Source organism: Pezoporus flaviventris, unplaced genomic scaffold (assembly GCF_033815535.1).
Source record: "Pezoporus flaviventris isolate CSIRO_AGI_PZ_B2104156 unplaced genomic scaffold, CSIRO_AGI_Pfla_v1 ptg000012l, whole genome shotgun sequence".
NCBI lineage: Eukaryota > Metazoa > Chordata > Aves > Psittaciformes > Psittacidae > Pezoporus > Pezoporus flaviventris.
The window spans coordinates 452,272-574,516 of NW_026892560.1; the positions used below are offsets into that span (position 1 = coordinate 452,272).

The window sequence follows — 122,245 nt, forward strand, 5'->3', positions numbered from 1 at the left end:
TTTCCAAGTCAGCGCAAGACAGTGGGTTGTGCAAACTTCACTACCATCGCTAAGTCAGAAACTGAAGGAATTAAAAGAACATCCCCAACCTCCCCCATCTGTTACTGGATTAACAAGAGAGACAGCACCTTCCCACGTATGACAGAGAAGACTGCAAAGCGTAAGAGGGAAGTGCCAGAGAAGAAGAGAATCCGCTTCCCTCAGGCTCCAAAGAGGAGACCAGAACAACAGTGTGGAATAAGGCATATTTCCTTTAGGAAAGCAGACAGGAGAGCACGAGAGACCGTCCCCTGTCAAGAGCAGAGACATCCTCTATGATAGAAGACTCCAGCCTAGCAAAGCTCAAGGACTTCAGCCAAGAGAGAGAGAGAGATGAATTTCTCATAGTACCTATTCCACCCTTTGAACATTAGGAGGCAGGTGGAAAGAACCCATCCAGCTCCCCCCTCCCCAGCACCAAGGAGACACTATAAAAGGTCAGAAAGCAACACACAGCTAATAAAGAACTTACAATTCTTTATAAGGTCCATAAGCTGCCCACAGAGGTCACGCTGCTGGAGGCAGCCACCAAGAACAAAAACCAGGGTTCAGACAAGGCACTGTAGGGCCCCATGGCAGTGAGTTATGAGCTTGAGAGTTACACAGACTAACCCAAGTGGAGTAATCAAACCACACACCTCCTGGAATGCCCTGCTCATTTGTAGAGTGTCACATGGAATTGCCTCCTAATGACAGGGCACAGGAAGGAAAGGCCGAGTAGCTGCCTTTGCTGAATCACAGCAGGGGGGCAATGGGACTGAGGGAATCCATCCAGCCCACCCCATCCCAGGGCAGGATGAGCTGTGACATGCCAGCTCTGACAGACAGCAGTCCAGAGAGCCTCAGGAGGATCAAACAGGAGGGACTTGGCCACCTCCCAGGCAATGCAATCCAGCATCTCACTCCGAGAAGCAAGGGCTGCACAGAGGTAATGTCTTAGGCCAATAATCTTCTTTTAATTAAGTCTTCTCTGTCCTGAAGCACTGGATGCTCTACTCACTCCAAACATGGGAAATCAATAACACAGGTTTATTTAGCTCCATCCTTCAGGGGCCCTTGGAGAGCAAGCAAACATCCCACTGCAACAGGTAACAGCAGAATTCAAGCAGTGCTGTTGTCAGCGGGCAGAACACCCAATCTTCAACAATCTGCCTCAGCACTTGGGTTTTCAGCTACACACAGGGGTAAGGCAGGAACTAGCAGGCTCATAAGTTTTCTAGCAGACCTTCAAGCCAAAGTTTATTAACAATAGGACCCTGAAGAGTACAGTGTTTGCACAACTGCAGGAGGAAGGCTAGATGTTAAAGGGCTATACAGCTCCCCTTTGCTGGCAGGCCTGTGGTGCATCGTGTGCCCTCAACTGCATTTGTCTCAGGTGAGCTATCTCCTTTGTGCTCTTTAGGAATGGAGTCTCCAAGAGGCCCAGTTGGCAAGCTCTGTTTAGTGTGTGACACGTTCAGTGGCTCTACAAGACCTCTGAGCTCTGCACCCCAGAGCTCTATTTCTGCACCACAGGAGCCTACTCAACACACAGCTTGGTATTTCTACTAAAACCCAGATGACAAAGAAAATATCCTTACTGCAGCTCTGGTTTCCTAGCTCTCATTTGCCTTTATGGGTGGTTGTTAGCAAAGCACTAAGTTTAGGAACAGAAGGCACACATGCTCTGGCAGCTGCCTGCACGTGAACAAAAGGACCTGCAGAGAAACACCCATCTGCTTGATCACAGTAGAAAGAAAAGCTTACACCTCCCTTTAGCAAAAGCCAACGAGACTTAGCAGTTAATGTGTCTTGTCTGAAGACTCTGAATGTCTTTAATACCACCACAGAATTGTCTTCTACAAAGGGTAAGTCTACACCACAGCCAGGAGGCACACTGCAGCCCAAATAAGCAATTAGTAAGTGCAACAGGGAGATGAAGATGAAGGCAGAATGTCTCTAGAATGGCACAGTTCAGTTTTGACAGCTACAGATCTGTAGTGCTGAGGATTAAAGGGGAGGGAGCAAGAGACCTGCGAAGGAAGGAAGGAAGGAAGGAGAGGAACTCGTGCAATCAGCTACTACCACATTTTGTAGTTGGAGCATCTTTAGCTGCTCCTAGAGTTCAAATGGCACGAGGTGTAGTGGGCTCTCAGCCAGACCACACTCACTACCTTTGCTGGGACCATTTCTACACCTCCAGTGCAAGCCCTCAGTCCCCCCAGACTGCCAGGACTCCACTGGTGCAAAGGAGTGCTATGAACTGTTGGATTTATCAACAACGCTTTGGTGAGCAGAGATAAAGGCAGCACCATGAAAGAGCAGCAGAGATTAAGAAGGATCGATTTCCTTCCCAGGAGAGGGGAAACTAATTTGGGGAACACAGGACTGAGATCTTCAGCTATAATGGCTTTTTATCATATTGATCCCTATCAGCTCCCGTTCCCTTCCGTGCCTATTTCCTGTATAGACTTGCTGACTCTTTTAAACACCCTTTACCAAACTCCTCATAACACCCATGTGAACACCGAGCAGCACCAGAGCTCTCATTCTGTCTGCCACCTTCTAGACACTACAACAGGGTAGAGTTCAGCAATAAAGGACACAGCATTCCCAAGCACAGACTTTAAATGTGGGAAACCAGCAGGGACACACAGCACCAGGCAGAAACTGTCAAGACCTCATTCAACCCCAGAGGAACTGCCTATACATGTCAATCCCCCAAAATCCCAGAACGGGCATTGGGGAAGAGCACAGGGAAGGGCTTGTGGGAGGTAGGAATTCATCATCCTTCAACCACAGACCATGATAAATTGTACCAGGGGCGACATCAGAGAGCACAAACAGCAGAAGGGTCTGCAAGGAGCCCATTTCTTCAGAGACGATCGGAGGCAGAGCTGAGAGCAGACACGCAGCAGCCAGCAAGGCTCTGCCTGCCCTGGCAGGAAAACCAAGGCCAGCGAGAATACGACTGCAGACCTGGAATATCAGTAGGAAATCCATTTTGCTGGAGTTGCTACAAATCCACACATACCACTTCACTCACACATGTACCGCCCAAGGGCATTTGGGTATAGAATCCCTAGACCCCCAAACAAAATGCCTTCCTCTGACTCAGGAAGGCTTTGTCAGTGGGATGCCATCTGCTCACGCTGCTCAGGTGTGCGACTTCAGTGAGTGCAGTCACCTGCAATTCATCAGGCCAAGGGATAAGGGGCAGCTCATGCTGTTCAGAGGCGTGAAACCTGACTCCAGCAAGAATGCAGTCAGCTGTAATTAATGAGGGTAGAGATTTAAGGGGGGGGGGGGCACAGGAAGGTGGGAATACCTACTAACAAATACTTCCATGATACACAGTCACAGCAATATTTCATGGAGTATTTCAGGAGGACAGAGCATGGCATTGCCTGTAGCTCACAATCATTCGGATGGGGAACGACCCTTAAGTCCAATTTCTCTACTGTGGAAAATAATCCCCCCCCCGCCTTAAAGAAGAAATGAAATCCCTGCTACCCTTACCAGTGTTGGCCACAGCATCACAAAGGGATGCATTCACTATATACATATATAAGCATGATGAACCTATAGATGAGGCTTGTGCCGAGGCCAAAATCCAGAGCACCTCCAACAGCGGCTGGCACCACAATGTCGCACCCTTCAGCCCTTCCCTCCAGGCAAGGGCAGATCTGGCTTCCTAACATCCCACATGGGAACGGCTGCCCTTAGTCCCCCAGATTCCTCTGCCCTTGGAGGAACAACCAGCCAGGAGCTCCTCGTAGCCCCTTGCAGAAGAGAGCGCCCTGCTCTGCCACAGCATCCAGCAGCCCTGGAGCCTTCAGCCACCACAATCCACCTTTCCCAAGGGCTACGGCTCTTCCAGAGTCACTCCATTTTATTCCCCCTCAGAGCTGCAAGCTCCATAAATCCTCCTGCAAATCTCAGAGCTTTTCCCCCTTCTCTCCCACATTCTTCCTGCTATTGAGAGCCAAACCAGACGGTGACTGAGGCCTCCATCACTCACTTCCTCTGCCGCCCGTGCGGGTGACGGTCATTCCTGCACTGCTCCGGGCCTCCTCCTCAACTGCAGCTCCTTGCTTACGAGAGGCTTCCTGCTGCAGCACACCTGAGATGGAAGGGAAGGAGAAAACGGCTGTACAGGGAGACACTAAACCGCTCTCCAAAGGAAACACCTTGCACCGCAAGCGGAGGCTAACCCAGCCTCTGGAACAGCGTTTTCGATGCTTGCTGTGTTAGATGCAGTGCCCTCGGGGGACACTCGCACACAGGGAATCACATCACCCCCTTCCCTAAAGGCTGCTTTAGGGAGGTCGGGATCGGCCCGATGTGAAGGGAATTAAACCCTTTGTTTTGCGAGGGCACCCCCGAGCTCCACGGGCGTTTCCAGCACGGCCGACGACAGAGGCGAGGCCCAGGAGCAGCGGGGACAGCGCCGACCCCTCCTCCGGGAGCCTTCCTCGCCGCCTCCCGCCCCGCGGCGCCAGGGAGGCCCCTGGGGGGCCGCCAGCCCCGTGCCCAGCGCGGCGCTCCCGGCTCCAGGACCCGGAGCCATCGCGGCCCCTCACGGCCGCCGCGCGCCCCCTCAGGAGCGGCCCCGCGCCGCGCATGCGCGGGGTCGCCCCTCTCGCTCAGCGCCGCCCCTCGCCCCGCGGCACGAGGCGCTCGCTGGCGGCATGTCCTGAGGCGGCGGCGGCGGCGGCGCGGAGCCGGGCCCGCAGCCGGGCCGCAGCACGGAGGGCTCGGTGGAGCAGCGGGCCAAGGGCCGGGCCCCGGCCCCCATGAAGGACAAGGAGGCGGGGGCGGAGCGGGGCAAGCCCGCCACTTACACCGGCGAGAAGAAGGCGCGCATGGCGGCCAAGACCAACAAGAAGTGGGTGCGCCTGGCCACCGTGCTGGCCTACGTCCTCTCCGTGTCGCTGGCCGCCATCGTCCTCGCCGTCTACTACAGCCTCATCTGGCAGCCGGTGCGCGGCGGCTCCGGCCCCGCCGCCGCCACCGCCTCGCAGCCCCGCGCCGCGCCGCCGGGCCCCGCCGCCAGCCCCGCGCCCGGCCCCCCGCGGGACGCGCCGCCGCCGAGACCCGCACCCGGCCCCGGCCCCACGGACATGGACTCGGAGCGTCCGGACGCGTCGCCGCCGCCTCCCGGGGCCGAGGCGGGCGCTGCGGGCGGCCCCTGAGGCGGGGCCGGGCTCGGCCAGGCCGGGCGGACGGGGCTGGAGGCCGGCGGTGGCGGCACCGGGACCCCCGTGGCGGAGGAGCCCCGAAGAGCTTGGGCCGGGACTGTGCGCGCTGGTCGGACTGCGGTATCTCCTCCCCCCCCCCGTTTTTCCTCAACAGGGAAGTCTGTGGCTTCGGTTTTCCCCTCACCAGGGCTAGCGTCTCCCGTGGAACCCGCATCGAATTCCTGCGTTATTTATGCCCGTCTGTTACCTAGGAAGGGATCTCGGTGTCCGGAGCTCCTCGCTGTTGACGGGATCAGCTGGGAACAATACGACTTTAGAGGCTGTAACCCATTGTTTGAGTAACCCCCGTTTTGTTTAACAACGAGCATAAACTTATTTAAAACCATGTGGCAGGTAAATTGACTTGTTTACTATATTAAAGTATTTTCCCAATATGAAAGTCTCTGTAAGGCAGTATGTTTGCGGGGCTGGGGGGATGAGCTGGGCCCGCTGGGTAGCAGAAACGGTTTGGTCACTGTAACGGGTCTGATGGTGATGGTTAATGTTGGTTGGTCTCCGTAGGTGATGCTGGAGAAGCCTCCGTACGTGCTGAACTCCTGGCGATGGTGGTCACTAAGCACTAGGGAGGTTTGAGCTCTGGGGACAAGCAGGTGAAGTGCTGGTGCTGATGGTGTGTGGTGCTCATGGCTTGTTCCCCTCTGCTCCTGCCCATGAGGGATGGCAGAGCTCACAGACCATCCTTGGTGGCCTCTTGGGGCTGGTGCTGCAGGTGCATCCATGCCAGCCCTGATGTGACCCAGGGAGACTGCTCCCAGCTCAGTGTTCTTGTCCCTTGGAGCCTTCGGAGATGTTCTGCGTAGCAAAGACCTGGCCTTCGGTGGCTGTGGGCTGCAGGCGCTGAGCTAGGAGCCATAAGCCTTGTGTCCTCTTGAGCAGCTGCTTGTCAGGTTGATGCTTTCGGTTGAACGCCTTAACTGGGAGGCTGCTGGGCTGTTCTGTCCTGGTGAAATGACCCTGGGAGGGTCAGATTGCCCCTGCTGAGGGATAAAATGTGCTCTGACACAGTGTGCGTGCTTCAGTGGTGCGCATCATGAACGTATTGTAACACACAGCCTTGACTTGTTTAAAGGTGGGGGGGGAATAGGTGTTTCATAGCTAAATCAGCTGCTTTGGACTGGTGGTGGCATGTGAAGCTTGGGTCATCAGCTGAGCGTAGCCTCTGTTAAAGGTACAAACCAGGAGCAGGCTCCCAGAAGGAAGTTAGGAGAAAGGAGAGGGTGGTTTGGATGTGATCTTCCACCCTCTTTTCCAGTGGTCTGGAGAGCACACGGGATCCTGTGTGTTCTCAATGTAGTGCAGAGGAAAGCTGGTGGTGTCTGTTGTGTAGCAGTGGGCGATTTTGTGCTCTTGGTGGATCTGCCTGCAGCTCATGGGGCTGCCACGTACCTGCAGTAGGTGCTCTTGCTGTCCGCAGCGTACGCCCCTGCTTGTAGGGGGAGAGTCCTGCAGCTCTCTGAGGGAGGAATGAGTAAGAGAAACCAGGCTCACTGTTTGGTGCCAGCTGAGTTTAGGCTGTGTCTTGGCTCTGGTACTAAATGCAGAACCAGTTGGGCAGTGTCTCTGGGAGGGAGTTTCACTCCTAAAAGCTTTGAGGATAAATAGAAGCCAGGAGGAGCTGCAGGTATTTCTGTGCCCCTGGCCTCAGCTCAGACCGGGTGAGCCCACGGTGGCTTTGGTAGCACATCCCGTGTGTGCTGGTGTGCATTTGTCACTGTCAATACAATTGCTCTCAGAAGACTAATAGAGCATGGCTGCGTGGAGCAGATGGGAGAGGAAGTGAATTGAATTAAATGGGCTGCATGGCCCTCTTCCAACCTCTCATGTAACTGTGGCGAGACGTCTCGTCTTTGGGAGCAGCAGCAGCCTCAAGCTCCTTGCCTGAGCTGGGGGTTTGGTGGCAGAGGCTCCCTGGGACAGTGACCGAGTTGTCCAAGGGAACAGACCCGCGGCTGATGGTCGCCTCCCTTTCTGCTGCTAAAAATAGCTGATGAGCCCATCGGAAGAGGGTTGTGGCTGTCTTCAGTCCTGTAGGAGCGCGCAGGCTTGAGGAGTTCCCAGGCTCTGCTGCTGCATCTTCTCCTCTGCTTCCACTGAGGCTGACATGAAACCCTTCTGTGGCTGCACCTGTCACAGCTGGCTGTGGAGCATCCTGGCACTGCGCTGCTGCGGTACTGAGTGTGCCAGGAAGGGGAAACTTCAGCTTGTAAAGATGCAGAAGGGTCGTGGGCTGCTGGGCCTCACTGTAATGTGAGCGCCTTGTTTTCCAGAGCCCTTGCGGAGCTCCATCCTCAGCTAAAATCCCTTGTACATCCCTTCCCTAGCCAGGAATCCCAGTCCTCCAGAGGAAGATGTTCCCTCTGAGATACTGATGCCTGCCTGTGAGAAGCCAGTCCCTGTGCTTGTTACTGTCTTTGTGGCAGACCACAGGAAATCAGTGACCACGTGCACTCTGCAAACACTTCTGGTAACTAAACTAGCTCATCTGGACTGTTGGAGGTGTAACTGGCTTTAAAATTCAGGGATTCCTTGGACAGTAGGTTGGCTGCAACAGGTAACGGCTGGATTGTCATCTCGGGCTGTCACGTTAGGCACTATGATGCTGTCATCTGCATCTGAACATCATCTTTTAGTGCCCTGAAATGGTGCGGTCCCTGGCCTCGGGTAAACCTGAGGTTTAAGAGGCAGACTTTGTTCGCTCCTGTATTACTTCAGCTCCAGTTCAGCCTTCCTCTTCATTGCTCCTCAGGAAAACAACTCAGTTCGCTTAGTGTCATTGCATCAGGCAGGATGTTGTGTTGCTTCCTAGATAGAAATCACTGTAACCACGATTCCTAATGTTCCTTCGTAGAACCACAGAATAGTTAGGGTTGGAAAGGACCTTAAGATCATCCAGTTCCAAACCCCCCTGCCATGGGCAGGGAAAACTCCTTCCTTGGAGTTGGTGGTGAGGAGGTTGTGAGTGCAGTATCTTAGGCCCTTGCCTTTGCGTCTCAAACCTTCCAGCTGTGGGATGCTCCCAGAAAAGCATGATCATTGTAAGAATAGAGCTGGAATAGTGGCATAGTGCTTCTATCTTTTCATAGCAGTTTTTTACTGATAAAACATGCTCACAATTCTGCGATGCCAAGTTTCCCCCCAAGCTTTGAGTCCCTGTATCAGTTAGGGCCTGGGGTCCAGAAGTTGATGTACATCAGCTTTGAGTTTTCCACTCCTAATCACGGTAACCACTTGAGAGGATGGAGAGAGGACCAGGCCATGTTCTGCTTCTCCTTTCTGACTGAGGAGAGTCTTGGGGAGGAATTCCAATTCCTCCTTCTTGTGAGAAGCTTGGTGCTGATGCTGCCTTGTCCAGCTCTCATGACAAGGGTGACCCTCCAGCCCTGTGTAATGTGGCCTCTGCTTAGATCATAGAATCCCAGCCTTATTTGAGAGGGAAGGGATCCCAAAGCTCCTCCAGCTCCAACCCCTGCCACAGGCAGGGACCCCTTCCACCGGAGCAGCTTGCTCCAAGCCCTGTGTCCAACCTGGCCTTGAGCACTGCCAGGGATGGGGCAGCCACAGCTTCTCTGGGCACCCTGTGCCAGCGCCTCAGCACCCTCATAGGGAAGAGCTTCTGCCTTATAGATCCTGACAAGAGGATTTGAGCTGCAAGCTCTGTCCATGGGAAGCATTCCCTAAACGGAATAAGGTGAGGACTTAACTGATGTCCAGTCAAAGGTGTACCTGGATCAGAGAAACCTTGGTTCTTTCATGTAGGTGCCTCTGGGCTTACACCTATTTACTGACACACACCACTTGCCCTCTGCCTGCACGCGCTGGTCTTGTCGCACTGAGCTCAGTGAGTGCATGTGGTGTACCTCACGTGCAGAGGGATCAGAAGGAAGGGAAATAGCTGGAAAAGTTACTGGAGCATGTAATGCACTCCAGCAGCTGGCTCCTGCTTTCAGCTTCTAAAAGGCACCTTTTCCCCCTGCAGGTTCTCGCGTGGGTTCCACTGATGTTGTGCGACCCCTCTTCATCCTGGAATCCTGGGGTCATGCACAGGGGCCTGAGTCCTGCAGGTACCAAGTGTGTGCAGAGGGGAAAGGGGTGAGAAACAGTCGTACCTGAGCTGGAGCATCAAGGTGATGCTGGGCTGTGAGCTGGGCAGAGCGCAGACCTGGGCTGCTCTGGGGTCGCTGCACTAAGCCGGTGTGAGCCGGGAATGGCTGCGGCATTCCCATGCACGAGCTCTGCACCAGTCGCTGTACAGTGAAGGCAGCAGGCAACACCTGGAACTTCCCCGCAGTCCTGTGCCTCTGAGTGACTTCGGAAGCTTTCACCCAACATAAAAAGCACCAACTGCTGTACCGTGTGCTTTAAATACAGACATTCCTGACTAAATGCCGGTTTAGATTCAGGCTCCTGGGCCATTAGCAACCACCTGAGCTGGAGGGGAGCTGGTGTGGAAAGCAGGGCATGCTGCTGTTCTTTCTGCTTCCAGAAAGGCCCTGTATAGGGCCTGCCTGTGGTCTGCTGCTGGAGGGATGAGACTGCTGAGACAGGGCTGGCACCGCTGAGAAGCTCTTGTGTGGTTGCCTCCTGCAGTGATTGTCTTGGTACAGCTTTGGAAACTGAAGTATCTCCAACTTTATCCGGATGTGTTCTTTGTCCTTGGCTTGAGGGTTTTTAAACGGCTCTCGTTACACAAGAGTTGATTTCGCTGGTATTGAAACCCATTTTGATAGGAGCATCCGCTGCAGAGCTGCTGCGCTCAACCTGATGCTGAATTGTGCCAAGCAGAGGGGTGTCCAGCAGCAAGCGTTCATCTGCTGCAAAGAACAAGGTGTTCTGGGTGCGGTGCTGCCGCTTGCCTGTTGTCTGGAAGAGGGGGAATGACTTCCACCACATCCCTGAGCTCCCCACTGCTGCTGGGAGCAATCAGGTGCCTCTGCAGGCAGATGACTCTGCACTCTGCAAGCTGCCATCACTGCATCTGCCTGCAAGAAGTGCAGGTTGGGAGCTCCTGGGGTGGGTTAGGCCCTTCCCTAAGGGGGGAGCGGTCTGAATCGGAGCTGCTGCTCTAAAAGGCAGGGATTACTGATTCAGGGCAGAAAACTCGACGGGCGGGACTGAGAGACGTGAAGAAACTGGAGCTTTTCCCTCATTACGACTTTTATTCCATATAAATAATCCCTCTACATCAGCTTTCCAACCTTGCAGTCTTACTGTCAAGAAGAAGCAGCCCCAGTTCTCTGTGAAAACGCCAACCCAGGCACCAGCCAAAGTGCACTGAGCAAAGTAGGAACGAGCAGGAAAAAGCCACTTGGAACAGGCACTGCCTGTGCAGTCCCAGCCCTGGAGCTTGGTACAGACTTCCTAGGTGTCATTATATGCAAAGTTACTTGGATTTGTGGGGGGAAAGGGGGGAAAGTGATGGTTTTCCTTTCAGAAAGGAGCCTAGGGCAGTGAAGAGCAGCAGGGCTGGACCAGGGCAGTGTCAGTACCTATCTACCTGACAGTGTATCCAACTGTTGCCAAGGGGCAACAAACTCTTCATCCGAGACTGTGTTTTGTGTGGACCACGAGGCAAACCAGTTCTGGTGTGTGCTGGTAAGGACTCGCTCTGTCAGGACCAGGCTGAGGTCGGGGCCTGATGTAGAAATGAATAGTAAAATATATAAGCAATCTAAGCAGGTTTTTGAGCCAATCAGATAAGGAAAAGCAGCCTTTACCAGTGATGGAGCATCTCCAGGACCTGGAGCGGGTCTGCAATCTGTCTTCTGTCTATCTGTGCTTTTATCTGTTGGGTAGGTCCAAATAAACCCAGTCTGGATGAAGATGTTTCTGCTGGAAACGCTGTTTCTTGATACTACCTGGTCTGAAGCCAGTAACCTCCCCTGAATTTGGCACGTCCAGGGAGTTCCCATTGTCCTTCCTGAGACAGGTGCTGTGGCTCTCAGGTACGTGGAAAACCAGAACGTTTATCTGTGCAAACATTAGTTTATTAAACCAGCATACAGTGTTTCAGTCCACACGTGCCAGCCTTACCCCGAGGTCAGCAGATGCATCCTGCAGTGAACCCCAGTAAATCTCTGCATGTGTTTGCTCCTGCATCAAGCTTTAGAGCAGCATTTCCAAGAGAGGGTAAGAGCCTGCTGTCTATATTACATTGTGTTATTCCGTGTGCCTGGCTTCTGCCTTCTCCTTAATCAGTAACCTTATTTCAGGTAGGACCCAGTTTGCCGGGAATCTCTTAGCTCGGAAATCCAAGCAGCTGGGATTCTTGCACGTTTATGTTGGTTAATTCTCATCCAGACCCTTCCTCTGAAAGGTATCTTTTAAGGCCAGGTCAAAACCGATGCCCTCTTAATTCAAGCACAAGGCTATGAAAGGCACAACCAGGAAGGTGAAAGCATTTGATTGGAAGCCTCAGACCTTCAGCTCCAGCTTGGCCTGGGCCCTGCTGCCATCTCCTTTGTGCAGGGTGGAGAAGGAAGATGATTGTGTTTGTGCTGTCCTCCTCCCAGCCCTGCCTGGCACAAAGAGCTGCAGGTACTGCAGCCTGCCTGGCGTTAGGAAGCAGGCACAGGGCTGTGCTGAGCTGCCTATGAGCCCTGCTCCATCTAGCAGCAGCTTCCCTTAGCAAAATCAGTCTCCCGATGTGCTGCTTCAGCCTCGCTGCCTTTGCCCTGCTACATCTAAGAGGAGGAGGGGGAAAGTGAGCCCTTAAAGGCTGATGCTGTGGTTGATGTGTGCTTGTCGAAAGCACCCCCCCCTCAAGAACGCTCCGTCCCCCTTGTGCCCCGCGGCCCACGCCACCGTCACACATCTCTGCCAACACTTCAACCACATACAAACCTCTAGCACAGGAGCTGCTCTGAACACTACTTGATCACCCACCTACGAACTACAACGTAACGCCCTTCACCCTGTCTCCTAAGGCCTTGCTTTGTCAGTCACCCACTCCCTGCCTGGCTGTCCTGGTACCCGCAGTGCCCTGCCAGCCTCGGGGGGGAGAAAGGGGTGGTGTGCCCAGAAACCTAAATCTTAGCTCTAAACACAATTAGTTAAATAAGATAAAGTGCATCCAGTAGACATGTCATTGGCTTGCCACACAGCTGCGGGAGAGGCAAAATAAATACAGAAGGGAAGTGATGGTGTTTTCTTTGTTGCTCGGGAGCATGTGTGTCCTTCCCTGCCCTTTGGTGTACGGCTGGGAACGGGTGATGCCAAACCTGGGAGCAGGGAGTGCTGATGGGGACCCCGTGTGTTGTGACTGGGTGCTGAGGGGCCCAGGGCAGGTGCTGAAAGCTGATTTCATAGAAGGTAAAAGAGGGAGGACAAACTCGTGCTCCTCTTCTCATCCACCACCTTCAGCACGTTCTCCTGTGGAGCAAGAGCAGAGACAGCAGCGGGATTATGAGCCTTTAGGGAACTGCTGAGCAGTAAATTAAAGATGTCTGAGTTTCAGCCTGTCCTTCCTGCACTGCTGGGACTGCTCCAGAGGCACCACTGCACCACAGCCATGTAACCACCTGACAAATCCAATGGGAGCTGAATGTGTGAGTCTGAGTTACACTGGAATACTTTCCTCTTGTCCCAGACCCCATCCTTACGTGTTTCCCTGTGTGCCTGAGCAGCACCTGGAGCAAGAGGAGAAGGGGCTGATCTGGGACAGGGCTCTGTGGTCCTCTCCTGTGTCGGGGGTGCAGCACTTCTATTCTCCAAGGGCAAGCGGGTGCATCAGCTTTTCTCTAGTGAAGAAACCAAGCCCTGAGCAGAGCTGCCCTGTGGCTGCATCCAGACCCAGATATGTTGGGTTTAACTGAGAAAAGCAGACCTGTTTTCCCCTCTAGCTGCCATATGCCTGGGTGCTGCTCAGAACTGCTGAGCTGGCATTTTCCTGCATCCATGTTTAAGGCCACAGAGCTGCCTTTTGCTGGTGCACATTTTCTGCACCCAAAGCTCCCAAGAAAGGGCAGAGGGAGGATATGAAGTGGAAAACAGATGAAATACCACAAAGCAGGCGAGGTGATAGCAAGCGTGGCTTGCACAGAAAGGACACCTCTAAAGGAATCATTCCAGGGCACAGCCAGAGTTATCCAATGTGGAACTGCACTAAAATCATACCTGACGTACTGAAGATTCCAAGGCTGTTCCTGAAGACATCTTTCATTGTCCTTATGTGTGCAATGGATGGGGCTGGCCGTATCCTGCTGCTGAGGGGTGCTCAGTGCTGCTGCAGCACACTGCTGAGATTTAATACTACTGGAAGCACCAGCACTACAGAGCTGCAGGTGGGGTACAAACCATGTAATGTCCTCTGGTTTACAAGTCTGACCCGGCTCCAGAGCAGCTCTATGTGGATTGCTGATGGCTTCAAGGGGCTGTTTGACAGCCCTGTGCTCTCAGTGCTGGTACCCAACTCCTGGTTTGCACTATCCCTATGCAGTGCACATCTTGCACTGCAGACACCTTCTCTCTGTGCAGGATGACAAGACACTGGTGGGCTTTAAAGTAATTTTAAACTTCCTCCTAAGAGCTCATCTCAGTCTCCCCTCGGGCAGGTTCAAGCCATTCCCCTTGGCCTGTCCCTACAGACCCTTGTCCCAAGCCCCTCTCCAGGTTTCCTGCAGCCCCTTTAGGCACTGGAGCTGCTCTCAGGTCTCCCCTTAAGGAGCCTTCTCTTCTCCAGGCTGAACCAGCCCAGCTCTCTTCAATACATTCTCTCTTCAACGCACTGATTCTTGCTCCATCACTTTCTGCCTTCATTTGCTAGACTAAACAACCATTCCCTGAACATTCCTGGAGTCCTTCCCCGCGTTCCTTCAGTCCAAGTACATTTCTCTTCATCCTTTCTCACATAATCCCTCTCTTTACCAATGTTAACAGTATTTGGCCATGTCATGCCAGGCAAAGGCTTTCCATCACTCCAGAGGTATGAAGACAACTGTGTCGAGTCCTATATTAAGGCACTAATTCTGCATGAGGACTAAACTCCCTGTTTTGGTGGTACTAAGATGTGCACTGAGGATCTGAGTTGCCCATAGCATGATGGTGGGCTCCACTTGTGGGTTGCAGGAAGGACCAGGGAGGACGATGCTATTCAAGTCAAGCCCTTGGGACCTCACCTTGCCAATCCAAGGCCAACTTCCAATGTAACAGCAGAGCATAGAATCATAGAATCAACCAGGTTGGAAAAGACCTTTAAGATCAAGTCCAACCATTCCCCAGCACTGCCAAGGCCACCACTAAGCCACGCCGCCGAGGGCCTCGTCTACACGGCGTGTGAACACTGATGGCCTCTCCTTGTCTCTTGAACCTTGAGGAAACAGGTATGTTCTTTGGTAGCTCCGTAACTGCCCTGAGGAGCGCTGGTTTCTGCTCGTGCTCTTTCCTGCGCCAACCTCCGGCACCGGTTTGCATCAGAAGCCGAGCCCTTCCGACCTCCTCCGTCCTGCAGCACACAGGCCCTGCCTGCCCCCCTCCTGCTGACGTCAGCCGGAGCGGCAGGGTCAGATCCCTGGAGCTGCTCTGGAAACGCACCCCCAGCTGCAGCTGAACCCAGAGCCGCGAAGCTGCCGTTCCTGAGGAGGCTGCTGGCGGGCCGAGCCGCGGCGCTGTGTGCGCAGCGGGCCCTGCTCCGCGCCTCGCTGGACGCTCTCCAGGGATTCCAGGCCTGCACTCCGGGTAAATATTTATCCCTTGTTCTTTGAAGCACAGGATGAAAGCCCCACCACGCTCTGCTCGGCGCCTCCAACGGCTCGGAAGGTGCTGGAGGCTTTCAGGGCCATAAATAGACGTTAGCGGTGGAAGCGGTGCCACGCACACGGTGGCTGCTGGCTGCAAGGCAAGCGCATGAGCAGCATCTGCGGTGGGGAGGGAAATCCGGGTGTTCGTGGTTGGGGGAACATGGCCCCACAAAGCCCAGGAGCAGGGAAGGTGGGGATGTTGGGCAGTGAAGAGATTCAGAGCAGCCCAAGGAGAAGGACTTGGGGGTGTTGGTTGATGAGAAAATGAACATGAGCCGGCTTCAGTGTGTGCTCACAGCCCAGAAACCAACCGTGTCCTGGGCTGCATCCAAAGCAGCGTGACCAGCAGGTCCAAGGAGGTGATCCTGCCCCTCTGCTCTGCTCTCGTGAGACCTCACCTGGAGCATTGTGTGCAGTTCTGGGGTCCTCAACATAAAAAGGACATGGAACTGTTGGAACAAGGCCAGAGGAGGCCACGAGGATGCTCAGGGGCTGGAGCACCTCCTGTATGAAGACAGGCTGAGAAAGTTGGGGCTGTTCAGCCTGGAGAAGAGAAGGCTGCGGGGAGACCTCAGAGCAGCTTCCAGTGTCTGAAGGGGGCCTATAGGGATGCTGGGGAGGGACTCTTCATTAGGGACTGCAGTGACAGGACAAGGGGTAACGGGTTCAAACTGAAACAGGGGAAGTTTAGATTGGATCTAAGGAGGAAATTCTTTCCTGTGAGGGTGCTGAGGCACTGGAATGGGTTGCCCAAGGGAGGTTGTGAATGCTCCATCCCTGGTGGTGTTCAAGACCAAGTTGGACAGAGCCTTGGGTGCCATGGTTTAGTGTGAGGTGTCCCTGCCCATAGCAGGGGGTTGGAACTGGATGATGTTAAGGTCCTTTCCAACCCTGACTATTCTATGATTCTATGATGTTGACTGCTGCTCTAGATACCTGCTGTGCTTTGGGACATGGAAGATCCACGGCAGGAGGGGAAGTGACCTGGCACAGGGTTTCCCACTGGATGGAAATCCCATACTACCAGTTTGTTAATGGGATGATATTTTTACGTTCCTGGAGGGGCTGGTGGCTTGTGTTTTGCAGACCCCTCTGTTTCAACACTCATTTCCCAAACCTTGCACCATATCGAAGCGGAGTCACTATTGAAAACCAGAGCATGAACGTTTTCTGGTTGGAAGTGCTTGAAGGAGGGCTGCAGTTTGGGTTTATGAAGGGCTGAAGCTGACATGTTTTGGGTGCATGGGTGGTGGTTGTCAAATCCGGGCTGTTCAAAGGGAAAAACCCCAAACTCACTGGGAGGCTGCTACCTCCTGGTAGGAAGTTACTGACCAGCCCTGATAGCCCCTGAGGGGGCATCGCTCCAGATGCATCTCCTCAAGGCTCGTCATAGAATCGCAGAATAGTTAGGGTTGGAAAGGACCTTAAGATCATCCAGTTCCAACCCCCTGCCATGGGCAGGGACACCTTGCACTAAACCATGGCTCCCAAGGCTCTGTCCAACCTGGTCTTGAACACTGCCATCTCTTATGTGGGGCTCAGTTACATTGATCACCCTCCTTTTTTGCCACTAACTCTGTCCTCCAAGCCAATGCTCATCCAGAGTCTGTAACTTGGGTTCTTGGTACAAACTTTGCTCCTGTTTACTCCCAGGCACTCCATGTTTTGTCACTGCTGTAATGTCCACTGGGTACATGGGCACAGCACAAGGAAGGTTTCCAGCTGACCTGGATTTACCAGGACAGAGCTGCTCAATACCTCCTGCAGGTTTGCATAACCACCCACTGACCTTGCCACTGAAGTCCTTCATCTACAGAGAACTTGGGTTACCACCATTAATACACTGTGGGATGTAAAACACTCCTTCTGCTGTAATGGGATCATGTAGTTGAGCTGGCCTGACCTCAGCTGGGCACAGTCAGGCATCAACATCTGCAATTCAGTGTAAGCATTGACTGTTACAAACCAGATGTGAGGCACCAGCACCCAGCCTCTTGGCTGGATTAGGGGCCATTCACTCAGGACTGCCTGTTCCTTATAAAGCACATCAAGCACCGAGTGGAAACAAAGAATTAAGGTGGTTTGGGCACCTTGAATTCATGGTATGAGGCACAAAAGGAATAAATAAACTTCTAATTTTGCATTATAACAATAAAAGTAAAGCTCTTTGTTTAACGCTTGATCTCACTGCGCTTCCAGCTTCCTGAATGATGCTCTTTCCCTGGTTCTTGCTAATCCCAGCTCTGCCCACTGCTGCTGCTGCACTTCTTACTAGAACCTGCCCTAGGGGAGACTGAGATGAGCTCTTAGGCAGAAGCTCTTCCCTGGGAGGGTGCTGAGGCACTGGCACAGGGTGCCCAGAGAAGCTGTGGCTGCCCCATCCCTGGCAGTGTTCAAGGCCAGGTTGGACACAGGGGCTTGGAGCAAGCTGCTCCAGTGGAAGGGGTCCCTGCCTGTGGCAGGGGTTGGGGCTGGAGGAGCTTTAAGGTCCCTTCATCCCAAACCATTCCATGATTCATCTGCAACACATGGTGGTGTTCAGGGAGGGACTCCAGCTGATGCAGAGATGTTTCCCTCGAGGATGGCCGCACTTCCCAAGTCCCTCTGTGGGCCACATACAGTGGCTTTGCTGAACTCAGGTTTCCTCTGGGTTAAGTTCCGGGCAATCCTGTCCCTACAGCATCAGCTGCAGGCATGAGGCTCAATAAGCCAAGAAACCTAAGAGAAAATCCCACCAAGGATTCAAGCCCCCCTCAAAGAGGGGCAATCCTCAGGGATCTGCTTCCAAAGCATTGCTGTGAGATCACACGTTAGGGAGAATTACATGAAAATCAAGTGGAGCTTTGCAGCTTTCTGTGGTCTAAACCTCATCTGTCTGTAGAGCACTAGGAAAGAGGAGCCAAGGGAGGAGGGAAGCGACTGTTAGCAGCCATGGTTATTTCTGCCTGCCATCTGTGTCACTGTGCAGCCTCTCATGTTGATGTGGGAACTTCAAAGCAGCAGCAGGAACTGGACACGAGACCTTTTCACTCCAAACCCTCTGACAACTTGCCAGACTTGAGCCAAATGGGACCCAGGGAGCAGAGAGTTAAAGGCAGTTTAAAGGCAGGTCTCCCTCCTCCTCTTGGCTCTTGTCCCCACTACAGATAAACCATGGCAGAACTCGCTCTGTCTGCAAATGGTCTTGTTTGGGAAAGCCAGCCCTGATAGTGGCCTGTCACTGGTGCAGAGGGAGAGGTCACATTGCTTTGTGGTGACTTCAGCAGACAGGAGGTGATAATGATGCCCTAGAACAGCAATAAGGACTAACAGCCAAGCAGCACTCATGCTCTAAACGCTCTTGCAGTTGATGGAATGAGAAACAACCCTAACAAACCACCAAGAGAAACCCACTGCTGAGATGGGGACACAGACACTGCTGCACTGGCTCATCCTGGTACTGAGGAAAGCAGAGGCTTCAGAGCAGGATGCTCAGAGAGGAGAAGTCATTAGATCTTTGCATTGAGTTTGATTGCTCTGGGGACTCAAAGGAATGAAAATGCATTCTCTTGGTGTAAGATTTGCCCATTCCTGTGATGCCAACGCAGGTCAGGACCGGCACTTTGGTTAAAGGCTCACTGCCATCCATATCCGTAAAGGGCTCCCCTGAAATCAGAAGCATCTCCTGAATTACAGGAAATGTCAAAAAGGAAAGCATCTGCTTTAATTCATCTGCATCCAAAAGTGATGTCTGATGCTGACTGCGTAGTTTAGGCACCCCTGGAAACTCAAACTGTCTGGGAAGAGGGGAAAGTGAGGCAGGAACATGCTCTGGTGTGTGGGCATGCTCAGGCAAGGGAGAAAGAGCATTGCAGCTAGGAAGGAGATAGGTGGGATGAAATGGTAGAGGGTGACTAAACCACCAGTTAACCCCTCATTTCCCCTTGGCATCACTACACTTGGTGTTCCCAAGCAAGTATGTTCAGAGAGCAATACCAGCTCAAGTGCCAGGTTAAGCAGTCCCATACCTGCTTGGCTAAGTGCAAACACCAGGTTAAGGCACCTTCAGTTCTCCAAGACATAAGGCTGTGTCTATAATTAAGGCTTCCCTAATGAAATCCATGAGGAATGATGGAGTAAAGGGCCATGCTGAAGCAGACTCTCTGACCAAACCATGGGAATCTCCACTGCTGAGGTGAACATAAACTACTCTAATTCATTGTTCCCTCTTAGTTGGTGTCTGATCCAAGTTATCCTCATGGAGAAAAGCAGTCATTAATTCCTTCATCCTCTGCTTAGGGGGACTGGGGGTAGATTAGAGGCATGGCCTGGGCAGTAAATTCCCACTATGTGCATCCAAGTGTCTCCTAAATGTTTTCCTAAATGCTGCTGGAATTAACTTCCCTCATTTGAAGGAATTTGAGTTCAAGCACAGAACCAGCTCCTGCTGGTTAGTTCTTGGTGGGTTGTCTTTTCTGCTTGCTCTTCTCCATGCCTTTTGTATAGGACCGGATTAGGGTAAAAGTCCTTTGTTAGCAGCTTAACCACCCCTAAGCTCATTTGTACCCTGGGGATGAAAACTGAGCCATACCCAGCGACAAGCTGCTGGGTTGGGGTCTGAAGGAAAGCCTGCTGGAGCCAGTGATCTGCCTGCCCAGCTTTGAGCAGCCTATTGCCTGAAGTGCCTACTTATGGACTAGAGCTGCTGCTGCTCTACTTAAAGGGTAAAGCCAGGAGTGTCCTGAGAGCAACTGAAGTGTTAGGCAAGCTGGCCTGTGTGCTGGAGATGCTCATCTCTCTCCTTTGAAGAGACATGAAGCCCAGATCGTAAGTTAAGTGTCTCTGTGCTCAGCTTGAGTTAGATGGAGTGACTTGCCACCATTACTGCCCAAACTGGTGGCAGGATCCCAGCCTGATGTACTGGTCTGATCTGCTGCTGTGGATAGGACATCCTGCCCTGAGGGTGACACTGCCTGGAAAACCCCATCTTGCAAAGGTACCAAACGGAGCCAAAGAGCCCCTACCCTCCCTCCCTCCAGTTCCTCCTGATTTCTACCTTACTTTTCTGCCTGGTTTGGTCTTTCTCCTGGCTTTGCTTGTTTTACATTTCCTTCCTGGCAGAAACCTCTTTGCTTGTGTGAAACCTGGAGCATCGCTACACAACCACATCTCTTCTTCCTCCTCTCTGCTTAGCTCACAGGCCTTTCCAACAGGAGCCATCTCACCCTTTGTATCTAGACACTGCCTTGCAGTTACCACATCTGTAACTCCAAGTGCAGCATTCACACATCTTGTACTGGGAAAAGAATCCCACATGCAGCTGACCTTCAAACTACTGACCATGAGGTGGGCCTCTAAAGCTTTGCAAGTGTACTGTAAGGGACCACGCTGACCTCAAGCTATTATAGGTGTGATCAGCCCAGAGACAAATTCATCCCAGTATCCTTTCTGAAGTGATCCCTTTCCAGGAATAGTTTTGGTTTGTGCCCCAGCTAATGCACATCATCGACCAGACTCAGCAATCCAGTTTTCTGTCCACATTGTCCTGTTTGACTTCCCCTTGTTTCCCCATCCACTGCAGGGCAGCTCTTTGGGATGCACAGATTTAGACTACCTGAGGGATCCGTATCACTGCTATTAATCTGCTATCCTGTATTAGTGAATATTTCTGGGTAGTTATCTGGTGTGATGCTGTTCTGGCCACAGCAGATGAAGTTGTGGACCTGTACTATGGCTGAGTGCATTAATGGGATTACAAACACACCATGGGAGCAGGCTCAGGAACTCACCTTCTGCCTCAGGCAAGCCAGTGCAGTCTCTGCTAGTTGAGAGTGTCCCCACTGTCCTTGTCCTTGCAATCCTCAGGCTGGTCCCCTTCCCTGGGCTGTGATGTTGCTGTGTCCTGCTCAGAGTCAACAGTCTTGTCAGAGCTGGCTTTCCCTGGGGGCAAAGGCTCTTTGCCTTCAGTACCTTCAGCATCTTCACCTCCTTTCAGTGCAACTGCCTGCCCCTGCAGGGCAGTGTCTGGGGTCACTTCCTCCCCTCTTTCTCTCACCAGCTGCCTTTGACCTGCATCCAGTCTGTCTCCTGCTGTGTCCACCTTTCCCCCGTGGCTGTTTGCGGAGCCCTCACTGGACTCCCGTCCTGAAGCTGTGCTTTTCTCTAAGGCAGCTCCATCTACATTCACTGCCACAGGCAAGGACAAGGTCTCCTCACTGCCATGCCTGGTGGCCTGCACGGTGCTTGGAAGGCTGCTCTGTGAAGCAGTGCTGTCAGTGCTCTCCTGGGGGCTGTCAGCAGGGTCAGCCTTCCCACTGGCATCTTCCCCAGCCCCTTCATTACTTGGCTTGGGCCCTGGCTCCGAGTCTCCTGCGCTGGCCACAGACACCTCCACACTGGATCCCTTCACTCCTCTGCGCTCCTCCTTCCGACCACTGTGGGCAGAATGGACCTTTCCACCTTTGAGCCTTTGTGATGAGGAGGCCCCATGATCCTGGGGGTTTGGCTGTTTGAGCTCCTCCAGCTCAGCTGTGCAGTTCTCTTCCACTCCCTCCTCACCTCTGCTCTTCCGCTTCTCTACACCAAGGCTCCTCTGAGGAAAGAAGGAGATATAGTTCAGCTTAGTCAAATACCAGGATATGGTATTCCTTGTCTATGATAGTTCTCAAAATGTGAGGAAACGCTTTCAGAGGCCATTAAAGGATGTAAAAGGATGTAGGTGAAGGGTTCAGGTACCAGAATAAGTGGGGTTTGTTGTGCTGACAGAGGGTCAATGCAAGAAGTGAAGCTGCTCTCACATCATCTGGTGAGTGCTCACAAGGGCACATTTACCCCACCACAGAGGTCTCCCAGCTCTGCCCTGGTTGGGAGCCTCCAAGGGCCGTGATAGGGCATGCTCTGAGGGAACTCAGCAGCCAGCCTTGATCTCCTGAGCTCACCTGGCTGTCGAGGTCATCCTTCACAAACGACATGTCCTCTCCTTCTTTTGCGTCCCATCTGTCAAGGAAATAAATGAATTAAAGAATTCACAATTTAGGCCTTCAACTTATAGAATCACAGAATGGTTTGGGCTGGAGGGACCTTAAAGCCCATCCAGCTCCAACCTGTGTCATGGGGGTCTAGTGATGCCTCACACCAGACCGTGTTGCTCCAAGCCCCGGTGTCCAACCTGGCCTTGAACACTGCCAGGGATGGGGCAGCCACAGCTTCTCTGGGCACCCTGTGCCAGCGCCTCAGCACCCTCACAGGGAAGAGCTTCTGCCTTATCTCCAGCCTGAGCTTCCCCTGTTTCCATTTGAACCCATCACCCCTTGTCCTATCGCTGCAGTCCCTAATGAAGAGTCCCTCTCCAGCATCCTTGTAGCCCCCTTCAGACACTGGAAGCTGCTCTGAGGTCTCCACGCAGCTTCTCTTCTCCAGGCTCAACAGCCCCAGTGTTCTCAGCCTGGCTCCATACAGGAGCTGTTCCAGTCCCTGATCATCCTCATGGCCTCCTCTGGCCTTGCTCCAACAGCTCCATGTCCTTCTTATGCTGAACACCACAACTGCACCCAGTGCTGCAAGTGGGATCTCACCAGAGCAGAGTAGAGGGGCAGGATCACCTCCTTTGAGCTGCTGCTCACACTCTCCTATGGCAAAGCCACTCTCCCTGCCTGATCCTGAGGAGGAATTCCGACCAGGGCCATGCATTCCTTGTCTGAGCCCCTTGACCAGGCAATGAGACACAAAGGCAGCAGACAAACCGGTCCAGTTCCTTTTGGCACCTGCTACAGCACTCAGCCCTTCCAGACGCTCATCTGAGACCACTAAATCTTAATGAACTGGTTGTTACAGTCCTAAATGTAATGAAAACATGAAATCCAATTGCCAGAACAGACAGGGGCTGTTAGACTAATAAGATATGTATAAATTTGTTTGTGCCGGTGTCTGCCACAGTCTCATCCTGCTGCCTGACAGTGCCCAAGTGTCCCACATCCCCACAGCAGCAGTCAGAGGCACACAGCAAGGGATAAAATGGCTTTGGAGTAAGCAGCCTGGGAGGCTGGAGACATGGACATGTGCAAGCAGAGCACAAGGATGCCACAGGATCAGCCTGAAGCTCTCTGCCCCTCTCAGCATCACTGGCAGATGCTTGGGTTAGAGTCTGGAAAGAGAGCAAATGCACCTAATGCCTCCCAGTACTCCCCCAGCTTCCAGAAACGTGCAGCTCTGGGATTTCCTGAGCCTGAGATGGTCTCTGTGTTGAGTCATGCTTAGTTGACCACCTCTTCCAAGGATCTGTGCAAGTGCATTTTGACCCCAAATACATTTGCAGATTCTACAACATCCTGTGCCACAGCTCAATGAAAGGCTGTGATGAGCTGCTTGCTTTTATAGAATCACAGAATGGTTTGGGTTGGAAAGGACCTTAAGATCATCCAGTTCCAACCCCCCTGCCATGGGCAGGGACACCTCACACCAAACCATGGCACCCAAGGCCTCATCCAACCTGGCCTTGAACACTGCCAGGGATGGAGCATTCACAACCTCCCTGGGCAACCCCTTCCAGTGCCTCACCACCCTCACAGTATTGTTTGTATTTGCTAACGTGGATATAGATCTGAATGTGCCCATGCAGTGCTATTGAGCAGGGAGGGATCTCAGTAACCCTTACTTCTTGTATGTGTGCCTGGTGAGTGATATCACACACAAACACGTATAGAATACACACATTCCTCCCTGCCCCATACTCAAAGCACATGTGCAAAGATGTGTGAGGTCTCATTCTTCTCTGCTGTTCTTACCAGCCTCTTCACATGGCAAATCTGGATCAAGACACAAGACGCACATCGAGGTGACTGCAGTCAGGCATTTCCAGAGGCAAGGGTGTTACAGTGACCCCCCGTGGTCACAGCCTGTGGAAGCTGTGTGGGATTTCCATCACAGGCTCCACCACACCATCACACTAAGCTGCTCCACACTGGCTTTGTATCCTGCACTGTCCTTAGGGCAGAAGTGAATGGCATTTACAAGCACCTCAAAGCTCTCAGAGCCAGAGGGTGAAGCAGCTTGGAGCAGTCCCACAAGGCTTGGAGACAGACCCAGCACCAAACCACAGCCAGGGGGTCTTGTCCTGAATACACACCAGGTCCCTGCCACTCCTTGTCCAGCTCAAACCACAAAAGGGACCCTTTCTTATAAGCAGTCCCCACCGCTGGTGTTCTGTTTGCCACGGTGCCCTGTAGAGATTCTGAACATCAGCCTGTAGGGATAGAGCTCATCCTACAGAGTCAAGCATGTCAAATTCCAGCACGGGCTGCCCTGGTGATCAGCTCCCCTCTGCACTCAGCACTGATGCTGGTGGGATCAATGACTGCCCTCCCTGGCTGGATATCTAAAGAGAGGAATTACAGGCTTCTGCCTCCCCCTGCTCCAGCACTGCACGGCTCCTGCAGAGCCAGCCCAGAACAGACCACCCACACAGGCCTAAAGATAGCCCACACTAGCTAGACAGCAGTTCTGAAACACTCAGCGTCTCCTCCCCATCATTACCATGAACACACCAGTGTTATTAATGACTGTGAGGCAATGAAATGCTCAGTGTGTTCCCTAGCATGGCCAGTGCTATCCATCACAGATGCTCATATGGGAGCTTGGCTCCAAATTCTTTATGGGTAAGATGCTGCTGGAAGTCACCACCAGATGCTCCAAAGGGGTCTTAGCACTGCTCTTGAGTTGCTTGGACCTAAATAGGAGAGGAATCTAAGCGATAAAGGGCAGATACAAGTGAAGGTAAGGAATATTCAGCACCCCAAGGACTCCCTGAGCTGAGGTTTGAATTAGAGGAGAAGCTTCAGGAATGGCTCTTCCCAAAGAGAAGCAGTGGAGCAAAGGATGCTCTTCAGCTCATCAGCTTTTCTTTCCACGTACATTTTATTGGGATGGAGCTGAGGACAGCAAGGGATGGAATGTAGCACACAAAGATAACTGGATTATTTGCATGCTGCTGATCCCATTCTTCATAGATTTATCAGATTTAAATTGAATTGTTATAAGCATGATTAACTGAGAGGGCTCAGGAAGGCACAAGACACCCCATCTTTATGCTGTAAGTGGATTCCCGGTCTGCAGCACAACCAGCTCAGAGCTATGGCTGCTCAGGTGCATTTCCTCAGTGCACAGCCACTGGAAACAAAAGCAATGTAAGATCTTCAGCCTTAATACAGTGCCAGGCTCTGCACCATAGACCCGCTCCAAGAAACCTGGAGAGGGGCTTGGGACAAGGGCCTGGAGGGACAGGCCAAGGGGAATGGCTTGAACCTGCCCGAGGGGAGACTGAGCTGAGCTCTCAGGCAGAAGCTCTTCCCTGTGAGGGTGCTGAGGCGCTGGCACAGGGTGCCCAGAGAAGCTGTGGCTGCCCCATCCCTGGCAGTGCTCAAGGCCAGGTTGGACACAGGGGCTTGGAGCAAGCTGCTCCAGTGGAAGGGGTCCCTGCCTGTGGCTGGAGTTGGAACTGGAGGAGCTTTAAGGTCCCTTCCAACCCAAACCACTCTGGGGTTCTATGATTCTGTTGTCCTGAAGCAGCAGAATCCTGCACACACAGACCCTGCCCAGCACTCTCCATGTCAGCCAGTAACATCAAGCAGCAGCTCACCTCCAGCTAACTCACTTGTGGGCAGCACTGCGAGTGCCCATGAAGCACATCTCTGCACATCATAGCTGCACGGTCACAACTGACCTGCCTGGCTGAAGAATGCCAACGTTAAATGCTGCTGGAATGGTTTTATATGGATAAATGAAGAGGCTTGTAATCAAGCCTTCACCCTGCTGTTGCCCACTAAAGGGGATGGCAGTGCTGAGATGCCAGTCACTGTTATTAAACTGCTGGTGTGGCTCCAGAAAGCTGGGAACTGCACTCAAGTTTAATTATGAAGAGCAGCAGGGGAGGGGACCCCTGGGAGGATGTGGATGAACCTGTGAAACACACTTGGTTCTGCTGATATTCTGAAATGAATTCAGTGCAAAGCAGTACACTGCTGTGTGCTGCCCACAGCAGGAGCAGGCCACCTCCTCCTCACCAGCCTGGGATCTTCAAGGACTGATTAAGAAGGGGCATCTGTAGCACAGCATCAATCCTAATTACCATCAGTTCGGCTGAGAACTATCTTTGGAGGCTGCTCCTTTATATCAGCAGTGACTGGAAGTCAGATAAGACTAAGTATTCAAGGCCAGGTTGGACGGGGACTTGAGCAAACTGCTCTAGTGGAAGGTGTCCCTACCCGTGACAGGGGGTTGGAGCTGGATGAGCCTTAAGGTCCCTTCCAGCATAAAGCAGTCTGGGATTCTAAACGGAGTCCTGCTAGACATGGTCCCAGCCAACATGAACTCACACAAACAGCTGCTGTTCAGATGGAACCAGTATCATTTTTATCTGTCCCTCTTCACAATTCAGCAAGGAATGAGGCCTGGACGTGTGTATCCCAGCCATCAGCTGGGATATTGCAGTGCTGCCAGCCTCCTTACCTCCTGGCTCTGCCGGTCAGCCTGTCCTTGCCTTTGGCTCGGCTGCTCACTGCAGGTACCACTTTTGGACCAGGACTGCTCGCGTTTGCTCCACCTAGAAGACAGGTTGGAAATGCCATGCAGAGGCAGGCACAACCAGCTGATGGACCACAGAAATGGCCAACATCCTTCCGTGACTGGGAAGTACCTCTGGTGGGGCAGCCTCTGAAGCTGTATGCACATAATACATATATTATCTAAAATAATAAATACAAATTGAGAATTTAGGGGTGTTTCTTCTGCATTTTTTATTCCAAATTCCAATTGTAACTTCAAATCATTCCTTGGCTAGTCTGCCTGGCGCTGTTCTTGGAAGACTTGTTCCTGTTCTCCCTTGCCACATGGCACAGACTGTACCACACAGCTATGAGAGCAGCCACATGGCATGCTCCCAAAAGGCACTCCAAATCCATGAGCATGCCTGGCAAGAACCCTCTCCATGAGGTGCTGACATTCAGCGGGGTGACAGAACCAAGTCCTGTGGTCTACTCACCTCTCCCATCGGGAGGAAAGGATTTGTGCTGGAATTTCCTTGCGTTTCTTCCCCCTGAAAGGACAAAGCAAAGCATGCACGGAAGTGAGCAAGGCTCTGCAATGGACACGCAGCACAAAGCCTGATGTTCAGGTAGGGTGTCACAAGGGAAAGCTTTGTTCTGCCAGTCCATCTCCTGAGCAACAGGAGTCATGATGGACTTATGCTAGTAAAGAAGCCAGCAGGTGCCACAGGGATCAGAGATGACGTGCTCTGGAATAGGATTGCCTCTCAACCCAGTGTTTGGGAAAGGAGGCAGCGCTGAGCCTCCGCGCTGTGTCGTACAAGGTTACAGAAGCCACTGCTCTCCCTGGGGAGGTAAAAAGCACTAGCACCCAGATGCTCAAATCCCCTCCCCTGAGCACTCTGCAAAGCAGAGAGGGCTGAGACCCCAACACTGCGCTCAGAGGCCCAGAAAGGGAGAGTTTCACAACTGACAGCACGGCGGCTGCTGCGGCACTGGGATCGCAGGATCAGCGTTCACTAAGCGTCAGGACAGAGTCTGGGTGTCCCTTGCCAACCTTTCTTATTGCTGGGATTATCCAAGGCTGGCTCCCCATCCTCTTCAAACCTGCAGGTTAAAAACAGGCATTGTCAGACCTGAGCGTTCTCCTCCAGTGTGCAAAGCATGGGCAGGAGACCTCGAGACGACGCAGGCTCCAGCCTCGGCCCTTCTGCACCAGCCCACTGGCACATAGAGGTTTAGCAGCAGGAGCTGAAGCTGCATGCACCAACCAGGAGAAAGGAGGCTGTGAGGCAATTCTACCCCAAAGGAGAACCTCCAAAACCTTTATGTCAGTACCCAGTTGTACAGACCGAGTTCTGTGAACGTCCATGAAGCCTAGAGGTGCCTGTAGCACAGCTGTACCATGATCCAGTGCAGCTTCCAAACACAATCTAAAGTAGCTTCAGGACTTGCCATCTCAGATCAGACTCGTTTGGTTGGGTTCTAATCCTGCTTGGTTTGTATTATGGTTTTTCTCTTAAAAATGAATAGATGGGAGAACATAGGGCTCAAAGCTCTCTTGCCAGCAACACTCAGCACCCACTTGAATCAATTCCCCTCTCTCAGTTGGGTCTCAGGAACTGAAAATCTGTGTATTTGATCCTATTCCTCAGCCAAAGCATCATCCCACCTATCTGCCCTGTACAAACTCCTACCAGCAAACCTACAGAGCACTCCCCAACTGCACACCCTACCAAAACCCGTCCTGCTGCAGGTGCCAAGTCATCCTCCAAAGCTCTCCAGCTGCTGAGACCCAGTGGAACAAGCACAGTTAGAGAGACAGTGTTTAAAGCAGGGAAGTGTCAGACCCCATTAGGAGCTCTCCCATAGTGTCTCCTGCATGTCCACATATCACACAGGCAGCTCTGAAGCGATCCCCTCACACTGCAGTGCCTGAACCAGGTCAGTTTATGAGGTGTGGAGGATTTAGGCATATTGGCCTGTCCTGTGATTCAAAGGAGAAACAAGCAGGGCAGTGCGAAAGCCTGTGGACTAGCAATGTGAGTTTGTCCATCCCTGTTTCTAGCAGAGCACCTGCACCCTCCTGCCATTGGATTTGTCCATGTGGAGACAGAATCCTCCAGAAGCTGACTGAGCGTTGACTCATGCTCACTTCCCTCCCACAGTCCAAGTCCTGACTGGACCCAAGGCAGGCAGTCTGTCAGCACGCACTATCGCCTATCAGGGGAGGTGCCCTCAGCTCAGACAGAACACATGAGAATCACTCTGATATCTGGTCCCACTGATCGATGTGGTCAGGAGGAGGAAGAGCAGTGTGGATTGGGTCAGGGAGAGGCACGTGCAGCTCATCGCTGCACATGAGCTCATCACGGGCTGCAGGTGGCCTGCTGCAGACAAAGCACCTGGGACAGAGGAGGACCTACATGTGCTCTGACTTCTCCACATCCCAAGCCCGTCGCCACTCGCCCTTCGCGTTCTTGTGCCGTGCCACTCGCTCCAGGTCAATCTGATCCCGCTCCCGCTTCCAGCGCAGGTACTCTGAGCGCTCCCGTCCTGTCAGGGGGAAACTCGGGTCTCCAGGGCTCTTCGGGCCTGACTTCCCACCATCCTAACACAGGGGAGAGAGCTTCTCGTTAACAACAATGTCCGAAGGAGCTGCGTTCAGGGCGCTTTGTGCTGCCGCCACCAGAGATGCTCAGCAACACTTGGAAGGGGTTGGAGCAAGGTCAGCTTCTCTCTCTGAAGTGATGTGCACACACACAGTGCTTTACCCACAGGCTCAACACACTGGTCCCAGCGCTGGGTGGCTTTACAGGGAGGAAAAGGGAGGCAGAAGAGGTTACAAAGCTTGGATGGAGTCCTGTTCTAAATCCATGCTTAGATCAGAACAAGCCACGCCACCATTCCCTCCCAGGGATGTTCCACAATGAGAATCTGTGGCAGTGGATTCCTGAAAAGTTGTCCCACTTCACCCAGACTACACAAAGAGTGCTTCATTTCAAAGCATTAAAATTGCTTCCACCTAAACCCTTGTATTTTGCCACCTGGATACACTCCTGATGCCTTAATGAGACGGGGCTTCACTGCTATTTCCCCCACCTGAACCACAACGGTTCTTTGGCTTTCACTGCACCAGACCTCCTGATCTGGGAGGCAGATGCCAGAAGATGCTGGTTTTCATTCTAGATATTCAATACCCAATCCCAAACTTTGAAAACACGCTTTAATTCCATGCACAAGTGGCCACAGGATTGATTCACCCCATCTGTACTTACAGTCACTTTAACTGCAGGCACACACTACACAGTGGCTGTGACCTGCTGTGCTCCTGCTCACCTGAGGGTTTTCAGACCAAATGGTCTCAGGTTTTCCTGGAAAAGGCACTTTGCTAAGGTTTGCTTATGGCACATAGCTCCTGGAGTGCCTGCAACGCCTCCCAGCCGACTCTGAGAGGTTGAACTCTCATAGAAGATGCGGATTAGCCCCCTACTTGAACACTTTGGTACACAAAGTTATGCCTTTGAAAGCCTTCATGCTCGTAAGGTCCTGAAGGAAGACAGCGTTCTGTGGCCACCAGGCATCCTTCAGAGGGGCAGTCATGAGGCTGGTGCCAACCCTGCATTCAGGGGATGCAGTACTGTGATGGCCAGGAGCATCCTCCTCAGAGCAAAGGGTCTCTTTGCCTTCACTGCCTTCAGCCTCTTGGTTTAGCACTCCTCCTCATGACACACTAGTTAACTGCTGCCACTGTTCAAAACCTTAAAGCTTAATGAGGAGATAGTGCAGAGCTGATGGAGCCTGGAGGGGCTGGGGGCAGCCCCGCTGTCAGATGAATGGCCGTGGTGGAAGCAGGAGCCAAGTGACCATGGTGTGCTGTCAAGCAACACTGCAGCAAACAGCTTAGTGCAGAGCTGAGCCCTGGGGTGCTAATTACCAGCAGCTAATTCATCACTTCCTACACGTGCCTTTCCCTCACCCCTTCCCAAACAGGGATTAACTCCTCCGTGTGGCAGCACGGATAAAAGCAGAGCAGGGAGGAAGGAGGGACTGAAAGCCCTGTTACCAAGGAGACCCACCCGCGTGGGCTGGAGATGGGGTGGCAGTAATTGCTCCTCCATTCATTAGCTGGCAGGAGCTGGGGACCTGAACTGCATCCCCAAGGGAGGGGGAAATGAAGTCTGCAGAAAGGCAAAAGACACTGGGGCAAAGCCAGGGCAAGCACTGCTCCCTGGGCTAGGGCACAGGCCCAGAGATGCTCCTCCCCACAGCTTCCAGCCCCATGGTATGGTAAGACACATGTCCTACCGTGATGGATCCTGATGTACCCAAAAAGGAGAACCATGCAGAGCTGAGCATCACACAGCAGGGTTCAACCTCTAGAAGGTGGAGGATGAGGAAGCTGCCCTGAGCCATTATCTGGACCCTTAGCAAAGGGGAAACCAAAAGCAAAGGAAAGGCTGAGCCTGATGCCCCTGCTCACTCATGGGTAGATGCAGAGCTGGCTGTGCAGAGCAGGGGAGCTGGTCCCTGGCTGGGGCTCCCCTTACCTGCAGCATAGCTGTGTTTAGCTGGACCACAAGGCTCTTGTGCTCCCCTTTTTTCTGCTCAAGGGGATCTCAGCTGGAATTAATGTTTAAGAGCCCATCTGTGTCCTCCTAATGAAGCACACTGAGGTGGGGTTATTCAATTTGTGCTCCATTAATTAAAGCATCTGCAGGCTCAGGGGAGCCAGACGTCCTCCAGAGTTTGCATTCAACAGTGAGAGGGAAGGTCTGTGCTTTAATTTACCTCCATCCTACCCAGCTTCTGCAGAAATGAGGGGCTGTAGTTCAACAGCCTGAGCCTTTCAACACACAAGCAAATGGTTCTGGGAGAGAAACCAGCTTGGGCTGTGCTGCCACATGGGTGAGCTCCTTACCCTTTGTTAACAGCCCTGCTGCTGTGCTGGGGAATTAAGCAGCCATGACAAGGTGTGAAGGGCAGGTTCCCTGTCACCTCTTTCCAGTGCTGACTGCTTCATAGAATCATAAAATCCCAGAGTGGTTTGGGTTGGAAGGGGCCTGGAAGCTCCTCCAGCTTTCGGGCAGGGACCCCTTCCACTGGAGCAGCTTGCTCCAAGCCCCTGTGTCCAACCTGGCCTTGAACACTGCCAGGGATGGGGCAGCCACAGCTTCTCTGGGCACCCTGTGCCAGCGCCTCAGCACCCTCCCAGGGAAGAGCTTCTGCCTAAGAGCTCATCTCAGTCTCCCCTCGGGCAGGTTCAAGCCATTCCCCTTGGCCTGTCCCTACAGGCCCTTGGCCAAAGCCCCTCTCCAGGTTTCCTGCAGCCCCTTTAGGCACTGGAGTTGCTCTCAGGTCTCCCCTTAAGGAGCCTTCTCTTCTCCAGGCTGCCCCAGCCCAGCTCTCTCAGCCTGGCTCCAGGTGTGTTATCTGCTCAGCAAAGCTTTGGGTGATGAGAGGGCTGAACAGTGGGCACCACATCAGAGCACACGACTGCTTCCTTTAGGGCTGAGGCAGCAATTACTGTTTGGGATGTGCATCCTACTGGTTTTCTCTTCCAAAACAAGGATTCCCCCACAAAGGGACACAGGACCCCACTCACCTTCTGTCTATGCTCACTTTCTGGGCCCCTGTCACTGTCTGATCTCCTCTTCTCTGCTGTTCTCCTCTCTTCTGCCTGCAAGAGCACAGACACAGGGATTACGTCAAGTATTAAGCAAGGCCTCCTGGCAGAGGTGTCAGTGCCTGAGCCTGTGCCCACCAGAACATGTAAGAGCTGCCCTGAAAAGGTCAGAAAAAGAGGGAAGATTGGTTTCTGGCCAACACGGTAAAGACTTCTGTCCCTGTCAAACGTGATGCTCTTCCACTGAGGTCCATCCCTGCTTCCTCAGGGTTTAGCCATGCTGCAGGTTCTGCTCTGCTGTTCACAGGCCCCAGCCTGGCAGGTGAAAATCAGCCCCTTTGCCTTAATGAACTGCAGACACTAAACAGGAGGCAGGGCACAGCCCGGCAGGTCTCTGCCCCTGTGTGGGACTGATCATACAGCCACAGCCATGCTGGGACCACAGGGGTCTTAGCAGAACAGTCTGCAGAGCATGAATGCCTTTAAGAAAGGCTTTGTGCCCGGGCTAGGTAAGGCTGTTGGGTGCCACCAGGGGGGCTGCTTGTGGGCAGAAGAGGGCAGGGTACCAGCAGGTCCCTGATGCTGCTGAGCCCCCCAGGCAGGGGCTGGTGTGTGCTGGGGGCTCTGCTCTGGGGGCTGTGTCAGCCTCACACTAACACTGCCACAGCGAGAGGCTCCGGGGTGCTGCAGCCCAGCAGAGCCCCCAGGTTCCCCTCCCTGTGAGCTGCGGGGTGGGGGGGGCTGAGGTCACCACGGTGCCATTCTGCAGTGCCAAGCAAAACTGAAACACAAAGAGGAAACAGAGCACAGAGTCCCAGCTCAGCGCTTCCAGAAAGCAGTGGTGCAGGGAGGGCCAGCCCGGGCTGGAACACGACTTTTATCCCAGGCCTTTGTCAGCCCCAGGTTGAGCCCAGCATTACAGGGCTGGGTGTGGGGAGCTCAAGGGGGGACCTGATGGCTGCCTACAAGTGCCTGCCAGGAGGATGGAGCCAGGAGGAACAAGGGATGGGACAAGAGGAAACGGCCTCAAGCTGCCCCAGGGCAGGTTTAGATGGAGCTGAGGAACAATTCCTGCCCCAGAGGGTGCTCAGGCATTGGAACAGGCTGCCCAGGGCAGGGCTGCAGGCACCGGCCCTGCAAGTGCTCACACACCGTGGAGATGAGGCCTCAGTGCCATGGGTTAGGGTGGAACTGGCAGTGGTGGGGTAAGGGTTGGGCTGGATGAGCTTGAAGGGCTTTTCCAGCCTGGTTGATTCTGTGATTCTATGAACCTCAGGATTCCAGCCTCAATTCCTGCTGGCTCTGCCCAGCCTCCAAAGGCAGCTCATCCCACTGCAGCCCTTCCCACGTACCTGGTGGGACTGGCAGGGAGCAAGCCGGGGACAGTCTTTTGGGCATTGTCCACAGGTGCCAAGCCTGAGGCAGGTGGGAAGTGGGACCGCAGAGCCAGGGCTCATGGACATTGCACCCAGTGCATGACAGCTTCACGGGTCTGACTGGTGTGCAGCTTGTGTAAATAGATCCTTGGAAACAATGAGGAAGGTGTCAGCTGTATTGTCCTAGGAGTCCTCAGTGAGCTTCCAGTGCCTAAAGGGGCTGCAGGAAACCTGGAGAGGGGCTTTGGACAGGGGCCTGGAGGGACAGGCCAAGGGGAATGGCTTGAACCTGCCCGACGGGAGACTGAGCTGAGCTCTTAGGCAGAAGCTCTTCCCTGGGAGGGTGCTGAGGCGCTGGCACAGGGTGCCCAGAGAAGCTGTGGCTGCCCCATCCCTGGCAGTGCTCAAGGCCAGGTTGGACACAGGGGCTTGGAGCAAGCTGCTCCAGTGGAAGGTGTTCCTGCCCGTGGCAGGGGTTGGAGCTGGAGGAGCTTTCAGGTCCCTTCCAACACAAACCAGGCTGGGATTCTGTTTAGAGAGACTCAAAGAGCAGGAACCTGGGAACTTTGCTCATTGGAGGGGGCTGGCTGCGGAGCAGGGTGCAGATGGATGTTCAGTCTCTAAAGCAGCTGTAAAAGAAGCTCACAAATCAGGAAGAGTCCCTAGGAATCAGCTGCTGTGGAAGAGCTGGAGCCCCTCTGTCCCTGGAGCACCCTGTGTGGGAGGAGGACAGGAGGGAAGGAGCCCTGATTGCCTCGGGCATGCCAACGACAGCTCCTAATGAATGGGGAAACTGAGGCAGGGGGCTGCATGGGCGTGCTGATTGTTTCAGTTCAGCCTGCATACTTCTCATTCAAGCTCATGCGAAGCGTGGTTCAGTTGGGACTCTTCACAATGCCTGACTGTGGGAAGCGGGAAGCCGGAGCACTGCGCCAGGCTGTGAGTAACGGCGAGGGGAGCAGCGTGCGAGCCTCTGCCTGGCTGCAGCTCAGCTCCACTCCGCCTCTGCCTCTGCCAAGGAGCAGCAAAGAGCGAGCCTGCGCCCAGGAACGGGGCTGGGAGGAGACCCAGCCCCTGTGTGTGCCTGCGTCCCGCTCCGGGCTGCCCCGTGCCGGGCACCAGCTCACGGGTGCACGCCACAAACCCCTCCGTCACGGGCACTCTGTGACTCTCCATCCTTTCACACCCGTCACTCCAAGCCAGGCGGCCTTTTCCTTTAGTCTGCTTCTGTTTCTGCTTCTCAAAGGGCCTGGGGAGAAGAGAGAGGAGCAGAAACCCCCTGTTCTTCCCTAGCAGGAATGCTGCTCTGCACTGGACGTGGTCTGCTCGGCTTTCATCCAATCAGCCAGGATGGAGAAGACCTTTAAGAGCATTAAATCCAAGCATCACATTTTGCACGGGCTCAGCAGCCGATCCTCACATTGGCTCCGCGCTGCCCCGGCGCTGCTGTCAGCCTCCCCTGACACACCCAGGCCATGGGGAAGCAAAACATGTTTTTCCCCTCCTTCCTCCTCTCCGCCCCCCAGATGATGAAATCTGACAGTGGCATTGTCATGTCAGGGTTTAACTGCTCCCGCTCAGCGCGGAGGAGACGGGAGGAGGGCGCACAAACCCAAAGCAGGCAGAGATTATGTCTGTTTATCCTCAGATCTGGCCAAAGGTTTCTTGATTTCTCAGCCATGGAGGGGCTCTGGGTGGTGCAGAGCCTGCTCCTAACCAGGATGCAGGGATCCCAAATCCTTCCTGATGCTGGGTCTGTCTGACTTCCTGATACACCCCGCCCGTGTTAATGTGCAGTGGTGACAACGCTGATGCCATTACCCAGCCATCTTGAGGATTGTTTTAGACTAAGTCCAAACCAAAAGCATTATCAGGCTTTGACATCTTGGGGCTTCTTCACTATGTTCTTGTTTTAAGCATAAAGACCAAGAGATGTGCTGAATTAACCTTTTGGTACCCACTTCTCCAGGATGTGGCAGCACCAGAACTGGCATTTCTCCTGCAGGAGGAGACTGTTTCAAGAGCTTGGAGCTGGTTCTCCAGTGCTTGGGTCCCCCGCTGGGATCCACTGGGCAGGAGGTTTGAATCCGGACATCAGAGGGTATTGTTCCTATCTCTTTTGGAAACTCTGCCTCCTGAATGTGCTGCTGAAAGGAGCTGAAGCCTTTTCAGCCCCTTTTCTGCCCAACTTCCCCTCCCATCTGCAGTGTAAAAGCCACTGTTTCTCCAGCAGTAGGTTTGCTTTCTCTCCTACACAAGCACAGGAGTCAGGCTTATCTGAAAGCTGCTTCTGTGTCTCTTGATTACAAAGAGTCATTTCTGATACAGCATCCTGGGAAACTCTGTTAATAAAAGGACAGTTTAAAAGCCCTGAAGCCCTATCAGCTGCCTGTTTAACAGATGATTTGTAACCTGCTAAGTAACCATTGTGCTCCACTGGTCCTGGGCTGCTGGCTCGCAGCTCTGATGCATCAGTGAGCCTGAAACGCTGCCAGGGCACGCAGTGGCTGGTAGGAAAACTGGTGCTAAACGTCAGGCATTACTGCTTGAAGAAAAAGCCCTGATGCAGGCACAGGGGCAGCCAAGCAGAGGTGGGAAGAAAGGTCCCACATGGGGCACCTCCAAGCCAGCAGCAGCACTGGAGGCTGTGGAGTTGCATCAGGTTCCATGGTAGAAGATGAGCAGGGGGGTGCCACTGGAACATGCACTGCTCAGCATGCTCATAAATGGTCTGGAAAAGGAACAGGGAGATGACAGTTTGCCCACAATACTAAATCACCCAGGGCAGAGAAAGTTATTTGCCAGAAAAGAGCTGCAAAAGATGTCGACACTGAATGCGTGCATCATAAAATTACAGATGAAATTCAATATCATAGAATCAATACAAATAACACAAAATAACTCACATGGAGAAAAATGCTCCCTCTTACACACAGACCCACAGGACCTGAACTGTGACTGATGCCCAGGAATGAAATCTGGGGGTTCTTGTGACTGGTTCTCTGAAAACGTTAGCTCAGTGATATAGAAATAAAGCAAAGAAAGTGCAGAGTTGTTAGGAAAAGAACAGAGAACAAGCCAGAAACATTGTTCTGTCCCTGAGTACATCCACAGCTTGAATTCTTGTACTGAATACAGTAAAAGCAACAAAGGGTAATGAGAGAGTGATCAGGAATACAGAACAAGCTCCTCACCAGCCATGTCTAAACAGGGTGAGTCTCAAAGTGGATGGAGATGAGAAATGGGTCTATAAAACCATCTGTGCTTTGGGGACATGAGCAGAGGATGATCCATGCACTGCTTCCCACAACACAGAAACACCCAGTGCAGTGTGCAGGTAACAAGTGTGAAGAGCAAGAAGGGATGGATGTTTCCACACAGGACATCACTTAACATTGCAGCTCCTGGCTGGGGATAAAGTTCAGGTGGACTCAGAACCAGAGAAAGATTAGAATTCAGGCAAGAAAAAGCCTGATGCTGGTTTTGGCAGGGGAGGTCCCTAACTTGGGTGGGTGTAGGAGGGGAGGGATGAGTGCTGGACCAACCTCCTTCAAGGCCAGGTTGGACACAGGGGCTTGGAGCAACCTGCTCTAGTGGAAGGTGTCCCTGCCCATGGCAGGGGTTGGAGCTGGAGGAGCTTTAAGGTCCCTTCCAAAACAACCCATTCCATGATTCCATGATTCTCTGGTTTTCCCTGATGCTGTGCTGCTGGCTGCTGCTGCAGACACTCAGTGTTAGGGCAAAACCCTGCTGTGATAACACCAGTTAGTGCTTGGCCCATGCTGGGAGGGACCCAGCTCTGCTGCAGTGCTGGGGTTGCTTGGGGCTGCAGAGCCACTGGACACAATTCCCTGTTTGCCAGCTGCTTCCCTGTTTGTCACTTCCCCTGGAGGGAGGCTGTGCTGAGCCACCCAGGACTGCTCACATGCCACACACACTACAACCCTGCTTACATGGCAGGGATCAGCACCCAGGGCTGCCAGGGTTGGTGGATGCTGGGATCCCACCAGTGCTGCTGGGATTTGGCTTCTATTCCCCAAATGCTTTGCTGTCTTCAACTTCCCAGCTCAGCTCTGCAGGCTGAAGTCATTTAACAGAGGTTGTACAGAGTTTGGAATTACTAACTCTGATCTGCTCTTTGCAGTCTTCCAGCACCTCTTGGAGAAGCTCATTGCTCCGAGGCACAGCATGAGACAGACAGCATCACAGAATCAACCACATTGGAAAAGAGCTTTAAGCTCATCCAGTCCAACCATTGCCCAGCACTGCCAAGACCACCACTGACCCACGGCACTGAGGCCTTGTCTCCACAGTGTGAGCACTTGCAGGGCCAGTGCCTGCAGCCCTGCCCTGGGCAGCCTGTTCCAATGCCTGAGCACCCTCTGGGGCAGGAATTGTTCCTAACATCCAGTCTAAAAACCTGCCTGGTTTCCATTTTGCAAGCACTGTCACCATCAGCAGCACTGGTTTCAAACACTAACCCTTAGTGCACCTTAGGAGCAGCTAAGTGCCAGGATGGGCCAGACCAAACCTCCCTCGACTCAACCAGCCCAAGCTGGCATGAGGCTGTGATGCCAACGTGATCTGTCCCTTCAGGCCCCATCTGCTTCTGTCACTGATCCCGGGAAAAGGTTGGCCAAGTGCACATGGAAGAAAGTAGCTGGCAGAGGTGACTGTGGAATCCAAGCATGGAACTGCCTTACAGCCACATCCTGTTGCCTCACTGTAAGGTGCCTGCGTGCTGAGAGCTGGGTTTGGTCCCGGCTGCTGTAGCTCTTGTCTGAGGTTACATGCCTAAAGTGCCAATATGAAGATATCTTCATTAGCGAGGGATGGGACAGGGCCTGATCTGTCCAGGGAAATCACTGGGAACAAGGAAATCTGAGCTGAGCTCAATTTTGCTGTGCTAGCAAGAAGCACGATGCTATCTATCACTAAATGGGTGCTGCTGGCGATGTCAGTCCACGACTGCTGTTGAGCCAGGCTCTTTCCAGCCAGAAGACCAGAGGATCAAGCAAAACTAATCTTCTTGTTCAGTCTTAATGCTGAGGGTATATACTGCTCCTCAGTAGTGTCAGTCAATAGCTAGAGTTCTATGAAGTCTATGGCTTTCCCGTGCTCTGACAGAGATCCTCCTCTTGTCCAGCCAAGGAACCAAATGACTACTACACAATCCTCTCTCCCTGTGGATGCCACACCAGCACCTACCCTGCTGTTGCTAGAAGAGTGCCTAGGCTTCAGTCCTACCCTCTGCCAACTGCACAACTGGGTTTGGATGAAGGGAAGAAACAAGGGAAGGCTTTAACTGAACTCTGGTATCTGAGGAGGAGCAGCAGAGTTGCTTGTGTTGCTGGGGATTATCAGGATTACCTCCTAGCCCAAGCTGTGTGAAGACCACTGTGGTTATGTACAATTGTATGCACAGGGCAGGAGGGCTGACAGGGTTATGGGAGCTCCTTGCACTCTTACATGGAGCTAATTGTATTCATTGGGAATCAACTTAAATGAATGAGCTCAAAGGAATGGTAGCACAGTGGGAGCTGGAAGTGGCAGGAGCAAGACCCAGGACACCAACCTCTGCTGAATGACCAACATCAAATGTGCCAGGCTTTAGGGACACCCTCTGTGCCAGCCTACAGGCTGAAGCATCAGCTCTTCAGAGGTTCAGGTACAAAGCTGTGGGTAGCTGTGGCTCTAAGCCAGTGCAGCTGTAGTCCTGCGCTCTCATACACACCCTCAATCTAACTGCTCTGGGATCAGTGGGAGCAAGGCACGGCCAAAACCACACACACGGACCCTCAGCTTTGCATTTCACATTCCATAATGAAAGCATATGAAAGATTACCTGTTCCAGGCTGTCCATGCACCTAAACCAGGGCACAGGATCTGAAGCCAAAACCTAGGCACTCCTGCTGCTGTCTCCTAGCACAGTCCCAGGCCTGATGGCCTCAGAGACAAGTATTTAAACAAGGCCAGCAAGGGCAGAAGTGGAGATGCTTGCTCTGCACATTACAGAATTCCATCTGAGAGCCTCAAGGATGCTTAGACTGAAATAGGTGACATCTGCCCCATGAACCTCTGGAGAATGGTCACTAGTGGCTCAGTCAGGCAGCCTGCATGAGGTTTATGGCATTCAAAAAGCTGCTTGATAGCTATGAGAGAGGAGCACATGGGCTTTCAGAGCCTAGGTAAACCCTGATGGGGAGGAGAAGCTAAGATTAATGTAGGCAGAGAGCAGATGGCTGGCTGCTGGCCCACAGAGGGTGCTGCATAGGTCTCCCAGCATTCCTGGGTGTGTTTGGCAGCCACGCTAAGTGTTGTTTTCCTTCCTAGTCTTCGGTGACCCTGTTTGCTGCAGGCATTCTGACTTATCTGTGCAAGCTCTCCAATAAAGTATCACATGCCTCCGTGTGTGTAAAGAGGAAGGTATTTGCAATGAAGTATTTAAAATATGCTTCAAAGATTAACAAAGTTCAGGCAGCTCAGCCTGCAGGTTATGGCCAGGCACAGCAGGGCTTGGGTCCAGAAGCAGATATTGCCCAGCCCTGTTAACTTTTAAGCTGTGCAGTGAGTGAACAGTGCTCCTGACTCAATGTGCTGTATGGCCCCAAAAAGAAGCTGGTGAGAGACAGGAGGTGAGATTCATACCCCGTATCTGACAGTGCTGTCATCGAGCATCCCAAACAGGTATTACTTCTGGACTAGTGTGTTCAAGAGCCTGCTAGCTCTAGCTAGGATCAGAGAGAAGGGAAAGGACTGTAGCCTTTCCTCTCTCACAGGGATATAAGCCAGGGAGTTTGACGGTGATAAGCTCCACCCTATTAATAGGCAGTGCCCCGTTGCTAGGCCAGCCCCTCCTCTGTCTCCACAGCCCTTCTCACGGCAGCAGAACAAGCGGGTGACAGTGACACGATGCACTCCACTTACTTTTTCCTTGTTATCCATGGTGATGGCAATCTGCATCCTCCTGCCCCGCCGGAAAGCCACCAAATGGTCTGCCTCCTCTTCACTGGGGTCCGGCACTCTGCCGGCGCCGGGGAAGCACTCGGAGCGCTTCTCACTGACGATGCGCTTGCCCTGGGAAGGACGGGACGAGTTAAGGACAATCCCACCAGCCCTAACCATGCAGGGCCCTTCCCAGGAGAGAGCCCAGCCCCACAGAACAGGGACAGGAACCAGAGGGTCAGTCTTGCTGGCACCCTACTCTAAGGGATATGTCGTTTTACACAGACAGGTTTAGCTGAGCACAAGCTAGGTAGGGTGGGATTTATCCTGCTCAGCTGCTTTGCAGCTTGACCACTCACGGGTTTATTTTTGACAGGCAACCCATCTTATAGTTGTGTCTTGGAAACAAATGGGGAGTTGTCCTCTCACCAAACAACAGGTCCCAATACAGTGTGAGGCTACATTGGAGCAGAAGCCTTGAGGGTGGAAGAGAAAGGCAATGCTGGGGCTCTCTCCATCCTTGCCCACAAAGCAGTTACTACCCTGAAGTGTCTAACACTTGTTAATTTATCACCTTCAAAGCTATGATTTATTCAGTGGAATCGTGCAGAAAAGTGATCTATGAACTCCTTGCACAAGGGCAGTTTCCCCCTTTCCTGTATTATTTCCAGCTGTCTGTATCAGTTCAGGGCTTTACTGCATGGATTTACATCTGGTTCTTATTGTGGGAATGATGTCTGGAGCTGGCTGAACTCCTGGCAGTGCCCGGAGCCATCACTCCCACAACATGAGCACATCTCTTGTACAAAAATACATACTTCTCCTCATGTCAAAGGATCATCTTTCAGTTCCATCATGTGCCTTTTTATTGCTGCCTTACAAGGAAATGAGCAACTTCATAAATCATCGCCATCTTTATCGCTGATCTTTTCCTCCCTCTCCATCTGCATGATTCCTCTGCTCCACTGTACCGGGGATGAACAAACCCCAGAAGCTTCCTCTCTAAAGGATGGTGTATTCTCCTGGTTTCTTCCTTAGACTTCCACACCTCTGGAGCCTCGGTTTCAAAGGAGCTCAATATGCCCAGATAAACTTCAGTGAAACTTGGGAACTCTTTGCTGCTACAAACTTGCTTTCAAAACCAAACAGCACGCACTGACCTCTGGTTTGTGAGGAAGCCTTGCAAGCACCAGTGAATTGCCATGACGGATGACATCAAGATGGCTTGCATTAGCTTCATCTTCACTTGGCTCTGCCAGAAGTGCAGACGTGAGCGAGGAGGGAGCCTTGCTGCAGACAGCCTCCGTCAGCAAGGGCTTTTTTATGGCTTGTCCAGTCATCGAGCTTCCTAACACATGCTAAATGTGCTCAGGAGGTGCTGGAGCACCTCCAGCAGCAAACCTTCAGTCCCTTGTTTATTCTTCCCTCACATCTGTGTCATTCTGCTGTCTCAGCAGAGCCAGTTCTCCAGTTGGTCTGGTGCACGTGAGGGGAGGATGCTCTCCTGTGCTGCTGATGGCTCTGCCTGCCCGCACTGGGTGGACACGGTGGGAAGCCTTCACGCGTTCCCCAAGCACACAGAGCTCTGGGTTTAGGTTTCAGCTGTAGCTCCTGACAAGTTCTGCTGCCCTGAGTAGGAGCCTTGCAATTTCTGCTTTGCTTCAAGTAAGTGAAGCCACGTGTTCAAAGCAAGGATCTGCTGCCGATCTGTTCCACCCATTCTAGTACTTTCTGGGTTGTTCTCTATGTTTGTATCAATGCAGCCTCTTTGCCTGCTGCTGAGGACCAGCATCTGTGGGCCATCCCTAAAGATGTCAAGATCCTTTTCCTGAGAGCAAAATCTGATAGTCAAGAGACTAGGCAACCACTGAAATATAAAATGGCTTGGTTGGAAAGGACCTTAAGCTCCTCCAGCTCCAATCCCTTCCACGGGCAGGGACCCCTTCCACTGGAGCAGCTTGCTCCAAGCCCCTGTGTCCAACCTGGCCTTGAGCACTGCCAGGGATGGGGCAGCCACAGCTTCTCTGGGCACCCTGTGCCAGCGCCTCAGCACCCTCACAAGCAAGAGTTTCTTCCTTGTTTCTAACCTGAACTTTAAGCTGAAACCCTGTTTCAGTTTGAACGCGTCTCCCCTTGTCCTATCACTGCAGTCCCTGATGAAGAGTGCCTGTCCAGAACCCTTGTAGCCCCCTTCAGACACTGGAAGCTGCTCTGAGGTCTCCACAGTTTCTCTTCTATGGAGTACAAGTGTCTTGGCACCTACCAGAGCCAGACATTTTGGTGTACTTTTACCTGCAGCCAGGATCTATGTCCTGGAAAAGTCCCCGTACCTATAAGCTGTGTGAGCCATTTGAAGGTTTTAGCCTCTATCTGTTTAAAGAAGGATACGGTTTTATCAGAGTGGGCAAAACCAGAAAGTTCAAACCAGGATCTAAACTGCTCTGAAATCTGAGCTTTACTCCCCCTCCATGAACAGGGCATTCAATGCTGTCCTTAGTTACACATCCCATTGCAGCCATAACACTACAAGTGGTTGTGTTACTGCAGCTTAGTAATGACTGCCTGATTACTAACCTCAGAGCTGAAGATGTGACGGTCAAAGGCAGCTTTGGCAGCAGTGCCCTGAAGACAGTGGATTTTGGGAGCCTGAGAGCAGGAATCCAGGCAAGCAGCAGCCTAGAGACCATGGCCTTCAGGAGAGCAGATGTTGAGCTGTTCAGGGAACTGGCAGGCAGGCTCCTGCAGGAAGCTGAGTGGAAGGGAAAAGGAGCCCAGGAGACCTGACTGGTTTCCATGGACAAGGCACAGGCACGTAAGGACGGACCTCCTGCTGTACAAGAACATGAGCAGGTGAGGAAAGAGGCCAGCTCGGCTGAGCAGGCTGCTCCTGGTTGAACTTCAGTGCAAAAAGGGAGGTGGGAAGGGACAGGCTCTCCAGAAAGAGCATGGGAACAGGACCTGAGCGAGCAGGGATTGAGCTGGGAAAGCCAAAGCTCACCTGGAGCTGGAACAAGTGGGAGATGTGAAGGTCAGCAAGGACTCGTGTAGTCACATCAGCAGCAAAGCAAGCTGTTGGCCTGCTGCTGAATGGGGTGGGCAACACAGTAGGACCAGGGCATGGAAAAGACTGGCCTATGGGCCTCCAAAGATGGCATTATGGGCCAACTTTGATTCAGTCTTCTGCTGGCAAGGTTTGCTCTGAACCTCCCAAGTCCCCAGCTTAGTGGCAGTCAGAACTGCTTCACTCAGCACACTGGAAGATCCAGTTATGGACCATTTAAATCAAGAAGATGGGACTAGCTGGGCTGCATCCCTGTGCAAGGTGCAGATGCATGCAGGTAATGAGTTTAATCTGCAGGTGTGAATTTAGTGCTTTTGCCTGTTTTCTGCAGCTCTGGCTGTTATCTGAGTGGAACCAGGCAGTGCAGACCAGGATTAGGGATCAGTCAGCCCTGAAGCTCACAGGCACTTAGGTCTTGGCTTTTAAGTGGCACCTGCTTCCAAGTGACTGAATCACATCATGGCCAAAGGTGACATATTTCCACTGCCAGAACTAAGCAAACACAGGATGTTTTAAAACACAAGGAATGTCTCAAATCCTGCTCATGTTCTGCAATTCATCTGTTTTAGTCCTCAATTTCACTCAAATTGGAGACTGGAATTAGAATGACCAGCACAGGATTCCCGCTTGCAGTCAGAAACCAATGTGGTTTCTCTTTATGTCAGAGCAAATCCAAGTTAATGGATGTGGGTGGAAGAAAAATTGACCTTTTGAGTAGACTGTCCTGGTCTGGTATTTCAGACCACAGATTTGAAGCTGCAAATCTCTCCTGCCATCCCCTCCGGGTTCATGGGACAATGTCTGTGGCCACAAGAGTATCCTCTGCTCTCACTCCTGTTGTCAGTGATACTGAGCTGATGCAGTAGCTCACACATACAGCATTAACATAGTCACTTTAGGAAGTTGCTGTGCACCAGCACTAACAGCCCACAGAGCTGCTCCTCCTGTGATAAGCAAAGGGAAATGCAGTTTTATTTAACTCTTCCTTTAAAGACTAGGGCAATGGATCCCTCTTATAGAGCACCTTACAAGGTTACACTACTGGATCGTGTCTTCCAGATGTACGAACAAACACCTTCCATCACAAAGAAAAGGTAGTGAACACTGAAAGCTTGCCAGCTGCTCTGGAAACCTGAGCCTTCCCATTTCAGCTGCCTCCCAGAGCTGGAAAGGATGAAGCATTGTCTGTGCCTCACAATTCCCCTTTACAAGGAAAACTAAACTCTGCCTTGTGCTGAGGCGCTGGCACAGGGTGCCCAGAGAAGCTGTGGCTGCCCCATCCCTGGCAGTGCTCAAGGCCAGGTTGGACACAGGGGCTTGGAGCAAGCTGCTCCAGTGGAAGGGGTCCCTGCCCGTGGCAGGGGTTGGAGCTGGAGGAGCTTTAAGGTCCCTTCCAACCCAAACCAGGCTGGGATTCTATGATTATGTATGGAAGGCATGGAAGAGAAGGGCTTGCCAGTTTTTTGAGGCCCCCTACACATCCTGGGGCTGTGACCTAACCCCAGAACCACCAGTGCAGTCACAGCAGGGACAAGTACAGTCCCCCTAGTTTGGAACTGGTGTATGTAAGACTGCACCGCTCCACTTTCTCTCCCACACCAGCCTCTCCTCTCCTAAAGCCCTGCTCCTCTCTCATGTCTTTTGGGAAGAAGTGCTCTATAGAGCAGTCTGGGCAACTGAACAAAGCAACCTGGAAAGCAGTCTTCCACCAAAGGATCTCTCTTTTCCCCAGCATCTGCCTCCCTCCAGCCCAGGAGGCTGCCACTGAGGACCTCCACAGCCCATGGAAGGTGCTGCTGTTGCCCCAGCATGCAAACACTCCCCAAGGACGGTGCTCTCCCACCGTCAGAGCAAAGCTTTTGGGAGTCACAGGAATGACTCAAGTCCTGCACAGGGCCCAGTCCTGTGCCACTGGGATGTATCTGAGGAAGAGCTGAGATCCACTGACACCCTCTGAAGGCAGATGGCCATGTTACACCTTGCAGAGTAGGCTCTTAACTGTGCCCTGTCCTGTCTCCCTGCTCTGTTTGTAGCATGATTCAGAGGCTGGTTCCAGCTTTGGAAGCACTGAATTGCCTGAGTCTGATTGATAGATACTCCAGTGCTGAACTTATTATTCCCAGGAAATGTCTTTGCTCCAGGGATAACCCTGAGCTTCCTCAAGCATTCAAGGCAATACATCCTCCCTCCTTTAAGCCCTGAGCAGGCACATACAGGAATCCTAGGTTAGGTAATGAACTGGAGAACTGAGCTTGCTCTGCCCTAAACAGAGTACTCAATGTAGGTAATACAATACAGTTGTTTAATTGAGGAAGTAAGCCCAGTGATAGCTTAGCAAGGGAAAAGCAAGCTCCTAATCCGTAGCTTTTGCATCAAGCATCAATTCTAGCTGTTCCCTAGAGCTCTGCAGTGTTCAGGTGGTGATGGCCTCTCCTTTCCCCAGTAACATGGTCACAAACACCCCTTGCCAGGGTGGGTGTGTTTGAAGACAGCTTCATCACTTACAGCCTGACACGGTCCTTCCTGAGGAGGGACGTGGGTCCTGAGTGCAACAGCAAACCTGAAAACCAATGTAGCCAAACACACAGGCCCCTGTGCCCAAAAATGCCATGAGCAGGGGGGAAGCCTCAAAGTAAACCACTGGATTTATGGGGTGGTGGCACCTTCCTTGGCCATTAGATGTTAAAAGTCACATTGGGAAGGTTGGCAGTGGGCAATGCCATTAAACCCTGCAGTTTACTGAGGAGATGGCAGGGAAGGCTCAGAGGCTGATACAGGAAATCAGAGCTGTGATAGAGGAACCTATAGGGGCTGGGGGACCACCAGCTTTTCTTTGTCATACCCTCTCTCCCTTGCTCCCACAGTACTAAGACATCACCCGAAGGCACAGTCTGCACAGTGTGCCAACACGTGTCTTCCTTCCCTTGTTTCTTAGTTTAACAGTACCAGTGATCTCCTAGACTGCTTGTCCCACATTGGGAATTACTGGTCCTTGGTTCCCAGCTCCCAAAGCAAGGGATGTCAGATGAGGAAAGCTCCCATGCAGAGCCAACAAGAGCAGAGAGCAGAGCCCAAACAGCCACAACAGGGCCTGGCAGAGCCACCCTGTCCCCTCCACAGGGCCTGTCCCAGCTCACTCCCTGCCTGCACGAGGACTGAGACTGGCACAAGCTCTGCAGCTACAGGCAAACAAAGCTACACTGCTGCCTTGTAGCACTTCACTGGGGAAACTATGTTGAGAAGTGCCCATCTTATGTCAGAGGCATGCTCCAGACTGCAAAGGTAGTGTCAGAAATACCTATCTGAGGAACAAAGGAAAGCTTCTGTCCAGTTTATGCAGTTTTCCACCTGCATTTCCTTTGGGGAGTCTCATTTACAAAGATTTGTGATGTTTAGGAATGAATGTAAAAGGTTTTCAGCACAGCCCAGCAACCCTTGCCATGGTCATAGGAAGGATGGTGATGGTCCATTCAGTCACCCCAGAATCACTAAGCAAGTGCCTCCAAGGACACGTGGTGAAGCTCACTGGGATGCTGGAGCAAGCAACCTACCCCTGGTGCCTTAACAGGGCAGCAGCAACAAATAAGCTTGTGCTCCACATGATACCAAATATAATGTCCAAAATCTTACTCATTTTTCCCTCTCACCCATTACAGCCCCATGCTCTTCCTACTCATTCATGTTGAGAACTATATTTAAAGGTTCTGGATTGATGCCAACGGAACATTCACCACTAAATCAGTCTTCCTCTGTCATCAAGTGAGGCTGCTGGGTTGTGCTTTACACCAACACCCCCGGAGACCCTGGGCGGCTCCTAAGGCCTGTGAAAGGCTCTTAATGCAAAGTCACACATCCCATATAACAGGGAACTTAGGGGAGTTTCCACAGAGGTCTGTGTTGCCAGCATTAAAATCTCAGAGGTCTATGGAGTGGCCACGCTGACACAGAGGTTAAGGCAGCACAGTGCTTTGTGCTACCACAAAGCCCTATCTAGGGCTTGGATTCTGAGCTAAAGATGCTGGAAGCAGCTGCAGGGGACATGGCCTGTCGGCAAGAGGCACTCACTCTGCACATGTCATTGCTTCAGAGAGAAGCCCACGCAGAGCTACAAAGCCAGGAGAGACCTTGAAGTAGTTCACCGGCAGAGTTCAGTCTGTGATGAGGATGGGGAGGTTTCTGTGTACCCTCTGTTCTAGGAAAAGCAGAACGTTTCCCCTAGCATCAGGAGGTGGTTTGGCTGTGCTGGAACCAAATGGCATTAGAAGGGGATGTTCTTGCTACTGGTAATCTCTCTGGAACAAAGGAAATGAGAGGCTTCAGTCCCTTTCTCCTCAAAAACCATTCTGAGAGGTGCATTATTTCCTGGATGATTCAGTTCCTTCAAGGTAACACATCATGACTTCATAATGGCACAATCACTGCAGCCTATTTGTTCGTGGAAAGAAGAGGTAACTATGTCCTAGAGAGACAGCAATGAAAAGGCATTGGAGGCACAGCATCAGAGACATGTTTGCAAGCTGCTTCAGAGGGAGAAATTGTTCCCTGCCTCCTGTTTACAGCCAAGGCTCCAGCGCTCCTGCCCCAGGCAGCAGGAAGGGTGGGGTTTGCTTCAGGACCCTGGGGAATGTCTTTGGCTTGGCCTTCAGTTCAAACCCAGCCTCACTTTGTGCACAGAGCACGGTGCTGGGCCCCAAAGGGGACCCACGGGAGCACCATCTGCTGCCACCACTTCCTTTTCCCAGTGCTACTGTGGCAGGAGCTGGTCTCATCCACTCCAGTGTCCCAGCAAGGCTTCCCTGAGTCCCATACAGCTGCACCTGCACATGCAGATACCACGCTTCCAAAGAAGGTGGCACTTCTGATCCTTGCTCCTATTTATCCCTGTGGTTAAACTCACTGTGCCCAGGGAGAACAGGATCAGGGCCCTGAGATACACCCCAAGTGAAGCCCATGCAGGCCCATCCTTCCTGGGATGTGCTGCCAATACCGACTGCCAAAGGTCCATCAAACCCTTCCTGGCAAGTTAAGTCCCGACATGCCAAAGCTGCCATTGGATCATTAATCCTACAGGCACAAATTCCACAGGGAACAGGGTAGTGCCCAGGATGTTCTGGGATTTAAGAAATGAGGCAGCATTTTCTATCCCCTTTGCCTTTTCACATAGTTTTTAATGAAGTCTGCAAGGACTGGGTTGCATTTTCTGCCCATCACATTGGCAGCTGCCACAGATACTCCTGTCACTGGTTTTCCTCCTGTATTTAGGACTGTCTGGAATACATTAACAGGGAGAAACGATGCTGGTTTTATCACTGCTTCCCTGGGAATAGTAATGCAGCTAAGTCTGTCTGAGCTCCACTTCCTCTCATCCCCTTTGCAGGCACAGCAACCCACTGGTGGCCCAGGAGGGCAATGAGTGGCTGATCTCTCTGAAAGGGAACTGGCCACACATGGCTGGATGGAGCCACTGGGGAGGGTCAGCAAGGCCTGGAGGCTGACTCCTGAATCAGATACGGGGAGGGAAGTGTGTGACAACTCGAGATGGAGACTGAGGCTGTGCTGAAGGACTGAGAAATGAGAGAAAGGGTTTATCCCCTTTGGAGATGTGGCACCAGGAGACATGCTGAGCAGCAAGCTCGAGTAAGAGGCAGAACAAAAGGTGCTTTGTAAATCAAGAGGCTACAGTGTAAGAGGGATCCTGTTCCCTGCTCACCTTGGCTTTGTTGTCCATGGTGACAGCCAGCTGCATCCTCTTCCCCATCCTGAAGGTGAACATATGATCTGCTTCCTCCTCCTCCTCGTCTTCCTCACTGCCGATGCCGAACACAGGGCTCGTAGTGCAGGGGCTCACCCATTTCTCACTCACCACCCTTTTATCCTGGAAAGCGGAACCATTTCCATTAGGAAATCCAGACCCTTGGCTCAGTGATGGGATTCCCTTCCCCAGACACACCTGCACACACATGGGGAGCCCAGCTACAGCCAAGGCAGCCTTGCCCCGAGGAGGCTTCCCGCGCCTGGCGCGGTGCCGTGACATTCCTTAGGGAACAAGGGGCTCCTTGTCTGCTAAGCACCAAAACCCACAGTTACTGTGGGTCTGCAAAATCCTTTGCACTTACAAATCTGACATTTCAGGCTAAAATGCCAGAGTCATAGGAAACAAATGTCATCCTCATCTCTTTCTGCAGCTGAGTTAGATCGGGAATGCCTAAGTCCTGATGGAGACGGCCTTGGAAGCCAAGGGGATGGCTCCTGAGGGTGCTGCTCACCATCGAGAGGGCTGGGCTATCTTGTCCATAGTGTTCAGTCTGGGTAATTGCATCTTTCAGGTCCTGTATGAGAGAAAAATGTGTGCAACAGTGCACCTCTGGAGAGAGGCAGGGGCTGGGCACGGCTGAGACACGAGCACTGTGCTCGCCTGGATCCAGGAACCAGGAATGCTGCATGGAAGGAGGGTGGGCTGCCTCAGTGAGCTCCACTCTGGCCCTGGCAAAGGAGGTTAAAGCAGGAGTGCTGGGTGGTTTACTGGTCCACCAAGCCCCACGCTGCCAGGAGGGGTGGACAGGGCTGGTCAGACACAGGTTTGGTCCAGCTGGGAAGGAAGCCTGTGACCCACAGCCTTTGCCCCAAAGCAACCAAGAGCTGCTTGCTTTGCTCACCCACAAAGCCTGAGGAGCCTATGACCTTGCCCAGCCTACAAGCATTCCCAGAGGCATTCCTGACGCCTCCAGTGACACACATACACCTCATATGCTCTGCCTATGTATCTGCAGTGATGCTGACACCAGGGACCCGGCCAGGGCCTGTGCACACACTGGTTCATTCACCTGTGGATTCCATTGCTTGGCTGCAGGTGCCTGGGCATGGCTGGAAGCTAAAACCACTCTGATCACACACCTCTGCAGAGGTTTCCCATCCTCCTGCAAGGGTCTAGGAGCTATGTCCTGTGCCTCACAGAGCTTTGTGGTGGCTCCTTCAGAAACACTGCTGGAGTGAGAGCTGGCCCGTGGTGACAGAGGCAGCACTTACGTTGTGAGCTTTGGTGATGGTAATAGTGAGTCCATCCTGCTTGGGTCTCCTGGAGGTAACAGCCATTCCCTCCTGCTCAGCTCGCTTTTTGTCCTCTTCTATTTCCTGAAACACACATATACCCTTATCATCAGCCTGTACCAGCATGTCTGCAGGTGTTGTCCCTTTTCCTGATCAGGATTACTCCTAAATGGCTCCACACCTCCACCTCTAAAAGGGAGTGGATCAACCTGTGTCCCATTTATGTGCCCTTGGAAGGGGCCACAGATAGCTATGACCTGCTTTACCTGTTCCTGTGCCACAGGTAAACCTCTTGTTGGCTCAGAGCATTCCCTATGGTCTCAGCACAGGGCACAGGGGTCCCTTCCTGACATGCAGAGAAGATGATCAATGTGGTATTCAGGACGCATTGGGAACAGGATCTGTGGAAGACTCACCAGGCCTGCAGAAAGGGAGCGTGTGCACGGAAACCATGGTCCCTAGGCCAGCGTGGGGCCAGAGCATCATCTGTGGCCATGGGAAGGTGGCTGAGATCTGGCCATCTACACACCAGCCTCTTCTAGAAGCCAAGTGCTAGTGGCAGTATTTCATACAGGAGTGAGAGTTCCTCTCCCCCAGCTGCTTGTGACATTCAACCAGAGCTTTCCACTGTGCACCAGTTTTTGCTGCCACCAGGGAAGGCCCAAAATGGCTCCAATGGTACCAAGGGAAATGCCTCCTAAGCAAGACCCAGCCCCAGCCCCACTCAGTCTCAGCCATGGCTCCAGCACACAAAGTGTGCTCAGGGACTTTGGGTTCTTTGCCAGACTCCAGGCTGCCCACCCAGCCAGCAAGTGCTGAAGAGCCCCTCAGGCCAAGTGGCCTTGAGCACAGGCAGGAGAACATCCTAGACAAGCCAAGGGGAATCCTTCTGCCAGGAGCATCCTCAGGCTGTCCTACTCTGTACCGACATTAAACAAATCCAGACACAGCTCTGGGTTAGCACCGTGGCACCCAAACCAGCTCATAACAGCCAGGCTGGATATCTCCTGCACGCCTTGGCCAAGAGTTAGGGTTAGGGATGAGGCAGGATCAGAAACCAGGGGGTGTAGCTGGAGTACTTCCTTCTAATCCAGGGTAAAGGTGCAGTAACCAGCAGGCTGCTAAAGCCTTGATATGCCTTCATCTTCCCTCTTTTTCATGGAATCTCTTTTGGAGACCTCTGTGCTCCACAGAAACAGCCAGGGAAGAGCCTCAACCCATACTACTGCCCTGGCAGGGAAGATGAACCCATCAAATGTACTGGGGATGCAATCTCCTATGCATCCAAGAGGACAAACATGAGACACTGAAAAGGATAGATGTGGAAAAGTCAGGGGAACAGGAGATGGATGGCTGGGAAGTGTGGTGCAGACAGAGGCAGACGGGAGGGTGAGAGGAGGTGCTGTAGCAGCTAGGCACGCATTGGTAGGTCTGCTTTCCAATGCAATTCCAGAGCCATGGCTAACAGAGCTCTGCCCAGCTGCTCCAAACGCCTTCCCATGTAAAAATGTTGTCTATTGAACAGTCACCTCAAGAGTGCTCACCATGTCCTTCCCTCTGTGAGCTGGGGACTCCAAAACAGAGCTGGGGAAGGGCAGAGCCTGCAGACTCACCTGGTACCTTCGTATGAGCGCTTCGTTCTTCTTCCGCAGGGCCAAGATCTTCTTGTCGAGCTCCACATCTTTCTGCTCTTTCTTCCTGAGCACTGCATCCTCCACAGCTGCATCCTGCAACAGGAGCAGGAGAGCTCTTCTCAGTCATCACAGCAACGGCGTGAAACCTGCTCCTTCTTTGTACAGGGTGGGCAGTGAAAGAGTCTTTCCCCATCATTTCTCCCCTTGGTCCTCCATTAGAAAGAATATGTATGTTGAAAACAGACCTTTTCCTGACAGAACTGACCTTTTCTTTTGCTCAGCACTGAGACACTTAGGGCAAGAGGCTGATGTCCCTCTTCCACGGCTGGCAGTAGGCTCCAGAGCTAACACACTGCTTGCCTGCATGCAGCAACACCACCTCTCCCTGCGGCTGGTTCAGGTGCTCTCAGGCACATCAGTATCACATTTACATTCAGCCAGCACCTTGGTGACCACAGGGAACAACAAATTGGAGCTTTTCAATTCCAGTGACAGCAGTGCCCAGTGACAACGCTGATGAGGATGGACTCACTGCAGCAGCTGGTCCACACCGTCCAGACTCTGCCTGGTGCTCGAATGAGGAGCAAGAGGCGAGGCTGAGCTCTCCAAGGCACTATACAGGTTTATTTTTAAACAGTGGGTTTGTGCTGGCCTTATCAGCATGGCATCTGCATGAGGCAGAGAGCTCATGTTCCCTCTCCTTCACTCACACAGAGAGCTGGGAAAGATGAAATGAGACTGAGGAGGAGAGGAAAGGAACCCCAAATCTGAGCAGGCTGCTTTGCTAGCATCTCAACTGTGACCACCTACAGGTTACCCCCATTTGCTGCCTTCACCACTGGGTGCTGAGCAGTGCATCTGCAGAAGCACTGCAGCAAATCCAGCTGCTGTGCACAATGCATATTGCCCACAGAGCCAGGGACGTCTGGAGGAATCAAGATGCAAACGGAATGAAAGCATCACCCATCTGCCTACGACTGGATGCTGCTCCTGCAGGTTGTCTCCCTATGAAGTGGAAACAGCCAGCGTGTGCTGGAGAGGCATACAGATGGTCCCAAGAGGTGGTGAAGATCTTCGTGTGCCCTAACGTCCTCTGGGGTCAGCACTGCCTCCCCTGTGGCACTGCACATCCCAGCCCCATCTTCACCCTGGAGCTCTCGAGGTCCCTTGGGCTGGTATCAGACCCTGCTTCAGGACACCTCACCCCAGCCACGGTGCATGGGCAGGGAGAGGGACCTGCCCACGGGCAAGCTGTGCTGGCGATGCATTGGCAAGGCATGTTTTATGTCTATCCCTGTTGGCTTCCCATCAAATTCCTCATAAAACCACCAAGACCCTCCAGAGAACTGTTGGTTTCCCTGTTTCCACAGGAGCAAATCCCCACCACACCCCTATGAGTGAGCACTTCTGCTCCTGCTGTGCCCATCCCGAGGGCTAAATCCCTGCAGCATTCTCCATCCATCTATTGAATCCAACGCATTCAGTGCTGGGAAGAGCTTCTGCACAGGCAGGAGGGGTTTTTCCTTCATTAATCATGACATAGCATCTGTGACCTCCTTAGGGACGGATCTGTCAGGAGCCAGTAGTGGCACTTGGGGACATGGGATCTGGTCTGACACCCACCCTGCACTGGGTAAGCCAGGAGCCAGGGGACAGCCTCAGGCAGGAGTTCAGGGGCTCACAAAGCCCTTCTCCTGGGAAGGGAGGGTTTCTCCTGGAGACCTCAGTTACCTTTTGCTTATTCCTAACTGGGTCACCAGAGGGAAAACTGGAGCAGCAGAGGTCCAGAGGATGGGATGGAGGAGCACTGTCAAACCCAGCCCTTCTTAACCAGATCAAACATGCAGTGAGAAGCTCAAGGCTTGAAGGCAAAGAGTGAATGAAACCACAGAGGCTGTAGCCCAGGGGGAGGGAAAAGCTTTGACTGTGCTCTATGTTCCCAGCTACCTTTGTGAGCTCTATCCACTGATGTACAGGGGTTCCAGCCCCCTCAAGATGTGTGTGTTCACTGTGCCAATGCATCAAGCGAGATAGAATTAAGGGGCTGGGAACCCAACCTTCAATTACTTGTGTGTCATGTAGCATTTTGCCAGGATGGGGACATCCTGCTCAAGATGAGCTGCAGGAATCACCTCCTGAACATGGGGAGGTGCTGAGCCACCTGGGAGATGGACACCAAGGAAGAATGTGGCTATGTCTGAGCAGCTGCCCTTCAGAAACTAATTCCAGGTAATGTGTGGGGATTCATTGGGGTTGGCATCCCTGCTCTTCCCAAAGCATCACAGGCTCCTGGGAAGCAGGGCTGCAAACTGTCCCCTTGTGTGAATGGGGTAGATCCCTTCAAAGGAAGGGAACCAGCTGCTGAATCACAGCACATCCCTGCAATGCTGGGGCTGCCTTTCATAGAATCCCAGGCTGGTTTGGGACCACAAAGCTCCTCCAGCTCCAACTCCTACCCCAGGCAGGGACCCCTTCCACTGGAGCAGCTTGCTCCAACCCCCTGTGTCCAGCCTGGCCTTGAACACTGCCAGGGATGGGGCAGGCTCATTTCCAGGGCTTTCCATTAAAAAAGCCCCAAAGCTAAACAACATCAGCTGTGATCTGAGCTTCACCTGCACAAAATAAGGCCATGGATAGGGAAGAAGTCTGCCTAGGTCATGTTCTTTGGAGGAAAGGGCCCGAAGGTTGCAAGTGTAATACCATGGCAGAGGATGTCAGAAGTCAGAGAGGGGAAAGGCAGAGGAACCAGTTTGCTGAAGCAGCGCTCAGACCGACACAAGCTCATCCCCCCTCGTGTCCCCAACAAGGGGTATTTAATCACAGCCCTTGCAGAGAGCTGCTCTGCAGGACACAGGCATTTGTGCTCCGGTGGGACATGAGGGACATCGAAACCAGCACACGTTCTCCTGCTGGACAACGGGATCTTGTCAAGGGCCGTGGGAGCAGGAAACGCACTTTTCCACTGCCATCAATCCCTGGGGTACAGGACAAGGGAGTGGGGTGTGCACGAGGGTGCATACACTTCCATGGCCTCTTTGCAAGGCTGAGTAGAGCCGAATTCAGTGCTGACCTGAACGGAAGCTATTCTGTGAGCACTAAATTGGCAGGTTTGCTGTTTGCTCAGTGCTGGGGTGTTGCCTGCTTGAGGGTGGGATCAAAGTGGTGCACGGCCTCAAACACACCCCTTTCATCTCCAGATTCCTTTGAAGGCACACCGACAGAGCTGCGGGCTCAGGAGGGATTTAACAGTTCCTGCAGAGATTGGATTCGTGCCCTGCTCTTTCCAAAGACAAACGATGGCACAGAGCTGTCAGGCTGTTCCCAACACACAGGGCTGCACATTTGTCAGCGTTTTGTCTATGCTGCAACAGAGCTCGTGCAGGGGGAGGGGGGTCTTTCCATTTCCAGCTGGAAACCAGGCACTGGAAGGGAAGTTTTGCTGCTATTGAGCACTTCTCCTGCCTTTTACTCATGAAGACATTGAGGTATTTCTCTGTGCACGCTCTGCTTCAGCAAACACTGGGAGCTGTGGACAAGGGATGGTCCCTTCCCATGCACCCCGGGCTAGAAGCAGCCGCTCTGCCTTGCAGCAGCACCACGTCCCAGGGGATCACCCATTGTATGCTTCAGCCAAGTCAGCGTTTGCTCACCCGCTGCCACCGCTCTGAGCCAGCTGATAACAGGGGACGTGCCCTGCTCTCTGCTTCTGGAACCAACCCGCTACCCCAGCCCAGGCCGAAGCTGATGCTCGGGGTGAAAAGTGGCCACACCGTGCCCTCCCCAGAGCAAAGCTCTTCCGGGGAGCCAAGGTGCCCGTATGTCCAAGCCACAGGAGGGTTATAAATGGCTTTGGCAGCGTACGATGGCTTTGAAAGCAGCCAAGCCTGATGCCTCCTGATTGCAAAGTGAAGGCACAGAAGGAGAGGCCTCTTTCTACTGCACCTACAACTGTCACAAAAGGGGAAACGGAGAGAGAGGGCCTCGTGCTTCGATGAACTGACGCCATCTCGTCCTGTCATGCCCCTCTCACGGGCAGTGCATACACACACAGCTGGGGGGGCTGGAGGACGTCTCGATCCAGCCCGGCTCTGTTTTCCCACACTCTTCTCCCATCTCCTGCCTTCTTGGAGGCAGCAGGGTTGGGAAAGCGAGAAAGGCAGCAGGAGGAGGCAGGGGAGAGGGGAGAGGAGCGAGGCCCGTCGCTAATGCTCCTCTGCGTAAGCAAACGCATCCGCTCTCTTTAAGGGATATCCTCTGGCTTGACAGCTCCTGCTGCGAGCTCCGCCAGGACAGGCACCATCCAGCTCGGCCGCGGCTCGCGTTTGACACCGACCCCGGCCTCCCACCGCGTCCCGCGGCCCCGCCATGGGCACACAGCGCTCAGCACCGCAAATCCCCCCCCAACCCCGAGCACCCGGAGCCGGCCGGCAACCAGCGAGGAGGGGAACAACAAAGGCGCAGGCAGGGGCAGCCCCCCCCCCCCCCGAGGGCAGGCACAGCACGTCCCGGTGCGGCGAGGGCCCCCCGCGTCCCTCCCGGGCCCCCAGGGGCAGCACTCACGGCTCGGTGCATGGTGGCCATCGGCGGCGGATTCCAGCGCAGAGCTAGAAGGGGAGAGCCATCAGCCGGCCTTTCTCCGCACTGGTTGCACAGCACACAGGATCATGTTTTGATTACAAAAGCCTGTCTGGGCTGCCAGCCAAGAGCACTGGCTGCCTAATATACCGAGCACAGGCAGGGTCTGGAGTGCCTGTGTCCTCCGCTCCAGCCTCGCTCTCTGTTTAAAAGAAACACTCCCCCTTTTGCCCCCCCCGCTCCTGGCTCCTTTTAACTTCCTGATGCCGCAAGCCCCGGTTCAAAGTGGGAGAAGCTGGGAGGACAATGAGAAAGGGAGCAGGCAAACAGCTTGACTTCACCCGGTGGCCATTCACGGGCTCGGGGTATTTGTTCTGCGTGGCCGGTTGCACGCCTGGCAGGGGATAGGGATAATATCGGGGGTCCTGAATGGCTCCTGGGTGTGAGGATGTGCGTGAGCCTCCCTGGCGAAACACGAGCTGGGATTGCCTTTTTCTGCTTAATCGCAGTATCCATTGGGAATGATTTCCCTGCTTTCCAAACGTGCCTTTCCTGCAGGGAGGGAGCAGAAGCTGTGCTCTGGGTGGGCATTGCCAGCCCGCACCGTGAAGCGTGTGTCAAAGGAGAGAGTCCACCGGTGAGTCCCCATCTGAAAGCTGCCAGGATGACCTCCAGCAAAGCAACGAAGTGGGGCTTTGGGGGAGCAGGCAACGTTCATATAATACATAGAATATAGAATATAGAATATTAGATACATGATACTGTGGCTGCCCCATCCCTGGCTGGACACAGGGGCTTGGAGCAAGCTGCTCTAGTGGAAGGTGTCCCTGCTTGTGGCAGGGGGTTGGAACTGGGTGAGTTTTGAGGTCCCAACCCCAACCACTCTGGGATTCTAGGATTCATCTGCTGCCTCTTGGGTTGCCACACTCAAACCCTCATCTCAGCACCGTGTCCTGGCTGTGCCCCATGTGCCCCCCCTCAATGCAGTCTGGCTGCCCCTTTCTTCAGCTTCTGATGGACCCAAGCAACACACAACCACACAGGGGAATATTGTTGCCCAAGGACTGATGCACACCCAACCTTAATGAGGGCTCTGCTATGTTTGTTATGGGAAAACCGAAGGAGCAGGCCCACTGGTGGTACCTGTCCCCTCTAAGAGCTTTGAGCGGGTCAGCTGCTCACAAAATCCACGATGTTCAACCAAAAACCCAGCATGGTTCAAAGGAAGCCTTCAAAAACCTTTGAAGAGCTCTGGATCTGATCCCTCCCCTGGGCATGGCTCTGGCTATGGGACCTCAGGGCTAAGGCACTAAAGGAGCTGGAAGGGTGGCTTGGTAAAGGAGCTTAGAGGAAAAGACTGACCCATATGAATTAGCAGCTACTCAAGTGATGAAAGGAAATGGAACCCATCCCCCAGGCAGTGCCTATGGGTTCAGGCTTGAGGAAGGACGTGGAAGACCCTGCTGTGGATGGAAAACTGGGAAAACCCTACAGACCTCACAGCCATAGCATGCAAGGTCTCTGCTGTTACCAATGGTGGGGACAACAGCAGTGCCATGAGCAGGTACAAAGAGCCCCAAAATACCTTTGCCTTTGCTCAGTAGAGCTGCAGTTCCCTCCAGGGCAGTGTCAGCTACGCCACTGCCCTCAACACAGAGCAGACATTTCTCAGCTCTCCTTTTCCATGTCTGAGTGGTGTAAATGACAAGCATTTACTTTTGCATCATCATCTGAGGCGAATGACAAGATGAATGCTCCGTGAGCACTGAGGACATGGAAACCCAGGGGCAAAAGGGCCCCGTCAAGGGAACAGCATCTGCAGCTTCAGCACTGGGGCAAAACAGGCTGGTTTGGGGACCTGGTTGTGCTCTTGGGACTCTCCCAGGATGCAGAAAGCAGAACCTGCTGAGATTTATGGGGTTATATGCATGCACATATATTTGTCTATTGCTGGTGTCCTGGCCAGAAAGGATTGCAATAACACCATGGCTGTCCTCAACTTGAGGGCTTGCTCTAAACTCAGTGCCAATCCCAAGATGAGCACTGCCTTCCCACGGGATCTGTGCCTAGCTCAGAGTAAGGACAATCCTCCAGAACCATCACCCTGGCATCAGGGAGCACCAAGACCCAGAGGCGTGCACTTGGGAAGGAGAGGACCATCTCCTCCAAGGATGACAGTCCCCGGTCTCCTGCTCCAGTGAGAAGGGTGTACTGGATGGATGACATCCTGCAGGACCTCAGGACACACTGAGTACCTCACCTTGGTGGCTGAAGCACATCAGTAGTGCTCTCTTGGGCAGTTGGTGGCAACTCTCTCCCAGCATGCAGCAACTTGAGAGAGTCCTTCAGACACTGTCTATTACAAATACAACAGGAAGGACATTAGGAGAACAGCTGAATTACTCACTAAGGAATTTGTCCACCACGTCTGGAGTTAATCCCTTTACTCTTCTAAAATCACTAGAAGGTCTTTAATAGGCTGATGACCTGATTCTGGGCTCTTTACTGTGCTTCGGCTGCTGTGCACTGTCTGGTACCCTCTCTGAAGCCTGCTCAGCACAGAAGCCACGGGGTGCACCCATGTAGGTGCCCCAGGTTGGCTCTGTGGTTTCCTCTTCATGGAAAGGGGATGTATCAGCTCTTGCTAAGTGTTGGCAGCCCCTGAGGAGCAGTCCTGGAGCAGACAGCAGTTTGCCTGCAGGAAAGCCTGGAAGCTGGAGCGATCCAGAGGACATAAGGGGGTTTTGCTGCTCTACAGGGGCTCAGCTGAGCAAACTGAGCACAACCTCCTGCTGCTTGCAGCCCCTGCTCTTCACTCAGGGCAAGGTTTGGTGGAGATTTCCTGAGGCAAAGGCAGGAAATGAGGGCAATGACCTGTCCATTCTGTGCTCGTGACAGTGACACAGCCCCTTTATCTAGCTGGGAGCTGCAAAGCCTCTCCCTTTCAGTTTCAGCACAAAGAACCAGGGCAGCACCCAGCAGCCTGCAGCAAGCATCACCCCATATTTTGACAGCAAGAGTTTGTTTCTTACAAAGAAAGAATCTGAGTCCTCAACAAACTCAAACCTGACTGCCCCAAGAAGCATTCCTGGCATCCCTCCATCAGCCCTTCCACCAGCAAGAACCGCTTTGGCTTTCCAAAGGGAAGGGAAAGGAAGGGAAACCGTCCTTCCTTTCCCTTAGCGCTCTATGAGACTCCTCCACAGCCCCTCAGTTCCATGGTGCCACTTCCCAAGGGCACTTCACCCATCTCCAGCTTGGCTTCTCTCCCTTGCTGCAGGACGCTGTTCCAGCAGCAGATGGCACTCGGGAACCGCTGGGACCCGGCTGCCGGGAAGCCCACTGTAGAACCGGAGGGTGAAGTCTGCCTGGTTTGGGAGGCACACTCTCTGCCGTGTAGCAGGGCTGTAGGAAGGTTCAGAAGCACTCCTGAACACTGCTGTGAGCAGCAGTGAACTCCGAGATGCTGCTGCCTGAGGCTCCAGAGCAGAACCAGCAGCTCCTCTCCAGGCTGTGGGACAGAGGGATGGGAACATGCAGCGTATCCATTCCCATCGGGTCAACCACAGAGCAAAGTTCCCTGCAATGAGCAAACTCCTCTTTGCTCACCCCTGCTCTGATCCTGTCCCCAGCTCCAAGGGTGAAAAGGCGTTTGAGGCGTTTCCTGCAGGAGAGAGGTCAGCAGATTCCCCAGACTGGGAGGAGGGAGCAGCCACAAACCTTACCCAGGCTTTAGGTGGAGACTGACAGGGATCAAAGAGCTGTGAGACAGTCGGGTTGAAATGTATCTATGGACAATTAAAATGAAAACTACCAAAGCTCGTTAAAAGATGTAAGGGCAGCTTGGTCCTGCTTAACATCAGTTGGTACTTCCCATAATGATACCAGCCACAGCACCAGCACAGAAGCTTCTCAGGACATGCAAAGCAGCCCTGTTCCCATCAGAGGACAAGGCTGTTTCCTCTTTTCCCCCTTCCTGCACACCAGAGAACCACAGACGGGTTTGGGTTGGAAGGGACCTTAAAGATCATCCAGTTCCAACCCCTGCCACGGGCATCATCCTTCAGGTTCTTGCCTCAAGTCCTGTGGGTGAGATCTGTGCCTACCCCTGTTTACTGCCACCCTGAATAACTCATGACCTCACCACCTCATGGCATCTTTTGCTCCAGAAAAACTTGTATCTCTGGTGTAAGGCCTCTGAAGTAGAGACTGAGTGAACAGGGAGAGCATCTGCCCCATCTCCAGACAGGCACAGCAGGGCCAAGTGCAGGTTTGCTGACCCCATTAGCCCAGCCTTTGGATGTAGGACACATGAGCCAGCCTTGGGAAGGGAGCCAGGCAGTGGAAAGTGGCTGGGACAGCCGGTCAGGCAGGTTCCTTTCATCCTTTATGGAAACATATTCCTTGGGGAAAGCATGGAGAGCTGCAGCCAGCGACTGCTTCCCCCTGGGTGAAACCTGCCATCAGCAGTGACCAAGGGAGGCTCCCATCCCAGCCCATGCCTTCAGCCCACATCTAGGAGGACATGGGCAGCCCAGCAGCCTCAACTTATAGCTCAGAAGCTGTAAATGAAGATGCCAAGAGCCAGCTGGCTCCTGACACGCTCATGTGCCCTTTTTGAGCTACAAAACCTCCAAATTATTCTACGCATGGCTGCTTTGGGGCTACTCGAGTGGCAGCACATCCCACTCCCACTCTAGTGCAAGAAGAAGGACGCGTCAAATTCAGCCCCATGAGCACCTCCCATCCCAGCCAAGCTCCATTCAAACCTAACAAAGCCTTTCACTCCCCTTTGCCAGCAGAACTCACAAGCAAGCTCCAGACACCAACCTTGGCTCCAGGGTCTAAGCTGGACTGAAGACTCATCATGGGCTCCGTGGGTGTCGCATCACACTGATGCTGCATGGGTTCAGGTTGGGCTCTGCTCACAGCTGGGCTCCTCCTGTGCAGAGCTTGAGGTGTAGAGCTGGTGTGGAGCACAAGGGCAAGGGACAACCTGCAAGAGGAACAGAGGCACCTGAGAAGGGAGGGGATGAAAAGGGGAGTCACGGTGGCAATTAGGTTTAAAGGACCAGTCCAACATTAATGAATACTTGGGTGGAGAGAAAGGGTGGAGGTGGCTGAGGTGCCTGTGGACACTCGCTGTGCTGGGCCTGGTTAGCTCAGTGCTCCACTCAGGAGGCAGGAAGCTCTTGGAATTGCAGATAACCCATGCTCCAGCGGATGGAAATCATGAATTGAGAGCATGAGTTAAAACCCAGCTGGAGACACTGGTCCTGCTCCCAGCTATGGTGAGAATTTCACAGAATCATAGAATAGTCAGGGTTGGAAAGAACCTTAAGATCATCCAATTCCAACCCCCCTGCCATGGCAGGGACACCTCACACTAAACCATGGCACCCAAGGCTTTGTCCAGCCTGGCCTTGAACACTGCCAGGGATGGAGCATCATAGAAAGATAGAATGGTTTGGGTTGGAAGGGACCCCAAAGCTCCTCCAGCTCCAACCCCTGCCACGGGCAGGGACCCCTTCCACTGGAGCAGCTTGCTCCAAGCCCCTGTGTCCAACCTGGCCTTGAGCACTGCCAGGGATGGGGCAGCCACAGCTTCTCTGGGCACCCTGTGCCAGCGCCTCAGCACCCTCCCAGGGAAGAGCTTTTGCCTTATCTCCAACCTGAACTTCCCCTGTTTGTTTGAACCCGTTACCCCTTGTCCTGTCACTCCAGTCCCTAATGAAGAGTCCCTCCCCAGCATCCTTGTAGCCCCCTTCAGACACTGGAAGGCTGCTCTGAGGTCTCCACACAGCTTCTCTTCTCCAGGCTGAACAGCCCCAGCTTGGCCTTATTTCATTCCTTGCACAAGCTCCCAGAGACTCAGCTTGTGATAAAGTAAGATCCCATTTCCTGAGGTCCAAGAAGAGAGCACCCGTGGAGGTTTCCTGCCTGGACACATCCCACCCACTCACAAAATCCCCTGCAGAGCACTTGGAGCCATCACACACTTGTTCATTCCTTCCTTTTCTTTGGGCATCTGTTTGAGGCCCCAGTGGAGCTCCTGGGCGAGGTGGTCCTGCCCTGGGAATGTGGACATGCTGCTGGGCCTCCTGACTGCTCCCTGCGTGTTGCTCAGGGCTGGGGGCACTGTGCAGGACAAAGACATGGGATGAGGGCAGGATAAAATACAGGGTTTACAACTGGCTTTGTAAAAAGGAAGAATTCCATTTCCTTTCCCCCTGGAATACTGGGTTTCCTTCAGTTCCTTCAGAAGGAATTGATTAAATGACACCCTGCTTTTGACCTGGTGTTATTTAAACCTTTTTTATTGAGAAATGCTTGGAGCAAGCAACTGAAGATGCCTTTTTCTGGCAGCATCATCTGCAATATTCTGAGCATTTCTGAAGCTCAGTTTGTAACCAAACAGAGCAGAAACATCTCAACAATTTGGGAGATGGAACCTTCCCCCTCCTGAGCCAAACCAACTGCTTTTCACCACACACACACACACACACACACACACACAGCTCTGATCCTCCTGAAAGGGGCCATTTCAGCCAGTTTCCTCTCCAAGACCTCAACTGGGCCATCCCTGGATGACACTGACTCGCTGGCACTGATGCCATTGGGACGGAAGAGCTTGGGTCCTGCTGAATAGGGACAGGACAAGAGGAAACGGCCTCAAGCTGCCCCAGGGCAGGTTTAGATGGAGCTGAGGAACAATTCCTGCCCCAGAGGGTGCTCAGGCATTGGAACAGGCTGCCCAGGGCAGGGCTGCAGGCACTGGCCCTGCAATTGTTCCCATACCATGGAGACAAGGCCTCCATGCCATGGGGCAGGGATGGCCTTGGCAATGCTGGGCAATGGTTGGACTGGATGAGCTTGAAGGGCTTTTCCAGCCTGGTTGGTTCCATGGTTCTGCAAATCCCATGGGATGAAGATGTGTCTGGACAGGCAGAATCAGCAGCTTATGGCCAGCTCTGCCCACTCCAGTTTTCCTCCCATCACAGGGGACTGTGCAGGAGCCAGACCAGATGTGGTCTGGTGGGATCCAGCTGTAAAGATGTTTATATGTGGCGTGAGTAGGGTGAGGGCTGTTGTTATGAAGCAAAAAGGGCAAATTCATAGCTGGGTACAGGCTGAGGGATTAATCTGTGGTTCATTCTCTGGTTGTGATAGCCCTGGGCATGGATTGGGTCTGGCTGGCATCAGCCCGTGTTGTATCAGTGAAGGCTCAGAGGGATGAGGAAATTGCTTGTACCAACAGCACTAAGTAGCTTATGGGAGGCAAGTTCAGAGCAGCTCAGCTCTGATCAGCAATTAAAACAAGGAGCAGGGATGGGGCTGACAGCTCAGCCCCCAAGGGTGGGATGTCTCCATCTTTTGCTGGGATCTGCCAGCCCTGTGTGGGCAGGAGGAGTTTCTCCTGGCAGAGGGAAGACCTTGTCAGTGCTACCTGCAACAGCCAGGGTTGGGGCTGTGGTTCAGTGTTCTTCTGTCCTTCCCCATACCTGGTCCTATTCCCAGCTGTGGCTCTGATCATGACCTTCACAACAATCCAGAACCCACCAGAGCCACCAAGCTGCCTTAGGGAAACCACCCCTGCTAGTTCTAGCTTTTCCCAATGAGCTTTTATGCTTGCATTTTAAACTCATCCTTGGCAAGGCTGTAACATTCCTGTGCTGAAGGTGTTGGCGCAAAGCTTAGGTTCACCAAGATGAAGAATGACACATGAAGGCTGTTAATAAAAAGCTCTCCCCACGTTAAAACCTCCCAGTTAACACCAGTGGTCATTCACATGGCTTTGTTTTCCTCGGTGTGGACAGACTCCTGCAGGCTGGGACTTTCTCTTATCCTTAAGCCTGTTAATAGCACCTTAATGCACCCAAATGAGGACGAGGAGAGCAGGAACCCCTTAAATAAGCCTTGCCACAACAGCAGGAGGAGCACAGTCCTCTCCTCACAGGGCTGGAGCAAGAGGGCAGGGAGTGACCTCCTCCCCAGAGCAACCTTCCCCACTGAGAACTGAGGCTGGTGAGGCTGCAGGCCTCCTGGTAGCTGTCTCCTCTGTTACCCAGGGTGATAACACCAGGGTTGGGGCAGCCTGCAGAGCCACCAGCCAGAAACACTGGTGGCACCTGGCACCTCCTGCGAGCGCTGCTAGTGAAGGGGGTGAGCTCAGGGCTGCAGGACCCCGGCTGAGGGGGAGATGCTGGAGCTGCAGCGGGAGCATCACACACAGTGTGTGCAGTATGGGGTGGCAACCTGAATGCACTCTGCTGTCTGTGGCACAGGAGGGCTCTATGTAAAGCACAGAATTACACAATCCCAGCCTGGTTTGGGTTGGAAGGGACCTTAAAGCTCCTCCAGCCCCAACCCCTGCCACGGGCAGGGACCCCTTCCACTGGAGCAGCTTGCTCCAAGCCCCTGTGTCCAACCTGGCCTTGAACACTGCCAGGGATGGGGCAGCCACAGCTTCTCTGGGCACCCTGTGCCAGCGCCTCAGCACCCTCCCAGGGGAGAGCTTCTGCCTAAGAGCTCATCTCAGTCTCCCCTCAGGCAGGTTCAAGCCATTCCCCTTGTCCCATCACTGTCATCAGCTGGTGCTTTTGCCAGCAGTGGTGCTCTGCTCATTGCGAAGGTGAGGTACATTAACCCACAAGGAGCCTGTTCTGCTCTAACCAGACTGCTCAGGTCCATCACCCAGACTGTTTAAAGCTTGCTAAAGCAGGGACAGAAGTCCCCAAGGGCAGCTCTACCCCCACCTACAACACTTGAGGGAGTTGGGGGAGTTTTAATAGGACTTTTTTCCCCACTGGGGAAATGTCAGTTCAGGAAGATTTTTCCCACATGACAAGCCCTGTGCCAGCAAATCTGGTTCAAAGAACAACTGTAGTCGGAAATCTTGGCGCTGTGGCTCTTCTTGTGCTGCCAAGCCAGTGCCCAGACCCACAGAGAGCAGGAATGGGCTCATCTCCCACTGCCTGTTCCTCAGCATCACTCAAAATCCCCTCTGTGCAAAGCTGTGCCACTGTACAGCTGAGTCCCACGGTCTGGCCAGCACATGGTGCCTCCTGCTGCCCTCCTACAATCACAGAATAGAATCATAGAATAGTTAGGGTTGGAAAGGACCTTAAGACCATCCAGTTCCAACCCCCTGCCATGGGCAGGGACACCTCACACTAAACCATGGCACCCAAGGCTCTGTCCAACCTGGCCTTGAACACTGCCAGGGATGCAGCATTCACAACCTCCCTGGGCAACCCATTCCAGTGCCTCAGCACCCTCACAGGAAAGAATTTCCTCCTGAGATCCAACCTAAACTTCCCCTGTTTCAGTTTGAACCCGTTACCCCTTGTCCTGTCACTGCAGTCCCTAATGAAGAGTCCCTCCCCAGCATCCCTATAGGCCCCCTTCAGACACTGGAAGCTGCTCTGAGGTCTCCACGCAGCCTTCTCTTCTCCAGGCTGAACAGCCCCAACTTTCTCAGCCTGTCTTCATACAGGAGGTGCTCCAGCCCCTGAGCATCCTCGTGGCCTCCTCTGGACTTGTTCCAACAGTTCCATGTCCTTTTTATGTTGAGGACCCCAGAACTGCACACAATGCTCCAGGTGAGGTCTCACGAGAGCAGAGCAGAGGGGCAGGATCACCTCCTTGGACCTGCTGGTCACGCTGCTTTGGATGCAGCCCAGAACACGGTTGGTTTCTGGGCTGTGAGTGCACACTGAAGCTGGCCCTTGTTCATTTTCTCATTGACCAACACCCCCAAGTCCTTCTCCTTGGGCTGCTCTGAATCTCTTCATCTGCCAGCTCCTGTCATGGTCACTAGAACCTGTCCTGGAATGAAAATGTGGTGCTGAGACTCCCTGTCCTGCAACACTCCCTTTCCAGCAGCAACTTCCCACCTCCAGCCGGGAGCAGATTCAATCCGAGCAGAGCAGGGTGTGCAGAGATGCAGTAGACAGAGCAGCCCACCTGTAGCTTGGTGAGCTTCGGCCATGTCCTGCTTCCTCCCTCATCTCCTACCAAGAGGGCTGGGATTATTTCTCCGCTTTGAGAGTTCAGGTCTCTCAGATGTGCTGGGTTTCCTCCACACTCCATAGGTTCTCCATCTCCTCCCTCCCAGTCTCTACTGGGCTCAGTGCTCCTAAGTGGAGCTGAGAGATCCAAAGCCTGTGTTACCACATGGGTCACACCTTGCACACAGCATTTCTCCACCTTCAGCAGACCTCGTATGTGCTGCCAAATCACAACTGACAGCACATGGGAAGACTCCTGTTTCTGGGACAGGCACAGGGTGTACAGAGAGGGACTAACACCATAGCAGGGCTTTCCTGAAGACTCAACCCCTTCCAGAGAAGTAATCCTACTCCTTCATTTATTCTTAGGGTGTAAAAAGAGGGTGTTTGCTCCATTTAGTGCATTATCATAGAATCCCAGCCTGGTTTGTGTTGGAAGGGACCTTAAAGCTCCTCCAGCTCCAACCCCTGCCACGGGCAGGGACCCCTTCCACCGGAGCAGCTTGCTCCAAGCCCCTGTGTCCAACCTGGCCTTGAGCACTGCCAGGGATGGGGCAGCCACAGCTTCTCTGGGCACCCTGTGCCAGCGCCTCAGCACCCTCCCAGGGAAGAGCTTCTGCCTAAGAGCTCAGCTCAGTCTCCCCTCAGGCAGGTTCAAGCCATTCCCCTTGGCCTGTCCCTACATCCCTTGTCCCAAGCCCCTCTCCAGGTTTCCTGCAGCCCCTTCAGGCACTGGAGCTGCTCTCAGGTCTCCCCTTCAGGAGCCTTCTCTTCTCCAGGCTGCCCCAGCCCAGCTCTCTCAGCCTGGCTCCAGAGCAGAGCTGCTCCAGCCCTCACAGCAGCTCCATGGCCTCCTCTGGCCTTGCTCCAACAGCTCCAGGTCCCCCTTGTGCTGCTGCTCCAGAGCTGGATCAGGGCTGCAGGGGGATCTCCCCAGCGTGCAGCAGAGGGGCAGGATCCCCTCCCTGAGCTGCTGCTCACGCTCTGAGGTTGCAGCCCAGCACATGGGGGGGGTTCTGGTCTCAAGCGCTCACTGAAGCCAGGTCATGGGGAGCTGCTCCTCACCCAGCAGCCCCAAGTCCTTCTCCTCAGGGATGCTCCATCCCATCTCCCCCAGCCTTGGGATTGCCCCTTCCCTGGTGCAGGACTTCCTTCAAACTCTGCTTGGCTCTTGCCTCTGCACTGCAGCAGTGGGGTTGCTGCCTGTGCCCATCAGCACACACCATCAGCCAGAAGCTGATTCTGTCTCCCTGTTGTCATTTAGGGCATTACCACTCTGTGACCTCTCTGTGCTTGGCCAGTTTGTGAGTGGTGGAGCAGATCCTGGTGCTATTCCAGGAGAGGTATGTGCTGATCCCAAGCTTTCATCCCCTTACAGAAAAACCCCAAGAGTGAGCAGGAAGGATGAGCAAATGGGCTCCCAAACTGCTTTGATGCTCACAAGGCAATTCTTTCAAGCTGAGACCATCCTTCATCCAGAGGAAGGTTTTCTTCCACAGTGCCTGGCAAAGCAGGATGGTGAGTCAGCAGGCTGGAGGCAGTGCTCTGGATCAATCTCTATGGGGAGGGATGAATCCTTGCCTCCCTCCCTGCAGGCAATGGGTCTCGGGAAGACCTCTCTCAAAGCTGGCTGCTCGCAGTGGCCACACCGTGCTGGTTTGAACAGTTGGAGTCACTCATGAGGTGTGGGCGCTCAGAGTCACCACGGTCAGGGCTGTGAGCCCAGAGGCTGCCTCGGGCTGCAGCAGGCTGCTGGTTTCCAAGCACTGTGCGGCGGCTCACAGCTCCGCAGCCGCCTTCACCCTGGCCGGGCACTGCTCATTGGAGCCGTAAAGCAGCAGGAGCATTTCAGGGCTCAGAGCCAGGGCCAGCGCGCCAGGCACCGCCCGTGCTGGAGGATCTCCATGGGGACAGCAGCATCCTGGCCTCTTCTGCTTCACAAACCTGCTGCCTCAGCCCCTGAACTTGCTTCCTTTGCCAGAGTGCAGGTCCAGTTGCTGTGTCAGCAAACCCAGCCCCATCCACCTTCACTGCCCACAGCCCATTGTACAGGTGAATGGAGCTACCCTGCTTCTGCAACTTCAGGGGCTTTGATTTAGAGACAGAAATGTGCTTTAGTCATGGATTGAATCCCAGAATCCCAGAATGGTTTGGGTTGGAAGGGACCTTAAAGCTCCTCCAGCTCCAACCCCAACCCCTTCCACTGGAGCAGCTTGCTCCAAGCTCCTGTGTCCAACCTGGCCTTGAACACTGCCAGGGATGGGGCAGCCACAGCTTCTCTGGGCACCCTGTGCCAGCACCTCAGCACCCTCACAGGGAAGAGCTTCTGCCTTAGATCTTGGCCCCAAATGGCAAGACCTGAGTCAGACTTGTTCATCTGAACAGTCACTTACACCTAGGCTGACAGGCCAAACCCCTGTGTTCTGGTGCCTATTGAGAAAGCTCTGGATGCAATAAAAGTCTCCCTTTTAGAGCTCCTGGTCCATGCACCCATCTCTTTCCTCCTTGTGACTCCATTTACAGGAGTCAGCTGAGCTGATCCAGGCTTGTAGGGGCACTGATGCTGTGAATCCTTAGAAAAGTAACTACTGGAAAAGCAGATCTAGTGTCTATTCAAAGCCGGTAGTGACCACTCTGTCCTGGCGTGGGCTTGGAGGAGCTGTCAGCATCCAGGATTTGCAGAGTTCATAGGAAGCATCCTCCCCAGTGCAGGCATTGGTGTAAGGCACATGATTTCAAAGGGACAGAGGAATCAGGCTTCCAGGGCAATTGGAATGGCCAGTTATTTCTGTGTGTGCTGGAGCATGGCCCACACCAGCACAGGGAGGAGAGGTCCATGCAGGGCCCTCCTCTGCTCCTCAGGGTGGTTCCTGCAGGGCTGGAACCTTGGGGTAGCTGCTGACACAGCACCATGGGCTAAGAAGGTACCAGGCATATGGCAATTAAGGTTCTGGGCACCAGCACACTGCAAACTGAAGCAGATAAGAGATGTGATGAGTTTGGTGTGTGTTTGAAGGGGCAGGAGACCCATGGAGACCTAATCCAGTACTATCATGGCAGGGAAAATCTGACTGTAGCTGCCTTGTACCATGTCGTGCACTGCCTCGTGCTGGGAGCACAGCCACGTTTGCTCTAAGCAGCCCATATGTTCACACCATTGCCCAGTGTGACTGAGAGTGAGCCCTTCCCTCAGAGCATCCTCACGTATCCCACACTGAGTCATCCTTTGGAATAAATATTCTTCTTAGGAGAATCTGGGACATGAATTCTCAGCCTGGGGAAGGCCAGAGAAGACTTTGGGCTGTACCAACACACCTCCCTTACCTGTGCCTTTTCCAATGCCTGCCTGAGCTTCAAAGAGGTTTGAAAGTCATGGCTGAAAATCCTGCAAGCAGCCTGCACACGGTGGTCCTGCAGGGCTTGGCTGAGCCCTTGTATGAACCCAAGCCCTGAAAAAGCAGCCATTCGTTTCCCAGGCTCCTGCAGCTCACCTGAGACCCACATTGCAAGATTGGTTGTGCAAACTGTGCTATACCCAAACGTCTGAGAGCACAGGAAAGCCTGGCATTGCAATACCCCTGTCTGGAGCATAGGAAGGGAGATCTGCCCCTCTGCTGCGCTCTGGAGAGAACCCCCTGCAGACCTGCATCCAGCTCTGGGGAACAGCACAAGAGGGACAAGGAGCTGGGTATGATTCTGATTCTATGGCTCTATGAAAGGCACTGCCTGCAGGTGGGTGTGAGCCCAAGCAGCAGGTCCAGGCACAGGTCTAGCAGCAGCTCCGTGCCAGCCTTCTCCTTGGATGTGGACAGCACAGCATGAACATAGCCATACTTGCAGCAATCTGGTGGTGTCGGCTGCCAGAGGACTGCAGGACCTGCTGGCTCTTTCTCTGTGCTGGCACTGGCTGCTCACAGACCAGAGACACACAGCAGAGCAGGGAAGCAGCAGAGCCGGTGTCTGGCAGAAGGGCAGGGGCTTGGTTTGGAGCATCACTGAGCATAGCTGCTCCGGCTGGTGGGAATGCCTCAGCTGGGATAACCATGTGGTGTGTACCCAGTCCTGCTGCTGCCTGTCAGTCGCTTCAGCCAGGGAAAAGAGCCCTGGGATTTGCCCTGACTGGAAGGAGTACCAGTGTGTAGGAATATTTCCATCTCATTTTTCTGCCCAGGTGCTTGGGGCATCCACCCAACCACTGAAACGGATGGTTTAAAGCCCCAGGGCCCTAAGGGGGCAGGAGAGCACCACTTGCTGAATAGCAGAGCTTCTGCTTGTGGCATGGGGTTGGAACTGGATGAGCTTTACAGTCCCTTCCAACACAAACCCCTCTATGATTCTATGATATCCCCCAGCCTGTGTGGACGTGGCACTGCCTGTTCCTGACAAACCAAAGAGGACCAGGTCTTCCTGGAAGCAGAAAGGGCAGCACACGGCAGGGATTCCTTGTGACAACATCAGTGGAGATGAACCAAAGTGATCTGAGCCAAAACAGCCAACGGCAAATGGTAGCCAAGAGACTGCAAACCAGCACAAGCATGGGAGCACTGTGCTCCAGCCCCTGCCCTGCTGCAGGATGGGCATCACGGAGCCAGTGTGACCAGAGGGGGGAACACTTGGCTCTGCCAGCAGGAGCCAGGACACTGTGAACCGAGATCAGTTCTGCCCGAGGAAACACTGATTTACAGTGAAGGGAAACGAATTGTACTGAAGGTAGCTTTGCTAAGAGAGGGCCCTGTGAAATGAGCCACATGCACTTTGACTGGTGCAGAGCAAATCCATCATGAAATGCCTTGGTCGCATCTGCCAGCTCATCATGTTAAAGCCTTGGTGTGCCTCCTTAGAATTCACTAAGGATGTGCTTGGCTTGTACTCCTAAAGGAAGCCTTGCTGTTGACTTGGGTGGGAGGGGGAGAAGTGCAGACTGGGGGTCTCTGCACACACGCAGCAAGTGAAGTGTTCACTTCTGACTCAGACTTCTCACAAGACAGGAGAGCTGCAGAGGCACTCTGCTTTCTGTCTGTGAAAGAAATGCAAGTGCATGGTGAGCAGGAGGGGTGGGAGAAGGAATGAGCTCTACAAAACCAAGAAAGAGATGCTTCAAGTAAAAGTGGATCAAAGCTCAAATACAAAGGTTTCTTCCCTTCTCTTTCACAGGTCAAGCAGGAGAGGCGAGAAATCTGTCTTCAGTAGGAATTTGTGTCTCCTCCAGGCTCTATTCCACAGCCCCCGTGGCAACCTTCCTCCCATGCAGGTGAAAGGCAGGAGGTGCAGAGGAGGCCTTTGCCCAGCTCTCCTGGGAGCAGTGCTTGCTGACCTTTTCCATGTGTGAATTCCTAAGCCTCTCACAAGCAGAGGTTTCCAACCCTGCCTGAGGAGCTCAAGCCCTGACCCAGCAGGCATCCTGCTCCAGGATGCCTTTCATGGAATGAGGAGCAGCTGATGGATCCCTGAAGTTTCCCAGTGGCAGCAGCAGCAAATTGCTGTCTCATAACAGAGGGGCTTTTGCAACACAGCAGCTCCATAGTCACAGAATCACAGAGCGGTTTGGCTTGCAAAGGACCTTAAAGCTCCTCCAGCTCCCACCCCTGCCATGGGCAGGGACACCTTCCATTAGACCAGGTTGCTCCAAGCCTTTTCCAATCTGGCCTCATTAACCTGCCTCACCCCTCAGCCACCTCCACAGCACCCCCACAGCATCTCTGTCCCACCCATAGATTTCCCCTCCCAGTCCCCCTCTCCCCCTTCTCTGCTCACCAGCCCTTTTCTCTTTTCCACATGTATCCACTGCTGTCTGTTGGCTTTTGACATTCCTGACCCTACACCTCCTTTGTTTGCTATTTTCCTCTTTGCTTCCACCTTCTTTTGGTCACATCACTGGCCTTCTCACTCACCCTCCCTCACCTCCCTTCACATCAGAGGGACACCGGGGACCAGCTGGACCCAACTGATGCTGGCAGGTCTCGGATGAAGGTTGCTATGGCAAAGAGCCAGCTCCCAACCTGATGAAGAGCAGAATGAAGCCAACATTAGGTACCAACCAACTGTTGCAGGCCTGTGTAGCAACAGCCCCAAGAGGGAAGTGAAGCACTGCTTCACATTGAGCTGGAAGCATGATCTCTGCCTTAGACCCTGCTTAAGGATAATTAAAACCCCATTAATTCATGTGTTGAATTATTTGCAGGGCCCAAAGGAAACTGCCAAGCTGTGGGAGTGAGGAAGTGTGATCACCCCCGCTTCGCAGACAAGGCATACGAGGCTGAGCCAAGCTCAAGGCTGTGAGATGTGGCTGTCTGTCAGAGCAGTGGGATGTTTGCAGTCCAGCCCATCCCACCATCCCTTCCGCTCCCAGGGATTTATAATTATCATCACTGTCACAAGTAGTATCATTTAGCATCGAAAGGAAAGGAAATAGCACCCAGGTCCTGTCAGCACGTTAATGCCAGTCAAGCTCTTCAGTAGGTTTCTGTCTTTCCCGTTGGGCCACATCATCCAGACTCCTCACATGGTACCTAACCCTCCCAGGCAAGCAGTGTTACTGTGCAGGGCTCAGACAGAGGCTGGTCCCCACGGCCTCCAGCCCGCACTTGGAAAGTCACCCACCCTGGCATTAGGAAAAGCTTTCTGTTCTTTCAACTGTCTCAGGCATTTAAGTCTTTAAGGCAGGAAGGGCTTATTCTAAGCAGCTAGAGGATTACTGGGAGTTACAGGATACTTGCTGGTCTAATACTCTTCCTTTTTGCTCCAGCTTTTATGTAGCATGAAGAGAAGCTGCGTGGAGACCTCTGAGCAGCCTTCCAATATCTGAAGGGGACCTACAAGGATGCTGGACAGGGACTCTTCCTGTATCAGCTCAGTTCTGGGCTCCTCACTACAAGAGAGACATTGAGGTGCTGGAGCGGGGCCAGAGAAGACCAATGGAGCTGGTGCAGGGCCTGGAGCCCAAGCGTGATGGGGAAGGGCTGAGGGACCTGGGGGGTTCAGTGTGGAGAAGAAAAGGCTCAGGGAGGACCTGATCGCTGCCTACAACTGCCCGACAGGAGGATGGAGCCAGGAGGAGCTGGGCTCTGCTCAGGGGTCAGTGGTGGCCTTGGCAGTGCTGGGAACGGTTGGACTGGATGAGCTTGAAGCTCTTTTCCAACCTGGCTGATTCCGTGACTCAATGATTCCATGCCCCGCGGTGCCCTGCACAGCTCCAGCCCCCCGGGCCGGGCCGGGACAGACGACGAGGTCTCGGCCTAGGTCCTGGCGCTCCCCCCTCGCCGCTCTCCCCGGGGCTCCCGGCAGCGCCCCCGCACCCGCCCCGCGGCCATTGGCCACCCGCGCCGGGCCCGCCTCCGCGGCCGCGCAAGCGCCGCCACCGCCGCCGCCGGCTCGGGAGCGTTCAGCACCGCGGGTGCGGACAGCGCCCCGCGGCCATGGAGGCCGCGCCGGGCTCGCCGCGCCGGGAGCCGCGGCCCGGGGGGACGCGCCGCGGCCGCCGCCCCGACTCGCCCAGGTACGAGAGCGGCGTGGACGGGGCACCGGGGCCGGGGGCAACGGGGCCGGGCGTTCCCTCCCTCGCAGGCAGCGCCGACGTACCCGGAGTGAAGGGCGGGCGAGGTCCGGGCTGCGCTCGGTGCGGCGGGCGGGCGGGGGTCCGGGCTGTGCCGGGTGCGGCGGAGCGGGTGCCCCGGCGGGTGGGAGCTCCGCGAGGGGTGCGGAGCCGGGCACGGCCCCGCCGAGGCGTGCCTCGTCCTCCCACCGAGGGCGCGGCAAAGCCCCGAGCCGCTGCCGAGCCGCCTCCCCTTGCAGAGGTGCGCTGCCGGGGCTGGGCTCGGTGCCCCCTGGCCGGCTTTCAGCGGTGAGGCCCCCGGTGCCGCAAGGGGTGGGCTGCAGCTGGTGGTGAAGCCCCGGGTCCCCCCTGCGCTAGGCTAACAGCAAGCGCGGTTTTCACTCCAAACATCTCTGTAAAGCCCTGCAGCCCCCATCGCCTCCCCCCGGTGCCGTATGTTCCCTTACCTGGTGTCTCAAGCCAGGCTGGTGGCCACAATCATTGTCATTGTCTGGAAACGTCAACAAGCCGATAATCATGGGCAAGGAGCCATCCCCAAATTTGCAAGCACATTGCATTCGTTAGACCGGAGGCAACAGATCTTCTGAGCTCCTGGGATTCTGTTTGACCAGAGCCTCCCCGAGGCCAAGAGCACACAAATTCCTTCTGAAAGGCAGAGTTTCAGTGCTGCCTGGTACATCCTGAGACATCCCCACCTGCCTGGGGAGCCAATAGGGCAATCCCTTCCCTTCACACAGCTCTGAAGAGCTCAGCCAGAGGCTGCTGGGTCTCGGTGCCGGCTGAGAGACTGCGGCACAGTCCAGTGCTGGTTTGGATCCTGGGCATTCCACAGGGTCGGGGCTATGTCGAGGCAACATTAGGTTTGCTCGCTGGGGTAATCCCTGCTCAGTCAAACAGGTGTTTTGACATGGATTCTCCAGCCTGTAAGAGTTAAAGAGATGAGTTAAGCCACCTGAAACAGGGGTATTTTGAATTTCACCCATGCTCAAGAACTCTGATTTCTGGCAATAAAGCCCAGTAAAGCTGCCGCTCCTGGGCTTGCCTATACCCAAATGCTCCTTTACTCAAGGCTCTTCATATGGCTGCCAAAGGGCTCTGCAGTCCCATTGCCTGCCCCCAGCCAGTGCTCTTCATCACCAAAGCTCAATCCACCATCAGAATAATACAGAGGTTTGCAAACACCCTCCCTGCAGGCCTGGGATAGGAGGTGGTGTTTCCTTTCCCTTTTCATTACATTTATCTTCAAAACAAGGCTTACCAACCATGGCTCTCCCAGTGCATCTTATACTGCCTGTGCAGACAGCAAATACACCCAGAGCTGTCCTGATGCTGAAGGCTGGGCATGGATCTTGGCTCCCTTGGAGCTGGGCGTTGAGTGAGGAGCAGCTTCCCATGACCCGGCTTCAGTGTGCGCTTGAGACCAGAACCCCCCCATGTGCTGGGCTGCAACCTCAGAGCGTGAGCAGCAGCTCAGGGAGGGGATCCTGCCCCTCTGCTGCACGCTGGGGAGATCCCCCTGCAGCCCTGATCCAGCTCTGGGGCAGCAGCACAAGGGGGACCTGGAGCTGTTGGAGCAAGTCCAGAGGAGGCCACGGAGCCGCTGCGAGGGCTGGAGCAGCTCTGCTCTGGAGCCAGGCTGAGAGAGCTGGGCTGGGGCAGCCTGGACAAGAGAAGGCTCCTGAAGGGGAGACCTGAGAGCAGCTCCAGTGCCCGAAGGGGCTCCAGGAAAGCTGGAGAGGGGCTTGGGACAAGGGCCTGTAGGGACAGGCCAAGGGGAATGGCTTGAACCTGCCTGAGGGGAGACTGAGCTGAGCTCTTAGGCAGAAGCTCTTCCCTGGGAGGGTGCTGAGGCGCTGGCACAGGGTGCCCAGAGAAGCTGTGGCTGCCCCATCCCTGGCAGTGCTCAAGGCCAGGTTGGACACAGGGGCTTGGAGGAAGCTGCTCCAGTGGAAGGGGTCCCTGCCCGTAGCAGGGGTTGGAGCTGGAGGAGCTTTAAGGTCCCTTCCAACACAAACCACTCTGGGATTCTGTGATCCCATCACACATACCTGTGCCTGCAGCAGCAACAGCTGTTGGGGAAGGGTAAAGCTGCTCAGAGGAGTCAATGGGAAGGGTTGTAAAACTAAACTCCTCTTGGCAGACTACGTGGGAAGCAGTTTTGCAGTCTCATTAATTTTTCATGCTGATTTAACGTACTCAAGAGCCTCATTAACAAAAGGATTTTAGGTCTGCTTAAGGATACACAACCAAAAAAGCCAAACGGACTGGAACCACACAGAAATGTTTCAGTGCACCACAGTTTGCCATAGCCCGGGGAGGAGATGAAGTGCTTGCAAGGTGCCTGTCTCTCCCCATCAGCTGGACAGGGAGGGAGATACCACAAACCCATCCCTCATCTCTGGACAGGGGCACTCATCTCCCTAAAGAACAGAAGTAAAGCAGCTCTTTTCCTCTAGAGCTCCACTGCTGCTTTGCTGTGGTGTGTTCCAAGAGAAAACCTCTATTTAAATCCCATTAAACCCCCCCATTCTTTAAGTCATTTAGAGCTTTCAAAGAACAAGTCCTTAATCTAAGTGGAAGCTGCGCTATAGAATCAGAGAATCCCAGATTGGTTTGGGTTGGAAAGGACCTTAAAGCTCATCCAGTTCCATCCCCTGCCATGGGCAGGGACACCGTCCATTAGAGCAGCTTGCTCCAAGCCCCATCCACACGGTTTTAATTCAGAGAGAATTTATGTTTCTTCTTTTGGGAAGCCTGTAGAGCTGATACACAAGCAAAGCCTTGCTGGAGTAAGACTATAAAAGCGAAAGAAAATAAAACTACCTTCTTCTGTTATGAATTAGATGTTTCAGCATTAAATCGAGCAAAGCTTCCTGGGGATGGGCTGTAGGCAAATACAAACTCTTGCCCTTTCTCCCCCTTGTTTTCCTCCCTCCTGAGATTCTGTCAACAGGAGGGGCTGTGGTTGTGATTTGACTCAGGCATCAGACTCCATTCACTCGGGAGGTGTTTCCCATCTTTCATATGCAAAGTGCTGCTTTCGTGAGCCTCTCCTTAGTATGCAAAGGGTGAGAGAACCTTTCTATTACAGAAAGAGAAGTGCTTACAGAAATGGTTTTGGGGATGATGGTGGAATTAGGCAGAGCAAGAAAGGAACCATCCTTTCAAAACACTGTGTATTCTGGGCTGTTTCTCTCAGAGACACACACACGTTCTCCTGCTATGTGGCTCAGAGGGAAGCAAGACCTGAGATGTGCCAAAGAAATGGAATGGCTGAATTAAAAATGACCAAATGTCGTCATTCCCTGCCCTGCCAAGCTCCCTCCACCATTCCCTGCCCTGCCAAGCTCCCTCCATCATTCCCTGCCCTGCCAAGCTCCCTCCATCATTCCCTGCCCTGCCAAGCTCCCTCCACCATTCCCTGCCCTGCCAAGCTCCCTCCATCATTCCCTGCCCTGCCAAGCTCCTTCCATCATTCCCTGCCCTGCCAAGCTCCCTCCATCATTCCCTGCCCTGCCAAGCTCCCTCCATCATTCCCTGCCCTGCCAAGCTCCCTCCATCATTCCCTGCCCTGCCAAGCTCCCTCCATCATTCCCTGCCCTGCCAAGCTCCCTCCATCATTCCCTGCCCTGCCAAGCTCCTTCCATCATTCCCTGTCCTGCCAAGCTCCCTCCATTATTCCCTGCCCTGCTAAGATCCTTCCATGCGCTGGCTGAGTCAAACCATCCCAGGGGAGGGAGCTGGGACAGGCAGGAGCTCGGCACCTTGCCCACAGCCCTCTTGCTGGAGTGGGATGCTGAGGTAGGTAAAGCCATGTCCTGCTGAGGGGAGCAGTGTCCAAGCTTCCCAGTGGGATGCTGGTCTGTGCAAGGAGGGACACAGCCCATGGCTGGGGGTGCACTCTCTGCATTCAGCCCTTGGTGCCTCCCACTACTCTGCATCCCAGCAGAGATGGGATGGCAGAAAGGTGTCTCCTTGGGAATCTTGGCCCCTTTTCTGGTGGGAAGAAGCTTCTGGCCTTTTGCTGGTGCCCCACCTGAGATAGGCTGCCCATGCCCTGGTACTCATGTCACGGCTGCACTCCAGTGGCTCAGGCAGTGCCATAAACTGGATTCAGGTGCTGTTCAGACATCTCAAGGGAAAAGATGGGGAAGCAAATCAGGAAAATAAGAAGAAAAGCCTGAGAAACACAACTCATTGCTGTGGGTAGCAGGAGCATTTAACTCCTAACTTGCCCTGCACCTCCCTGTTCTCTTTTTGCCCAGCATCTCTTTGGTTGCATCCAGCTGAGCCTGAGGAATGAACTGGGGGGTGTCTGGCTGCCTCCATGAGCTTTTCTGTGGCTGAGACACCATTTCTGCCCACTTAACCCCCAAGATGTAAAACATCTGACGTGGCTCAAACTGGGAATGAACCTAGGTTTAATTGGGAATGTTAAAAGAACCTGTTTCTCTTCCCTGCTGTTACTGTCAGTGCATCAAGCAGAGTCCAGTGTGGTGCTGTGCCCACCCGCTGTCCTGCCTGACAGTGAACAGACAGCAGGAACTCCCCCAAACAATTTTCCAGCACAGCTGGGGGTCCTGTGGGCCCAGAACTGTAACAGCAACACGGCTGCAGGCAAAGAACCAGCCCACATCGCTGCTGCAGAGCTCAGCACATCAGACGTTAAGCTCAGAAGCACTGTGGCTAATTGGGAACATAGCAAGTGAAGCCTTCCATCCTGCAGCACTGCCAACAGTGATTACCCAAAGCCATCATTATCTGTGAGCTCCAGGTTTCCCTGGAGATTCTGGATAACCGAGGTCACATCGTCATGGAGCTGGGGAGAGATGAGCGTAAGGCAGCTCCTATCCAGAGGGTGATTGACAGAGCTGTAACTGTTTGGTCTGGAAAGGAGATAATGAAGAGTCACAAGTGAAGGATTTGAAGTACCAAAGTTATCCTAAAATATGAAGTCACTGCAGGGGATTAAGAGACTGCATGGGAGGAAAGAGCAGAACTTGATGGTATTATGCAGCAAAGATGGTAAACAAGAAGAGTGGGCTTCATGGGAAGCATTAGAATCAAATGCATTAGCATAAGTGCATAAAGACTGGAGGCAATGTGTGATATCCAGGAGTCTGGATCTGCTTTCCCCACCAGGTTTGGTAGCTGAGGGGCCTTTGCAGGAGGAATTTGTCACTTTGTGCTTCCTGCATCTCCCTGACCATCCTCAAAGCCCGTTTTGTGGTCCGTGCAGCATTACACATTCCTCATCAGATGAGGCAGACCCAGCAGGACAGCCACCACACTAACCCAGTCTGGAAGCCTCTGCTCCCGTCTCCTGTGTGGATCCAGTTGTTGAAACGAAAAGGAATTCTGGGTTCGCTTTGAAACAAAAAAGAACACAAATACTGTGCAGGTCTGGGAATACCAACAGCACAGATTGCCGGGGCAGCAGTGACACTGGGAATTATGCATTGTAGGAACCAACACCTGCCTGAAGCATACAAAAATTAGGGAAAAATCAACAGGAATAAGGTAGAGGGAAAACAGGAACTCAGAGGCATCAGAAAGGGAGTGAGAAAAGGTCTAGACCTTGCCAAAGCACAACACCACAAGCCCAGCTCGCTGGTGAAACCTCCCTGAGCCACGACTACTAGTACAGAACCACAAACCGCAGGTAAGATGCACAGGCATGCCAGCCATTGGGAAGAGTGGGAGGAATTACACTTCAGGCTTGAGCATGGATTGAGGGCCTCTCCAGGTCAGCTCCCCCAAACTAGCTCTGCCCTGTGGCTCCCCAGAGCCAAGGGGATGTGGTCACATGCAGCCTCCTTTGGTTTCCATTTCCCGGGGTCTCTATAATCACTCTGGTCATGCCTTAGGACCCTGCCATTACCATCAGCCAGTGCCCCTCCACAGTGAAGCATCTTGGAGAATTATTTGAGGGGCTATTACCCAATTTTCCAAACTTCTGGAGCAACATGCACAAAGATGTGTGTTGGAATCCCTGAGTGAGTCATGGATGGCTTTATAAACCCAGCTCAGCCCTGAGGCTGGCTCTTGCTACAGCAAGTAATGAGCGAGCTTTCCCACCCTGTGGTAGTCTCCTATGTGTAGGACACTGTTCCCTGCACAGCGTCTCTCCTGCTCTGCTGTTTCACCATGCCCTATTTTCCCTCACAGAGAAAAGCCAAATGCAGGACCTTGCCAGACCTGCCTCGCCATGCCAGAGATCGGGAACACTGAGCCCAGCTACAGCGGCACTTCCTGGGAAAGAATCTGCCCGGTTCATCACTGCCCTGTTCCTGCATCCCCCAGGCTGGGAGCAGATCATCTGCCCTCCTCCAGCCACACGCTGGGACCAGTCTCCACCCAGTCCAATGGCCAAGTGCCATCAAGCTCTCTGGACTCACAGCAGCATCACCTCTATTACCCCTGCAGCCAGCAGGAGCCTGGAGGCAGCTATGGCCTGCCCCCACTGCCTGGGCATGGCGAGAGGCCCATGCTGTGTTCCCACCTTTCCAGCGGTGATCCTGGGCCAGCTTCCCACCACGAGGCCTCAGAAACCCCCTGGAAACAGTGGTCCCCAGGGGAGCGACGGCCGGTGCAGCATCACGTTGTAACAGTCAGGTAAGAGGCACGGGGAGGGCGGCTCAGGGGCCTTCAAAAAGCATCTCCTGAGCTTCGTGGTGGGAAGTGGGAGGATGGGGAGGAGCTGGGTGGGGATGTATGAAACATGGGGTTGCTCTTCAGCTTGGGGGAGCTGCTGCCCTCACACCAGGGAGAAGCAGGACTGGCTTCTCAAGGGGACTCACTGGATAAAGCCAAGGTCCCTCTGTTGCTCCTAGATCATGCCTCTGGAATGATGCCCATCTTCTTGGATCTATTTTCTCCTTTGCACTGTGAGACATCCAGCTGCTACTCCTGTATCTTGACAGAGTTTCTCACCGATAAGAGCAGTTAATTTCTCTCCCTGTCCCCACTGAAGCCGCTGCTTGTGCTGGAAGGGAGAGGCAGCAGAGGGTGAGCACTGGCTTCAGAAAAGCAGCAGGGAATACAGTAGCAGGGAAGGTGGTTTGGGTTTCCAGGCTGGGCAGCACAAGGTTGTAAACTCTGTATTGTCCATGAGAGTACCAGGCAAACTCCATCCATGCATGGAGCACCACAAAGACTTGCTTAGCTGGTGGATGTTTCTTGGCCAGAACACACAGGATGGGTTTTCCCAGCAGCCTGAGTGAGCAGCTCTGCTGCATCCAGCCAGCACCACCCTCCTCTCTGTGTGTGCCTTCTGGAGTCCACTGTTGGCACTAAAGACCATAATCTCTTTGCTACCACAGCAGAAGCCACTGAAGTCTGATATAAGATGGCACCAGAATCCTTCCTTGCCTATGTACAGCAGGGCAGGGTTTGGCACAAAAGCCCCTTCTGGTCTCATTTTGAGGGATGTGGACCTGCTTGAGTGAATCCAGAGGAGGCCATGGAGATGCTGTGAGGGCTGGAGCCAGGCTGAGAGAGCTGGGCTGGGCCAGCCTGGAGAAGGCTCCTTAAGGGAAGACCTGAGAGCAGCTCCAGTGTCTAAAGGGGCTCCAGGAAACCTGGAGAGGGGCTTGGGACAAGGGCCTATAGGGACAGGCCAAGGGGAATGGCTTTAACCTGCCAGAGGGGAGACTGAGATGAGCTCTTAGGCAGAAGCTCTTCCCTGGGAGGGTGCTGAGGCGCTGGCACAGGGTGCCCAGAGAAGCTGTGGCTGCCCCATCCCTGGCAGTGTTCAAGGCCAGGTTGGACACAGGGGCTTGGAGCAAGCTGCTCTAGTGGAAGGGGTCCCTGCCTGTGGCAGGGGCTGGAACTGGAGGAGCTTTAAGGATCCTTCCAACCCAAACCATTCCATGATTCTATGATTTTCTAGCCATTAAGAGAGGATTTAATTTGCTTGTGTTTGAAGCATAGAGCAGTTGCAATCAGAAGAGTGGAGCTTGGATCCTTTTTAGCTCCTACACCACCAACAGGACTGTCAGCTGCATTCTCTGTAACAGGTTATTGCTGTAGGACAGGCAGCTGGATTGTGAATCCCTGGCAGAACGTGCAGCACTGGCAGACAGAAATGCAATAACATGATAGCACTAGAATGGGGCATTTAATCCAAGCAAATCTGCTTGAGGAGCTATTGTGAGGGAATTAGCACAGGATGGGCACTGTGCTGCCAGAAAGAGACCTCTCTGTCATGATCTGGTGAGGATTTGTCTTTGCTCCTCTCTCCCAGATCTACAAAGCATTAGTGCAATGGGGGACACATAATGTATTACACGTGCCCCTGAGTGACTCTTCCATGGGGAACTCTCCTCCATTGCTTTTTCCTTTCTTCCATCCACAACAACCTGCCAGGAAGGATGAGCTGCCACAATTCACAAGCTGGCTGCTGGGATGCAGCAGAGCATCTGCCCCATGCAGATACTGGCATGCAACAGGAGCTTCTCCCAGTTTAAGCCAAGAACACAGAGGAAGGGTGAAGGGAGGAGGAGGAGCACTCACTGAGCTGAGCTTGGCATGGCTGTGGAGAGGAGGAAGCCAGGGCTGGGAGCAATTCACTGGAAGCTGCATTGCAAGCCAAGGCCATGCCAGGCTGGGGCAGATTTCAAGGGGGCATTTTAGTGTAACCAGAGAGAGGTCCTTCAGATGTGGTGAAGCACCACTGAGGTGCTGCCTTGCTGTTCAGTGTAAAGCTTGTGCAGCAAGGGACTCATTAACAAACATAACCTTGCATCCCTGGGGAAGTCTTATTCTGTTCCTCAGAGCCCTACAGGTAGGAATGACACATGCTCCTCTGTGAAGGAAGCCCTGGTGAAATGCTTTGGCCTTCTGCTCCTCCAGGTTGGACACATGCTGTCTTTGGAAGGGACACGGAAACAATGGGACCCTCTTTCATGGAAAGCCCTTGCTGAATGAAACAGGAAATAAAAGCTATCTATAGGCATTGCTAGCCCAGCTCATGAAATTCAATGAAGAGGTTTGCTTTTGTCAAGAAAGGATTGAAAAATTCAGAAGGAAAGCACTTAAACTAGAGAGGTTTTCATGGATAAGAGCTGCAGTGTGATTCCCATGGGATTGCATTGCTCGTGTCTGTTACTTCCTATGAGGTTTTCTTAGAGGGGCAAAACTGAGGAGTGACTCCGTGTCTTCCCATCCCGTTTAGTTCAAATGCCAATGGAAGAGGAAAAGACCCTGTTACTCATTCAACTCCTCCATGTAGTGCCAGTCCTGTGTTAGCAATGGCTCAGCTTGGTGCTGTGCAGCCCCTGGCAGGGCTTCCTTGCAGAAAAGCAATAAATGAACACATCTCTTTTCCTTCTGTCTGCAGACACGACAAGGCTTTCAGGATGCCAAAAAGGTATGTTTGCTCTCAAAAGCTTCCTGTTCTTCTCCCCTATTACCATTGCTCCCCTACCCTGCTATTAGGAGATGCAGAGTGTTATTGTTGGTGACATCCCAGCAGGCCCCGCTTCAGAGGCAAGGTCAGTGCTTCCCTCTCAGGCCTTCCCATCCACCTGGGAAATCCCAGTTTGCATGTGGGATCAGTTTAACCTGCCTTAATGAATAGCAACAGTGTTGTGATAGCTGTTCTTGGGCAGTGCCTGACTACTCCACACAATCGCTCTATATACATATAATAATACCATATGCATGTGTGTGTATGTGCATGTGTGTGTATATACATATATAGAATTAATCCAGCCTGACCCACCAGATGAGCAATCAGGACATAAAATCCCCATCCACAAAATAAGTTCACCTATTTCAAAAGACAAGAGGATTTTTAATCCATTTGCCCAAATTAATCTGTTTGCTTTCAACTGATTTTTATAGGCCATGTTTTCTGAAGGGTTTGGGTATCTTCTCTCAGCAGATACTGTAGCTCATTCTTCTTTTTCCTCTTCCTTTTTCTTCCTGGCAATTGGACATGGAATCACCCAAACTAGCCTCCAGAAATTAGCTATTCTAACATATGAAGGGGCAATTTTTGTTCATTTTCATAGCAAAGACTTTATCTCTGAAAACAAACTCAATAAGGCAATCTTACATTGAAAAGAATACCTGACCAAAAGTGATGTGGAAAGCTCTTTGAAGGGTTGTGATGATTTCTAGTGATGAGGAAGAGTGCATGATTTGAGTCACTGAAGTCAGGAGCCAAAGAACAGGCAAGCAGGAACATCACACCCTGAGGCAGATGCTCATAAATATTTCAGTGCCCCATGAAGCTCAAATATTTGTCAACTATTTTGAACAAAGACTTTGTTCTATTTCAGAAGTAGATCAGAATACAGATGAACTACCTACAACCTGCCAAAGCAGAGCAGGAACCATTCTGGTATCTTGTATCTCAACAGATATTTCTGAGGAAGACAAAAATTTCCCTGCAGTAAAACCTGCACTGGTAAAACATTGTAGGATAGGAACTTTGATAGATCATCCTATAGGAGAGACAGTTTGTCCCAGGAGAAAACAGGACTTGGATGGAAACTTTTAGACTAGCTCTTAATAAGTAACTGGTAAAAATACTTTCAGACAGAGTAAGGTGCTTCTCTGGAAAGGGTTTGTTTGTATGGAAATGGCATTAAAATTGTGTGTGCCACACTGAGAGATGTTCCAGGCAGAGCCAGGCCATGGGCTTGTGTGTGCTCTCCACACCCTGAAGGGTACCTGCTCTGCTGTGTGTGCAGAAGCTCTTGTAGGTTCAGGGACTGGTTTTGAGGCTGAGATCAGGAGTCAGGATTCACTCACCAGGGTGCAGAAGGTGCCTGCCTGAGCTGTGACTGCTGTTGGCAATCCTCCCATCAGTTACACATCACCTCAGCAGCTTCCATCCTTTATTGCCATGCAGATGTCCACACAATTCCCTATGAAGTGAGGGAATTTAGCCCAGTGACAATGGACTTGAGTTAGTTTTCTTTAAGGAAAACTTCAGATTAGCACAAAGATTCCCCAGGGTCCACAGACTGTGAATGTGCTGGCCAATGTGTCAGCTACAAGCTTACACTGCAGAGCTAGGGGGAAAAAAGGAAGAAGCTCTTTTTAAATGCAATCTGTCAAAGTTAAATATGCAAAGCTTCATTTTGCCCTAGGATGCAAGAGTCTGGGTTTTATTATTTCTGATTGAAAAGGCAGGGAAATGTAGGGAGGCAAAATGTAATTCCCCAAGTTAATTACGATTGCCTGCACACATGCAGTTGGAGGTGTAACATGTTCATGAATCACTGCACAAGAGCCTCCGAGCTTTGCAATGGTCAAACCCAGAAAGCCCGAATTCTTTGACTTCCTTTTACTCACTGGTTGCCCACCAACAGGTCTGTGCTAACAGCAGGCCACATTAACAGCTGTCTTTTCCCTTCTCCCACTGGTTCCAGTTACTCCCAAGCGGTGGCAGAGTGGCCGGTGGCTGTGCTGGTGCTGTGCTCAGTGGTGGCTGTGGTCTGCACCGTCACTGCTCTGCTGGTTGGGAATCTGCCTGACTTTTCAGAACCCTTATTGGTAAGTGCCTACAGATCATACATCGACATGAACATAAGGAAAATCCATGACCAAACTGATATATTCTTTCTGCCATGTAAAATGAGCCTTTAATTTCCTTCCCACACAAACCAGGATGCTCCTCTTGCTCCCCTTCCACTGCTGGAAGGCTGGGGCTGCTCAAAAAGGACTAGCTGGGCTGATGGAGATAGGATGGAGGATCTGGCTTTGGCTCCTACAGCCTTTATGTGAAGCTCTTGAAATGGGGGGACTACCCCATTTGAGCACTGCTGCACAGGACCTTAGTTTCTGTGCAGGATCCCACATTTTCTAAAGTCATCCCTGTCTCTCATTAATGAAGAATCTGGGAAAAGTAAGAATAGACTAGAGTTTGCCCAGGAAGAGGAAAACGACTCCCATTTCTGTGAATGACTATTTTACTTGAAGAGGAGAAGAGCCTTAATGTTCTCAGGGAGAGAGAACTGTAACCATCCTTCCCTAGACAGGAAAGGGGATTTTTTTGTCCTGTCAGCTCTGGGAATGCAGTATTTCCAGAGGAAATTCAATTTGTGCCTCTCTCCAAGATGCAGTAATAATCTCATCCAGTTTCTGTTCGAGGAGGAGGATTAAGGAAAGCTGAGCTAAACTAAACGCCGATGACAAAACCCCTTTGCTTGGCTGCAGGGTTTCAAGCCACGGGATACCGACATTGGCAGAAAGCTCATTGTGTGGAGGAACATTGAGAGCCACACAGGCTACAAGAAGACCTTGTCCCTTTCTCCATATGCCAAAAAGAAAAGGTATGTTAGGTGGTTTGCGAAATTGAGAAAGATGCCGGCTGTAAAGATACTGATTCAGTGTTGCAAGATACCTATGTGAGTTACAACATACATGCCTTTATTTAAAAGCAAGCAAGGCACTGCAGAGTTTCAAGTCTCTGCCTGCAGCGGACTTCCTATTCTGGAAAGCAGGAATTAGCCTCTGAGCTTTTCCTACCTTTACTGCACTGATTACCTTTAAGAGACTGCAGAGGCAACTGAGCATGTCTGCACAAGGGGATGTGGTTTCCCACTCAGTCTCATGAAGATCCCTTTAAAGTGGCACAGCCACCCTGATACTAAAAATCTCCCACCCAAGCAATGCTCTTTGAGGGTTGTGAGGACCCTTAATGCTGCAGTAGTGTTGTGTGTGGCACCAGAGCCTTGTCAGTGAGTGTAACTCAGAGCCAGATGATCCCTAGTTAAAACAATGATCTGATCTCTTGCTAGCTATGATGACATCGACATTAGCAGAGGACAGAAAGCTGCTCAGGGAGAACAAGAAGTGAGGACACGGAGAATGGTGGAACAAATCTATGGAGCAGATGGTTTCTTCTGTGGTCCCCCAGGTGAGTGAAGTCTTACTGAGTATCACAACCCCAGAACTCAACAGCACCCAGAACTGTCAGAGAGGTTTAGGACACAAGGAAATGTTCTGAATATGCTCTAAGAAAGCAGCGTGTCCCAGCCCACCCTGTGAGAGCTATGTCACCTTCCAGGTAGAACACACATAGGTAGAAATAAACCTTATCTACACACATAGAAATACACCTTATATACCTACACAGAAATATACCTTAACAGCACCAGTAAAAGGACTAATACCACCACATACCCATATCAAAACTGAATACTCTGAAAAAAAGGCACATGCCCACTCCCTCTCTGTTCACATTCCCTCTCTGTTCTTTCTTTTCTTCTTAAGAAACATAAATGGCAGTAAAACCTGGAGAGAAAAGTAGAAAACTCCAGTACTCCCCAAATTTGTCCCAAAATGGGTGCTAGTAAGTAGAAAAAAGAGGAACAGCATGCAGATACTTTTATTCTCTTCCCTGCCTCTACACCCCCTCTGAAACCAAACCCCAAACCTGCAGGTCCTTGGGGGATGCTGGCTGAACCCAAGCTCCTCACTTGGAGCAGGGATGCAGAACCGGACACCAGTCATCACTAGAAGCATGCTGACAGCATGGAGAGTGTGTTTGAAAACACCCCAGTGCTGCTCTCCTGCTGCTGACAGATGGGAGAGGAGCAGAGGTCAGGTCACATCAGGCAGATGCTACCACTCACTACAAGTCTGTGACCTGGTTCCCATCAGGGATCCTCCACAGCAGTTATACAGACAGTGATATAGATGTATTTTTTCCCTATGAACAGTCTACACAAGCAGCTTGGCTGATTCATCCTCATTATCTAATCCTTTTTATATATATTTTTATTTTCTTTCTTTCAGAAAAGAGCTATTCCCAGCTGGTATTTATGTCCACAACTGCTGGGAGCTTATGGAACTTACAAGCTATTCAGTCCATGTGCCAAATTGAACAAGACAAGGTTAGTAATGTCAGGAGGAACATAGATACATGCTGTCTCTTTTCCAATTGCTGTGATCTTTAATCTCTAGCTGAAAGGGAGCCAGACAAAAATAACAAAAGCTGCAGAACAGGTTTGAGCCCAGAAGACTCCAAGGCATTGCACCTACTTAGCAATACACCTTCCAACCCAAACCATGCTGTGATTCTATGAGTCTATGATTCCACCTGCCCCTAAAGTCCAGCTGCAAAGTTGCCATTAAACAGGAATAACCAGACACTGCACAAGCACTTGGTCCAGGAGCCAAAGGTGTCTGCCAGAAGCCGCTGAGAATTTGGGGCAGCAGAACCTAATTACTAAAATGGAGCTATAATTTTGGAGGCTGTGACAGCAAGTTTTGTGAGTGGGAAGTTTAACTGGATTAGCTGTATTTGCCATAGGACCCAAAGTTCCACATTAGAGGTTACAAACTATAAATCACAGAATCCCAGAATGGTTTGGGTTGGAAAGGAGCTTAAAGCTCCTCCAGCTCCAACCCCTGCCACAGGCAGGGACCCCTTCCACTGGAGCAGCTTGCTCCAAGCCCCTGTGTCCAACCTGGCCTTGAGCACTGCCAGGGATGGGGCAGCCACAGCTTCTCTGGGCACCCTGTGCCAGCGCCTCAGCACCCTCCCAGGGAAGAGCTTCTGCCTAAGAGCTCATCTCAGTCTCCCCTCTGGCAAGTTAAAGCCATTCCCCTTGGCCTGTCCCTAAAGGACCATGTCAAAAGCCCCTCTCCAGAGGCATGACTGCTGCACCTGGAGGGGAGGGCTGCGCAAGGAACAAGGAACACTGTGGCTCTGCGTGCAGAGGGGGCCTGACATGACACCCCCCCCCATCTGTTTTTCAGATACGCTCCCATGTTCACTTTAGAGACCTCTGCCAACGTACTGAAGCCAATGAATGCTGCCCAAGCTGGTCCCTGGGGAACTACATTGCTGTCCTGTACAACAGGTCTTCGTGTCTGGAGATAACCCAAGGAGACATCTCCCATACCCTGGCTCTCCTTCGTGCCTGTGCTCCAGACTACCACAAAGGTATCCTCACTCCATCCTGCATAGGTCCTGAGCCTGTGAGACAGAAACACTCTCAGTGTGCCCAAGTCCCAGAAAAATGCACCCGTTTCAATGCCATCTACCAGCTTCTTCACTTCTTGGTCGACAGGGACTTTCTCAGTCCCCAGACAATGGAGTACCAAGTGCCATCTCTCAAATACAGCCTGCTGTTTCTGCCTACAAGGAAAGGTGCATCTATGATGGGGATCTACTTAGACAATCTCGAATCTTGGGATCTGTTTGATAACTATACATCGATCACTGGAATGGACCTGGGCCTTAAACAGAAACTATTCCAACACTACCTTTTACTGGATACTAAGTACCCAGTCCTGGCAATAGTAGCTATTTTTCTAAGCATTTATTTTTATTTACGCTCAGTCTTTATTACCTTGATGGTCCTGCTCGCTGTTGTCAGCTCCTTAATGATCTCCTACTTCTTGTACAAGGTGGCCTTCAGATTCACCTATTTCCCTTTTGTAAACCTGACGGCAATCATCATTCTCAGCAGCATTTGTGCCAACCACACCTTCGTCTTCTTCGACCTCTGGAACCTCAGCAAGAACCAGAACCCTTCTGCGGGCCTTTCTCAGTGGGTGAGTCAAACCATGCATCATTTTGCATATCTCATGCTGGCATCTTGCTTCACAACGGGTGCTGCCTTCTATGCCAGCTACATTAGCAACATAACCGCCATCCGCTGCTTCGCCATCTACATGGGCACCGCCGTGCTGGTGAACCTGGTGTTCATGGTGACCTGGCTCCCTTCTTCAGCTGTGTTGTATGAGCGCTACATAGCAACCACCTGCATTTACAAGCCAGAAGACTACTGGAACAACAGCGGCCATAAGAGAGTTACTCTCTCCCTCCATTACGTTCTCAGGGGTCTCCAGAACACGCTGTCTGAAACCTCCAAGCTGCTCTTTGAGAAGCTTCTGCCTTGTGGGGTCATCAAGTTTCGGTACATCTGGATCTGCTGGTTTGCTGCCCTGGCAATAGGAGGTGCCTACATCTCCTGTTCCAACCCCAAACTCAAGCTTCCAACTCTGGAGACATCATCTCTCCAGGTGTTTAGACTGAGCCACCCCTTCGAGAGGTACGACTCTGAGTACTGCCACCAGTTCATGTTTGAGAGGCTGGAGCATGGAGAAGGGCAGCGCATGCCTGTCACCATAGTCTGGGGTGTTCTGCCCGTGGATAATGGGGACCATTTCAACCCTAAAAGCAATGGCACCCTGGTGACAGATGTCACCTTCACAATCCAAAACCCTGATGCCCAGAAGTGGCTCCTTGAATTCTGCCAAAAAGTGAAGAACAAAACTTTCTATTACCCTGATGCAGAGCAGAAATCTACTGTGTGCTTCATGGAGGAGTTTCTCAGGTGGATGAACAGTCGCCAGTGCTCCCAGCGAGACCACAGCTTCAACCTGTGCTGTAACCAGTTCTCTTTCCCGTATGGAAGCGAAGTTTTCCTGCACTGCATCAAAATGATGCTCCTGGAACAGGGCAGGGAAGGGGCAGAAACGTATGACCTGGGCCTCAGGTTTGATGGGGAGGGAAATCTCGCTGCCTTAGTGCTGCAGTTTCAAACTATTTATCACTATAGCTTCAACTACAGCAAAGCCAAACAGTTCTATGAGGAGATTGACCTCTGGGTAACAGAGGAAATGAAAACTGCCCCCATGGGGCTCCAGAATGGGTGGTTTACCAGTAAACTAGAGCTATACAACCTCCAGCACAGTCTCAGCACAGAAACGATGGTGGTCATGGGGCTCTCCATAGCCATTTCCTTTGTGGTGCTGCTGCTCACTACCTGGAATGTTCTCCTCAGTGTTTTCTCTGTTACTGCCATTGCAGGCACTGTCCTGGTAACCATTGGCCTTTTGGTCCTCTTGGAGTGGCAGCTCAATGCAGTGGAGTCTCTCTTCATTTCAGCTGCAGTAGGTCTCTCTGTTGACTTTACAGTCAACTACTGCATCTCCTACCATCTGTGCCCCCATTCGGACCGACTGAGCCGCGTGGCCTTTTCCCTGAAGCAGATGAGCTGTGCCACTGCCATGGCAGCTTCTGCTCTCTTCTCTGCAGGGGTCATTATGCTGCCTGCTACAGTCCTGGCGTACAGGAAGCTGGGTATATTCATCATGATGATCAAGTGCATCAGCTGTGGCTTTGCCAGTTTCTTCTTCCAGTCTCTGTGCTGCTTCTTTGGCCCAGAGAAGAACTGTGGGCAGATCCTTTGGCCTTGTGCCCACACCATGAAAGACTATTCTGATGACTCGGGGCTGAACGGAAGCTTTGCTTGTGGGGGGAGCGAGAAGCAAAACCGGTTGCGGAAGGTGCAGGAATCCAACACTGCGAACGAGCAATACGAGCTCCAGCCCTTGTCCAGGAAGCTCAGCGACAGTTTTGACAACAGCACTTCCACAAGCAAGCTGTCCAACCGGCCCTCAGTGCTCTCAGAAGACACGCAGGTTGAAGACAACAGATGCCCCCGAACAGGAATGCACCCCTCCCTTGAGAGAGACAGACGGAATCTGCAGGACACCCTTGGAGAGCAGCAGGTTGGCCTGTGCCAGTGTCCTGCCCTGCAAACTTCCTCTCCTTATAAGCACAGCAACTCAGAAGCAGAAATTCAGAGGGAGAGACTCTGCCGAGATTGTCGATGTCGAAAGTATGGCCTGAAAGCTTGGGATGGGTCTGGGCTGGACCACGTCCAGCCGGCTGCCATGAAAGAAGAAGGGCAGCTCAATAAATCACAGTGCTGTAGTGACACTGCCCAGCAGCAGCCAAATTATACCTCAGACAACAGCCATCTCCCTGCTGCTGACATCTACAAAAATCACAGATGCCTTTGTTCTCTCGGCAGCTCTTTCGACATGCTCAACATCTCCAGTGAGACGTCGATCAGCGATTTGGAGCAAGGCCTAAAGCTTGCTGAATCAGCCAGTTCTTGTCCTGATGTCTTAGAGCTGTCTGATTCGTACAGTCAAGCAGAGAGGGGTTACTTGAACGGGAAGAGAGATACCCTGCGGCTGGACCTGAGGGAGACTGTCTTTGATATCTCTCCAGCAGCATCGCAGCAGAACAGCTCTTCGTGGAAGAATCGATTTGGCTTAGGGAGTGAGAGTCCAGTTGTGCTACCAAACAGCCAGCCAGACATGCCTGACGTTTGGATCAAACGATCGAGTGCACAAAGTTCCGGTTACAACAGCTGAAACCTTGCAGAAAACAGAAGTGTACTCTAGGGAAAGAGGAAGTCGAAATCTTCCTTTAACTGTAAATATCAGTTTTTTCCTCCCACCTCTCCTGGAGCTGAGACTGTTTCTAAGTATTTCAGCTGTGCAATTACCTGTGTTTCCACAGAACCAGCAAATCTGATATTAGAGAGGATGTGAGATCAGTCTTGATGGAGTCCAAGCCCTTTGACCTTCCAGTGTCTGGTGCCATATTCACAGCTGTACTGCAAATGTTATTGAGTAAACCTGTGTTGTCATTCCTTACAAGGTGATTAGATTTTGTTTTCTTGTCAAGGTCACATAGGAGAGAAATAATGAAGTGAATCTCCCCAGATATTTAATGGCTGAGAAAGAGAGCTTGGGGGAGGGGGGAGAGAAAAAAAACCTGCAGCTATTGCAAATCTGGATATTAAGTGAAGAGTGTGTTGTTAATGAAGTTGTTTTCTATTGAATCAGAAACTACTTTATGTGAAGTGCAGGTTCACAGATCTCATCAGACAGTCCAGATGTTCTAAACCAACATCTGAGTTGGCACAGTCTCTTCCTGACCCTAGGGGGGAGGGCTGCAGAACCCAGCCCCCTGTTACTGTTCCCAGTAACACTTTCAGTCTGGTTTAATCAGCAGCAATTCCGGTACTGCCAAAGATGTTCGGTGTGAGCTTGCCCCTTTGAGAAGTGTCCTCGTCCCTCGGTGACTCAGGTGCTTCGTGTGTTGTCTTCACAGGCTGTTTCCACTCGAGGCATTCCCCACAAGTGTGTAGCTCTCAATAAAGTTTATCTGGTGAAGCTTTACTTTTACATCTTCTTTTATGAGAAACGAGCAGGGAAACAAACCCTTCCTTGCCTTGCTCTGTTGAACAACAGAAAACATTCTCTAGACAAGCTGACGTAAAATAAAGGCGTATGGCAAACTTTCCTAAACCTGAGTGATGCTTCATTTGCACCAACACCGAGCTTCATTTTCTCCATCTTTCAATATGTGTTCCAGTATAACCACCAAAAGGAAAGCATACATCTGAACAAGATCTGCTCCCTCTGACACCCACAAGTAGTTTTTTGTGCTCTGTGGGAGACAGGCCACAGCTGCCTGATGTGCTTTGGGAATACGCCTTCTTACAGCGAATAACCGTGTTTGAGATACACGACACGTTCAGCTTCACGTTTCCATGGTGCAGTCTTAACCCTGGGTGTTCTGGTGCTCCCATACTGGGTGTCCTGGTGCTCCCATACTGGGTGTTCTGGTGGGTGTTTGGCAGCCGGAGCCGCCCTCACGCCCTGAGCCATCCCTGGCCGAACCCCGCTCCACACCAGAGCTGTTGCTATTTGAGGGGATTTCTCACCCGTTTTGAGCACTCTGCTGTAAACCACTACAAAAACACCCAATAAAGTCCGTCAGCATTTTACACAACGCCTCTTTTCGCCTTACAGCGCGTGTGAAGGGTAACGTAACCGCCTCAGACACAAGCAGCACTCCTCACACCCCGATGGCACAGGCGGGGAGGGCTCCACAGCCCAAAGCCCCTTGAGGGCTGCCCGAAGGCACAGTGCAAGGCAGCGGGAGCCCATGCCCGCCAGCAGCCGGCTCCCCTGAGGGCAGATGTGAAGGGAACCAGCTCCATCCTGCCCACAGAACCCGCCATGCCCGCGGCGCCCGCCCTGAGGTGACTGCCGCCGAGCCGCGCTCACACCCACCGCACTGCGCCTGCGCGCACTGCCCCCCGTGGCTCGGGGGGGGGGGGGGTGGCTCTGCGCATGCGCACACCGCGGCCGTTACCGGCGGGCTCATTCAAACGGCGGCTGGCGGCGGAGCGCGGCCGCCATGAGCGCGGAGCCCTCCCGCATCCCCGTGTACAGCGCGCTGCACCGCGCAGCCCCGCACGCAGGTGCGTACCCGCCCCGGGGGCACGGAGCGCCCAGCCCTGCTCGCCCCGCGCCGCTGGTGTCCGGTCAGGCCCACGCGGGGGGGGGGGGGAGCGGTGCCGGTGGTGGAGCTCCGTTACCGCCGGTGGAGCTCCGTTACCGCCTCGGCCTGGAGGACGCGGTGAGGGCTGGTTGCAGGCTTTATTCAGCTGCCTTAAGGCTTCGGTTAATGCTTTTCTTGCTAAACGAGCAGCGCCGATGTTGCTGCACCACAGGTCAGCCACTTGGGCAAGCTCCGGAGCTGGGCCTAAGGAGTATGTGTCCCCACAGGGGATAAAGATGCGCCTTTTGATACTGGTTACAGCGACTTAGACATGTGAGGCACCCAGGTTTAGTGCTAAAAACACGGAGTTAGTCTGTATCGGTGGAAACACCTCTGTTCCTGTAGTATAACTTGTGTACTTCGGAGGTCAGGACCCGGGATCCTTGGGGCCCTTCCAACCGGGTGTTCTGTGGTGCTGTACATGTGCTTATGGATAGGGCATTTGAATATACTCAACTGTGGGAGAGAAGCTTTCTGTCCCCGCGATATGGGCAAAGCTTTATATACTCAAGCAGCTGTGGTTTTAAACCAAACAATCTTCATATATAGAAAGCTTGTTCTCAATAGTGTTATTTTAGAGGTGTTATCTACTCCTAGTGAATTGAAATATGAAGCTCTCTTAACTGAGTTTCAAGTGGGCTGTGGGGTTTTTTGCTTCCACTACTGAAAAGCTTTGTTTAGAACCCTTTGGCATGATGTCTGCTTGATGCTGAGACCTCCTTTATTAACATAGAATCACAGAGTGGTTTGTGTTGGAGGGGAGCTTAAAGCTCCTCCAGCTCCAACCCCTGCCACAGGCAGGGACCCCTTCCACTGCAGCAGCTTGCTCCAAGCCCCTGTGTCCAACCTGGCCTTGAACACTGCCAGGGATGGGGCAGCCACAGCTTCTCTGGGCACCCTGTGCCAGCGCCTCAGCACCCTCCCAGGGAAGAGCTTCTGCCTCAGAGTTCATCTCAGTCTCCCCTCAGGCAGGTTAAAGCCATTTCCCTTGGCCTGTCCCTCCAGGCCCTTGGGCAAAGCCCCTCTCCATGTTTCTTATAGCTTTTCCTTGGCTCAGCTGTAACAGTCATTTTTCTCCTTCATAGAAGCTGGTGCAGTGCTGTTTTTTTTGTTTTAGTCTCAGAACAACAGTGATAACACCGATGTTTTTAGTTGTTGCAAGTAGTGTTTACTCTGATCAAGGACTTTCCAATCTCAAGCTTTGCAGTGAGGGGGGACATAGGAAGCTGGGAGGAAGCAGAGACAAGATACCTGACCCAAACTAGCCAAAGGAGTATTCCATACCACAGCACATCATGCCCAGTATAGAAATGGGGGGAGTATACCCAGGAGGCTGCGTGGGTGAGGCTGGGAATCAGTTGGCAGGTGGTGAGCAATTGTGTTGTGCACCACTTGTGTTCATTGTTTTCTTTTCCTTTCCCCCCTTTTAGTTTTATAGTCTCTTCCCTTGTTATTTCCCTTATCGTTATTATTGGTGGTTGCAGTAGTGGTTTGTGTTATACCTTAGTTACTGGGCTGTTCTTATCTCAGTCCCTGGGATTTACATTCTTTCGATTCTTCACCCCATCCCTGCATGCTTCTGACTTACCGGCTCAGCTTAAAACATGACAGAGCCCTTTAGGCACTGGAGCTGCTCTCAGGTCTCCCCTTCAGGCGCCTTCTCTTCTCCAGGCTGCCCCAGCCCAGCTCTTTCAGCCTGGCTCCAGAGCAGAGCTGCTCCAGCCCTAGCAGCATCTCCATGGCCTCCTCTGGACTCGCTCAAGCAGAGCCTGGATTATCACTTTCAAACTTTCCCTCACTATTGCTAGCCTGGTAACTGGGTTTTAACACTACTGTCTCACTTATCTGTGGCTTGTTCTGGACCCTTAATCCCATGTAACCTTTGAAGACTGCCCTTAGTTGTCACTACCTTAAAATGTCCATTCTAGGCAGACATAATTGTGATCCACCTCAAATTGAAGGTTTAAGATCTCCAGCAACTCTGTGTGTTCTGGTGCCCTGTTTTCAGCCATCGTTTGTAGGCCGTGGTGTTCTCACTGTTATCTTTTTCTTGCAGAAATGCAAATGGCTTTTTTGTCAAAGAAACAATGTGTCAGCAAAAGAACAGACCTGGAGTTCAACAAAGGTCCTGATTTTAACTTCAGCTCCAACATCCCAGCAGATGGTGTCTTCAAAGCGACAAGCCAAGGGTAAATAGAAGTAAAATATTGATGGATTTAGTACTTGGCAAATCTCCTAAAGCTGGCTGAGCATTCTGCAGAGTTTGTCAAACTAACAGACTCGGTAACATGCAAGGATGCAGTGGCCTTCTGGTAACTGTATTTTACCCATCTTTTAAGGTTGCCTAAATCTGCCAAGAAAGGGGAGTCGCTTTCGAAGAAGCCAGCTGCAAGAGGGTATGTTTCCTGTTAGTCTCCTTATGCAGTAATGCTCCCTTTTGGTCAGAAACAAGAGCAAATGCTTCAGAAAAGGGCATTTTTGTGGAAACACAAGAGGAGGTGTGTACTACTGATAATTTTGCCTCTCAGTCTTTGATGTTCGACTCTACAGACCTCTCAACAGATACAAACTAGAAGCAGAGTTGAAGACCAAGAATCAGGTATTGGAAACAGCCAAGCAACAGCTACACTCCAAATTAACAGAAGCACAGGTAAGGAAAGGGGAAAATAAATCATTGAGGAAGTCTTATATTCTGATCCCTGCAGGGTCAGATCAAAGGGCTGTCTTGCTCCTTTTCCTGTCTTCATCAGAAGTCAGCAGAGTTCGGCTGGGTTTTCTCCTCTGACACGCGTGGTATCTGCTAGAACTTCTAGATCAGAATTGCTGCAGATGTGTTTGGATGGAGAGGGCATCCACATCAGTGTTAAATAGTCATCAGAGCTCTAATTCCATTTTAAACTCATTGTGGGAGAGTATTTCAAGTTCACAGCTATACACTTGATTCAAGTTTTATTAAAATGGCCTTGATATTGCCAGATGCTTCTTAGTTACACCAAGAGAAACTGTAAATAATCGCTTGCCACTGACAGTTTGAGGTCTGTTAGTTCTCTTTCTTATGTAGCTCCTAACATATGGTAGATAAACTATTCAATTTCCTTGTTCCTTTTGCCCCATGTCTCCCAGCTTTGTTAACCCCTCACACAGTGTAGTGTGAGAGCGCATATGGTACTGAAGATGTGTGTTCAGGGATGGGTATGGTCCTGTTTTGGTACAGAAGAACATTCTACCTGGATTTTGGTCACTGCTGGGCACTAGGTTTTACAGACAGTGTTCTTACTCTCTTCTGAGTATGTAACACAGAGCTCAGTTTATATGAGCTTATGTTTCCTCACTTGCTATCATGTCTGTTGGTGCCTGACCTTTCACTGCATTTCTCCTGCAAGTTTTGTCATGTCTGCTCAGCACTAGTGAGGCCAAACCTGGACTGTTGTGTCTGGTTCTGGGCTCCTGGTGCTGTGGAGGGAGTCCAGGAAAGGGCCACTTTGATGATCAAGGGACTGGAGGAAAGGCTGAGCGAGCTGGGACTCTTCAGTGGACTTTCTTGAATAGAGTTGAGATTGAGAATCGATGCCTCATTCTCTACCTCTTGCAGATTACTCTAGGACACTTAGCACAACTTCTGCCATATGTAAGAAGCCCAGCTGGTAACCTTCAGCTGTAAAAGCTCACTTTATTTCCTAGCTCTCAACCCGTTACTAATCCAGGAGATGATCATTCCTCTCATCTCACAGCTTGATTTCTTTAAGAGCCTTTGAGACCTCCTACGAAATGTTCCAAAAGCTTCTGACGCCATCAGCTGGATCAGCCTAATCCATGTGCTTATTGATTCTCCTGGAGAATTGCATTCCACTTGTGAGGTTGATCAGCTTAATCTGATTGCCTGGTAATACCTGAATTGTGTAAGGACTAATGCTAGGGCTTAACGAGTCTAAGAGGCCCTTTTCTTCCCAATGTTTATGTGCTCTTCAGTTCACCAAATGCCTGAATTATTTACAGATATGAGAGGGAGCATGAGAGCAGCTATGCCAGCGTTGCCTAAAAGGAATTTGTCTCTAGGATCCAATTTTTCCATTAATTATGATGACATGTGGACATGACAAATGTATTAATCCTGTCAAGAAGCAGGAGTAAGGATCTGCAAGAGACTAATATGCTGTGGTGCCTGGGACAAAGGGCAAGATCTAAGTCATGGTGTTAGTGGTATTGCCGCTGGTGTCACACTCCGTGTTACTGACTAATGAGGAGACAATCTCCTTGGAAACATGATTCACTTACAGCCTATGTTAATGACAGCGCATCATAAAGGGCCTAAAGGATGAGAAAGAAGGCCTGGTACAAGAAGTTGAGAAGTTCAAGAAACTTCAGGAGACTTGCATGGTGATTTTGGAAAGCAGAAACATTGATCCTGGTAAGGACCATGTGCCTCACGTGCCATTCTGGTACTCGTGCTTTGAAACACATTTGGTTTTCACCCTATCATGACTCTTCATGAGACATTTGGACTCTGCTTCCTCATTAAGGGAATACTGTTGTAACTCCAGGGGATTTTTTGTTCCCCCCCCCCTAGGTTTAGAGAAAAAGCTGCTTCCTGGAGTAGACCATGTCCTGGATAAACATGGAAAATAATTTAATCTTTCTTGCTGTAGAAAACTCACTTTGCAATCATGTTAGTTCTTGCAGGCAAAGTTACCTGGGTCTTAGAGGTTCACTAATGCATCTCATACCTTAGTTACAGGCAGCACCATTTTGGAGGAGGAAGAAAAGACTCAGGAATGCCAGAGGCAGACAGTGGTAAGAAACTTCTGAAGTAGCACTAGGAGTTAAATGGGCTTTGAGGGGTCCATGTCCTGCTGCCTTTGTAGGAACAGCTGCTGAGAGCTCTGTTTATTTGCATTGTATTAAACTATTTTCCTTTTGGCTCTTCAGCTGTTAACAGAGAAGCTCATAGAAGATTTGAGGCTATTTAATCAAATGGCTGCAAAAGAAAATGAGAAACTTCAGGTAAGATGGTGACTTTGACTTGATCAGGTAACAAGCGCCTGGTGCTGAGTGAAATCCTGAGAGGTGTTTTGCTCCTGATCCCATTCTAGTCTCCAAATAACCAAGGCTGAAAGCCTGCAGTATTCAGCTTCTGGTGTAAATACATATTGAGAAGCTGTATGTATTACTGCCCTTCCAAACAGAGGGTTTAAAGCTGAGTTTATGGTGGTGGGGCAATGTTAATTCTCATCAAAGTCACTTCAGGTTGAATAATCTATGACTGAACTTGGAACAAGTTAGAAGGTGAACGTGATACTAAAGCATGAGAGCTTTCAAGTTAGACCCTGTCTGCTCTGAACTGATGGATGTCAGCACTGGAAAGGGGCTCGCTCTGCTTAGACCAGCTCCTCTCAAGAGAGAGTTTCTTGAGGCTGTTTCAGGTGCTTGTAAGCACTCAGCAGAGCACTGATCCCTTCCAGTCTAATTGTTACATGGGAATTCAGGCGATTTGGGCTAACTTGGAACCTGTTGCATACTGAAGACCTCAGGCTCCCTGGGAAATCAGAGGTATGTGAGCACACACAGCTTCAGTAGTATCGTCTATATACAGGCCAAAATAGACATTAAATTGCAGTTCTACAATCCTAGTAAGACTTTGAAGAGCTAACCAGTGAAATCACTATTATACAAGACTGTATACAAGACTGACAAAACTTCAATTAGAGATAAATTGCCACTTTCCTCAAGGAACTGAGGTGAAAGACATGCCAATCAAGGTGGACTAATCCCAGTTTAGCTGGGGCTAAGACCCCGCTGAGGAGTTAAAATGCTTTAGCTGGACCTGTTTTACAACGTGGCTTTGCTGTTCAGTGCTTTGTTCATAAAACACAGTGTACACTGACTTCTCTACAGACAGCGACAGTGAGGTGGGAAGCAGCGGAAGAAGAGAGGCAGTGCTCCCTGGAGCAGCATTCATCCTTCCAAGCATCCATGAAGGAGTGTTCAGTGGTCCTTGACCAGCTGGAGCTGCTCCTGGCTATGTGAGGAGTGAGGATGGACTGTACTGCCCGGTTTTGCTGGTTCACTCCCAGTTCAGTGGGCTCTCCTCGTCAGACCTCACTCTCACATTGGTGGTGAGAACTGATGCACCATCGCTGCTCCCGTGCCCCTCACGGTGCTCTCCACTGCTCCCCTCACTGGTGAACGGCTCCTCCGTCCCGGGCTCTCGAAGTGTTGTGTCTATGTGTGTTTTTAATCCATTAAACCCCGGCACGCTGCTGTCAGGCGCCTTTCCTTCCCCGAGGCAGCGCTGCCCGCGGGGTGCTACCGGAGCGCAGGGGCGGTCGCTCCCCTCCTCCGGGGCTGAGCCGCGCTTGCGCGCCGGGGTCGGCCGGGGGGTAGCCATGGCGGCGGCGGTGCTCGGGCGGGCGGTGGCCGGTGCGGGGCTCCGGCAGAGGCTGCGGCTGCTGCGGCGGGGCTGCGCGGGGCTGGCGGTGGACGACACGGTGAACGGGCTGAGCGCCGAGCAGCGCCAGGTAAGGGCCGCTGCCGCGGGCAACGGGGCCGAGCGCGCCACCCCCGGGGGTGTGACGGGGCCGGCGGGCGGTGATTGGCTGCGGCCGTGGGCAGCCGGCCTATCCGCGGGCGCGCAGAGGGGGCGCTGCGGTGGTCACGGCGCGCCCCGGACACGTGTCAGTGGGGAGCCGGGACCCCATGGAAGGCAGAGCCGGGTATCTCCGGCTTTTCCTCGTCGGGGAACGCACCTCTTCACGGTGAAATACCGCATAACGAAGCACCGGAGGAGTCCACTGCGTTCACGATGGGCCGGTTTGGTCAGAAGTCGTAGGGTCCGAATGGTTTGGGGTGGAAGGGACCTTGAAGATCATTTAGTTCCAATCCCCTGCCGTGGGCAAGGACACCTTCCACTAGACCAGTTCCTTGTGGGTATATGATCAGCTATGAGTATATTTGGTAATACAAGCAATCAGAAATACAGTCATCAGAGAAGCAAATTTGGCCTCATCAGATCCTCACAGAAGAAGTGTTGCAGCTTTTCTAGCTCGTTCTCTTGCCCAATAGGAGACCTCAAGATTTAGAGTGATAGTTCACAGCTTTACTGTTCTCCTCTGTGTTCAATAGCCCCCTGGCGCTAGCTATTACACCACTTGCTCCCTGCTGTCCGGGGCATGGAGTGAAAGGCAGTGCCTTTCAAAGGGCTGATCCAGACAGGCTTCTGCAATGAAACTGTTTTCCCTGGTGCTTTTTAGCCCTGGAGCTGTAGCCTTATATTCCAGATAATTATGGCAGTGCACGCATAGGGATGTACAAACTAAACGTAACCATTCTTATTTCTTTCTTACTACAGATTTACTCTTTGCCAGGTTTGTCATCATGGTTTATAGCCTCAAATTAACTTGATGTTTCTTTGTGCTTCTATATTCAGCACATGTAAAAGGAGGAAAATATTCTTGTAGCTCGTACCTACCTGGTGGAAAAGCTAAAAAAGGATCAGAAATAGATATTCAGTAATGTCAAACTGGGAATTAGTGGTTAAAATCTGAATTGGCTGTTTTAACCTGGCTTAGAGTATCAGGGGTGCCCATCTGAGTCTGGCCATCAGTCTTGAATTGATAAAGATGTTTTAATTATGGCTTTTAAGCTTTATTCTCAAGTTTACTGCCTTCAGCTTTGTTGCAGTGGAAACAGATGTAATGTGGTTTGGTTTTGTTTAAAGCTTTTAAGACTATCAGTGAGGGCAAAACTCATTCTGTGGTACCAGAACCCAAGGCCAGGGTAGCCATAGAAATGAAGATATCTTGTTCATTGCAAAAAAGGGGATGCTTTGGTTGTGGGGTTGGGAAGGGCAGAGAAGCTTGGGCATGTTTTGGGTTGTTGCTTCTGCCCCTTCGACATGTTCTGGTTAAGCAGCAGAGGGTTTCAGTCTCTAAAACTGTTCCTTCACCAGCATTAATCTGTGGGAATAAAGAACCAAAAGGGAAAGGGGGATTATTAAGCTCTACCTATAAAGCTCTAGGCAGTTTTTAAATCTTCATATGAAACCCACTTCAGCTATTGTATGTAATTTCTTAGGATGTCTGCAGAATACACATATGTAAGTGTTTAGACTTTAGAACTTAGAAAAAGATTTTAACGCTTGGAATGCTTATTAGAGGCATCTGCTTATAATTAAATGAAACTATAAGCAGCTACTGGGTGGAGTTAATGCATTATAAACTCTGCTCATCAGCTTTCAAAGTCTCCTGCCCAAAAACATTCCCTAAAACTCTCGTGTGGGCGTGAGTTCTGTAACATTTGCTCATGCTGGGGTAAGATTGTTAAGGTTAAATGCTGGGAGGAACTTGTACGGGAACTTAAGTACATCAGTATCTTCTCCTTAAAACACTAAAGGGGCTTTCAAATGGTCTAGAAACCTGCAGCATTGATTTCCTTATGGGCTTGTGCTTCTGGGTTTGGGATCCTGGAGTTGCCTGGCAGGGAATGTTGGCAGTATCCTAGGGAAGAAGATGACAATATATTGACGAGATGTAACATACGTGTTTCTCCTCATCTCTTTTCCCAGCTTAGACAGACCATGACAAAGTTCTGTCAAGAGCATTTGGCTCCCAAGGCACAACAGATTGACCAGGAAAACGAATTCAAAGACATGCGGGCAAGTATTTCATGTGTGCATCTCATATAGCTGGTAGTGAAAGCCTGTCTGTGCTTTGATCTGTGCGGTGATCCAGACACAGCATCCCAGCCACACCACAGGAACATGTGCAGTAACTTTTCAACCCTGGAAGTCATAGAAAACCCAGGTTTTGATTTCCTCTTTTGTTAACAGCCTTCAGCAACCTGGGGCAGAACCCAGGCAGGGTGTGATTAAAAGGAATTGACAATGGTCTTGTTTGGATTCTCATCGTGGTATTCCCGCTTGGCTCTGCTCAGGCTCCCTCTCTAATGGGTGCTTTGTGTTCTCCTAGCCAGGAGCCTTTCTTGGCTGGCTGAGTTTCCTCTCAAACTCATGGTGAAAATCTTGTGTGCAAACAGTGAAATGCAGCGTTTGAATCGAGCTGAAACTTGCCTTCCTGATAAACCCACCAGAGTCTGTGCCACGGGCTGCTTTGATTGATGAAAACGAGACATCTAACTATTGGTTTTCATAAGCTCCACAAGACTTGAAAAGCTCAGAACATCTGCTCGGATTTCCCAGGGCTCTGATGTTGATGTTTTTAGGGCTGGATGTGCAGCTTTGAAGTGAAGCGTATAAATTTAGCCTGGTGCACCAGATGTCATCTGGAGCTATTAAATAATGCTTTTTGAAGTCTCCAGGGACTATTCACTGATAATTATCTTATTGCTGGACACCGGGGCCATCTGACAAGCATTTACTTGTGTGTCTATCGCATAGTGGAGGAGAGGCAGAGAGAGATGGCCCCTCCAGGATGTGGTCCTCCCTGGTGACACCTTTTGCTACTGCATTACATCTTCCTACTCTGTGATGCCGTGTGCCAGGCACAGCTGATGTGTGTGTCCCTCATCAGGCAATTGCTCTGTACCTCCATTGTGTGGCTGTCACCTGAGCAGTGGCATTGCCACTGATAAATCTGGGTAATGGACAAATAGAGGAGTTGGCAGTTAAGGAGGACAGCTTGTCCTCTAGCAGTGAACTTTGTAGCATGCATGTTCAGCCATGCAAAACTCAGTACAGTAGTGCTATTCAATCCCTATGTGTGTCCTGAGAACCTACAGGTCCTTGAGTGGCCCTTGTGGATTGATCTCCTTTAGCTTCACAAATCCAAGGTGGTCACAAGTTCTCTGTTATGGTCACCTTTAGTAACTTCTCTAGTACCATTGTCAAGGCAGGAACCACCTCTATCTGCCCTGGCTGCAGCATTCCCCTTTTTCATCTCTCCTAAGAAGGCTTTCTGGGCTTTACTTACCAGTTTCTGCTTTACTAGAAGAGTTTTAAAGTGCCAGCAAATAGCAACTCTCATATATATATATATTTATATATACACACACATATATATATATATATATATGATTGCAGTCACTGTAATACATATATATATCTCCAGGGTTTCATCCATGGATAGCTTCTGCTAACTGCTATTTGCAGCACAGCAGGCTGATAGGCCTACACAATGCTGCTAAAACAGTGACAAGGATGTGTGGGATAAAAGACAAGCATAAATTTAAGTCATAACATCCTAAAGAATCCTTAGCAAGAGATAGTCTGTGAAAGCCTGGACGCGCTGGTTTTAAATTAATGGGAGGGTTTGAGTCATCAAAGTTCTCCTTAACCAGGACAACCAGTTACATCTCAGGCCCTGTCCTTCCAGAGTTAAGTTTAGGCTTGTGAATTTTCACTGAATTCAGCAGGCTCCTCTCCTGTGGAGCATAACTGATGTCCTGAAGTCTGCTTGGGCTCCTAGTCCCAAGGATGGAGGTGCTCATGCAGGAGGAATTAGGTATCAATGCATTTATCTCTGAGATATCACCAGGATAAGGTAAACTGATGAGTCCAGTGAGTTACCTGGGACAATTTCCTATGCCAGTGCCCTGAGCCTGCACTGATTGCTTGTTCTGTATTTGTAGGAGTTTTGGAAGAAGCTCGGGGCACTGGGAGTTCTGGGGATCACGGCTCCTGGTAAGTCTGCTCCCACCTTTCTCCAAACCAAGCAGGCTGCTGTGAACTCGCCCTTTCCAGTTCATAGCAACGTGTCTGTGATGGGATGTCCAGTTCATCCAGGAGCTTCCAGCTTTTTAAACGCTCTCCCACAACTTCTGCTATTCTTCACTGCCTCAGAGTCCTTGTTCCTTGTTAGACTCCTGGATGAGTACAAAATGCCTCTTACCGTTGTAAAAGCACTCTTCAGGAGTGGCTTCTCCAGCTATAAGCCACTCAAACGCGTTTGCATCTCTCTACTATGAAGCATTTACTCAAGTTTTGGAGAACAAGAGCTAGAGATAAAGGTATCCTAGAGCAAGCATCCATCTCTAATGGGAGAAGTTAAAGGCTCTAAAACAACCCCCTGGAAAGCTGTGATAACTAATGGTGAGCCTACCCCATCCAACCAGTCAGAAAGAATCAGGGTAAATCTTATTCAGCCTCCCCCAGGTTAGCTGAAAAGTGTTTTGATTCATGTTAGAGCTGACGGAGGCTGCTGTGGTCATGCTGAATGCACTAACACAGTGTAATGAGGAGAAGCCCTTAGTGCAGAAAAGCGGGCAATGGGGCCTTTATTTCCCCATCGTAAAGTCTCCGCTTCTAGATGCATGTGTGCAAAGGCTTGTGCAGCGGCAGGCTGAATAGCAATGCCTCCGAATAATGCCTCTGCGTTTCTTTCAGTGCCACCGAGTCTGCTTGAAAGAGTCTGGATTTCTGTTTGCCCAATTTACTGCTGCTCCTGTTTTTTCTCACTCTTACCTTCTTTCTTCTTTGATGTTGTGCCCGAGGCTTACAGCAGTTTCCCACACTATAAATAAGCTATCCCCTCCCGAGTCCTGTCCTTTTTGATTTCCTCCACCATTTACCCTGCAAACCCTCCTATGCCCAGCAGTTTTGCCCTGGTTTTTGATTGTAGAGTTGTGTGCGCTTGCTTTGTTGGCATTGGTTTTGTTGTGGGAGGTGGAGGCTGGGATTTAGGATGTGAAGATAATGTGAAAACTTATGCGGGCGTATGCTCTGTTAAATGGCGTGTTTGGGCACCGGTGGCTCGAATCTGTTAAAGGAGCATTTTAAACAGCAGTGCTTTCTGTTTTCTTCTTAAAACTAGTACAACTCTGTTGGTTTGTAATTTTACAGTTGTTTTATTAAGACCTGTGTTAGGAAATGCAAATACTGAAGCTACCATGCAATGATAATATAGGCATGTCATATAGAGTAGTTGTGAAAGGGCAGCATCGTTCTAAATCACACTGTGATTTGTATTGCACAAGAAGCTGTCTGGCAGGATTATTTTCTTGTACCTCTTGCAGTACAACATGATCCTAGGCCAGTATTGCTTATGGCAGGCAGTTACCTTTCCTATCTCGAGGCACTAGCACTAAGCCCATCATTCTGTAGGACTGGATTGAAAACTCCTGGTTTGGCATATGTAAGAAATGGTTAAACCTGTCAGTTAGGGCTTGGGTAGTAGAAGCCTAAACTCTGATTTGTGATGGAGAGGTAATGTCAAAGGATAAAGAGCCCTGCAGATAAACACAGGAGTCAGAATGAGTGACATGGGAGGAAAGGTTGTGCTGCTTTGCTGCATTAGGGGCAGTAGACCTCCCCGAGCCCAGGTTACACACTCAGCTCTTTGGTCACTCTAGACTTACAAACACATTTGCTGTCACCATTATTGCTGCTCACTTCCAGCATTCACACTGATGACCAGTAAGTGCTCCCAGATGGACTCCCTGACTCCTTTGCAGTGTTTCTGTCCTCCTGTTTTAGTTCTCCTCGTAGCACTGCAACCGCTTGCTTCTTGTCTGTAGAACAAAGCTTTTACAGGAGGATATGCCTGTGTTTGTGTGTATGTATCTGTATATACACGTATATATTTATGTAGGCTGTCAGCTGCTCAAAGCCGTGCTGCATTTCTCAGCCTCCTCTTTTTTTCCCTGCCTTCCCTCTCTCCCTGTTCTGTTGTGTGCCTTTAATCTTCACCACCAGTTTAAGCACTCACCATGCCTAGCTAGATCCCAGCTACAGGGCTGCTGCTGCTCTGTCTCACTTCATCCTCTCTTGAAACCCACATCCTTGCTAGTGGTGAATTGCAGCAGTTACACTTATGGATCATTCTCCTTCTGAATCAGCCACCCATCAAAGAGCTGGTCTTCTGCACATGTAGGGGCTTAGAAAAGTCCCTGGTGCCCCACTTATTGAGCAGTTTGAGAGGTCCTTGTTATGACAGACATGCACGGCCCTTTACAGACTTTGCCTGTGTCCTTTTGTCCTCTCACCTAATACAGGTTGCCACTTGGTGATTTCATCTTGATGGTAATATGGAGGTTGCAAGACAGACTCATTATTGTGCAGGTGTTGGCAGCATGTTTTAGATGTATCCTAATGCACCTTTTGTGCAGAAAATTATGATGTACAAGTAAATTATTGGTTATGCTGAAGAAATAATACCACTGATACGAAAACTGAAATCAGAGGAGATGGGGAAAGCCAGAGGTGCTCAGCTCAGGGACAGTGTCAGTCAAAGCCAGAAGCTCTCTTGTGTCTTGGATCTCATTCAGGACTGATCCCAACCCTGGGATCTTGTGCACGTGTGACATACGCCACGGTGCTTAACGTGAGGTTTCTCTCCTCTTTTCAGTGGAATATGGTGGCTCTGCTTTGGGGTACCTGGACCACGTGCTGGTGATGGAGGAGATCTCTCGTGCATCAGCGGCTGTTGGGCTCAGTTACGGTGCCCACTCAAACCTCTGCATCAACCAGCTGGTGCGTAACGGCAGTGAGGCCCAGAAGGAGAAGTACTTGCCCAAGGTGCGTGGCTGGAAGAGGGGGGGAGGCTGGGAAGCATTTGTGTTTGGGTTCATGCAGAGATGGGCCTCTTTCACAGCATGGCCCATGTTAAGCACTAACTGATTTCAGTCACCCACCCTTAGGGAATACACTACTTGCCAAATTTGCCCTTCATTTTTGTCCTATTAATCCACATTATAGAATCATAGAATAGTCAGGGTTGGAAAGGACCTTAAGATCATCCAGTTCCAACCCCCTGCCATGGGCAGGGACACCTCACACTAAACCATGGCACCCAAGGCTCTGTCCAGCCTGGCCTTTGAACACTGCCAGGGATGGAGCATTCACAACCTCCCTGGGCAACCCATTCCAGTGCCTCAGCACCCTCACAGGAAAGAATTTCCTCCTTAGATCCAATCTAAACTTCCCCTGTTTCAGTTTGAACCCGTTACCCCTTGTCCTGTCACTGCAGTCCCTAATGAAGAGTCCCTCCCCAGCATCCCTATAGGCCCCCTTCAGACACTGGAAGCTGCTCTGAGGTCTCCCCGCAGCCTTCTCTTCTCCAGGCTGAACAGCCCCAACTTTCTCAGCCTGTCTCCATACAGGAGGTGCTCCAGCCCCTGAGCATCCTCGTGGCCTCCTCTGGACTTGTTCCAACAGTTCCATGTCCTTTTTATGTTGAGGACCCCAGAACTGCACACAATGCTCCAGGTGAGGTCTCACGAGAGCAGAGCAGAGGGGCAGGATCACCTCCTTGGACCTGCTGGTCACGCTGCTTTGGATGCAGCCCAGGACACGGTTGGTTTCTGGGCTGTGAGCTCACACTGAAGCCGGCTCATGTTCATTTTCTCATCAACCAACACCCCCAAGTCCTTCTCCTTGGGCTGCTCTGAATCTCTTCTCTGCCCAACCTGTAGCTGGGCCTGGGATTGCTCTGACCCAGGTGTAGGACCTTGCACTTGGCATGGTTAAACTTCATGAGGTTGGCATCAGCCCATTCTGTGTTGAAGTCCGTGTTGGCATCTCCCGGTCTGTGCTGAGGTCCATGTCTGTAGGCAGCATAGTCCAGCTCTCTGGAGCTGTGTTACCACATGAGGCTTTGAGGTGACACTGGGTGATATTCTTCCAAATTCCAAAGCGTTTTGAGAGTTCTGAATGAAAGTCACTGCTTTCCTATTTTATACTCTCCATTTCCCACTGCCCAAATGCCTGGTTTGCCTTGCTAGTTAGCTGCACATGGAACTTCTTCATTTGGGGCAGTGATGTTTGTGACATGTTAAAGAGATTTCAGTTTCCAAATGCATGGAAACACTTAGCCAGGACATTGAGTCCCAGCTACTGAAATTATCAGCACCAGAAACTTGATTTAAACCACATGCAAAGTCCAGTGGCGCTTCCTCAAAGCAGCCTGCTCATATGTAACCTTCAGTTGTCCTCATTGCTGCTCCAGTGTATATTAATGCCCTCATTCACTGCCTTTCGATGGGGTTTGTGATCACTGTGGTTCTTGTCATGGTTCATGACAGACCACTGGTTTTGAGCAGATCATGGAGACTTCTGTAGGAGTGCAGTGATGGATTGAGTTGGTTCAATGTGTATCTTAAGCATCGAGTCTGGTTTTAAAAAGCTAAGAGATCGAAAGGAGGTGAGGATGGATTAAAGTGCACAGGGAGGAAAAAAGAAGTAAGGAGGAAAGGGCAGGATGAAAGAACAGTGAAGAGAAGGCAACAACCTGGTATGAGCAGGCGCAGAAGGAAGGTGTCCAGACACTATTGCAGTGTGAGTGTGGGAGGACTGGGCAGTGAGAACATTGCTAAGAACTTTGCAATCTCTCTTCATCCCCTCCTTTTGTGTTTAACAGCTCTTGTTGATGTAAAAGGGCAGTCATCAGATGCAGCACAAGGAGCTTGTGGAAGGCGTATGGCTGCCTGCATGGTTCTCTGGCACCTTCCTGGAGGTGGTGTTGTGTAAGCAGGGCTCTGCTCATCTCGCTCATCCTTCTCATCCCACTGGGCTCTGGATCTGTTCCCTCAGCACAGGGAGCTCTCTGCCTGGACTGTCAGGACCAGCAGCTCTCACGTGTGGTTCTCACATAGAACAGCTACTGTGGAGGTTCAGTGCAGTAAAAAACCACCCCAAAGCAGGCTAAAGAGGGAACAGAAACACTGCTGCTTTCTCTCGTTCTTATATTTGTCTTTTCTTCCAGCTAATCAGCGGGGAGCACATTGGAGCCTTAGCAATGAGTGAACCCAATGCTGGATCTGATGTTGTGTCCATGAAGCTGAAGGCAGATAAGAAAGGTAGAGCCTCTCGAGTGCTGCCTGGACAGATAGCTGGTGTCAGTAGCGGCCCCTGTAAACTCAGATTAACCTCCCCAGCACCACTGGGTTACAGTGCTTAGCACTGGGTATAGCAGGTGGTGTTTGCAGGCTTGGGCTGCCTCCCAGGAGGTTCAGTGTGGGATAAAGGCAGGGAGTGAAGACACGAAGCGGATGGTTGAAGGACTTTTGGTTGTGGAAGCTGGTGGTATGACGGAACCGGTGGTAGGTGCCTTGCTTTGTCAGGCATTTGTTAAACCATCTTTAGGCTCCAGGAACTAAAGAAATGAGTTTTCTTCAGCCTAGGAAGGGTTTGTACGTGGTGTTCGGGGGGCATTAAAGAGCATCCTTGGAGGGCATTAAGGAGCATCCTTGGAGCCTGCCTTGAAATAGGTGGAGGGAGGAGATAGGTGTTGCTCTTTCCTGAGCTAACAGGTTACTGCTCTTTGCTCCTAGGAGACTACTTTGTTTTGAATGGGAACAAGTTTTGGATCACCAATGGGCCAGATGCAGATGTTCTCATCGTTTATGCTAAAACCGATGTTAACGCTGTTCCGGCCTCCCGAGGTATAACAGCGTTCATTGTGGAGAGGGTAGGTCTGATAATGCTCACAGGCTTCTTGCAGTGTGCTTTGTGAACGAACTCCTTCCCCCTAACTGGCTCCTGTAGAAGCCACTTGAATGTCTTTCTATAGCTGAATTGCATAGACCCATATCCAAGCATGTAGCCAGTCTTTAGGGCCAGAAATGTAGAGAGAATGGACAAGATTCTAATACAAAAAGGTTTGCTTGTTGCCAAAAATTGTCAGAGCTATTGTCCTACTATGCCTTTATCTAACTTAGTGGGGGGGGGGGTTTAGTTTTGGTTTGGGGTATTTTTAAGCAAAGACATTAAAATAGCTTTATTCATTTCTTTCCCCCCATTTCCTTGCACTGCCCCCTTGGAATCCAAAGCAGAGCCTGCCAAAGGGAGCAGAAACAGGCTGTTCAATAGGGAGCCCTTGGAAAACAGGAGTCTATTGGGTTTTTTTCTTCCCTCCTAATTATTTGAGGCTATGCTACACACAGCTCTCACCACAGGGAGGATAGGAAGCTGTAATAAAGTAAATGGCACTTGAAATATAAAATCTCAGCGATCAGTGAACCATCTGATGGACTTAACCTGACTTAGAGATTGGAATGGCTGAGTTACTGGCAAAATAGCCCTTACTCCAGGAGAGTCAGTGTTGGCTGCTGTGCCCATAATTCATTTGTTTAATACTTATGCACATTAGAAAACGGGTGCACTCAGCTCATATGTGCCCCTATGTGCACGTGTTTCTCTGCTCATCTGCTTCCTTTGCACTTTGCTTTGACTCCTTGCTGGTACCCTACACATGCTTCTGTAGTCAGGGCACTTTAGAATCATACAATCATAGAATCATAGAATAGTCAGGGTTGGAAAGGACCTTAAGATCATCCAGTTCCAACCCCCCTGCCATGGGCAGGGACACCTCACACTAAACCATGGCACCCAAGGCTCTGTCCAACCTGGCCTTGAACACTGCCAGGGATGGAGCATTCACAGCCTCCCTGGGCAACCCATTCCAGTGCCTCACCACCCTCACAGGAAAGAAGAAGCTCTCTGGGGTCTCTCAGAGCTCAGATCTCAAATGTGGTTTTACTGCTTGACTTGGCAGGGAATGCCAGGTTTCAGCTCAGCCCAGAAGCTCGACAAGCTGGGGATGAGAGGCTCTAATACCTGTGAGCTCATCTTTGAAGACTGCAAGATCCCAGGTGAGCTGGGCTCCACTCCGGGCAGTAGGAGTGTGGTGGTTTCCTGTCTTCATCAGATAAAGGGGAGCACTAATTGCAGGCCTGTTTGGGCTGTGACCCGGAGGGCTCTGCAGATGGCTATCTGCTGGTTGGCAGCATTGCAGGAGAGCTGGTGAAACTGCACAAGGGCAGTCAACGAGCACATCCTGTGCTGGGTCACTCCTCGTCCACCTGACTCTCACCCACTGCTTCTGCAAAGCCTTGGTGAGCCTTCCAAAGAAACTTGTTTGTTTCCATTAGAGCTCCTCATCTCCTGTCTAGGAGAGAGCTCATTTGCCTTGACATTCTCCCCCCCAAGTCACTGGAGATTATCCAACAGACTTTTGGGTTGCCTGCGACAACTGAGTCCTTGATGGGGGTCAGTGCTGTTAGTTACTACAGCAGGAGCCACTGTAATGGCCATTTCTGTTACTCCAGTGGCTATTTTTGTAGATAGAATGACCTTCTCCATAGGGCAGGTGGAGGAGGCCCCTTATCAGAACTCAGGAAAATCCTAATTGCTTACCTGCAAAGCAAGTGACTCTCCTGCTCCCCGGGCACCAAAGGCTGCTCTGCAGGAAGTGGATGAGTTTCAGCTGCAGTCTGACATTTCTGACTTCACTGGGTCCCTCTGCTCCGAGATCAGTCTTCACATCATCTCCTGGGCAATCACTATCCAGAGCAGCAGGTTCTCATGGTAACGGGATTCCCATTTCCTGATAACTCAGAGCAGCACATCACTGCAGTGTTGGCTTTGCACTCTGGCTCTTAATGCTGCTTCTGATCTCCTGCCTTGGAAGCTGAGCCTGTCTGATGCCATCTCCTGTGTCTGCAGGATGATTCTTTCAGATCAAGATGCCTCTAGCACTGCAATTCCATCCACTTCCACATGGGTTTTCTGCCAGCCTGGCCTGGGTTCAGCAGTAGCAGTCACTTTTCTCCTTCTTAGTAGCTGGTGCAGTGCTGTGTTCTGACTCTCAGCCTGGGAGCAGCACTGATAACACCGATGGTTTTAGTTGCTGCTCAGTAATGTTTACTCTGACCAAGGACTTTGTGAGTCTCCTGCTCTGCCAGGGAAGAAGGGAAAGCTGGGAGGAAGCAGAGACAGGACACCTGACCCAAACTGACCAAAGGGGTATCCCATACCACAGCACGTCATGGCCACTCTATAAACCAGGGGCAGCTACCCAGAAGGGTTAGATCACTGCTCGGTCAGGCTGGGTATCGGTCGGTGGGTGGTGAGCGGTTGTACTCTCTTCCCTTGTTATTTCCCTTATCATTGTTATTAGTGGTGGTAGCAGCAGTGGTTTGTGTTATACCTTAGTTACTGGACTGCTCTTATCTCAACCCGTGGGGGTTACATGCTTTCCATTCTCCTCCCCATCCCTCTGGGAGCAGGGAGTGGAAGGGGGGGCAGTGAGCGAGCGGCTGCATGGTTCTGGGTTGCCGGCTGGGTTTAAACCACGACACAGCCACACTGCAGTGAGTGGCTGGTGGCTTTCCCATAGATGGTGTTGGCCATGGGTGCAGTCAGTCGTGTTGCACTGGTGAAGGTTCAGAGCCCCAGCAGTTCTATTTACTCACATTTTCTTGCTGTGATGCACAACCGGCAGCTCTGCCCATCTCGTGCAGTCAGCAGCTTGTCCTTCAGCTCACCATGTACCTATCCATCCCTTCTCCCTGGGATGCAGTGAAGTGTTCAGGCTCTCCAGTGCTTTAGCTGTGAGCTGTCATTACTCACCAGCAGCTTTGTCACTTTATGATTACTGATGCTGGCGTTTATGTTCTGTTCCTCAAAGTAATGTTTGCTATTAGTGTTTTTCTGTCTTGTCTGGGGGCTTTGGAGCTTCATTCTTCTTCTTCCTCTTTCTACCTCCAGCATCATGATGCTGGCCCTGCAGAGGCTGCACTTCTCCATATGCTACATCAACGTGCTCTTCAACAAGCAGGAGACAATGGGGTCCGTGAGCTCCTGCCACTGAAAACCAGATTATTTCTTTCAGGAGACAGTCTGCATGTGTCCGTGTCCCGTCTCATTTTCACTTTGCATATCGCACCTCTCAGATCTCTTGTGATCAAAGCCTGAAGCATGTGTCAGCTCTCCTGTGTGGCGTGATCAGTGCATAATCTGTCCATCTACAAAGCACAGTTGTGAGGCTTCAAGTTCTTCCCTGATTGGAAGAGTACAGCCTTGCTGAGATGAGCTTTTTGTTCCTGCTTCTCTTTGTGTACTTGTTAACAGCAGCGTGTGCTTCAGCTTGTCCCAAAGCGAAGCAGTTTCTCAGCCCATTATCTAATGTGGCCATTTTCAGGTCCCGTTTTCACAGGAGTAAGGCTTGTCTTTTAAACCCACTTATAACAACTGCAGTGTTCTGCTCAGCCCCTTCACAGGAGGGGGGGAAATGACTGTGTTCTCCCCTCTCAGACTCATACACACCGCTCCGATGTGGTAGGTGCTGAGCTTTGCCTGTGAAGCTTCAGTTCCTGTGCTGGGAATGCTGAGAGGTGACCCAAGCACATCAGAGCAGGATTTGCATTCATTCCAGAGCAGTGTTCAGTAGTCACCAGCTGGCAACGCTGCCAGTTTGGGTTAGATACAACCCAATGGGATGGTGAAGGGGGTCCCAGGCTGTTAAGTCTCCTGTTCTTGTTGGCACAAATGCTGAGCTCTCCTCTGGAGAGCATCTCCCTCTGTAGAGAACTGGCAAGAGAATAGCACTGATTGCTGATGTGATTCATAACCCTTTGCTGCCTTTTCCCTTCGGGCTTTGATTGGATTGCGAAGACTGCAGTGGTAGGGAGTATACATCCAGCTCATCCTCAGTGTTTCCAGCCAAAAAGGAAGGTGAATCAGACTGAAGCCTGAATCTTCTTCCCAGTGACCCCAGGCCTCTGACGACAGCAGAGCTTGGTTTTGCACACGAGTAAATCACTTCTCTTTGCCAATTGCAGCTGAAAATGTCCTGGGAGCACTGAGCAAAGGAGTCTACGTTCTGATGAGTGGATTGGACCTGGAGAGGCTCGTGCTGTCCGGGGGGCCGCTGGGGTAAGGCTCTGTCATCTCTTGCAAGGCCACCCAGCGCAGGGTCTGCAGCTGGGGCTGGAGCTCCCAGTGGAGAACTGGGACACGGGGCAGGTTCTGAGGGGAGAGCAGAGGCTGGAGCAGGGAGATGCCGTAGCTGCTGAGTGCTCCCGGAGGGAGCTCGGCTCAGCACTGCCAGGCAGCCGCAGCTTGCTCTGTGTGGGCTCCACCTTCGCTGTCGCTCTCCCCATGCAGTCTGAAAGCACGGCTGTGGAGCACCCACCGAGGGGCAGGGGATGGAAACAGCCAAGCCAGAGAGGCAGTTTGCAGGCCTCTGCCTCCCAGTGCAGCACCGGCCACAGCCCCTCCACAACGTGCTTTGGAATAGACTGGGCTTGACAGAAACCCTTCCAGAGGTGGTGGATGTGCCTTGGTCCCCAGCTGCTGGGGGGAGTTTGTCCCTCCAGCGTGTGTTACCCTGGGAATAACCAGCTCCTTTGTGCTACTGAAGCCTTCAAATCCAAAGCACTCTCCAGATTGTCACATACCCTGGCCTGGGTAAAGGCTTTGCTCTTCATTTACCCACTTCTTAAGCTCCCCAGTAATTACTTTGACCCTACAGTCCCTTTGTCCCCCCTTTTGGGGCTCTGTCCTAATCCTCATGTGGAAAGACCATCTCCCACAAAGCAGAAGGAGGATTTTGTACCCTCCTTGTTCTTGCCCATGGCTAGCACTCGAGTTGGTGGCCTCTGGAGATGCGAGGCAGCACAAGGCTGCAGCCATGAGAAAGCTCTGCAGCTCAGTGCCCTGAATGAAGAAGGTAAGACCTTACCACAAGATGTCCCAAAAGAGCAGCATGTCGAGCACTAGGGAATAAAATAGGACCTTTGCATTTCACTCTTTGTGGGGCTCTAGGAAGGCAGCAGCATCTCAGTTTAGGGCTGAGAAGCTTTTTGCCTTAGCTTGTGCTTCCAAGGTTTAATTATTATTAAGTAATAGTTGTGTTGTTTTCCTTCCCCTGTGCTTTTAGGCTCATGCAAGCTGTCCTTGACCACGCAATTCCATACCTGCATGTAAGGGAAGCCTTTGGGCAGAAGATTGGCCACTTCCAGGTGAGGCAGAAAGGGAATTGGATGGGTTTTGTTGCCTTGCTCTTCTCTTTTAAACTGAGGAGACAAAGAGCTCTGTCACGGGAGGCTTTGTATGGGGTTTGTGCTGGGGATGCGCAACGTGGTGAGAAGGTGAAAGGATCTCTGGGGTGGGTGAGGGACTGGGGCTGACGTTGGGAGCTTGTGGATTGGCACGGCCTCCAGCTCCATCGTGTGCCTGCTGAACGCGGGTCTTCTGAGCTCTCTGGTTTCTCTGGAGAGGAAGGGGTGAGCCCCAGATGGTGCAGGAATCAATCTTCCCCTCGCTCCTGTTGGCATCCCTCTTGTCTCCCTCAATGCAGCTCATGCAGGGCAAGATGGCCGATATGTACACGCGCCTGATGGCCTGTCGGCAGTACGTCTACAACGTGGCCAAGGCCTGTGACCAGGGCCACTTCAACGCCAAGGTGAGCTCACCTCTGCCTGGGGGAGCCCCTTTCCCTTTGGTCCCACGTCATGGGCAGGGTGGCGGTTCTGTGCTGGGGTTCAGCTCACTCACTCGCAGCAAAAAGGGCTGCTTTTTTCCACCCCAAATGGAAAGAAAACCTTGTTCTGCAGATTTAGCAGCTTCAGGAGGTGTTTAGTGGAAGCCCAGTCACAACGTCATGGCTGTTATAAGAGGCTGTAGCAGTCATGCCGAGGTGGAGTCATCTCCCCAACCAGCACTGCCACCACATCTCTCAAAGGAGAGGAGCGAGCGTTTAACAGAGCACAGAGCCCTGCATCCCAAATCAGTTCACATTGGCCTCCTGTGGGTCTGATGTGAGAGCCCACACCATGCACTCTATTTGGTTTACATTTTCTCTCTTCATGTGGCCTTTCCAGACCCACCATGAGTGTTCTGGAGTGACAGAATGACCCCTGCAGCTTCTTGCTTGCTGGGGAATGAATCCTGAACCTTTGTGATCCAGGGGCTGACCACAGGCTTCTTAGCAGATGTCCGTAGAGTAATGGCAAGGTCAGAGCAACGTTTAGATGGGACACAGGCAGGGTGCTGAGGCGCTGGCACAGGGTGCCCAGAGAAGCTGTGGCTGCCCCATCCCTGCAGTGCTCAAGGCCAGGTTGGACACAGGCTTGGAGCAAGCTGCTCCAGTGGAAGGGGTCCCTGCAGGGGTTGGAGCTGGAGGCTTTAAGGTTCAAACCCAAACCATTCTGTATGTCCATGAGGTGACACCTTTCCTGCCCATCATCACTGTGGTTCTCCTTTAGGACTGTGCTGGGGTGATCCTGTACTCGGCAGAGTGCGCTACGCAGGTGGCTCTGGATGGGATTCAGTGCCTGGGTAAGTCACTGGCAGTGATTGCTTCTGTGAGTGATTGCTGGAGACAGCCAGGAGCAGTTCTGTGTCCTGTCCCACCTCAGAGCAGGGAGGAGAAATGACTTCTGGCTTCTTTTTGCCTGCAGGTGGGAACGGTTACATCAATGACTATCCCATGGGGCGCTTCCTGCGGGATGCCAAGCTCTATGAGATAGGGGCAGGCACCAGTGAAGTGCGCAGGCTCATCATTGGCAGGGCTTTTAATGCCACGTTCAAGTAGCACCCACCAGTGGAGGCACAGCACCCTGACCACCACGAGGCCTTTGGCTATAGAGGCTGCAGCGCACAACTCTTCTTCCTTCTGCTTCTGATTCTGGGATGGCCACTTGCGGACTCTCTTCTGCCTGGTCTGCAGGCGCATGCTGCTGGACTGGACTCTGACAAAGTGAATCAGATGGAAGGAAGAGTGGTTTTCCTCCTCTCATGATCATCCTGACTCATCCTGGTCGTAAGCCATCCTGTTCCTCAGCATTTCAGGGCTGAGCTTCATCCAGGGGACATGCCACCACCAAAGCAGGCTGGTGAGCACCGTGCCTGAAAGCAGAGGCACAGGAAGTCAACCCAAGCCCCCCCCAAATGCACAACGAGGGGATGATTTTCTCCTTTAAAACAACCAGTGCCGTTTAATAGCAAGTGCTCAGCACACTGCCACTGGGAGGTGAAATTGCCCATCGTGACCTTCCAAAGGGATTAATAACTTCTATTCTGGGAGCTTGACGCCAACCACATCGTGGGGGTGGCTGTCACGAACGCTCACTCATCGATGCACAAGCAGTGGTTTAGGTGATGAGCCCTAAAACCTTGTTAAAACACCACATCTGTTTCTTTCCTACTGCCTTCCCTATCCCTCTGCCACGGCCACACAGCCCCGAGCTGCTGTGATTGACTGCCGCCCGCTGGGTTATTCAGCCAGAGGTGTCAGCATCCATCATTGTGGGAACAGTTAAAGCTCAGACCTGCATTGTGACACCCGTGAATGGGGCAGGCAGGAGGAGGTTGACTTTTGGGGTTGGGGTTATTTGGTATTTTCCTTTCTGGAGGTTGTTCTTTTGGCAACAGCAGCGCTCGCGCTCCAGCTCGGGTTGGCTGGAGTCGGGGCGAGCGCGGCCGTGACTGAGGGTGTTTTCAGTGCATGGTAGGAGCAGCAGATTGAAGTGGAGCTGGCTTGAGTAGAGCAAATGGCACAGCAACGTGCCAGTGAATCACAAGAGGATGCTGGAAATATGACACAACAATTAATTAAACACTTGCCACGCAGGCAACTTCCCACCAGCTTCAACAAACCCAAGCTTAAAGCTTTGCGTGGTTTTAGGCTGTAGTTGGGGCTGACAGCAGGGTGACAGAGGGGTTTGGAGTGCTGCAGATGAATCATAGAATCATAGAATAGTCAGGGTTGGAAAGGACCTTAAGACCATCCAGTTCCAACCCCCCTGCCATGGGCAGGGACACCTCACACTAAACCATGGCACCCAAGGCTCTGTCCAACCTGGCCTTGAACACTGCCAGGGATGGAGCATTCACAACCTCCCTGGGCAACCCATTCCAGTGCCTCAGCACCCTCACAGGAAAGAATTTCCTCCTTAGATCCAATCTAAACTTCCCTGTTTCAGTTTGAACCCGTTATCCCTTGTCCTGTCACTGCAGTCCCTAATGAAGAGTCCCTCCCCACCATCCCTATAGGCCCCCTTCAGATACTGGAAGCTGCTCTGAGGTCTCCCCACAGCCTTCTCTTCTCCAGGCTGAACAGCCCCAACTTCCTCAGCCTGTCTTCATACTGGAGATGGAAGGGAAATTCCTTTCCTAGATCACCAGGTAGGTCACCAAGTGGTTATGGATGTGCCAGAGCTTCACTGGGAGCTGTTGCAGCCAATGGTGGTAGCGCCTTCATCTGAAGCTTCACATGGGCTGAGGCACGGTGGTGGCTCCCACCCTGGCAGTGTCCCAGGGCTGGATTTCCAGCTTTAACCTCAGGCTGGAGGCAGCAGAGAGCAGGCACAAGCGGCCGGGCAAGGAGATCTCATTGAGCTTGGACCTGAGGATGCTGTGGGAACGAGCCTCGAAGCACAAGTGGGGTGCACCTCACATCTGAGACTGAGTGCGTTACTGGACATTGAGTTTATTTATGGGCTCAGACACGTCTGGTTTATCCCTGAATGCCTACAGGTGTCATCTCCTGTACGTGCAAGTCACAAAGGCACTGTGGTTGCTGCGCCCCAGTCCCGTGTCCTGCGAAAGGCAGCATCTCCAGCCCCAGAACCTCCTCTTTGACCTGTGGGTTCTTCAGCTCTTTAGTACAGGGGTGAACCCCTGCGCCTTTCCCTGAAGGCTCTCCAGGAAGGAGCTGCATCCCTGTGTCGTGGTCTCTGGCCAGAGGAGCTTCTCTGGCAATGCCAGAGCCCCATCAGGATGTTGTGAGATCCAGGCTGTTAAAACCAGGCTTCCTAAGGTGTCCTCAAAGAGGGGAGAGCTCTGATTTTAATGCACCTGATAAAAAACTCCTTCACTTCCCAGGCTGGTCCGCACCTTGGAGCTAAAGGTGCAATGTATCAATGTCTAATTCATCACAGGACAGGGCTGAGGGAGAGGTTCATAACTCAGACAGGTTCATCTCAGCACTGCACTGCACTGCACGTTCTCTTTCCCCTTGCACCAAGAGGGCTTCACTGTGGACTAAAAGGAAGGACTGGGAGGGCTTTGCAGGGGGAAAAGGGTTCAATCCTTACAGGACACTGAGAAAAGCAGCTTTTGCTGGGAGGGCTGGGCTCCTGGAGGTGCTTCCCAGCGGTCCTTGCCTGGTCCCCACTGCAGCACATCCCGGCTGATGCAGCAATGCAAACAGCGCTGCTTCCCTTCCTCTCCCTCCCTCCCACCAACCCCAGCTTTCCCCCCTAACTCTCGTTCTTATCAAGGAATGTATTTCCAGTGGTACACGAGGCTGTGCCCCTGGAGAGCAGCAGAGCTAACAGGGACAACGGGGGCCCCGTGCCTCTGGGCACGAGCTTAACAGCATCTGCTGTGGGTCTGTCATAGAAACTGGCCTGGGCTGATAAGCCCCGGGCTGGTGGCAGGGCAGGGCGAGATGTGCTGCACCATTCCTGCTTTTCCAGATGCTTGCCCTGTTTGCAGGCTGGGCACTCGGCACAGAAAGGGAGGGAACAGTTGTGAAGGTAAATGTAGGGTTTATTTTAGCAGGGTGTGTGCAATGGGGGGATTTTGGATGAAGCAGGTGCATGAAGAAGCATCTCATAACTTATTGGGGATCCACAAATCCTAGAACCCCAGCCTGGTTTGGGTTGGAAGGGACCTTAAGCTCCTCCAGCTCCAACCCCAACCCCTTCCACTGGAGCAGCTTGCTCCAAGCCCCTGTGTCCAACCTGGCCTTGAGCACTGCCAGGGATGGGGCAGCCACAGCTTCTCTGGGCACCCTGTGCCAGCGCCTCAGCACCCTCCCAGGGAAGAGCTTCTGCCTAAGAGCTCATCTCAGTCTCACCTCGGGCAGGTTCAAGCCATTCCCCTTGGCCTGTCCCTCCAGGCCCTTGTCCCAAGCCCCTCTCCAGGTTTCCTGCAGCCCCCCTTTAGGCACTGGAGCTGCCTGTCCAGGGAGAGGCCAGCCTGAGCCTGCCCCGGTGTTAGGTGGTAGCAGAGCTCTGGCTCCGTTTGGTCTCTTGCAGGTGAATGTTGCAGCTGCAGACGCTCCACTGTGGAGCAGGGGATGTGCTGATCTCAGCTGGCTGCAGAGGCGTAAGGGTGAAGCCACAGTGAGTGGGTTCTTGACGTGCTCTGAGCACTGGAAGGTCTGGGTTGTGCCCTCCTGCCCATGGATGCTGCAGCTCTGCTGTCTTCAAGCCGTGACAAACGCAGCATTTACCCCGGCAGCTTGTGCCACGTCTTCAGTGGATGCCCCTTTGCTCTGTGTCCCCTCTGGAGCTGCCCCCAGGGAAAGGCAGCCTGTGGGAAAGCCGGGCGCTGGCAGGACAGGGGGCTGATGCCACAGCATGAGCATGAGGTTTGCTTCATAACACCCCAAGGACCCTTGGGTTCATGCATGTCTGCAAGGTAGAAACGGCCGCAGAAGGGTTTGGGTGCAGTGAGGCCGGCTCTGCCCCATACTGAGCGCTCTTTGCCCACGGAGTTATGGCCACAGCGTGGGGCTGAGCTGTGGTTAAAGCTAAATCTCCTCTAGCCTGGCAAGGTCAAACCGTGCTGGGGTGTTCAGGATGCAGGAGAGCATCCCGTGTTTGTGCAGCATCCCCAGCAGGGATGTGCTGGTCCCCAGTTCACAGCAGGGACCTGTGTGACCCCAGACTGTCTCCCAGTTCCCTCAAGTGCCTGCTGTGGGTGCCCAGTGGGATCTCCAGTCTGTTGGGGTGCCGTAGGGTGACCTGTTTGCTTGCAGCAGCCCCTTGGATGCCCCTGTGCCCCCTGCTCCATCCCATGCCTCCCCTGGAGAAGGCAGGAGCCGTCACCCCGCTTCAGTGGCAGCAGGGACTGGGTGTGCATGTGCATGGCAGAGGATGCGGTTTCTTACCCGTGGGGCTGCTCTGTGAGGGGAAGGGAGGCTTTGATAAGCCATGGGGAGGAGGATGTTTCCCTCCTGCATCGGGCTTTGCTGAGTAATTCCGGTACAGGGTGACACATAACAGCAGCGCCTCGAGTCCCGTTTTCACCGTGCAGAGATGTGCTGAGGCTGAGCCCCGTGAGCATCCTGCAGCTCACTGCTC

The 122,245-nt window shown here is 52.2% G+C and overlaps 5 protein-coding genes and 1 long non-coding RNA gene across 7 annotated transcripts; 4 read left to right on the top strand and 2 right to left on the bottom strand.

Annotated features, from left to right (window-relative positions):
* Positions 1 to 4,705: 4,705 nt before the first annotated feature.
* Positions 4,706 to 5,260, top strand: INAFM2 (InaF motif containing 2). The gene has a single exon (XM_061450888.1). It carries the CDS (start codon positions 4,815 to 4,817, stop codon positions 5,211 to 5,213), a length of 399 nt encoding a protein of 132 aa, XP_061306872.1. The 5' UTR covers positions 4,706 to 4,814; the 3' UTR covers positions 5,214 to 5,260.
* Positions 5,261 to 11,241: 5,981 nt separating this feature from the next.
* Positions 11,242 to 57,004, bottom strand: CCDC9B (coiled-coil domain containing 9B). 2 transcript variants are annotated; one of them, XM_061451001.1, is made up of 14 exons: positions 56,779 to 57,004; positions 52,198 to 52,311; positions 50,564 to 50,668; positions 49,804 to 49,866; positions 49,248 to 49,412; positions 40,459 to 40,608; positions 32,135 to 32,209; positions 28,956 to 29,140; positions 27,587 to 27,636; positions 27,027 to 27,080; positions 26,495 to 26,588; positions 21,931 to 21,988; positions 20,782 to 21,584; positions 11,242 to 12,647 (listed from the first exon to the last, which is right to left on the bottom strand). In XM_061451001.1, exons 1-13 carry the CDS (start codon positions 56,797 to 56,799, stop codon positions 20,814 to 20,816), a joined length of 1,905 nt encoding a protein of 634 aa, XP_061306985.1. In that variant the 5' UTR covers positions 56,800 to 57,004; the 3' UTR covers positions 11,242 to 12,647; positions 20,782 to 20,813. The 2 variants fall into 2 exon arrangements, with proteins under 2 accessions (XP_061306985.1, XP_061306984.1); XM_061451000.1 differs by lacking the exon at positions 49,804 to 49,866 and having other exon boundaries at positions 56,779 to 57,002.
* A 4,625-nt stretch (positions 57,005 to 61,629) lies between these two features.
* Positions 61,630 to 89,745, bottom strand: LOC133268129 (uncharacterized). Its single transcript, XR_009742951.1, has 3 exons — positions 89,673 to 89,745; positions 74,802 to 75,276; positions 61,630 to 61,789 (listed from the first exon to the last, which is right to left on the bottom strand). It is a non-coding gene; the product is annotated as an uncharacterized LOC133268129 (long non-coding RNA).
* DISP2 (dispatched RND transporter family member 2) lies at positions 74,144 to 92,883 on the top strand. The gene is made up of 8 exons (XM_061450996.1): positions 74,144 to 74,298; positions 80,524 to 80,970; positions 83,696 to 83,725; positions 85,740 to 85,863; positions 86,527 to 86,642; positions 87,111 to 87,229; positions 88,111 to 88,208; positions 89,077 to 92,883. The coding sequence occupies exons 1-8, from the start codon at positions 74,219 to 74,221 to the stop codon at positions 92,494 to 92,496; spliced, it is 4,434 nt and encodes a 1,477-aa protein (XP_061306980.1). The 5' UTR covers positions 74,144 to 74,218; the 3' UTR covers positions 92,497 to 92,883.
* Positions 92,884 to 94,307: 1,424 nt separating this feature from the next.
* Positions 94,308 to 100,601, top strand: KNSTRN (kinetochore localized astrin (SPAG5) binding protein). Its single transcript, XM_061451007.1, has 8 exons — positions 94,308 to 94,400; positions 96,537 to 96,669; positions 96,820 to 96,876; positions 97,031 to 97,130; positions 98,774 to 98,888; positions 99,210 to 99,271; positions 99,407 to 99,481; positions 100,373 to 100,601. The coding sequence occupies exons 1-8, from the start codon at positions 94,337 to 94,339 to the stop codon at positions 100,502 to 100,504; spliced, it is 738 nt and encodes a 245-aa protein (XP_061306991.1). The 5' UTR covers positions 94,308 to 94,336; the 3' UTR covers positions 100,505 to 100,601.
* A 234-nt stretch (positions 100,602 to 100,835) lies between these two features.
* On the top strand, positions 100,836 to 118,339 carry IVD (isovaleryl-CoA dehydrogenase). The gene is made up of 12 exons (XM_061451004.1): positions 100,836 to 100,995; positions 103,041 to 103,130; positions 105,062 to 105,113; positions 107,776 to 107,945; positions 110,131 to 110,224; positions 110,699 to 110,835; positions 111,922 to 112,018; positions 114,989 to 115,082; positions 116,089 to 116,170; positions 116,509 to 116,613; positions 117,416 to 117,488; positions 117,611 to 118,339. The coding sequence occupies exons 1-12, from the start codon at positions 100,864 to 100,866 to the stop codon at positions 117,742 to 117,744; spliced, it is 1,260 nt and encodes a 419-aa protein (XP_061306988.1). The 5' UTR covers positions 100,836 to 100,863; the 3' UTR covers positions 117,745 to 118,339.
* Positions 118,340 to 122,245: the final 3,906 nt, after the last annotated feature.

What these genes read in the sequence shown, in the direction of transcription:
- CCDC9B (XM_061451001.1), bottom strand. Translation starts at nt 56,799, where the DNA reads ATGGCCACCATGCACCGAGCC. An exon ending in CGCTCATACGAAGGTACCAG is followed by an intron (nt 50,669 to 52,197) that starts GTGAGTCTGCAG and finishes TGTGTGTTTCAG; the next exon opens with GAAATAGAAGAGGACAAAAA. An exon ending in CTTTCCTCCCGATGGGAGAG is followed by an intron (nt 26,589 to 27,026) that starts GTGAGTAGACCA and finishes CCTGTCTTCTAG; the next exon opens with GTGGAGCAAACGCGAGCAGT.
- IVD (XM_061451004.1), top strand. Translation starts at nt 100,864, where the DNA reads ATGGCGGCGGCGGTGCTCGGGCGGGCGGTGGCCGGTGCGGGGCTCCGG. An exon ending in CAGCGTTCATTGTGGAGAGG is followed by an intron (nt 110,836 to 111,921) that starts GTAGGTCTGATA and finishes TTGACTTGGCAG; the next exon opens with GGAATGCCAGGTTTCAGCTC. An exon ending in CTGTCCGGGGGGCCGCTGGG is followed by an intron (nt 115,083 to 116,088) that starts GTAAGGCTCTGT and finishes CTGTGCTTTTAG; the next exon opens with GCTCATGCAAGCTGTCCTTG.
- INAFM2 (XM_061450888.1), top strand. Translation starts at nt 4,815, where the DNA reads ATGAAGGACAAGGAGGCGGGGGCGGAGCGGGGCAAGCCCGCCACTTAC.
- KNSTRN (XM_061451007.1), top strand. Translation starts at nt 94,337, where the DNA reads ATGAGCGCGGAGCCCTCCCGCATCCCCGTGTACAGCGCGCTGCACCGC. An exon ending in CCGCGCAGCCCCGCACGCAG is followed by an intron (nt 94,401 to 96,536) that starts GTGCGTACCCGC and finishes TTTTTCTTGCAG; the next exon opens with AAATGCAAATGGCTTTTTTG. An exon ending in AAGCAGAAACATTGATCCTG is followed by an intron (nt 98,889 to 99,209) that starts GTAAGGACCATG and finishes CTCATACCTTAG; the next exon opens with TTACAGGCAGCACCATTTTG.
- DISP2 (XM_061450996.1), top strand. Translation starts at nt 74,219, where the DNA reads ATGGAGGCCGCGCCGGGCTCGCCGCGCCGGGAGCCGCGGCCCGGGGGG. An exon ending in CCATATGCCAAAAAGAAAAG is followed by an intron (nt 86,643 to 87,110) that starts GTATGTTAGGTG and finishes ATCTCTTGCTAG; the next exon opens with CTATGATGACATCGACATTA. An exon ending in TTTCTTCTGTGGTCCCCCAG is followed by an intron (nt 87,230 to 88,110) that starts GTGAGTGAAGTC and finishes TCTTTCTTTCAG; the next exon opens with AAAAGAGCTATTCCCAGCTG.